At 43.8% G+C, this 144,179-nt stretch overlaps 1 protein-coding gene across 1 annotated transcript; it reads right to left on the bottom strand.

Moving 5' to 3' along the window:
* Positions 1-55,672: 55,672 nt before the first annotated feature.
* On the bottom strand, positions 55,673-119,567 carry FOXO1 (forkhead box O1). Its single transcript, XM_062567071.1, has 3 exons — positions 118,834-119,567; positions 60,273-61,629; positions 55,673-59,904 (listed from the first exon to the last, which is right to left on the bottom strand). The coding sequence occupies exons 1-2, from the start codon at positions 119,431-119,433 to the stop codon at positions 60,286-60,288; spliced, it is 1,944 nt and encodes a 647-aa protein (XP_062423055.1). The 5' UTR covers positions 119,434-119,567; the 3' UTR covers positions 55,673-59,904; positions 60,273-60,285.
* Between the last annotated feature and the right edge of the window lie 24,612 nt (positions 119,568-144,179).

Genomic DNA, 144,179 nt, shown 5'->3' with positions numbered 1-144,179 from the left:
CTTCTGATTACTCCATGGAAGGAGCATTGATGGCCAGCCTCGCATATCTCCATGTCCACAGTCCCATTTCCCTACTGTCTGAGGCCACACAACTCCTACATCTTCAGGACTTTCAACCTTTCCCAAGACCAAGTTACCATGTGTGAGCTGATCCTTGCTCAGCAATAACAGCTCCTATGCTCATTCACAGCATTGGTATACAGGAGTTTCTTCTCTATCATTATCTTAGTACTGCAAAGGTCATGAGGTCCCAAAAGAGTAGGCAGGAGCAGCTGATATCTCCTGGTCATCTCAAAACTAAGACATACGGAGAGAATCACTGAAGAATTTTGAATTGTAGCATGCGACAGGTGCTTTTGGCTCTGGTTGTCAGGAATGAGGGGGAGAGGGATGGGTCTCAGATGGATCGTGCATAAGATTTTTTTTAGGCTTTAAATATGCTTAGCCATGACTCATTCTTGTCTATGCTGACCACAGAGCATCATGTCTGTTGTTTTTAAGGTCAAAATAAGAAAAATAAGAAAGTGACTAATACATCCCTATATAGAGAAGCCTCTTAAGTCAAGCCTGAAGTAGAGTCTGCTAATTAGACAAAACCATGGCATTTTAACATTTCTTCTGCCTAATGTTTGCGTTTGGGTTAGTTACTGAATGGTGTTAACCTAGAAGTGGTCACCACAAAGGTTTGAAGTTACAGTAACACCCCATTAAGTAGAACATGGCAAATTCACTTCACACCTGGCTTGCCAGTAGTAGCATTTCATACTCAGAAGGCTGCCAGCCAAGCCAAACAGCAACACAGGGATCCATGCTATAACTGACAGTTTTACAGTCAGGAAAGCAAGCACCTTTCATCCATCTCTTAAAGAAAGCATGAGAGGATTCAGGCAAAGACTGTAAATCAGCCATGTCCATATTTGCAGGCTCTTGAATCATTCTTTTCCATGAACGCTCGTTGTACAGGTACATGCATACATGCTCCACAACGGGCAAAGGTACCTCTTGCAGGTGACAACAGCAGTGGGGAGAGAGTCTGCAAACACTGCTTGGAGCTCAGCACATGGATTCAGCTGACAGCAAAAGCTGACTCTGAGGTGATAAGAGCACGCAAATCACTGAAATTGCAGCAATAAATGAAATTAAAGTGTTGGCTTCTAGGATTCATCATCTCCTTTCTTTGCTATCAGTGAGAGAGAGCCTGTGATGTTTCGATCATGCCCTGGGAAATGCTTCTGCAACTCCAGAATACTCCTCTTGACTGAATCCAAGGTTTCCAACCCTCTCTGCCTTTCTTCCCTCCTAAGACACTGAATAGATTACACCATGGTGAACTCAGATCTCTTACTATTGTTTGACTGATAAAGTGGGGAGAAAAAAATCTTTCTGCATTCTTGTAGTTCCCCAGGCTTAGCTCCCAAAGTTGTCTGAAATAAAGCCAGCTGCTTTACATAGATTCTATTCATGTTTTTATTCATGTATGAAAATTTATTTAACCTGTAGGGTGGGGTTTACTTCTTGTCCACAGAACGGTGCCACCTTCAAACATGCAAACTTGATCCGCTTGCAGCATCCAAAATAGAAATTTTGCTCTAACAGTAATTAGATCAGAGTTTAAAAAGATCAGATCCTCATTAAGGCTTCTCCTCAAAGACTTTACAAGCTTAGAGTTTGAAGCTGATCTTCAGTGTCCTCCTATTTCTCCTAGGGAGAAATAACCCTACATACCAATACAAGCTGGGGGCTGACCTTCTGGAGAGCAGCTCTGCAGAAAAGGACCTGGGAGTTTTGACTGGACAAGTTGACCATGAGCCAGCAATGTGCCCTTGTGGCCAAGAAGGCCAATGGTCTCCTGGGGTGCATCAGGAAGAGTGTTGCCAGCAGGTGGAGGGAGGTGATCCTGCCCCTCTGCTCAGCCCTGGTGAGGCCCCATCTCGAGTCCTGTGTCCAGTTCTGGGCTCCCCAGGACAAGAGAGACATGGAGCTACTGCAGAGAGTCCAGCACAGGGCTACAAGGATGATCAGAGGGCTGGAGCACCTGCCCTACGAGGAACGACTGCAAGAGCTGGGCCTCTTCAGCCTGGGGAAGAGAAGACTGAGGGGGGATCTTACCAGTGTGTATAAGTACCTGAAGGGAGGGTGTCAAGAGGACGGGGACAAACTCTTTTCAGTGACGCTAAGTGAAAGGACAAGAGGCAACACACACAAAGTGAGCCACAGGAAGTTTCGCCTGAATGTTAGGAGGAATTTCTTCACTGTGAGGGTGACAGAGCACTGGGACAGGTTGCCCAGAGAGGTTGTGGAGTCTCCTTCTCTGGATATGTTCAAAACCCGCCTGGATGCAACCCTGTCTAACATGCTCTAGGTGACCTTGCTTGAGCAGGGGTTTTGGACTAGATGATCTCCAGAGGTCCCTTCCAACCTCAGCCATGCTGTGATTTTGTGATTCAGTGTCAACTGAAAGGGAATGCAGGGGCTGACAGAGGGAAACAACAATCATATCTTGCACTGGTTGCACTTCTTAGTGAAAAGAAATAAGGATTGAACACTGCAAATAGTTAAATCCATAAGATCCTTGAGTGAAAGTCTATTAAGTGTTCCTGCCTTTGACAAGAGTTTGAAGTACTGTAAAGCAAAAGCTAAACTGCTCAGCGCCCTGCCTCCTACCATACCTCTCCCCAAATCAGCTGTCCCTCCAAGTCAGCCACACTGAGCATGTGGAGTATCTTTGGAGGAAGCATCTATAATGAGAATCCTGAAACAGCCAGTTTTCTCCTCACCTGGTTTAATCCAGTCTTCCCAAATTTTCATCCTTTCCTTTTTCTCTCTGTTCTGTCCTTGTTTCTTCCTTTCTTCCTGTCACACTGGAGCTGCATCTTCCCCACCTCATTTCTAAATAGTCAGAACTAGCTGCAAAGTATCCTGGTGAAGTAGCAAGGTTTTATCATCCTTGTTTTATAGATAGGAAACTAAGGCACAGAAAGATTATGCACCTGTGCCAACCAGCTGCACTAACTGTGTGGCAGGACACAGACCCAACCATGGCCTTAGCTACAAAACTAATCTTTCCTGTTTCTGTCAGTCGTGCACACATACCCCCTGCACAAGCTTTACTTTTCTTTCCTTGCAGTCATTCTAATTTGTTTGCCTCCTGATCTAAATCTTCAGGTACATTTTTCCTCTACTTCTTATTTCCTTCTTGAACTTACGCTATTGTCCCCACTCCCACGTGTCTTTATTGGTACCTAGAACATCCCTTTACACTGATTCAGTAGATCTATATGTCAAAGCTTCACAAACTCTGCAAAAACTTTAAGTTCAAAAGATTTGACAGGCAGCAAGAAAACTGACAGAGGCTGACAGATTTATTGTAACCTATAGGGATGTGTTTGAGACAAAAGTAGTCCTTAGGGGATAGGATCTGACATGCAAGAAGAGCTGGAGAAAGTAATCCAATCCAAAGTAATCCCAGATCTGCTTGCTAATTGAAATCAACAATTATGCATAATCTATAAAAGCATTTTGATTCATTTCAATGGCCTTTGCAAATTTCATTCCTTCATCAGCTGCTTACAGGAGCAACAGATTGTGAAACAAATCTATCATCTCTTACCATAGTTATTACATTGATTACAACAAGTTATGCAGGATATAAAACTGAGTAGAACCACATCCATCTCTCTGATCATGCTGAACTTCAAATTTCCTTCATATAAAAAGAAGATCAATTTCTTCTTTAATCCCCCAAATGCTCCTGATCTAAATTTCAAAGTATCAAGAACTATATTTGTAACATGAATGACTGAGAAAGCTGGACCACAGATGCAATGATTACAAAAATTCATGACCCAAAGTGCAGTCTGTTAGGGGCCTGATCTAATTTGGTGCCAGGATCAGAACACTCGGCTCACGAGACACTGAGTGCGTGTGATGTTACCCCTTGTGTCTTCACAATCCTCAGCTAAGAGGGACGCATCTAATATATTTTTTTTCCAGTATTGCAACAGTACTTCCTAGCACTACACTTCATTTCCATTTCTTAAGACAGACTATCCATTCATGCCAAACCCTGACATCTTTAGCCACTAATCAGCTGAATTCCCGTCAGCCCTGGAGCTCCACAGTTTTGAGCTTTGTAGAGCTATTTAGGCCTGGCCTAATCAGAATGGTTTCATTGTACAATCAGTCCTCAAAGGTATCAAAGCATATGAAAGGGAAGAATAAAGTGTTGGCTCACACTGATTTCGATGAGTCAGTGGGAGGTCTGAATAAAGACTGAGTAAGAACCAGAGAAAGAACCTTAGCAATCAGTACAGTAGAGATGACATTGTCAATCTACAGAAACATTTTTCCAATAAAATAGAAGGAGGATCACTGCCATAAATATTTTAAGTGCCTCCATCTTAAAACAGAACAAATAATGAGAGATTATGCATACTGTCAATCTAAATACCATTTGTACAGAAAGCCAAGAATCTTAGATGTCAAAGCAAAACAAAAACCACAGGAAAGGAGTCTCTAGTTTAATGGTCTTCACAATGGTGAAGGAGGAGAATAACGAAGCTCCAGGAGCAGTCCCTCCGGGATTCATCTTCTGTCCCCCCTTTTCCGTCTCCCAACATCCCCTGAGGAATATAAGGATTATGCAGAGCTGTGGGGAGCAGGGAACCAGCAGAACCAAGGAGTGGCACACTGCATGCGTGCTGCAGCCACCTATGCAACAGTCCCATCTGCCATATTCCTTCACCCAGCAAGGGCTGCTGGCTCTAGGCAGGCCAAAGGCTGTGCAGCTCTCTCAGGAGAGTTCTCAACTAAGCAAGACTACACTTCACCAGATGTCTCCTAGGAGGGAGAGGTGAGGCCACAGGGAAAGGTCTCTGGGAAAGGGGCTGTGAGGGCAGCCCAGGAGGTCCCAGTGGTGTCCAGAGCATGGGAATGTACAGGTATTCCAGCAACAGAGTCAAGGAGCAGTTAGGAGGAGCTCTCATTGCAGGCAGCAGGTACAAGGAGCCCCTGTGAAAGTCAGGGTGTCTATGCCCAAACAGGGATTAGTCAGAGCAGGAATTCAGGGAGCGCTGCAGGGAAAGGCAAAAAGTTATGAGCAGAACCTATGCAATTATGTGAATCCACACAGTTTTCCTCCATGCAGCAGTGAACTGGCATAGAGCTCTTTGGGTTCCTCAGGGTCATCTTCCACCCTGGCACTGCAATTTCCCTTCCATCACAAGACCAAAGCATTGAGTAATGCTCTGGCAAGCAGCAGCAGGACTGTGCTGGCTGCTTCACGGCGTCATGGTGCTCTTGTGCTTGATGAGGTGTCCCATGTGTGCTAGGAAACCTCAGGCTATAGCAACAACCATGTCTCACACTAAAGATTTTAACAATTCAAAAAGAAGCCTCTTGTGTGGCATCCAGCTAGCAAAGATGGGTCTGCAGCACACTGTCCTGGACACTCTCAAGCATGTAGAGTGAGGGCAGCAGGCTCCTATTCCTCTCCATCTCCCAAAAATCTAGTAATGAGCTTTCTCTGCACCAAGAAATGAAAAGCACTGTATTTATGCAGCTTTCAAAGATCTGGGACAGAAGTCTGGTCACACAACCCTGCAAATCTTTGTTAGATTTTTTTTTTTTTTTTTTTTTTTTTTTTTTTTTTTTTTTTTTGAGAAATAGATGCCTTTTGGGCAGCCCTGTAAGCAAGTAGAACAATTTACTGCTGGGGAAACTGATGCATGGAGCTCAAGTTTGTTTGGAGGCCTACACTTCAAATTAGAGAAGACTTTAATTCACTCTAAAAGACTGCCATGAAGTGAAACTGACTGAAGATAAACGCTTTCAAATGCTCTTTCTTCTGTTTTAATGACTTTTAAAATTTATTTGGGGGTTGCAAAGCAAGTTGCTTAAAGTACAAATGCAGTAATCTAGGAAGACCATCACAGTTTATACAATTAAAATTAATTCTGGCCGTAGGATTAGTCCAATGGTTGATATATATTGCTAAAATGAATGGTTATAAACACAGTGTCCTGGAAGAAATACCTGATATATTCCAGAGCAAAACTTTAAACCCACTGACATGTACACCAGAGGTCCACACAGTGCACCATGAGACTTGAAGCTCTGCTGTCACTGGATGAAGGCAAGAATGAGCCAATGCACTGGGACCGGGAGAGGATCATACTTTAGCAAAAGAGACCTAATGATTTTCTGTACAAGGTTAATTTTACCTCATTTGCCATTTAAGTAGTCTCTGTTCTGTATTTCAATATTATATTTGGGTGCCTTTAAGTTGGTGTAGTCTTCTGATATGCAAAATAATTTAATTATTTCTATATATATCTTAAACAAGAGCCTTGTATATAGGAGACCATGGAATAAATTTGTGTCAATTATGCTCTGTCTTGAATGATGCCTCTGTAACTCAAGAGTACTTGGCCCACTATATCTGAAAGCTTTGGATATGAAGTGCAGTGCAGGTATCTCCATGTTAAATATAGTTTAACAGGCTGTCTCAAAAAGCATTATGTGACTGCATCTCTCTCCCTTAAGCCCTATAAATGAAGTTTCTAGATAGTATTAGGCTTCCCCAATTTGCTTAGGGGTAGGGGAGGGTTCCTCATATTTATGCCTAACTTCCTAGGTATGTACCTTCAGAGATGCCTCTTTCCCTGGTGATTCAGATCTTTTTCTTTTAATTAAATGTTTTAAATGAAGTATGTTTTAATTCTTTTTTTTCTTTTTTGATTGCCTAATTGTGGTTTCTTGTTGATCAGTTCATAGTTCGGGTCTGAGTTCAGTGATCAGAAAAATCAAAGAGCCTTCAAGAGGTCATCTAGTACTGCCCAAAGGCAGGACTGACTATACATCAACCATTCCTGACAGCTGCTTGTCTAACCTGTTCTTAAAAACATCCAGTGATGAAGATTTCATCACTTCCCTAGGCAACCGATGCCAAGGCATAACTAACCTTATCATTAGAAATATTTTCTTCCAAATATGTAGGATCATCTACCTTGAGATAGATCAGCTACTCAAAAATGCTTTGAGATAATGCTATGCTATCACACAAATCCACCAGGTGCATACTTAGCACTAACATTTGGTCAAGACTATATCATCCTTGAAAGATTTAGGAATGTTTCTGAGTCACTCCCAAGGCAATAACCGATAGCAACCAACTCAGATTCAATTACCTATTGGCTCCTTAGAGGCAATAAATATCCTGATGACTGTTCCCCAGTATCTTCCACAGAATGAATAGGAATGAACTGGGATCAGCACATCTATAAAATACTTAATTCTTAAAGAATAGCCGTCAAGAACAAAATATGTCTGGATCAAATACTGAAACCATCTAGCCCCTGATGAGATCCAGATGGCATTGTAAAATAGATCAGATTAGACTGGATTAGGCCAAATACATATTCCAAGCTGTTACTGCAATGAGCAAAAAAAGAAGCATCCAAGAAAGCCTACTGAGTTTGTAATTTAAACTGGCCCTCCCTGCAACATAATCGCATCACTTTAGTGATAGACAGGCTAGTGAATGAGTGCTTATTTTGTGTATTACTGTTCTAATGCTAAAAAAAGAACAGTTGTTTAATGGCACTAGAGAAAAAGCTTTTCCAGTGGTGATCTGATCAGCAGCTCTTATTTAATGTGCACATTTCACAGTGCAGGGAAATGAAGGCTGGAAGGAACCAACCACTCAATCCGTTTTGGATAATTCAATTTTACATGCTTGAGATTCCTGGCTCTAAAAAGAAAGAGAGAGATGCATCTTATTTCTTCATTAACTTTTGTAAGAAAAATATTGAAGCTGTTATCCTACTCTATTGAAACAGCTTTCCATGGAAACCAGAAAATGAGAATTAAAAAAGAAAAAGAAAGAAAAAAATGAACTCCAAGTCTCAGTCACATTTCTCCGTCTAAATTTTTATTCTATTCAGATCCTAACACTCATTCAGTCCTCAGGTGAGAGATCCCACTGAGCCACCAATTTTTTTGCTTCCATTATCCAGCAAGTCCTTTACTTGTGTAAAGGCTCAAACATGTACAGAGATGCTATGATGTACAGGAAAATCCTACAGCTCCAAGAAAGAGCCAGTTGTTACATCAAGTAAACTATGAAAGCACCAGAATATGACAGTGATTTTCAGTGTTTCCACACCATACTTCCAGGCGACTCTTGCCTGGATTCATCTCCTCTAAGTCAGGCATGTCAGCTGAAGCATTTCTCAGTTGTCAGTGGTGGGAAACAGATATTTCCAGCCTACCCAGGATTTGCACTATCCTCACAGGTCTCACTCTTCAGCCACTGTGGAGAGGGAAAGCTTGGAGCATGCAGGCACCTAACTTAGACCACTCTGTTAGTTGTCCAGAATTAGATATGAAGCAGTCAAGGCTCACTGCACACTGGGATGCAGACAGAGCGTTTTAGTGAGGCATCTTAATGTGACGTACAGTGCATGGAGGTAGTTATGGGACACAGGAACCCATGAAAGAGTGGGAAGACCCATAAACTAACTCTAAGAAAGTTTAGAGCTTGACTCCAGAGTACAAAAAGGACTTTTTGCCCTTTTGGGATTTTCAGCACTTGGACAACACAGCAATCCTGCTCAACTGAGCTGATACCTAATTAGATGTCTACTTTCTGGCTCTTGCTGGCACTTATATGTGTGTGTGCTTGGGCACATGTACATGCCTGTACGTGACTTCCCCTGCAGATTCCTCTCTAGGACCTAAGAAAAGTGAAGGTTAGACTATCTCTAAGTAATGCATCTCATGTTTTAAACTGAACCTCTTATATTTTGGCAGTAGGAACTTAGTCATCCTGCTAGTAGCATTCACACATTGGAGATATGATCATTAAGAAAGGCCCATGTTTGACTGCAGCCAGGACTCCATGCTAGACCCCTTCATTTTGCAGCATCCTCCAATCCATGAAACCCAACCCAATCTTCCTGTGCTGCAGAGGACAAGCAATCATAGAGTCAGTGGAGATCGGACTGTGGTCCATTTAATTGGATATTAGACTGCCTTTATTCTTCACTGCCCTCCTCCAGTATTTGAGGATGCAGCAGCTTTGGTGTTTACCTCACGGGGCTGCCAAGACGCCAGCTGCCCATGTGTCCTGGGGGTATCCAGCCTGGGAGAAGGCACTGCTCTGGGAGGCTGGGAGAGCCGCTCACTGGACAAATGAGCTCCCTGCAGCAGCAAAGCCTCCTGGCTATGGAACAAGCACTTAGCCAAGTTTTCCTTCTCAGGCACGGGGGCCACCATGTCCCTGCAGGTATGGGTGCTTCTCTCCTGTTATCTTCATCCTTCATCCCATTCCAACCACCTCTTTTTATCACAAAAAGGAAAGAGGCTAGATCTGAATGTAGGGTAAGCAGAGAGTTCTCAACTCTCCAGGCATGTTCTTTTGCGCAAATCATAGAGCCATAAGAAAGAAAAATTGGAAATAAGAATTATTTAACTTCAGTTTGAGTATGACTAGTGATTCAGAAAAACTCTGCCATTAGCAATGTGTACATTGTCATGACAGTCTATTTCTCAGTGATAAATGGAGCTGGAAACTACAGCTAGACAGCTAGAGATTTTATTGACTGAAAACATACCTAAAGGTAAACAAGTCTAGGACTTCTGGCTGTCCTGTCTTCCTTGTAGCTGAACAGCAAAAATTGCCCTGGCACTGATAGCTAGGAAAAGATGAAAAAGAAACATGACTGAATTAGTTTTGCTCTTTCCTTCCCACCATGAGGTCATCCAGAGCCAGTTTGTTACCCTAATAAGAGCTAGTTAATAACTCATTTTACAAAGGACAAGTATGCACACTTTCATCTTGCACACTGGTTACATGTTAATGATAAAGATAACCCTATTATCTGAATCCTTGGTGAAAACCAGCCCAGCTGCAAGTCTGACAGGGCTACATGGGTCAGGGCTCCTTGTTTCCGTAAGAATTCAGCTACATGAAAATTGTAAAAGGAACATTCAAAGGGAAGCCAGTCAAGTGAGAATTCAAAGATTAATTAACGGTGCTGATAACTGTCAGCTCCCTTATCCATCACTCCTTGCCTTGCAAGACTCCTTGCCTGCTTATCCTTCTAGACACCAAACTTGTACAGAAAAGAGCAATCCACTTCAGTATTCCCTTCTGCTCTTTACTCCTCACTGAAGTCCTGTTCTGCATGAAGCTGCTTTCCTTGTTTGATGCACGGTGTTTGTTTGAGTACAATTGAAGCAGGAATTAATATTAACCATTCATTGCCACCTCACTCTTGACTCCTGCAGAACTGCAGGGTTTTCTTTACAGCTCCAATTAAAAGCAAAGGTGGCCTAACCCTTGAAGAAAGCAACTGTCAGTAGTGAAATACAAATGATAGTTACTTTAATGCCTTGGGATCTTCCACTATTCTCTGCTGTGAGGTTTAAAAGACCAGCAGGTTCCTGACAAAAGCAAATTAAAAGAGATACCCGCTAAGATCAGCTTTTAGCTTAATTTATTTTTCAGAGATCAAATTGTTGTTCTGCTTGGCTGGAAATTGTGTGTTTCCAAAATAAACGACTAGCTACCTGGGGTGCTCCAAAGGGCGGGGGCTGGTATTAGAAAGGAGTACCATTTTTAAACAAAACTGTATATTTGTAATTGTATTTTGGCTTTTATTTACAATGAACCAAACCATAATAATTTCTTAAAACAAAATTTGACTACCAATTACTAAGCCCATAGCAAACCTGTTCCCAAAATGAATTTGCCTTAAATAATTAAAGTGAGATCAGATTAGATGAAATGCTATGAAGAGCTCAAAAAGCAACTGCAGGGGCATGAGGCTGCCTTTGGGGCAGCAGTCTGCTCTGCCAAGCAGGCTTCACTTTCAAATCCTCGCTTTCCGCTCACTGAGGCAGGGAGGGTCTGATTTGGTGTAGATGCCACAGTTTATGCAATATCGCCCAGCAGAAAGACTAAAATGCACATGTCCCACACTGACTCGGCAAAACAGGGTTACAGCCACGTGGTCGGGTGAGATCAGATCACGCACGAGCTTCGATCACTCCATTCGTGGTTTCTCTCGTCCCAGGCAAACACCAGCGCCTCTGGGTATCACATAGCACCGGGGACGCCAACGTATATGAATCATTCCCTCTTTCTACTTCCTTCTTTCCTTCCTCTGGAATCACGGTTGCTCCCCACCGGACCCACGTGGCATGCAGCCCTTCTTAGTCCTTTCTAGAGGCCCACTTCCTACACTGAGCCGTGAGCACTCAGGCTGTTACGTGTGAGCGCTAACTTTGGCATTTCTTGTGTGTTATGGACACATGCGCCTCTCTTCCTGCACTTGATCTCAAAACCCAGCTGCTGGGGACAGCTGTTTTCTTTCTTTGTTCCTTTTCGGTTGCTTGTGAAGGGACCACCCTTTGCTTCTGACTCACCACCATGCAGGCAGGCTCAGAAGGAGTTAACTTCCTCGTGGCTCTTCTTTGAGGTTTCCTGCTTTGATACTACAAACATTCTTCATGTAGCGACGCAAAGGAAAAGGGAGGGGGGGGAAGCCCTGTTGGTTGTAACACCTGGTCACGATCTGCTTGCATGAATAAAAATTATGTTCTCCTATCTCTCACGTTGGATTCAGGGAGGACTGCTTCCCTGCAATCACAATTAAATAAGCACATAGGCAGACTGCATGGAGAACGAGGATCGGTTGGAGTTAAAAGCTGCCTCAGCTACCTTGGACTTTGTGAATCTATCTATCCTGCTACATAGCAGAGAGCCCAAATGGCACAGACACCATCACATTGGTTGGGACTAGCCACTCTGCGGCAAACAGGCTATGCTTTTGTTATGTAGTACATGGCCCTGGATCTCCACCACTGTAGTTCCCCTATGATAGTGGTAGTATTTTGCATGCCTGTCTTAACTCAAAATGTCTGAAATAAAGTGAGAGTTTTGCTCTCCCTCGGGGAAGTAGTGTTTTTACAGTGTGGGTACCAAAAGTCCATGTTGCATACTTCTGGAGTGCCATGAAGGTATGAGGGCATGTTTGAGGATACAAAACCTTCTGAGACAGCAATGGCTATTGCATAGAGTGAAGGCACCCGCACCCGGTGCATTCCCAGTGTGCAGTATGTGCTGTTCCCAGGACTCTGCTGAGGCTATGTCTTGGAGAAAGCTAGTTGAAGCAGTCCAAAGGAGAGCCAGAGTATGAGTTAAGCAGCACAGTCAGTCACAGGTCCAGTGCTCAATCTTGTTTCCTGGCCCTATGGATATTTCCTATAAGGCAGAGGGTGCCAAGCACTGTGTGGAGACACACCATCTCCTGCAACATCCACACCAATGAGCTTGCAAGACTACTTATAAGTGGGAAAGCAAAGCCAGCAAGTGAGAGCTAAGACGTACAATCCACTTTCTCCAAACGAGCTGATCCATGGCAACTATTTATGAGCCTGTTTTCTGCCTATAGCAAATGCAGAAAGGACTCGGATAAACCACTGTGATAGCAGGTTAAGTTGGGTCAGGTTTCCTCACACATGCCATAGGCTAGGGGCATGCACTCAATTATCATGCCCCAGCTGATGCTCAATATATTTATTTCGCCACAATATGCTGATCATATATCTGAGCCTCAAGAAATGATTACCATTTCTGGTTTGATTAAGTGAAGGTCCCTTTTGAAGCTGCAAATGATGCCACTACAATCTATCAAGTAAATATGTATTTATGAATATTTTAAAATGCTAGTTATGCAAATACTCACTTAGGGAATTTTAAAATACACGTAATTAACTTTATCTGGATTGCTGTGATCTGTTGAGTGAATACATATCCAAGGAGAATAATCAAGCCAATAAGTCAACAATAACAACTAGTGCAGATGGATACTCAGTTGTATCATCTCCCTTCTCCCCAGGTGATGATAACACACAGTGGTTCTCGAGTAGCCAGTTATCTTATTCTTCAATCATTTCTCTATGAGGCTGTAAGAGCTCAGGCTACCTGATGAAGCATTCCCTGCCACAGCCACACTGAATCAGGGCATTAAGACTCATGAAATCATTGCTGAAAAAAAATATTATGCAGCTTCTTTTCCAAATTAAATGCTTATGTTCACATCTTTCCATCCCACCATTCACTTTAGACGATGTCTTCAAAAGTATTCAACACTTATTTTTGTAATGGCTAACTCCTAGGCACCTTGGTCTCTAGTGGAATTCTCATCCACAAGCACAGGCAGTGCCCATGTATTAACCGTCTAAAGAAAGGAGGCCTGGAAACCAGCTAAATGGGATTTATTTAAGCTAATGAGGAGAGACAGACAGAAAAAAAGTTGGTGCTTAAGGTATAAAACAGTTGTCTCCATTATCTAATAGTTTAGCTCCCGTGCTAAACTATACTAAGCTCCTGGATCTTGGCCCCCTTGCCAGCCATATTGCATATATATCAGGTCACAACTGAGATCTTCCGTGTAGAAGCCAACAGACAAAACATGGGCACAGCAGTAGCAGTGCAAACATGGCCTAAGAGGCTAAATGGGTCAGCTAAGGCTAAATGTGTGTGTGACTGCATAGCTAGTATTAAGATTGAAGAGAGATTGAATAGAGATTGAAGCTCAGATCCTCCAAGCAAGCCATTTGTAGAATTCAATACAGAATAAGAAAGCCTCACCCCATAATGCTCCACAGACAAAGGTTCAACTTCTTGCTTCAAATCAGTGAGAGGGATTTGAACCTGATGGAGATGCTTTTAACTACCAGGTTTCAATTCTTGCTGTCTGCCTGATACATAGCCTTTATAAAAGACATGCTCTGAGGACATGTTTAAGGTTTGCTAAGTTGGCAAGATACCTACAAGAAGTAACCTGTAGGTTCTGCTGGAGAACATCCACCCTGTGACTGGAGCTAGCTGAGCACCAGTGGGACAAGGACATCTCCTTTCCTATGTGCTTGCTTAGGGCTCTGGTTTTCAGAGTTGGTAGCCATGACTATGAAGACACCAACAAAATTTTGTTGAAGTATTGAAAATTTAGTGAAGGTCCTTTAGAGCCTAGAGGGCTTTAGAGCCTTATGTATAATTGCAGTATTGGTGGGAAAGACACCAGGGAGAATACTTTTCTGCTGTCTCCATGGCTTTTGTGCCATGACTGCTTATCTTGTGGTAGAATTTTAGTCCAAATAGATCCCTTCTTGGGAATAATGTCCATCAAAAAGCCCAGACTCATGTTCACAGGATTTCTTCCTCGTTCTGGAGTTAGAAACACAGGTTTCTCTTGCCACAAACCTTCAGAGGTTCAGCCTACGGAAGGCCAGCATCCCCACAGGTTCCTGGGTATCCACCACGGGCCATTCCTTGGAGTCCATGAGTCCATATGGCCAGCACACTTCAGTCATTAGATTCTAGCACAGTAACCCAAGCAAACAACCACTTAGTCAGCATTGACTCACACTCAGAGGATAACACTAAGCCCCAAATATTATATGCTGTCAGCTCTGTATAAGGACCATAGCTAAACATTGTTTTAATTTCACATATCAACCCCAAGACAAACAGCTGATTTCCAATTCCAGAATTGTCAGATTTTGCTGTAGACAACACAAAAAGTAGAAATGAATCCAGATACATTTTCAGTAACAAAACTGAGTTTAGAGTGCAGGCATTTAAGAAATAATTGCTTTGAAAACATGATAGCTGAGTATGTTCTTTCTGGAAAAGAGGAAAGTGTATCATGATCTTCCAAAAGATATTTGAACAGGCTACAGACTAAGTATCAGAGAGTAGGGGAAAAATTCATCCTCATGCAGACATCCCAAACAAGTTTGCATTACACTTAAACCCACAGTCCATAGGCAGGCAATATGAAAGATACCCAAACTGACACAAGTACCAGGTGACCCTACATCACACATGTTATAACATTAACACTCTGCAGGTGTTGCAGTCACCCCATACAGGTGCCAGGCTTTCTGTGTTCTTTAAGCTGGCCCAGGCTGGTACCTCATCTGAGATGCAGGAAATGTAAGGGCAGCTGGGTACCAACATGACGATGCAGATGGTGATGTGGATGGTTACATTCACTTAGCAATTCCTTTCTGAAACCAAGTAATGACAGCACCCCTTTCACAAAACAGCTGGTAATATCTAGGCCTAGTACCAGTCTTTTACACAAAGGTGAATTTCAGCCTTCAGGCAACATGCACTAATTTCATAGACACCTTTATTAGCCACATCTAAATTCACTGTTACCACGCACATGACTACAGGAGTAGCATATGCACCTCTAAACTATGCATGGAAATCTGGTCAGTTTGAAAGGGGCAAATGAATTTCAAAATAGTTCAGGAGAACTGGCTAGGGCTTAGGAAATGCATACTGTTTCTAATTTCAGACTTCTGTGAGAAAAGGCAAAATCAAGAGCATTATGTTCAGCAGTGAGCTGACTGACATTTTCATACGCTAAGTTTCAGTCACAAAACCACTTATCTCTAATGGAAATATTGACACGGATAAGAACAGCAACACTAAATACTTCTAGAAAGCCATTTTATTCCTGAGCTTAAGACCTACTGTTTCAAGTGGCCACAACTAGTAGTTCTTTTAAGCAAATTAAGTCCAATTATCTGATGTCTAAATCCTCTCCCTGCTCGGCTCCATTTGCAGCAATTTTTAGCACAAGAGCAATAACAGTTATGCACACTTACCTAATTATAGATAATGATCTTTATAAAGAGCTGCTAGAATATGCTAAGTATCTTTGCGTAAACATACTCGTTCATTCCTAGAGCGAGAGTATGGTAAAGCTTAGTGATCATGGCAAAATAGTACACTCGCAAATGCAATCCATTCAGTACAAAACCCCATGTTAGTCGAATGACCTACCTCCTCCCTTTCTTCCAGCGTAATGGTTGCAGGTGTAGGTTCCCAATTTAGAAAAAAGATCTCAGGCCATTCCCTCACATCAGAAGTCTCCAAGGAAAGTGTCCTCTGCTACCTCTGACTTTTGTGTTTTTCCTCCTCACTATCATGAGGCATGCCTGACCCAATTGCTTGCTCTCCTATCCTATTTTGTGCTTTCTTCCCGGTGGGACTATCGCTACCATGGGTTGCAGCTTTATCAGAACAGACCTAGAAAGAGGCAGGTGGCTAGTCTGAAGGCCCATTTTATCCCAAATGCTGCACTGGTCACATTGTTTTCGTGTTAAAGATGTAAAATTAATGATCAGATTCTTCTGCCATGGCAGATTAAAGTCACCACTAATTACAAAAGGGCCAGATTTTCTCAGTATAGTTGGCACAGACAATGCGACAGAGCCTCCACTACTCTTCCTTCACTCCTCTGATCTTTGTAGTCTGATGCTGGACACTGACTTAACATAAACATTAAAAAGCAGATGAATGCATCCCTTTGCTGTGGTGAGTGAAGCTATAGCTGTATCATACTCCGTACATTGAAATTTACCCTGCACGTTGATGCCAAGAGCTTTCCCAGCCTCTTAGCACTGGTACAGCTTCAACTCATAAAGGGTAGATATTAAAAACACCAACCACCTCTGCCACCACGCATTTTCATTAGCAAGTCTCTGGGAAAATAGCTATGCCATTAACAGCGACAGCTAGAAGGAACTGAGGTACAGACTCTGCATATGCAGGAGTAGCCATCGAGAGCCCAGGGAGTTTCTTTGGCAAATTTTGGCAGGACCCAGCCCCTAATGTGCTGTCTCAAGCATACATATTTTCTTATATCTGAGGACCAGCTCTGCAAGAGGCAGGCTGAGCAGCAAGTGCGTTTCCTCCCCACGCTGCCAGTAGACCTGATAAACCACAAACCACAGGACAGGGAGGGGCTGTGGGAGCAATCTCTTCACAACAGAGTGGTCCAGCATCTGCGTCTAATGAGAGCCTTCAGAGGCAGATTTTGTCTTAGCAGAAAAGTTTCTGCCAGAGCAGTCTGTGCTCTTGCAGTGCTGAGAGCAGTGGACTCACCCTCCTGTGTAATTATCCTTGCTGTGCATTCCTATGAAACACTGAGAGGAAGCCTAAAGTAGATCCTAGCTCCTAATTCTGTACTCCAGATCATCAAATTGCCAGCTGCTGTCTCAGGCTTGCAGGCAACGGGGGAAGACAACATCCCTTAGGTAGCAAATTTTGCCACTCTCATCATCTGGTAGAAACAGAAACTCCTGGGTGGGGCGTTGTGAGAACAACCCCGGGGAGGGGGAGGCATTTTAAAAGACATATCTCCACGAGTTGTTGAGGGTCTGTGTCTCTTGACCATACAAATAAGCTGCTTCTATCAAGAGAAATACAGGAGGGGAGTACCTTTTCATGCAATCTGGAGAAAACAGATATTTAACTATGAGAGAAAAATAGAAAATGGCCCCATTATTGTTCTGTCTGTTTAATCCTGCCAGATTAGAAGGTCTAGCCAGAGAAAGGCATGATGCTGAAACAAAACCGCTTTGAGAGGCCAATCCCGTGCTTGGGAAAAGCAGCAGAGATCAGGCTGTTACAAAAGAAGTACATGTCTGGTGAAAGATCTGCTTCAACATGTGGTACACTATCAGTGTGAATATCAGCTCAGATGCAAACTCATTTGACAAGTTACTGTGCAAAACCTTTCGTAAGTTAGAGGTAAGGCTGCAAGACTGCTAACCTCACTGGTGCAAACCTCAGCATTGCAGAAAACCCATCTCGCTATTGCTGTTCACAATCTATGACCAGACCTCACACACCATCCCCCTGCCACCACCCAGCTCAAAACAACTGTACAGTGTGTTTTTAGGAAAGTCACACTAATAGTGTGCAGAACTGATGAACATGAAGCTAGCACGCTTGGTTATGAAGACTTCCTGCCTCTTACCCAGGAAGGGCATGGTCTGCAGGTGTCATACAAGGTGAAAAATAAAGTGCAACTCCCAGTGACTTGCTCCTAGTCGCTGCTTTGATTTTCAAGGTTTATGTTAGTGAGAGAAACCGTTTAACCACTTTATATAAAAATATATATGTTTAGAGAATACATGTGATAGTAGGAAAAAGATGTACAGGATTATTTTGGGCAAGCAGGGGATAATTGAAGCTACATGCACACACGCGCACACACACACACACATACATACACAAAACCTCCTCCTTGCAGTGACAGAGGAATAGATGGACCTGTTTCCAGTATTGTTAGAAACAACGCCTGAAGATTAGTCTACCGTGTCTTGTTCAATGACCTAATAAACAGCCTTTGCCTATGACTAGCTGAAAACATTTTCCTGAAAACTCGTGTCCCCTGTGTGCATATCCTTTTAAAGACCTTTTACTTGTAAAACATACCAAAGTTTTTCTCCCCTTTGACCTGGCTGATTCAAAGCCTCTCCCTGGTGGAACCTTGCAGGCATACAGCTTCTGGCTACCATACCACTGCAGTGACCCCAGTGTCCCGTTGCCCAGAGAGCTTCGCGTGCTCCAGGCAAGTGGAAACAATTCGGATTCACTGAGACTTTCTATGTTAGCTAGCTGCTCACCATAGAGGAATCACCCAAGAAAAGGCTCACCTGTGAGGATTTAACTTTCAAGAGAAAAGACATTTTCTGCAGGTAGGAGCAACAGCACCAACTCTCTCCTATGCAGAAGTTTATTTGTTTCATTTTACAGACTAAGAAACAAAGACATGGAAAGAAAGGGTGTGATTTGTCTAACGTGGAGTCAGGCCTAGCATTCAGATCTCGATCAGCCAAGAGCTTGCACTGTCTGCTCCTGCAGCCCAAGACATTCTCTTCAAGGGAGTACAGCAGCAGAACTGATTCTAATGGCATCGAATACTCTAGTGAATGCAGAGACATACATTTCTCAGTACCTAAAATCATGAAGGTTTTCTATCAATAGGCTCTGCTAAGTGATCAGAAATGCCTGACTGATCAAATAAATTCTTGATTAAATTTAGCTTTCCAAAAAATAGTTCTTTCTCAGGACTAAGGCATATGAAGGGTGTATTCTCTTCTGGAGATACAGGCCTCTTACTGCATGGGTCCTATAGGCGTTAATGATTCTAGTGTTAATAATGATTTACCATAGACCTTATTTAGAACAATAACTCTCACAAAGGCCTTGAGTAGTTTCGGCTGATTAACCATAGAGCTAATTCTTTACTTGCAATCACTAATCTTTTTTCCCTAGTTTATACCATACTTTGCAGAAAATATGGTATGTCTAACTAGTGTTATTACTCTAAGTATTTATGAAAATGGCACTTTAATGAGAACAAGACGTTTTAGGCACAGTGGATCAGGTCCCCATTACCAAGGCTAGAATTATAGAGCACAGATCTCATTAACAGTAATGTCTGTTTTACTAAGTAATATCTAAGCTGTCAAGATGACTTGACAGCATTGTATATGGGCATGAGATGTTCTCCTCTCCTTATCTTGTCTTTTTGAAGAGAAAAGCAAAACTAGTATCCTCTTCTAAGTAGCTGAAAGAATTAGGAAGTTGTTCAATAGAGGGACACATCAGTAGAAACTATATTTCACCCAAGGACAGCAAGGTACATGACATCATTACATCATGATCAGTGGAAAGGATTAAATCATTTTATCTCTTTCTAAGCATGGTTTTCAACTGTTTTAGCCAATGGATTAAATGGAAGAGAGCAAGCAGCACCTGCAGTGATTTACAGACTGCTGATTGATATCAAATGTGATTGCTCAGAGTGAGAAGGTACTGCTGAGTGTGCTGCACTGTCCTGTTAACACTCCTAGCAACATCCTCAAGGACACATTCCCTGACCACCACTTACTCTGCCCAGACTCTTCAGACTACCAAGTGAGCAAGTCCCTTGCTACACCAAGTGGGAAAGCTTTCAAGCACTGGTCCCTTATTTTGTGCTCTAGGGACACATCTACCCTTGTACAGGTACATCCATTTGGATTATGCCATGTATGCCAGCCAACAGACGTCCTGCAAAGATGTGCAGCATAGCTTACCTACACAATCGTGACAGCCTCCTGTAGCCCAGCATCCCCTGTCTGCAGGCCCATTCAAATGCTCTTTAGCACAGACTGGATATGCTCATGGTAGCTGTATCATGAATGCTCTGCGATATATAGGTCCTTGCATCTCAAAAAGGATATAGTAGAATTGGAAAGGGTAGAGTGAAGGGCCACAAGGGTTTATATGAGGCAAAGGCATAAAGCAACTGCTGTATGAGCAATGGCTGGAGACAAGGACACTTCAGCCTGGAAAGATACAGACTGTGGGGAGGAGGTATTAACATCATATGTAATCATATATATATCCAATGGTTGGTATGGAGAAAATAGAGAACATTTCTTCATTTTCCCCTTATATGCAAAGAACTATTGGACATTATACAAAACTAGCAAATGGCAGATTCAAAACACGTGAATGGAAACACATACGCGGAGTTCAGCTGTGTAATCCTCACAACAGGCTATTGTGGAATTTGTTCAACAAATTCAGAAACTTGCAAAAACTTTGAAAGCTCAAGAAAAAGAAAAAAAAACTATTAAGGAAGTTAAAATCTCTACAGGAGTTACCTAGACAGCTAGTTGTTGAAAGCTGAGAAACTTTTCCATGAAAGTATTACTACACACTTGCCCTACTTATCCTCATCCTTAGGTGCCTGCTGTGAGCCTGCTGGAGAGAAGCTACCTTTGGCCTCAATGCTACATTCATTCTTAAGGACTTTCTTAGGAACCTCAGCTCTGCTTTGGTGCCAGACCTTTAGTGAGCTGTCTTGGCCATGCTAGCAGAGACAGCCCATGGGAGTCACACTGCCCTGCAGGAGATCGTGTACTCTCTTCTTCATCTGGAAGAGATATACACAAGACAGTTTTGGGAAGGCCATTCACAGTGTTGCAAAGAGGTTACCCATGTGTCACAGCAGGGTACAGGAGGAAGAGGGCACTGACTCAGATAAAAAGAAATGCTGAAGGACACTTACTAGAAGGCAAAATCTTAAGAACAGACCACTACTGACAAGTAGGCTCCTAAGCATTCCTGCTCTCCTCAGCTTTGTCTCAGCTTGGCTGGCAGAACAAGTATCATGCCCAGACTTGCTCCACACCATTCAGATGCATCTGAAGCACACCCAGGTTGGCACAGACCTGGGTAAGGTGAGCACAAAGAAACACTCCAGCCTGGAGCACCCTCAGTGGACAGCACTTGAGAAAAGCTTCATGGGATATGGTCACTGTTTCTCTAATTGCAGCTTAAGCACATTGATTAACTGTATCTGTTTCTCAAGTTCTCCATTTATTTCTGAGTTGTCTTGATGCTTAAAACTTTTATATTACCTGACACGTAAGACTTAGTTTTGCCAATTAGAACTGTCAAAGCTGTTTTCATCAGATGTTGCTATGAGATAGATAAGAATAAAGGACTTGAGTAGGTGATATGCTGAGCTCCATCCACTTTAATTCATTTAGAAGAGGTTGAGCTGTGATACACAATAACCTAGAAGTGATGGAAAGTGCATAAACATCAGGAAGAGTGTGTTTTATTTCCAGCAGAAGTCACTTGACTTGACTCAGGCCTCTATCAGCCTGATTTACAGAGGTGTAAATATTTACAGTCTTTGGAGATTGACAAATACAAAAGCATGAGATAAGTGTGAAGTATTAGCTGAGGGACCGTAACACTTCTAATAGACAGCATCATCATGCAGAAACATTTTTTAGCAGTGAGGAGAAGACATTACCATAACTAGAGAAGGAAAACATAATTTCTTCGCATTCAGTCACTGAAAATGTAATTGGAAATCACCCTTGACCAGATGACTTGAGAGGAAGAAATGCTGCTTCCGACACTATATAGAAATCATTGTCACTAGCACTAAATGCTCCACACAGTTGTTTTAAAACTGGGGACAGTAAAATTACAGTCCTCAACATGCACATTAGCAATAATAGGTAATGTAACTAAACAGCTTCTATCGTACTCCCACAAATTAAATTTAAGTGTTTGCAAAGGGCTGGATTTGTATTCAATCAATGAAGGGCCACAGGGTAATTACTTACTGTGCACACAGCAGAAAAAAATCCCTTCTCTACAGGCAGAATAGTTTAAGCTATAGAGCCTGTACTGTTATCTGAATGTGCACATCCCCAAACCTGTGGTTTCCTGCCCATTTATTCCAATGGAAAGTCTATCCAAATCTTAAAGCTGCAATTATGTTAGACACTCTTGCCAAAAAAACAGATGACATATGGCAAAATTTTAAGGAATTCTGTTTGTTACCTTCTTGCTCTTCTCTTACACATTAAGAAACAGGGGCTTAATGGTAGGTTGCAATTTAGCTAGGAATGACCTAGCAGGAGAAGCATAATCAGCACCCACCCGCGATGCCTACACTGCCACCATTCGCCTCGTGCAGACCTCTGTAGAGCTGGTGCCTGAGTACCAGTATTCTACGTGCACAGCTATAACAGCACAGGACTCGGCCGCAAAGGTAGCTTAGACACTTTGAAATGTCTCTGAAGATGTAGAGAAGTACCCAAAGACTAGAAGGAAGGGAACAGTGATCAAAGCACTGAGGTGTCTCTTTCCTGCCAAAATCAGTTCAGGCCTCTGAAATCATCACCAACACCCATGTGCCTAATCTGCCTTCACATGCTAAATGCTTCTGCAACTCTGACCCAAAGTGAACATCTAGGGATGACATCTTCGCAAATACTATCCTCTTCTTCATCTGCTGACTCTTTTTTAAGGGGTGTATTCTCCTTAAAAATGTTTCTTAACTTGCAGGAATATAGCAGCATCTCTGTAGTTTGCCTCACACTACATATACTGTAGCAATGAGATTGTAAAGCCTTCAGGCTCTAACCACAGCCCCCAATTAACATTGCATAGGTAAATGTACCTTAGAAGGAAATGAAATAAGTTTTAACCAGAAGTTATCAATACCACTCTGTCATTTTTTTTAAAGGAGAGATGAGTAAACACCATAATTTGCTTCTCACATTGCTTTCCATGCTTTTTCATGAAAGAAACTTAATATTTGGCTCCTAAAGTGGATCCTCTCTTTCAAAAAAGATCTGAGTGGCATTTTTCTGAGATATACATGCTGGTCCATCACCACTACCACTGAAGTCAAAGGCATGGGAAGACTGCTGTTGAAAAATCCAGCCCAAAAGGCCTTGCCCTTGAACTCCACATGCACAGGTTGTGCAAAATCAGGGCCCAAATAGCAGAACTTCAAAGTAGGAAGGAAGTAGGTAAAGAAGAGACAGCAGTGGGTTTTGACAAAAGGGGAAGTATCAGTCTGTAGAGAAGCTACTAATAGAATTACCCAGGGAACAGCCTTGGCCCAGTCTTGTTTAATGTTTCCAAAAATGACTTTTATACACAAAGCAAGTGTGCTGCTCATCTTTGCTCATGGCATAAAGTAGAAAGGTCCCATTCTTCTCAAAGAGGCTTGCAAAGCCAAGAACTGGTGAAGCAGAGTGACTGGAGCAACAGAAATGGAATGAAATTCAAAGCTACTCAAAACAAGACCATTTATTTACAGAGTAACAGTGAGAACTCATTAACTGGAGATGACTGAAGAGGAGAAGAAGCAGGGAGTATTAGTTAATTATAGGATGACTTAAGCTGCTAAGTGACGCAACTATGAGAAAAAGCAAATGTGATCCTAGGATAAGCCAGTTAAGGTATTTCTAGAGGAGATAGGTAATGGTTGTCTTGACATAAAACAGTGATGCAAAATGGAATAGTAGTAACATACAAATGGCCATATTGATTTAGACCAAGGGTCCTCTTAGCCAATTATTCTGTCTCCAACAGAGCAGGAACAGGAAGAATAAGAATAGGACAAGCACATATAAGACTTCCCTTCGATACTCCCACAGCCTTGAAACATTTTCATCTCAGGGGATTTCCTTAGCTAGTTGTGGTTTGACTGTTAAGTAACCCACAATGGATGTCTCTTCCAAATGATTCTCAGTCTACCCCTGAATCCACAGTGCTTTTCATCAAGAAGTTTCTCATGTTTACTGCTCATCTGATGAAGAAACACTGCCTTTTTTTGTTTCAAATCAAGTTCCCAAGTGTTTCATTTGGTGGCCCCTAATTCTTGCGCTGGATGAAACATGGAACAGTCAACCTACATCCACCCTTTCCATGCTACTGAGGTTTCATAGACCTCTGTTATATCTTCCCAAGTAGCCTCTCTTGCAGGCTGAGCAGGCCCCCTGTATTTGGTCACTCCATATCTGTAATTGTCCCTGTTGCACTTTGCTGAATCTTATCCAGTTTCAACATACCCTTTCTAAGCTAAGGAGAGCAGGACTGCACTGACATGCACTCAATGCATGGTCAAGCCATGGATATATACAGTGACATAAAGATATTTTGTTCACTGTTCCTTTCCTAATAGTTCATACATTTGATTTGTGTTGCCTTTTCTTTCTTCTTTCTTTTTTTTTTTCTTTTTTTTTTTTTTTTTTTTTTTTTTTTTTGGCTGTTGATGAACATGAAGCTGACATTTTTGCATGTTTTATTCTGTGATGCATGGCCAAAAAACATTAGCTTCATCATGAGAAGGTACCAAATCAGGATAAGATAAAGAGAGAAATTGAGAGTCTATGAGTTGAGGTTAAAGGAAAGCTTAGGATTCATGTCTGTACACATCAGTGAAGACATCAGGCAAGGAGCAGAGTTATATAGGTTAAAAGACAGTGTTAGGAAAAAGATGTGAACAGATGGAAATTAGGCTTGGATAAGTGCAGGGTGATGGTTAGAAGAAAGGGATTGAGAGACTATGGAATAGACTTCCAGTAGGAAGGGGGTGAAAAATCAGATTAGTTCTGAGGTAAGGCATAATCAGTTTATAGTGGGATGGTTGCCTGCAGCAGCAGGAGATTCATAACACAGGAGTCCCCCCCAAGAAATAGATTCAGTAATGTGTCAGTGCCTCATGCTAGCTCCCCCTGCGGCTCTGTTTAGGCCCTGCTGGGGCAATGTTACTTCCTTTTCTTTTAGGATGGAGAAAGTTCCTTTAAACATAGACATTCAGAGATGTACTGGAAGCATTCAGAAAGAGGTGGAGAATCCAAGGCAAGCCGGAAAGTTTGCTATTAGTTAAGCAGGGAGGCTTCCCTGTTTAAACAAGCCATTACCAGACTGAGAATTATCTTGTTAGATCTATGGGGTAGGAAATGTATGATAATCCTTCTACCTCAGAGCAAAGAGACAGTAGGAGAGGCGGGTTATATAATTGCTAACTGCTTAAAGAATTCAATACTTAATAAATCCTTAAGCCATTTAAATAATTATTTACGAATTGACTAATCCTCTCATTTATTACTCCTTGTGTAGACAAGCTGTGAGAGACCATAACTGCTAGGTGGGTCAGATAACAGAAATGTGGAATTAAGCACTGGATGGACAAACAAAGCATTTTGGTCTGGGATGAGCAGCTTTTTAGCAGGTATTTTTTCCAATCTCAGGATTTATGAAACCTGAAACATTAAGAAAAAAAAAGCCTCCACAAGTCATCAGGTCCATCAGATTCATTGTTTTTCTTATCACTTGATATGCAACCAAAACACTAGAGGATATGCTGGAGAATTAGCAAGTAAAAGGTAATACTGTATATACGAGCATAATGCAAGAGCATTTCAAAGAAGTGTAAGGTAACTTTGAGGTATTCTTTTCTCTTGGGAATTCAGAAAACTGAGAGGAGGTTTTTCCACATGCTCAAAGAGAGCCTGTCACAGGCAGGAGCAGTAAAAAGGCGAGACCTTCCTTATTAAGTCTCCGGTAGTGATGTCCATTATGATGGCGGTTTCTTACAAGAACAGTCATTCAAAAGACTGAGACCAATCTTGTAAAACTCTCTTTACATCAGCTGTCAAACAGCTGCCAGTTTCTTTAATGTCATTAACAACCTCAGAAGACTCATACTACTAACATGGGTTAAAATGCTGTTTTCTGTTACCAGTCTCCAAAGTCATCCAGCCAAAATCCAGACCTATCCCATAGATAGTCTGGATTATTATTATTACTATTAAATAATCTTAATGCATGTAACTATTATATAACACTAAATGCTGTCCTCCATATTTTCTTTATATAGGTAGGGAAAAAAATGTTTTAGAATTACCTTTTTTAATGTCAACTTTTTGTTGTAATCAAGAAAAGATAAAGAACATTCTAATAAGTTGTATGGAAAATATCCATTAAAAGATGGAATAAAAATCTTTATGTGATTACTTGGTGTGCAGGCACAGTGTTTATAAAATTTTTTTCTCAACAAAATGATAGCCATTAATCTTTTGCTAGCCAGTGAAGCACCCAAATGCTAGTTCAATATCCCCTCTCTCATTTTCCTCCAAGAATTGTTGCGAGATGGGTCACAGAGAAGGCTACAGAGTTTCACAGGTCCCACTTCACACCACCTAGACACCTCTCAGAGAAGTCCCAGCTTCCAGGCAATGAAAAGATATCAGCACAGAACAAGGCAGCCTAACTGAAGTACAGTCCTAGTAAATTAAAAACCTTGAAATCTTGTGACTGAAAAAAAAAAAAAAAAAAAAAAAAAAAAACAAACCCAAAACACCTCATGAGTTCTGCTTTATTCTCACTGGGCCTGTGTCACCTCATCATCAAGAATAACAATAAAATCAATTCATTATGCTCCATTGAAAATAGCCTCAGGAGAGAGATCAAAGAATGGAAGGAAATGAAAGCTGACTGACTTTATCACCTTTGGAGTCAGTCCCAAAGATCTCAAATTAATTTAGATTGGTGGGGCAGTGCATAAACCTGGCAAGTTCTTTACCGGTGCAGAATCTTAGTGCAAATTAGAAGCTCTGAGGTCCCCAGGGTTTTTTAGCAAGCCAAACTTTTTTGTGAGCACTAAGTACTTCTTCCTTTGGTCATTTCAAGTTTATTATGGGAGGCCAGGAGACTACTTTCACATTTTCCTCTTGAATTCTGTAGGGAGCCATCTCTTTCTCCTGAAAGTAGCAGCAGTGACATTTTTGCATGGAAATGTCTCCTTCATGGGAGGCTGCCAGTCTTTGGCTTTTTCCAGTCCCAGCATCAACCCTCTCTGGCCAACCACTCCATAACAATGTCCTGAGCCAGAAACAGCACCCACAGGAATCTGGGTCTACTTTCAGCTACTCTTTTTCTTTGCTAAATATCACAAAGCAGCCTCCCAAAGTTGCAGTTCAGAAGAGCTCGTCAATGTTGTTGCAGTCCAGAAGCTCATGGGGAAGGAACTGTATCCCCAGAGGCTGCTCTCATGGGGATCAGGGCTTGTCCCACAGCTTGTGCTCGCAGCAGAGGGGAGCACCGAGGACGGCCCTGGGTCTCCCTGCCCTCCTACCACCCTTGAGCTACCAAGGCCAGAGTAGGTTGCAGAGCTCCATCCTCCTTCTGATTATTTTTATTCCCTTTTTTAGGGAATTGACTTCAAATGTTTGAGAACAGCCCACTGGTTTCCCTCCTGCTCTTACCGTGTTTCATTTTAATGCTAGATCACTATACCCTTCTCAATCTTTGTTTTAATACCCAGGTGCTGGACTTCCAGACTCAAGATAAGCTCTGTGCAACTGCCCTGACTTATCCGAAGCCAAATTTCACAGCGTACATGGTACCACATGCCAAAGAGACAGGCAACTTCCCACTAGACACTTTCCTTACCTTGCTTTCATGCCAAGTGGCTGCCTGATGTGACGTACCCAATTAGTCAGTGGATCCCGTTAGTCCCTGTGATTCAAAGCTGTGTCATCTGCAGCTGCAGACATAGACTGTTGGCTTCCCCTCGTCTGCGTGCAACTGGCTGGACAGCGCGAAGATATTAAGCACGGCCTGATTGCTTAGCAGCCAGTGTTGTGGAGTCTGAGCCCACAGAGTTGGGGAATTTCCTATGAAATGAGACACACCTGCTGCCATAACACCCCCTATGTGAGCTATAGGATATTTTGAGCTCTCTATTTCAGACAGGAGGCAGGCTTTCAGGAGGCTGCCGTTCAGCTAGGCGTTCCGTATGGCAAAAGTGCCTCATAATCAAGCCCACACCACCGAAACCAGTGCCCTATGAAAGGACTCTCTTCATAGCTACTCTCTGAACCTCCAGAAAAAATGAATCCCTTCATTCAGCCTCAATTCTACATTCATCAAGAGATGAAACCTCATGAAAAATTAGATTTTATGGAACAGTTCCTGATCTTCCAACCTAACTTACTAACCAAGGACTCCCACAAGTCCCAAAGGGATAGTGCATAGTTTGCAGATACTACTGCATTAGCCCGTTTTGAAGACTCAGCTCTGAAAGGAAACTGAGCTGAAGAATTAAGAAAAGATGCATTTATTGCCATCAAAATGTAGCCTCCTTACAAGCAGCTTAAAAAACACCACTTCTGTTTGCTCACCTCCTCACCATACTGGCTCACTGCAAGGCAGCTAACATTTGCAAAAGGTCTCATTGCCTGCTATTCCCAAAGCACGCTGGAAATGTGTTGTGAATCAACTTAGGCATGAAATGCATAAGCTAAAAAAAGAAACCCTGTCCCTAGTCCATCTCCTAATCCACAGGCATTTAAATTTATATTCAAATAAAAGAAAAAAATACCTTTTTTTTTTTTAATCATCTGACAGCTGTTGGTGGACTTGTGAGGAGTCAGTTGTCTCAGCATAGTTCTTGACGGATAAATCCACACAATCACAACCACTTCCATAAGTAACATGCAGGGCAGCAGGAAAGAGAGACAGAAGGACTTTTCAACTGTTTTTCCTGGTCGTCAGTTCAGTTCAGTGTCAAAGTAGTCTGAATTTTAGATACTAAATAAAAGTCTAAAGAAGAGATGCTGCTTCTAGCACATGCCAGCTTAGCCTGTAAATTGATAAAAGGCATCATTTTCTTCTGCTATGAATCTGGCACCTTTCAACAACACTAAATTGATTTAAAACCTTCCAAAGGAAAAGCCTCAATGTTTAATTTCACTGACTGGCATGAGATTTTTGGCTCCAATTTTATTTTCCATAATATCCAGCTTATTATTTTTAACACTTGTTATCCTTCAAAACGCTATTGTAATTAGATCATGACACTCCACAACTATCTCAAGACTGAAGTATTCCCTCTCAATTAAGACAGTTTATGTGTAAATTTCATAAGATTTTTAACAATGTTATCTTGAAAGTACACAGTATTCAGAGCCAGTGTGGAAGGAGGAAACTCATAGAAAATAAAAAGCAACTCAAACTTCTGCCCAAAAATTTCAATGAAACTCTTTTGATCTTCCAGAAAACTTACTTGATTTTATTTACTTTCCATTCTTCTCTGCTTCCTCTGCTCAGACCAGGAGGGAAATACTGAAATACCACGAGAAAAATATTTTTTACTGTATTTCCAGATCAGAGAGGATTGAAAAATCAAAAAGACAGCACTGTGACCTAAAAGTCATCTCAGTTCATTAACCTTAGAAAAGTTCCCTGGTTAAGGATAGTTTGGGGATATATTATCTAAAATGTGGAGCTGTCCATTACAGTCTGATACAAAGCCACAAACTCACCAAGGTTTACTCACTGCTAAAGCCTAATTCGTTCGTCCTAAAATTTCTTTGATTTTAGCCTCAGCACCATCAAATATTTCTCTGTCTCCTGTTTTTTCCAGAATAGTCATGGCCTAGCATCAGACAGGTTTGCTTCCTTTTCCTGGTTCAACTGATCAGCTGAAGCAACCTCAGCAAAAGCAAGTGAAATAAGAGTTGTCTTTTAAAGACAAAAGCTTCACGTTCAACCCATGCCCCTTCCTACGTATCTGCCACCACTCTGGTGTCACTGGGACTGAGTGTCACCTCTCTCTAACTGCTAGCTGCCAGCCTTGAGGGTCCCTTTCCAGTACCAGTTCCCAGGGGTGCATCCTTACAGTGGCCAACGCTTCCCCCCAGCTTCCATATGGGCCAAAGAGCCCCAAAAGACTTGGCTTGAGAAAGCTGCATGTCCAAGCCTAGTCACCTAAACACATCTCTCTGAATATGGGAGCAAATAAAAATGGGAGGTGAATCTCAGAGCTGCTGTCAAGCACAGTTAAAGAAAGAAGTGCCAGAAAAGGAAATATATACATATACATATATACATACATATATACATATATACACATATGAAAAGATATCAGAACCACTTCCAGTAAAGTTCCCATTGCCTTTGCATGCTGCAAGCCAATGATGATGTGATGAGTAGTGTTATACAGAAATCCCAATCAATAAGACAGACAACTGAGTTCCAGGGGTGGTTCCTTTGACCACATGCATGTTATTGGGATCCAACCAAAATCCTCAGCAGGCTAACTGACCTACCTGATCCAGCTGCTCCAAATCTCCCACAGAGACAAACAGCTGGCCTGGAAAGGTATTATGTAAGATGTTTTAACTGCTTTTTGAGGTATAACTTATCTCTTACTATTCTGGGCAGGACTCAGAGTTTCTAGTCATATGCTAGGCTTTTTTTTCTCTACACCTAACCTGCTCAAATTGACATCTAAGTCACAGACTTACAAAGTAGACTCCATTTCCTGAAGTTTCAGATTTTACACCAATGTTCCCAGCTTTCCCATCTCTGTATGTCAGACACCGCACCTCACAGCAAGGCCTCCGGAAGTCAGTGTCAGAGGAACCCAGAAGGACTACAAGGACTCTTTTAACATGCCAAGGAGAGAAGCATTACTAAAAAAGCTAACTTTTTTTCACCATGGGTGCACTCAGCTTTTAAGAGAGGTAAGTAGCCCAATCCAGTCTCCTGAGACATTTAGAACTGCAAAGAATTTAAGGCATTTGGCTTTAGAGCAATCACCAAAGAAATCTGTGGATCTGGTGGTGTGTTTCATGCTGATTGGCAGACATCAAAGCAGATAAAGATAACTCTCCCTTTTGACACATGCTGCAAGGGAAAGCAGCTTTCCCAGGCCTGCCTGCAACGTCATGTCCTTCCCCTCCAAAGCAGGTTGCCTTTAACATCAGGCATCAGAGCTGCCCCACTAAATTTGCCTCCTCTCCCCTAGTTACTATATCCTCCCAGGCCAACAGGCTCACCCTGGAGAGCAGCCCTGAAGGACTTCCATGATCAGGCTGAACTGATCTAAGCTCCCTGCAGTGCAAACACGTACAGCATCCCTGCCCTCCGGACAGTGGTCTACACTGGCTCTAACGCAGCAATATGAAAAGCAACCAGGTCCGTTCCTTGTTACCAGACATGCTACCTCACGCGTATCTTCTGCATTTCTTAAAACCATGGGGAGTGTTGATTCAGCCCATACCTGATACAAAAAATCCTTTAAGCATCAAAAACAAACTAAATAAAATGCCCAAGAACATTATCCAAACACTAAGGAAAACAAATAGTTCAATTTCAGGCAACTTTGAGGCCCTTTCCTGTGAGACACAGGTTACCCAGGGCAAGCTGGCATCAGAAACGAAAGCTGCTCAGTATTTCACAGGATCAGTTTCCTGAACAATTACAGTTTTCCTTAGGCTAAAGCTGCCTCTGAAATCCCCACACATTTTACCTCAGGTGTCAAAAGGAGTATCCATTACAAGGCACTCCTGAAGGTCCCATCTTAAAACTCTTTTTTCTAGTCCAGTCTAACCTCTGGGAGCAGACACACGCTAAAGCATTAGTCCAGTCCTCCGCTGAACAGGTTTGTTTCCTTCTTTCACTAATGCACAAGTCCTAACTGTCAACATGCCGCTGGTAGGAAAGATTATGAATGAATGGTAGTACCAGAGTTACATCTGTTCTCGATAGCACTGGGGGAGTCTTCAAAATGCTGGTCCTGTGTCTCCCAGATTGAGCATCCATCAGAGTGAATCCTAATTCCCACCTTGGTTTTCCTCTTCTAGGAAACAAGTTCACACTGGGAGGGAACAGCTCAGGGCTAAACACTAGTTTCCCAGTGTGAAACTTGGAAGCACTTTTGGTTGCTTTGAGTAAGGCAGAGGGGTTAAATGTATGTCTGGTATAATTTAACTAAACCAAAAACTGTGTGAAAAAAAATAGGGTAAAAAGTCCTCGGGGATGAAATTGGCTTCTTGCTTCTAGAGTTAGAAGAGTTAAAAGGGATGGTCTTTTTCACTTAAGATGATAATACACCCAGTATGTCCCAGGGCCAAAATACTCCTTCAGTTCCCGCAAATATAAGATGGAAAGAATTTCAAGAGACATTATCAGAAAGAATTCACAGTGAGATAAACACTTACTTCTTCCATTTCTTTCCATTCAGACTTGACTTGTCACTAATAATTATGACAGAGGACGTGATAAATGTCCGTTCAACGTTTCTAAGAACAATATACTTTACCCAAACACAAGAATACACAGGAAAAAAAGCTAATCATAAACTAATTATTTCTTTCACTAATCATTACTGCTCTGAGTCATTGTTGCTATGAATTGCCTCACTCTTTTTCCTTCAGGAGAGAAGCAAAGGAATATTTCAACCTTGTTTTGTTCCTTACCTTACATCTTTTTGTTTTCATGTTCTTATGTATTTTAATTCTCCCTTTCAAATTTATGTTGATATTTCAAGCCTGTTTGAATGTTCCAACCTTTATAAATCTAGTTAATGATTAAGAGCAGCTAAAATAGCAAAATGGTGAACCTGACTGTGGTTTCATACACCTAACAGGTAGTTCCTGTGAAGTTACTTTCTTTTCAAGAAGCTGCTTGGATGGAGTTTGAACAAGAATTCAGACTCATGCCTTTCTCCTCATGCACCTACCATCTTCCCTGTGGACTGTATTTTTCATTCTGCCACAAAGATAACAGATATTCTTATTCTGAGCCTGTGCTTCACTTTCATTTGATGCCTCACTGTTGGGTAAAAATGTCCTGAACAGACCACTCTCCTACCATTCCTGCATGAAAAATGAGTATGATGGCCTCAGAGTCTTGACATTTCCTCTTTCCAGGAGGAATCAGAATTGCAACGATAGCCCTGAAGAGCAGGCAGCACAGGTTAAGAGAGAAAAGTGGTGAAGGAAAAAGCCAAAGACATGCAACTGGAAGATTACAATTGTTGATCGCAATACATTTTAAAAATTCAATTTTTTACTGAGTCAAACTTGTCTTGAGAATATGAAGGCTCCTTCGTGAACTATCAAGGTTCCCTCATCATTGGAGCTGTGTGAAACAGCAGAGCTGAAGTAATGCTTTGGGGTCTTTTAATCCCCAGGAGAGTGTCACAGACTCAGAATATATGCATTTCTTCTGAGTACTTTCCATAGAGCAACATGGTCTTAAAAACCCACTCCCATTCAGTCCAGAAATGGGATTGCAAATCATGCTGGACACCTTCAGGTTTTCATGCTGACAAGCAGGGCTTCTGCATAGCTCAGGATTTCATCTGAAGTGCCACAGCCTATCTTAAAAGACAAATTCCAAATCTTGCAAGTAACTGTGTAACTCCTGTGGCACTGAGTGTTCTCAGCTTCTGCGGGCTTGCTAAAAAGTACAGGATTCTCGACGCTTTACAGTAGGATCATGCAGTATTTTCAGTACTTTACAGTGAGATCTGAGCAACCTGCATGATTTGACCCTTGACAGAAACACAAACATGCTGTTTCTTAGGTAGGAAAGTCAAGTCTATCATTTACTTAGAACTGAAGAGGGGAAAATGTGAGAAGTTCTGGATATTGCACTATCTCTTGGGGGTAGGGAGGAACAGCAAATGAACAGGGGAAAAATTAACAAATTGCTCTTTAGAAGCTGTACAATCTGACAGTTACATAGCAATTTGGAGTTATTATCAACAACCCTATCTCCTTGGAGACTAGCTGACGCTGCAGAGAAATATTAGATGGGAAATTAAGGTTAACAAAGGGTTTCCTACTGTTGTTCCTAGTAATATAAGCACTTTACACATCAGTTCTAATTCTGTTGAACTGAGAAAAAGGAAATGGGAGAAAAAAAATAAAACAGAGACCCTCAGAATGAGCTAACAAAAACACTCATTAAAATTGGAGGTACTCCATTCTGTATAGACTGATGATCACACCAGTGAACTACTGGTGCAGGCTATTTGCCTTACCTGTCTTGTTTAGAGACAGTCTTTTGCATATAATTGCTTTAAAGTTACATGTGTTTGCCATTAATCTGTGCTCAATAACCATTTTCAGCAAGGTGCTGTTTTTATTCAAGTAGAAACATGGCATGGTAATGCCCTTGGATATCAGATAAATTATTTATCCAAAAGCTATCTCAGACCTTACACTGAGAGGCAATGGGCATGCATGTCAAGCTGTACTGCTGATGCAATGCTTGCTCAGCGCCGTTCAGCACCATGTACGCCAAGCATTTCAACTGAATATAACTTTAAATCTTTCCTGATAACAGCTGTGCTGTGTTCTGCTTTCCAGCAAGGCTCTAACACAAACCAAGTGGAAAACACAAATTCCCATATCTCTTAAATCAATAGATATCAGCAGTAATGGAAATATTTTAAGAGGTCTGGGGATTCATTTCCAATTAGAGCCAATCTTTTCAGCTGTTTTCCCAATGAATTGCAATATTGCCATCTTACACTCAGTGGTTCAGAGGTTGTATTGCCAAAGCCACATTACCACAAGTGGTTATAATTCGCCAAGTTCTCACGTGCTTGGAAAAAACGGTGGCTATTTCAAAGTAGAAGCCGCACAGCTAGTCTGCTCAGTGGAGCTTTCATCAGGAACTCAAGAAACAGCTAACGTTTCACAGGTTAGGCACATGACTGAAGAGAACGGGTTTGTGCCCTTCTCCTGATGCACACAGGGAAGAACATACCCAACCTTGGACACTGAACACTTCTATTGCACCAGGGCCAAATGGACTTCAAACCTTAAGTTTCGAATTCTGCTCGGACTCTAAAATTCATGGCTGTCCTGGGAGATCCCTTTGAGTCATACACAAACAGGTTTGCAGAAACCCAGGAGGGTAGAAACAAGATATTTGCTTCATTGGAAGGAAATAGGTTTGGTGCAACCTCTGCTTTACTGTGTGCGTAGCCATTGCTGCCATGCATTTTCCTGATCCTTTTATTGCACTAGCTTTTCACTTCACCTTGGTTTTGGCCTAAAAAAAGAATTGGAGAAGGGTGCATCTGTCTTCACCAATGCTTTTGACACTGTCTCCCATAACATCTTCCTAGGCAAGCTCAGGATTAGACGAGTGGACAGTGAGGTGGATTGAGAAGTGGCTGAAAGGCAGAGCTCAGAGGGTCGTCATCAGTGGTGTGGAGTCTAGTTGGAGGCCTGTGGCTAGTGGCGTCCCCCTCCCCCAGGGCTCAGTACTGGGTCCCATCCTGTTCAACTTCTTCATCAGTGACCTGGATGAGGGGACAGAGTGCCTCCTCAGCAAGTTTGCTGATGGTACCAAGCTGGGAGGAGTGGCTGATACACCTGAGGGCTGTGCTGCCATTCAGAGAGACCTGGACAGGCTGGAGAGTTGGGTGGAGAGGAACCTCCTGAGGTTCCACAAGGGCAAGTGCAGGGTCCTGCACCTAGGGAGAAATAACCCCAGACACCAGTACAAGCTGAGGGCTGACCTACTGGAGAGCAGCTCTGCAGAAAAGGACCTGGGAGTGCTGGTGGATGAGAAGTAAACCATGAGCCAGCAATGTGCCCTTGTGGCCAAGAAGGCCAATGGTCTCCTGGGGTGCATCAGGAAGAGTGTTGCCAGCAGGTGGAGGGAAGTGATCCTGCCCCTCCACTCAGCCCTGGTGAGGCCTCATCTCGAGTGCTGTGTCCAGTTCTGGGCTCCCCAGGACAAGAGAGACATGGAGCTACTGCAGAGAGTCCAGCATAGGGCTACAAAGATGATCAGAGGGCTGGAGCACCTGCCCTATGAGGAACGGCTGCGAGAGCTGGGCCTCTTCAGCCTGGGGAAGAGAAGACTGAGGGGGGATCTTACCAGTGTGTATAAGTACCTGAAGGGAGGGTGTCAAGGGGATGGGGACAAACTCTTTTCATTTGTCCCATGTGACAGGACAAGAGGCAATGGGCAGAAATTGAAGCACAGGAAGTTCCGCCTGAGCGTGAGGGGGAATTTCTTCCCTGTGAGAGTGACGGAGCACTGGCATAGGTTGCCCAGAGAGGTTGTGGAGTCTCCTTCTCTGGATATGTTCAAAACCCGCCTGGATGCAACCCTGTCTAACATGCTCTAGGTGACCTTGCTTGAGCAGGGGTTTTGGACTAGATGATCTCCAGAGGTCCCTTCCAACCTTACTGATTCTATGATTCTATACATTGTGGTATACACGGGTGGAGAATTACACACTACACATTTTCAGAGAAAACACTAGCACTTAGCACTCCAGAGTTAGGAAGTCTAAAACTGTCTTGAATTTTTCTTCTTTTTGGACAGTGTGATTAAACAGAATTGTGATACAGCAGAGATGATGCAGAGATTTTCTTCATTAACATATCTGACTTCCCTGCTCCCTGCCACTCACTTACCTCTTTGTTAATTCCTATGTCCACTCAAAACTGATTTTCCCCTGTTCAAACTCTGACACTGCATCTCTCTCCTCTTGTACCCTTGCAACCATCACCTCTGTTTGCTGAGGTCCTTATTTTACCCTGTCATAGCTGGATGAGACAGGTTTCTCCTCCATACTGCTGGGGTGCCAGGAAAAGACCAATGTCAGAGATTTGTATTCTTAAGAGACCTGCAAGTTTCTTCAATGAATTTCTGCAAAATGCAGATTCCAAGTGGCTTAAAGCTTGATAAAGCCTGGAAAGACTTTCATAGGGATGGAAAAGAGATATCTTCGATGGAAAAGCAAACAATTCCTATAGTCATTTGAATCTCTGCTGCAAAGCACATGGAAATGACAGCATTCCAAAGAGAAAAAAAACACTAAAATGTTAATATAATCAAAAAAATCTTGATTTCACATTGAATTCATTTTGGAGGGGGGGGGGACTTTCTGGCTGCATTTGCCTTAACACTTACCTTAAGACAGCAGGCACATAGCATTAAAACATAGACAAGCTTTGAGAATGTGAGTAGTAATTAAAAATAGTCTTGAACTGCCAAGTATCACAGGACTTCAATGATAATCAAAGCTATCAGCCCCACCTGTAATCACATCTTTTAAAGAATAGAAATGAACCAGGCATTTCAAACCTCGTTATACTCATTATTGCTTCACTTCCCCCCTTCTGTCTGCCATTCTTCCCCAGCTCCTCCCATCCCAGCTCCAACACATTGTTAAAAGACCACGGGCAGACTCAGGCTTGTGGTTGTTTCTGAGGACATGTATGCAGAAGATTTCACTGTAGCTGGCAGTTAAACGCTAAGGCACATTGTACAATTACATGACATTATTTTCAAGCAGCTATGTAGTACTCTGCTCTTTCTGAATCAGCCAAGAGTTTCTTTATCTAAATCCGTGTGAGAACACAGGAAACTGTGTTTCCCCAACTCCTGAAATATCTGCCTCAGGAAGGAAGGTATATTGTCTTTCTGATGCCTCTGTTTTGCTTGTGAGGTGGTTCTGTGTGCCTGTTTTGCAACAGCACTATAAAAGCAAACCAATTCAAATCTGCTGTGGAAATGCCATGTTTGCAAGACAATGTTTGCATCCTTTTAACTCAAGAATGACTGGATCTCGAGCGTATCTTTAACATTATCAAAACCTCCATGCTCTAGGGAGCTGCAAAGCGTGATCTGTTTGAGTTGCAGTGCAAAATGAACAAAATGAAAATGATTCCCTGAATTTCAAATCGCTACATGTTTTTGTTTCAAGAAAGGGAAATATACTTCCTGAAAGTCTTTCACTAAGTCCAGGACAGAAAAAGAAAACCAATTCTAATCTTTCTTTTAAGTATGTGAAAAATAATATCTGCAGCAAGAGGTGATTTTTATGACCTTCAAAGCCATGAAAGCAAAGCTGAAATAATAATGATTACCCAGACTTCAATCTTCCACATTCTTTACCTTCTCGAATCCTATTCCAGGCACCAGGAATTTGGTCTGACTAATAAAACATAAAGATATTGAGATTTATCACAGTTAGAAAAGTAATACTGGGCAAGCGAAAGTCTCTGACATGATAAATTTCCTAACACAAATATAAATCATCTTAATATTCCTGTGAAGTTTAACTTCTTGGATGTACTTCAAAATAGTTTCTGAAAATTCTGCTCTTCTTTCTGTTTTCTCCTCCTCCTCTACAAATACGAAGACACAGCTCAGAGAAGCACTTGCATATACACTTGTATGTAAGCATGCAGGAAAGCATGCTGGACTGTGGGTTTGTTTCCTAGCATGCTTGAAAGTGAGTTTGAACGCTCCCCTTCCAAGCATTGCTTCAGCCTCTGAGGGGACAGTAAGGGGACAGAAAATCACCCAAGGAGCAGGGCAGGCGAGGCAACTGAATCCACCAAGGAGACTTCCCCCCATGTCTGCTAGGAGCTTATATATTTTCCAACTCGGATGTGATCAGAAAAAGGTCAATGGTCAGAACCAGTCTTCATACCACGAGCGTTAGGGGCCCTGAGCCACAGGTACCATCTGCAACCCACACTGGCATTTATTCCTATAGAGAAAACACAACGCAGCTGGAAGCAACAGCTCAGCTTTGTGCTGACCAGTAATTCGGGAAATTTTATCCTTACTGTGTCTACAGCTCTCATATTTATTAGACTAGGAGATTCAGCGTGTTCTAACAAAGTTAATGGGAAAAGGTAATACTTCAAAAAGGTGACAAAGAGATTCCTCTTCTTGAGCTCATAAACAAATGGAAGAAGTTTCTTACAGAATACCTTCTCATGCATTTTAAGCTGGACAGATACTTCCCAGCAACAAAACTAAGCCTACAAATATCCCCAGTGGGCTCTGATATTCCACAGCATGCGTTATTGTCTGTCTCTCTCAGCCTCCAGCAAGGCAACTGAATATTTTTTTAAATTACACATATCCATCTTTATACATAGTTAACATGGGCGCACTGGTATAAAATGGAAAAATTCTCTAAAACATTCAAAGTGGTGCTTTCGGGCCATGTATGTTATCAGCTAAGAAATCTACCCCACAACAATTTATGATAAGAAACAAAGAACAAAACACCCTCTTAAAAGGCTGCCAAATAAGGTAGATAGGTAGATAGTCTCATTCTGGACTCCTTAATGTGTTTTTTATATTTTCCCATGGATACATTTGTACTTTATAATTCAGTTTCCCTGCTGTCCAATTATCTGCAGACAATTTAGTCTTGGGTGGATTATAATAGATTTTGCTTCAGTTCAGCCAAGACAGACTCATAGATGCTTGGTACAAGGCCAGTAGCAAAGGAGTGGCAGATTGCTGAAGTATTTTCAGGGTCACTTTTTATCCTGAGCTTCCTACAGTACATCCAAATATATTATAACCTTAGCTTTTTACGTTCCGTGCATATCCAGGCCTGAGGTAGAAATATTTACTTCCCTGCTTATTTCAAATTCCTTTGAGATATGAACAATTATTAGCTCACCCCTTGTGCAGCGTTCAGAAATATTCTACCTTCCCACTCTCAGTCCCCCTAACATCAGTCTTTCTCTCATTTTTTCATGACCATCAGCTAAAGACAATGCTCTCTACCAACCACATTATTTGATGTGCAAGAGCTGAGTTTTGATTGTTTTATTTTAACCTTTTCACTTAACAGGACTCTAACTTAGGGAAAATTCTCTATAAGTGCTTTTTAAAAGGCAAGTCTATACGCCGCAATTCAACTAGTGTGATACTGCACGTGCCGGGGAATATACTGAAAGTACAAATCGAATGTGTCGAGAGCTCGGTTATTACAGTGCATTAATGCCACAGACCTTAACTTCTCTGCAATTCTCACATGCAGCTTCCTGTAATATTATAAAGTCCCTATTGTCTTCTACAGAACAGAGTCTGGTACTTTCCTTCTTTTTAAAATATACTTGACATTTATAATACCATCAAAAGCTCTGAGGTTTTCTGACAAAAGCTCTCCAAGTCTTGCTTCCTGTTCTGATCTACAGGCAGACATAAAATTCACAACCAAGCCATATGTGCACCAGTCAACCCTCGGTTTCCAAAAGGTTTGTGTGAATTTTTTTTATTATTTTATTTTGCCTCTCCTAACATGTTTCATTAGCCTCTACTCAGTCTAAAAATAACCAGAGTGGTCTTATCCCCCTCTTAGGGTGGAGGAAAGCTTTCAAATTATTAGCTGCCGAACATTTACACACTGCTTGAATCATATTCTCCAAGCCCCTGAAACCACATAAGACCCTTTTAACTGTCTGGTTTGCTTTTTGCCATCATCTCTGCATCAGAGCTAAAACCTGCTTCCTTGGGTTGCCAGTGTGATGCTCAACACTGAAGGCCAGCAGCTCTCATCCAGGTGATGGGAGTCGTAATCCCGGTGCTCCCTGCAGCCTCTGTAGTTCTGCCGAACCGTGGGAGCGGGAGCAGCCCGCCCAATACAGGCTCTGATCCTCCCACAAAACTCAGGACCAGTTTCAGGGGGTATCTCCAGACTTTGAGTCCCCCAACTGGTGAGAGCATCCAAGCATGTAGGTGTGTAGGGTGACAAGAGCTTTGAGGTCTGCCAGCAGAGAGATGCTTGGAGCCTCCCACGGAGAGCAACCAAGTTATTCACAAACAACTATCCTGGAGAGCAATATTTCATTCCATTTACATGTTTCTCAACATTTCTTATTTTCCTATCATTCCCAAAGAAATAACTCTTGAATTATAACACTCTTTGGTGGAGTACCTCTCCCTAGAGCTAGGAATATGTTGATTCTATGAATAATGGAACGACTTTGGCAATAGCTTCCACCGGATAATATCCATTTCCTCCCACTAAACAACTCAATTTCCATCATAAAATATCCTTAGAAGGATATTTTTCATTTGGAGAGTTGTGCTGCCTCCATGATCAACCAGTCAGACAAGTCTACAGTTTTCTTCCTTTGTCTCCTAAATCTTTTTAGCCTAATAAACCCTTATAAACTAAAGGCATAACCAAAAATCCAATAGCCATAACAACATTACATCCTTCACAAAGGTTTTAACTTTAAGATATTAAATTAATGTAGTCAGTGGGCTAACACCAGCTATGTTGGCTTTCACTTTTTGGCTTCTGGCAGTTATTCTGCCTACCTTAGTGGGACTGTTTACATTGTAGATGGCCTCCTAATTACTCCTCAGAAAAACTTAGTAGTTTATCTTGGTCCACACCCATTTTTTCCAGCAAACAGCAATGCCTTTCAGTGCCTCTAAGTGACTGTTTTGTGATAATTACATTTGTTTTGCAGAAGTTTATGGGCTGCAAAGAGCTAATGATACTCAATTCATTTCTCTTCAGAGCTCATCCCTAGGTCCCAGGGCAACTAACAAGCAGCTCTTCCACACATCTGGTTCCCAGAGCGTTTTTTCCGTGGCCCATCTGAGAGCCACAAGGTATGTAGTAGCAGAACCTGACTTAGCTGGTGCTTTGGGCTGCAAGTCGCCCTGCTGCAGGGTGCTGCTGGTTGTGTCACAGAGGGAAAAGCCAGCTCTCAAAGGGGCTGAAGAAAGTGAGCTACTCCCAGAGCACACGTCAGCATCAGCATCTTCCGCAGTATCTAAGACAAGACGCCACACTGCAGCTGACAAATATGGTATTCCTGTGAGATACAGAGGACTTACTGTGGCTCCACCAACCATTCATGATCCGCAAGCTACAATTTAGGAACCTTAAACTAGACTTTAATAATACAAGGATTCCTTACACAGCGTAAATTTTTGTCAAAGCTATTTACCTTTATGGATTTGTAGGTGAACAACTTTTCTTAAAATCACTGTTCCCATTCTAAAGCCTTGTTTCCAAGCTTCCCATCAAACATTTGCAAGCTGCCAAAGGAATAAAGACCCAAACCCTATAACGTTAAAACTCTTAAGCAACATGATGCTTGTAGAGTAAGATAATCAAGAAATTCCAAAAGCTTAGACTTCTCAGTCCTTCATGCCTTAACTTCTCTGTGACTCTAATCAGAATATTACATCCAGTTCCTGGACAAGCTGAAGACAGTCACATCAAGACTTCAAACACCCTCAGCACTCTTCAGGCTAGAAGAAAACTGGAAAAAGAGGAAGAGCTTTAATACATGGGAATGTTGTACTAGTACTAGTCCAAAGAATAAGTAGGTCAGTGCCATTCTATCAGTCTGATACTGACCTTAGTAGAATAAAAACATGACTGATGAAAAGGTAGAGTTGCACAGCTAATGACAAGCAATATGGATTTATGGAAAATAAATCCCATCAAATAAAATTGATATCCTAAGATGACACAATTTTTCATAGAGATAATAGGGGCAGTGGAGTTGCTTTACCCAATATGAAGTATTTTGCTTGGCACCATATAACATTTGGATCAAGAAAGTAGAAGATTGTAAAATTAGCAAAATACATGATTAGTGTAATCAAAAATGATAGTGTCAAAATGTGACAGGCAACAACCATCAAGTATCTGTCTTAGGGGATGATCCATAGGCAGGGAATCCCCTTAGGCATCCATGACACTGACAGATCACAGGTCACGATGGACAGCAAACTTCTAGTCCTGAACTTTGACTAAAATACAAATCCAATCTTTAGATGTTTGAACAGGCCTTTATAACATCTATCCTGGGAACTGTAAGCTATTGCTTGTTCACCACACTCAGTTCTGACGTTGAGTGACATCGAGAGATTAGGGAGGAACTCCAAGAATGACAAAAGTGTTGTACAGATGTGCTTCGTGAAGATTCCTAAAGATTACTCGAAGAAGGTTAGGGGAGAAAACCACAGCACCTCCTCAGGGAACAGAAATTTGCCCAGTCTAGCAGAAAATATTAGGATAAGATTCAGTGGATGAAAGCAGAGTTTGGGCAACTGGTGTAGTACCTACATCAGAGATGGTCACTTCAGACTCTGTTTATAGTCAACAGACAAAAATAGACTCTTGTAGGATGCAGTTCACCTAACCCCTTTTCAGCTGTCTAACTTAGGACAAAATATATCATAACATAAAACTTCCTTCACTGACCAGAAAGAGAATCTGGGGAGAAGCAAGCTTGAATCTAGATACCCCTGCTGTAAAAGTTTGAAGCTGGGAGAGATGAAACCCACCTAGCCTGGCTGGAAATCAGACGCATTTTTAACCGCTATTAAGCACTGAGACAATGTACCAAAAGGTAGAGGAGATTCTCCTTCATTAAAAGCATTTAAATCAAGAGTCAGAAGGTACATTGCTGTTATGACAAGTCCCACAGCCTGCATTATGCAGGTGTCATGCTGGGCTATTGCAGTGCTTCTTTCTGGCCTTCCATCAATCTACACTTGGCTACATTTCTTGCAAGGCAATTTTAATTCTTCACATGAGCACGTCCATTTATTCACTGTCTATTGCCGTGTGACAATGTCTATGCAATACAGGCCTAAATAAACACTGTGTGTGCATGTGGGCACATGTGTAGGTGCATGTGTATGTGTGTACACATATGTGTGTGTAAAGATGTATACACACACACACACACACACACACACACACACACACACACTGCTTTTTCACATTTATGCTTGGATCCCAACCGGCAATGACCAAACTAGAGACATCTGTTCACTCCAGTACTTTTGGATCTAGACTCTTGGAGTCTTTTCTTCAGCAGTTCATTGCTTCAGAACAGTAGCAGTTTCCACCTAGAAACCTGCAGTGGTGAAGTTTTGTGACATGAAGTTTTGTGACAGGGCTTGTTGATCTTGTTTACTTGTCCCCTGTGAAGGGACTACCATTCCCTCCCTGGAGGGCCAGGAGCAACAGCAAAATCATATAAAAAAAATCAAATTGTTTTGCAAGCACTGTCAATTTAGGCTCAGCAGTTAGACACAAGGTCTTGACAGCATTTCTTTGTGATTTGTCCATGTCCCTGATAAAACTGAGATTTTTCAAGATGATATCTACAAAGACTGGCCTATCATCTGTTATAGCACCATTCACATCAGCTGCTTGTTTTTTCTGCTCCTGAGGTTCTGTTTTGGCATGAAACAGAGGCCAGATGAAAAGTAGTAGTTAGCTAGACCAGTTCACTTCTTGTGTTGCAACTTTGTGGGAGGGAATGCTTACTCTCACTATTGTAGATTAGGGAGAATAATTCTCTGATCTCTGGTTTGGGTGGAGCTGCCCTAGAATTACACACCTCTGCTTTTGGACACTCAGCCAAGGGCTATTAAGGTTCGATGTGTGACTGAAAGGCAAACAGTCAGCTTAACCAGTCCAAGCTAGCATAGGACTGGGACTCTCTCTGTCTCAGCATCCCAAAGAATTAAGATAGCAAAGAAAATGGGAAAAGCAGAGGGTGATGTGACTATTTTCAAACTACCAAGTGAAATCTGTTCTGTAGTACAGCACATAACTCAGATTTGTTGGGTCACTGTTACATCAGATAAGAACAGCTGCTGGCCAAGAATCCATTGTACTAACAAATGTTTGAGCAGCCACAAGGAGAGGATAGTGTTACTAAGAAAAATTGCTAGGAACGAGGATGTCTGGTGGCTTTCTGCATTGCCAGGTGACAGAAAATACTTCATTGCAAGCTGAGAAGTTTTCAGGCTTTTTTCCCCTGTGTTTCCTCTGAGCCCAAAAGTCCAAATCAGCTCAAACACCTGTTGCATTCACCAGCTCAGTTCCTTGGAAATGTCAGGGTTTGGCCAAAGGGCTCATTCATTTCGCCTGTGCAAGGTGCTTGTACCATGCAGACCTTCTCTATTATCTGCACAAAGATGAGAGGGAAGCTGTAGCTTAAGTAAGCAGGCCTCTGTAGGAACAACATAGACATGTGCTTTCATCTGAAGAACTCCAGACATTTAGAATCTCGTACTAAGGCTCCTAAAAAAACCTCTTGTGAAATAGGTAAGTATCCTTATGGCTTTGGGGACAATGTGTAGAGGTTTTGGAGTCATCTGTTTGTTTTTTTTTTGTTTGTTTTTTTTTTTTCCTTTCACCAACTTATTTCAGTTAAGAGTGAGCTGAACATGAACAAATACTGAAGCTGAGACCTTGAAACTGGAACACATTAGTGAATTTAGCAGCTTAAATTTTCCAACAAATGCAGTTTTATAGCATAAAGTCTCGACGGCTGAAGATCTCAGACCTAAAAACTTTGGGCTTAACCTATGCCCAAAGGTCCCTCAGCACCTGATAGACTTCACAGCTGCTGTGTTTTATTGCTAGAACCAGACAGTTCAAACTGAGGACATCAGCCACTTTAATAAAAGCACAGCAAAATATCCCAACAGTGACCTATTCCAAGTATCATGTGTTATGGGCATGCCTTATCACAAAGTCATGTTTGAACTGGTCATTAGACTGGAAACAGCAGCTTGCAACACCTGGTTGTAGAAAACTCAACCATTGCGCTAAGAAGCTGAACCCTGAAAGTGAAATCCACTGCACATCAACCACAGGTTCCAAAAAATAACAACATTGAGCAATCTAAAAATAGAGGATGGAGAAGAAACAGGGGGAGGAATAATCCTACAGACCTCTCCTCCAGACAGGCTTTTATCTTCAGAAGAATTATTAGGAATTGGGAGAAAATCTGAGCATATATATGGCTGGTCTTATTTTACAAGGACCTATCCATGTCTAAAAGTAAAGTACCTCCTAGAAATCCTTCTGCTTTGCAAAGCCTGCAATTATTTGCTTCTACTGGTATCTCTAGAGGGTTAAATTGTGGACTGCAGCCCACAGAGGGTGAGAGTGGATGGGGGCCAGTGCATGTTAAGCACTGTGATTTTTCTGAAACAAATGGAAATATGGTGGCCAGTGTTATAAATGGGGCCTGAGCTCTTCAAACCAGAGATATAATAACAAGCTATGGGGAATTTCAATTCCAGGACTGAACTTAGATCCCAAGCCACCTAGGTCTGAGGCCCTGTGTGTGCTTGGGAAGCCCAGTTGCCCCACAGAGCCAGCACAGATTGCATGGTGGCTGCCTAGGAGCATCCTACTCTGGAGAGGAGCCAAGGCCACCTCCATTCCTTCACAAATTTAAAGGGAAGTTTCTTCTAGGGGCACATCTGTCTTAGTAGTGAGGGCTTTGCCACACACATAGGCATTATGAACCAGTCAACAACATTATGGTTTCACCAAGAATCCAGCAGATACAGATCAAATCTGGAAATGCCAAATGTTCCAGGCACATGCAGTATTTCACAGGTGACTACATAAGCTGCTGCCAGTACTGAGCAACTCCACAATAACCATCAGTAGCCAAGGTTTCTTTTTATACATGTTAGAAGTACTACCTCCTTAGCACTTGTAATACCATTATAAAAGAAGATGTGCTCTACATGGCACCTCGCCACATTGATCAGAAAAGCCGCCCGTATTATCTCTAGCATCAGACTTGAAAGAGAGCATCCAGAGCCCCAGAGCAATCACTTTCAAATTACTGTTTGGAGTTCTCATAATCAAATGGATCTGGCTTTGCAGGGAAACAAGCGCCGAGGGCACAGGCTATGTGACACCTCACTTCAGGTAAGGTCTTTGGGGATTTCAGTAGAGCGGAAGCTTCCTTGTTTGGCCAGTGGTTTCTGTCACTTGTGTTCAGGAGCACAAGCTTTGGTGTGGGTCTTGAGACCTGTTCTTTAGTCTGAATAGTGATGCATGGGGTTATACCCTCCTTTAGAGGACATACTGGCTTAACATATCTCCTTTTCCCATCTGCAGCTGCTCTTCTCCAACTCTGTAATTGTTTTTCAGCTGAATCAGCTCCCTGAGTTGGTTCCCTGAGCAGCTGCCCTGCATGGTCAGCACAAGGGTCAGAACACATAGCCAGAGATGCTTATGGTCTGCAGTCACTATGCATGGAGCCACAGACAACGCTGGGTTTTGGCTGGAGCTGCCAATTTGCAGAGACCAATAATAACTCCATCCCAAAACTCAGCACTTGGCTGCACAAGTCCCAATTCCAGTTTCTCTTAAGACTGGCAGAAAACCACCACTGCATTTCATGCATATTCCTAGCAGCGTGGTGAACAAATGCTCTCCATACATAATCTGAACTATTAATTTTATAAAGTGCTGTTAATATATAAATTATACATATTTATACAATTATACATATAGCTACGAATATGTCTAATGCTTGCATTATTTTGAGTTCATTATCAGCTATGGCCTAAATGCCACCAGATGTGACATACTAGCTGAGAAGTTGCTTTGCTTGGACACGTGTCTGAGAACACACTTACCCAGCAATTTTTACTGCATTTCTGCACCACAGTAACTTTCAGATCCAGGGATATCTCACCTGGCCACTGGTTCAAATATCCAGTTACTCTCCTCAGCTCTCTCTTCTCTGCACTGACTGGCTGCTGGCTCCAATCTCCTCCCTTCAAGTCTGTCCTTTACCACCTCTTTCTCTACCAGCCCCTTATCTCTCCTCTCCAATCCTGTTCCATTTACCTTCGTTCCTCTTTGTAACTCATGTCCTTTGAGTTTTATTTCCCCTTAGCTTCCCTCTTGATAAATACATCAAATTCAAATATAAAATACTTAGATCATGACACTAGTTGCCAACATGCTACTCAATCTATTTTTTATTTTCCCATTTCCTACTCTGTTTCCCTCAACAAAGGGAAACAAAGGGAAAAAAATCTTCCACAAAGATCATAAATGCTGCAAATCAGAGACAATTTCCTGTAGTAGTTTTCTCCAACACCCAGCCCAGGAGGGTCCCATTCTTCTGTATACAATGGTGATTGATATATAGCAGCATAAAACCCTTGAAAGAGAGAAGGATCACAGGAGCATGAATTAATTAAGGGGTCCAAAAGCCCAGCACCCCTTGACATATGCCACCTCTCAAGTATTCTGCTTTTATCTGTACTCCATATTATTTAAAAGATTTCTTTCTGACTGTGTCATACTAAAAGCAAGTCAACTGTTTCTCCTTATATAACTAAAAAATGTGCCTTGTTCAAATATACAGATAAAGTGTGTTTCAGAATTGTTCATATCCCAAAAGAGCATGAAGGAATATAAATTTCTCTTTTTATATATTTAAATTAACTGATTAGAGAGACATATTTTCATCCTGTCTTGAGAAAAATGGAAAGTTAGACATTTCCTGACTTCTCATTACACCATTTCCTATCTATATATTAGAATCCATTTTCTTCAGAGCCCTGAAGAAATCATTTTCAAAGTAACTGCATCTTGGCCTTAAAGATCACACTTTTTAAATTCTAACACTGCACTCCCTTAGAAAGAGAGCTTTCCTTGGTCATATCTCCAGCAGACACAGAGCATGCCAAGTAAACACAGCTGCTGTCTTCTCATCACTTCCCGTGCCAGTGAAGTTTGGGGCAGCTCTGACAGCTGCTGAGCACTATTTCATTGTGTCTGCACCGCCAGCACGGCTGAAAACCTGAACACACAGGATTGGAGCACCTGCTTTCGATGGGTGTTTTTTCGACTGGGTAAACCGAATACTTAAAAAGAAAATCAAAAAAAGAAAATCAAAAAAATCTAAGCTATCATGTGCCCTGCCAGGAGCACTCCCTTCATGCAGCAGTCAGCAGGCATCGCCCAGGGCTCTCCCGGGGCAGATCTCTGCACGCTCGCTTGAGAGGAGTGATGGCTTATCCGAGTGGAGCAGCCTTCGGAGCCGGACACGGCCAAGGCTCTGGCAGCGGGCTCTGCAGGCGCGGGTGTGACGGGGTCCAAGCTCTCCCCTCGCGCCAAGGGTAGGAGTCACATTCCAGCAATTAGCACGGGAATGCGGAGGGAGCAGGGCTGCCAGCTGGATTTCTTCCCCCCACCTGCCAGAAACAGCTTTGTATCATCACTCAGTTAACTAATGTGCAAAACACAACTGCATTCAATTGCCTCTTAAAGAATTATGAGGCTTCACACAGACAAACTAGGAGGATGCACAGCAATAGTAGTGAGTAAGGGAGCTGCACAGTCAACCTACGTTATAGGTTCCCTTTACGTGATCAGAAGCACTTGGAAGACATCATGACTACTGCTATTACCATTTCTTAGCAGAGCAGCAGTAACTGACTGTGTGAATACTTTCAAATCATTGCACATGTACATGTACATTAAAAAAATAAATAAATAAAAAGATCTAACAACTTACCTTCAAATTAAGCATATTTGGAGAGGGTAGGCTCACATGTTTTTTTTTGAATTTGCAAGAGCCTTAAGGTATCTGCACAGCTCCTCAAGTGGCTGGCAGAGAGTTTCTTAGAGTTCTTATAACACATCATATGTTGATGGCTAATGCAGATGAAATAGTGTTCAGGACAAAATATGAAACTTTAGGGAGAGACATAGCAGCCTTCTAAGTTATACAAAAAACATGTTTTACTGCAAGTTGTCAGGTATAAGATATTTCAGAACAGGAACATTTTTCATCAGAAAATGCCTAACATCTTGTGAGCACTACTGATAAAACCTAGCAAATTAGAAGCAGTTACATAACAATAGATGCTAATAAAAAAAAGATGTTGGTTGGGATGCCCAGTCTGTGAAATTCCTCCAATGACTGGGGGTCAAAAAGCAATTACCAAATGTACCTTTGAGGAGAAGGTGAGTGAGAAAAGGTGGGGAAGAAGGGAGGGAACCGCTTTGATAACAAAGCCTAACTAGTGCTTTAGGAACTTCACAGTTCACTGTTAGTCAATTTGAAATACATTAAGAAGTCCAGGTTTCAGTCAGCTGAGGTGCTAAACATTAAATCCCTTGAAACAACCTACAAGTTGCATTTATGGGGTTTTAGATATTACCATTTTCTTTTTGTGCTGTAAGTTTAGAGAAAATAACCACTAGCACTTGAAGGGGAACATACAAAGGTGACAGATTTCTTAAAAATTCTTTTTGAATATTTTGAGAAGAGTCAGCATTGATCAGACTTCACATTTCAAAGGCTCACAGAGGAAGCAGCTTTGGACACAGATCTAAGGAAATAAAGTTAAGTTTGCAATGCATATGGCAGTCCATTAGCATTATATTTTCAACACTTGAGTGAAGTCTGATTTCCTGCATGTTGGCTGGTGAGCTACAGCACAAATTCATTCTCACCCAGTATTTATAGCTGCCAGCATTCAAGATTCAGTTGTGATCTCTACTCTGTATCTCTTCACTTAAAGACCTATAATTGGCTCTCAGCTAAAGCAGAATAACAAGGTTTATTCTCTCCTTGCATCTTTAGGTTAGCATCTCCTAATCAGTTCCTGCAAGTTACAACCCTGGTGTTGCTCTGTTAATATATAAAGGAAAGAGCTCAAACTATGGATCGAACAAGCAAATGCCCCTCTATCCTCAAGAAGAATTCCATTCTACATAATTAAAATATTTAGAAAGAGATAAAACTGCATATTTCACACACATATCTCTTCTAGCTGACCTTGGCTGCCAGCACTGAAGCTGCTACCGCAAGACACACCATTATTTCTAGGCCAGTTCTGCTAGGCTAAGTGCCCAGTACAGTGCTGACAATCTTTGAAAGGATTTCAGGTAGCTAAAGAAACTACTTTAACCCCTTATCTGCCAACAAATGTAAAAAGAAAAAGAAAAAAAAATTACTTTAATCAGGGGGATAGGTGAGAGGCTGGGATTTGTAGAACACCATTTTAATCCTCCATTCACCACAATCTCTGCAAATCTGCTTGGAATGAGCACAGATTTTGTTTCTCCTGATCCTGTCTTCCTTGTGCAGTTTTTTCTGCCCTAAGAGCCTACAGGCCTTACCTGGTATTCGCATTTGTTACATCACAGCTTATTACGGTGAGAACATGATCAGTCAACACCTCTCAGTCGATGGTAACCTGCAAGAATCCCAAGAGCAAGAGAGCACTAGTCCATCACCCCTACCAGTCAGTAGGACATTGGAAAGGGACGTATTGATGTTCTGAGACCTTCTCACAGAATGGTGTTGGGCAATCCTTTCTTGTTATACCCATTCCCAACACAATTAAGAAGGTGAAGATCTCCATGCCAGGTCAGATCAAAGGTCCACCCACTCCAATATCCTGTCCCTGAGAGTGGTCAGCAGCAGATGTGAAGGTGAAAAGAGCATAAGGGACTGGCCAAGGACTGAGTAATCTCTTCCCTGGTTTATGCTCCCAGCTTGCAGCAACTGGCCATTTAGAGACTTCCTGAGCTAGTGGTTGCATCCGCACTATTGTGTTTAATAGCAACTCTATCTTCTGGATCTATCTTTTATTAATTTGTCTAATCCTCTCTCGAATCCATTTATACTTTTGGCCTCCACAACATCCTGTGGCAATGAGTTGCAAAATTTAATTATGCATTGTGTGAAAAAGAACTTCCTTCTGTTTGTTTTAAACCTGCTGCCTGATCATTTCATTGGGTGCTCCCAGTTTATGTCATGTGAAATTCTGATTATTTCCCATTCATCTTCTCCACAGCATCTGCAATTTTACATACCTCTGTCATCTCATATGCACCCTCACTCATCTCTTTTCCTGTTTAGTCTCTGTTCTTGACTCTGTAACTCTTCAATACCCTATTTGAAAACCAAACAGCATGTGATATTTAAAATATAGGTGCATTTTGCAAGTAAACAGTAGCACAGAAGAGATTTTGATTTTCTATTTGGTTTTCTCACTTTTTATTTCTACTGTGTCTTCTTATTAACAGCTAATAGAGAGCTTTGCAAGAAATTTTCCTAATGACTCCAAGATCTTTCTTATAGTGGTAACAACTCATTCGCAGTTCATTATGCATCTGTGTGCTAGACTTACTTTGCTTCCCACCTCTCCTGTGCATTACTTGACATTTATCAACAATTAATCATCTCTGCCATTTCATCACCTGGTCACAAAACATCCTGAAGCCCTCCCACAACTCTTAGCTCAGCTTGACATTTCACTATCCCGCATAATGGTGTGCTCAGCAGTTTCTGTCATCAACTGCATCTCATGATCATTCTTCAAATACATTGAATAGCATCAGAACCTTGAGGGAAGACAGTGGTAGCTTTTCCAGCTTGGGAAAACTAAGTGCTATTCCTGTGCCAATGGCCTACCCTTTAAATCAGTGGTTCGGCACTGAGGAGACCTCTATTGCATTCCAACTCTCCCAGGAACTTCAGTGAGGAAACTGGCTGAAGGCTACTGGAAATCCAGAAAGCTTAAGTGGTCTCCCTTGTCCTCATGCTCACTGACTCATCTCTGTTTGTGAAGCATAGCTTCCTCCAAGAGTAATGTGGCCACTATTTCCCCACATCGCTCCATGTTGTTACTGAGTCTATCACAGATTCTGTCAACTTAACCCTGTGCAGAAGACAAATCTAGTTCCTCTGGTCATGCTAGGACCCTTTCAAAGATTGGCACCACCAGGTTTTACTTCATTTATTTGGCAAGCAGTCCTCTTTAAGCTCACACATCAGTTAAAAGTCCAGCATTTTCTTTTTTTTTTTTTTTTTTTTTTGGGGGGGGGGTGAATACTAGCTGGCCCCAGCCACTTCTCACTCTGCTCAGCCACTGGCAAGCATGTGGCTTGCTGTACAGATCACACCAGACTAAGATAAAAACAATCAAGTGCTCAAGGAGTCTGTAGGCAGGAGGCCCCCACTACTTATTTCACCCTAAGGATAAACAACTTCAGAAGACACAGACAGTGTTTATCTGTGGCTGCATGAGACGGTTGGTCCAAGAAAATCCTGCTCAGAAAGCCTTCCTGTCAAAGGCTAGCATAGGCTAACAGGGCACAGCTCGTGAGTTAAGGGATGCCCAAGGCAAGGAGTTGACAGCCCAAGTGGCCCCAGGTGGCTCCATCTGCAGGGCTTCCACCACCCCCGCAGGCTGATTTCACGTCAGGCCTTGCTTGACAGAAACCTCCAGCAGGAGACCACAGGCAAACAAGTATTCTCACCTCAAAGAGCTCCTGGACTCATCAGTGGAGTGAACTGACTGAGTGGGTTGGGGCTCATTTTGCAACTAATATGCTCAAGAGCTGTAGGGGCTGAAGGAGAAAGAGGAGGAGAAGTTCATTATTGCAGGTCAGCTATCACTGTTGGGACTGCAACAACTTCCTACCACTCAGATCCCAGACTTTCATTATGAGGAGGCCAACATCGGGCACTGACATGTATTAGATGGCCCATCTTATTCCATCAAGAGGGCTCAGTTTCCTGCTGCCTCATGGTGCAAAGTCTTAGGCCTTATTCTCACTTGTCCTGCTGTGTCTCACAAACTGGTGGGTGAATGGCCCCAAAGGCTGTGGAGATGGCACAAGAGAGGTGTTTAGCAAGGTGACTTACCACATACAGAAAAGTTTCTCTGAGCAGGGACAGGAAGGAAAAAAACCCAAACAGCAACCATCCTCTCGAGCTCTCTAACTTGATGGGGTGAAGGGGGAAGAAAGGGAGGAGCAGGAAGTGGTAACTTATTTGGACTCCTGAGATGAGACTCCAGCCCTCGCAGAGTTTCATTGTTCTTCACTTGTTTTTACCTGGTCAAAAAGACCCAAGTAGCAGATCAGCCTAAGATTTTTGCGTCATCTGTGCCACAATGGCAGACACCGGGTACAACTTCAAAATCCAAGAGAAAAGAAGCTCTTTTCCTCCTGGACTCAGCCTTTTTCCAGTGAGAAATCCAGCCTTCCTCATCCTTTGAAGCCAATATTTGCACTGCTTCATCAGCCAAAAAGCAGCTCAGAAGACCTGCAGAGCTTTTCATTGACCCCTCTCCCTTTCCAATGCCTATATACGCATGCCTGCGATGTTTTTCTCCATGTTGAGATGCACTCCTCCGACTTCATCAAAATTGAAGGTGATCGAATATTTCATCAGGAACTCACATATTACCATCAAACTCCACAGCTCCCTGTCAACCTGGCAAAGCTCATGTGCATCCTTTGGGCAGTTGCCTGTTCAGGTAACATTGCTCTGGGGTACTAAATAGGAAACACACTATTTGAAAAGGCCACCATCTTTAAGGATGGCAGGAGCAATTGTAGATGAACATACAAAGAAAGGATCCTCAACTGTTTATATCCGAAGTTACAAACAAGCTCTTTGCCAGATTCTTCACTCTACAACCTAATATCTGTCAGAAGCCTCCTATAGTCCTCCTGCAGAAGTACAGCACAAAGCCCTCATCGCTTTTACCCCCATTTCAGTGCTAAACCACCCACCCAAGAAGTTTACTAGGAAGAAAAAAAAAAAAAAAAAAAAAGGAAAAGAAAAAAAAAGAAAAATTTCTGAATGCCCCAGGGATCCAGCAGCAAGTAGAAAAACATAAAGTAAGATGGGGCGCTGTCCCTGCCTCATTTTAGCTATTGTTTTGGCACATGCCAGAACATTACCCCAGGCAAAACATCACCAGGTAATGAACAGGGATTTGCATGCAATTCCAGCAGTGGGCATAACTACAAGCACTGTTCAGTGCAAGCTTTTCCTTCTCAGGGTCTTCACAAAACTTGTCTGTGCCTACCGGCTGCACAATGAATGTCCACAACATCTAATACCATTTGTACTTTTAACTGGATTATCAATTGACATGACCTAATAGCTGATGTTTCTGCACAAAAGCTTGCTTATTACACTGATGTAAAAATGATCTACAGCACAAGGATGCTTTGAGGTTTCTATGCTTGATCAGCAGATTCAAATCCATCGTTGCCAGATTGGCATAAATTGCTATCCAGTCCCTTCCCAAGAGACAAACTTTGACTGTCTTTCCCAACAGCAGTAACTAGTCATGCACGAATTAGATGAATATCCTTCCCAGCAAGTTTGCAACCACACAAATACAGAATCTTCGGATTTTATCATCCTCCTATTTTAGAAGTCAAGCTTTTCAACACATCATTGAAGATATCCTCAGTTGCTTGCTTTTCCTAGTTGCACAAAACTCCCCAAAAACATACAGGGAAGAAAAATGGCAAAGCTAAAATAACGATGAAACTAAACAATGCAAGGAAAAATATTTTTAAAATATTTTTAGATATTTCTGGTTTTATAAGCAACCAGATTGTTGAATTCTTGCACTTTCTTTAGGCCCTCCTCTGTTCACTTGAAGATCAAACTGGCATTTTTTTGCCAGCAATTCATTAGAAGCCTGCTCTCTGCCATCCCTCTCCCTCCCCACCTGCAGGCAAGCAGGGATCTGGGCCTCACAAGACTACTGTGGCGTGGGTGTTGCTGGCTGTCTGTTTTGGCAGCTTCTCCTCCTTTCTTCCAGCTCTGTTTTGAAACACAATCTAAATCAAAAAAAAATAATAATAATAATAAATAAAAAAAAATACACGTTCCTGTGCTCTCTACTCACATCAGCATTCTTGCCTCTGCAGAGTAAATTATAGCTGCAAAAAAGAGCAACGCTGAGCAGGTTGGCCTAGATAGCGCAACCATTTGGCAAAGAAAAAGAAAAAAAAGTACTTAGAGAAAGTGTGTCCTTCAGGAGGGAAGGAGGGGCGGAGGAAGAGAAGAGGCAAAAAGGAGGGAAAAGAGGGCCAAGGAGACTTTGTGAACCATCTCATTTAAACAAGGGGAGTGGAGGAAAGAGAAAAATGTCTCTCCAGAGCCAGCTCCCTCCCACATTCAGTAGCATTAGGCTCTAACAAGTAATTTGGACTAAAAGACTAATTCTTTCCTGGAGTTTGATGGATGTTAGCGGTCCATTTTTTCCCTCCTTAACAATGTATTACATAACATTCTGATACACTAATTACCATCTCATGTCATAGCAATTTTATTAAGAGCTTATACTTACAAATACCCATTCTGAAGGGATTTCAGGAATTTTGCAATTTTCTCTGGACTAGGCTTCTTGAAGCCTGGGCAACAATGTTTGATGCTGCCTAAGGCGGCTTCCAGTAACAAAGTGTCTCTGCACAGCATCTCTTACCAACTCTAAGAGTCAGGCATGGATTCTTCTTGCGTTTAGTCTCAAACTCTTGTAAACAAGTTACTTTTAGCACACTATGTTGCGATAAAACACTTACAACACAGCCCTGTTCAGTTACTGTACCTGATACCGTTCCAACTCCACAAGCAATTCCAAGAGAGCGAAATTCCTTTATATCAAGACACGGAAAATTTGTTAACGATTCCGCAGTTAGTGTTTGCTCGTTAATATGGAATCGTCTTGCCAGACAAGACCCGGTACCACGAGGTATTTTTCTATACAAAATTGCTAATGCCATCAGGATTGTCCAAATGGGATCGCCATCATCAGAAAGATTACGCAGTAACGAAAGTGATTACGACAACGTCTGAGTAGGAGGATTACTGATCACAAGCAGAATCCTGGTACAAATCTCATTCCCAATATACAAGAAAGGACACAAAACCCTTTAAACATAATTTATATACATTTATGGCTTTATACAACAAACTGTAAGGGATTGTTCTCTTGTGTCTGTAAAAGTACATCAGGCACTTTTTTTTTTTCTGAAAATATCCATGTACGAACTTAAACTCTGAAATGTTACGAAGAGCAGTGAAGCGCAGAAGGGCTGTCACACAGCTCACAAACTGAACTAGCAGTATGTACATGCCAAATCTCTCATGATATTGCTCGTTTGCGGAACATCCTCAAAAAGGAGGCCAGTTTTAATGCCAGGTAATGTTCTTTTTGTTTGCAGAAACCATGCAGCATTTTACACAATGATTAACCCCCCCCCCAAAAAAAAAAAAAAAGAGAGAGCAAAAGAGAGAGAGAGAGAGAATACCTTATTTAAAATCAGTCATAAATTAAGGATTCTAAAAATTTCATAATGAAAATAGGAATTTCAAATCAGTAAAATAATAATAATAAAAAGAGTACTAACATACATCCAGTGGTTTAACAAGTGCAAATTTTATACTGTTTTATAATTGGTCCAATTTTAACTTCTCCTCTTCTTAGGGATGCTCTGTTGACTTAAGCCAATAATAAGCAACATGATTTTTGCTTTGAAGTGTAGGCAAATTGTCAGTTTATCAAAGCAGAGCTTTCCAATTAATGCATCTACTACCTAAACATATATCATATAGCTATATTATGGAAACAAAACATCTTTATATTTAAAATATCTGAACAGCTCTATAATACAATAAATTTTTAATAACAGTACAAACCAGAGAAAAGTCAAAAACAAGGCTGCATAGGTAAGATCATCTGCACAACTCACAAACCAATCATTTACAACAATTCTGACAAACTAAGTTACTCCAGAAACTTGGTATTTTTACTGAAAAAGGATTTATTACAAGAGGTCACATAATGCTTGTTTTCAAGACAGACAATACGCCCTTCATCTGACTTCACAGTATTCCAAAATTACAATTGAAAAATATTAGAATGGAACCACAGAGAAGAAAATAAATGTGACCACATAACCCAAAACATCTGATTATCTACAACTCTTTTTCATAATAATTAAAAAGGGCTTCCTACAGATCGTGGTAATTAAGGAACTGCTACATTTATGTTATTCATAGTTATAAACGGAAATGAAGAAAATATCTGAATACAGGAAATTATACGGTAGCAGTAAATAATAAACAGGCGGTATATTGTTAAATGTAGCATGTTCAGCTGCAATCCCATGGAGCTTAAGGTTAAATACTGCTTCCTTTGTGCATAGAGGTGAATTTTTTGACTGCTTTGGCATATGCATATCAGTGCCTATTTGCAAGCAAATTTTTTGCACGTGCAGCAAAAAGAAGGATCTTCAGAAACCCATTTGTGAGCCCCCTGCTTGTTCCATTGCCAGCATATGCAATCAAGTCTCGGAGACTATTAATTTTGGTGGTGAAGATGCTACTAGAGGTATCTGCCAGTAAAAGCAGGCCGCTTTGCGGAGGCTACAGCACTAAGAACATTTCATCTTGCTCAACAGAAGTTCAAAGAGAGATTTCACAGTGGGAGAGATCCTATATCACAGGACAGCTTAACATCAACTTCTGCAACTGCTGACAAGCCTAATAAGATATCTAAAAAAGTAGGTCTAGCTGTAATTAGGAGTGATTTAAGCCCAATAGGGAGCTAAATGCTAGCACATCGATAAATATACTGTAGAGATTTAGGAAAGTCGTACTAGGATCATTAAATACATGGCTTATTAGTAAACTTTGCTTTCTTGGCACATTACACTTCTTCCTCCACAATACTCCATCACTGGAGGGAAAATAAGTTTCAGTTAGAACATTCTCCAGTTGCGGGCCATTTAGACAGAACAAAAATCAGCAAAAATACTTATTTCTCTTCCTCTTCCCAACAGCCAGTCCTAGCACAAAAACTCTTCATACTATCAGTGCATAAAAAAAGCTTCAAAGATTTCTGTAACACAAACGATGGGCAGTAACCAACAAAAAGACAAATGAGGCCAGTATTCCACACACCCAGGAAAACCACATCATGCAATTACAAAAATACAGAAATCAGTTATCCAAGACCCAAATCCTGAAAATGCTCAGGTAGTTGCCAGTGTGCCGACTCAAACAAGAGCAAAAGCTTTTCACAGAAGCAAGGCCTCTGTCATAAATTCTATCCCCTATCCTAAAGTCCTTATATTTGTATAACTTTGCCACTTACTTTTTCTTTCCTACGTCAAAAAAAAGTGATGTTCTTGCCCTGAAATAGGGGGTCACAGAAATTTCTGCCGCCCATTAAGAAGTAACACTTTCACCTCCTCAAACATCCTGTGTGACAACAGACACATTGACAGACCCTAAACCTAGCACTAATTGAGACAAATGACAATTCTGCCTCTAATTTTACTGAAATTACGAATTTTCTCCAAATGGCTCTTGAGTGCACAAACATTATGAGACCTCCATGAAATAAATATAAATGTGAAGCATTGTACAAGCATCTAACAGTGAATACTTAACACTTTGTGGTAGTCAGAGTTAAAATGATAATAGAAGCAGATGACATTTCTAAAAATGCATATATAAAACTGATTAAATATTTTCTAAACATAAAATTGTCTATATTTATACATCACACAACAAAAAAGGGACAGAAATGTTTTGTATTCAAGATACTTATTAAGCTTTTCCTTTATTAGCACTCCCAAGTGCTAGGGAAATTTATAAAAACGTGTACTTAATCCAGTTAAAATACTGTACAAAATGAAGAGGTTATGAATGCTGCCAGATCTCAGATTCTGTAATTTTTAAGTTGCCTATGTAACAAAAGTAGACTTTAATTATAAGAAAAATAGTTTGGAAACTATTCCAAAAATTATCTTAAGTCCAACAATAAAGTCATTAGTCTGACAATGAAATCCAGATATATTCTTGCATAAATTTACATGAATACAGGTAACTTATCAAATGGATTTAACCTGCTGCTTGTTTTGAATAGTCAGTGAGTTTAGTAGGATCATATTTAGCAGGCTAGTCTGTTCCCATATGAAATGTGTGGCAATTTTGAGTAAAATAAAGCAGTTCGCACTGCTGCAAAGCAAGTCCACAGTTATCTCAATTCATCAGAACACAGGTAACATCAATGAAGGTTAAACTTACTTAGGCCATGAGATCATCACAGTATTCTTACAAAAGTTTATAAACTTTTCTTGGACCAAAACCGATAGTCTTAAAAAAACAATTCTTCTACAGATCAAACTGTACAAAACCGAAAGCACGACATGATGTAAGAGTCTTTGCTGTGATTATATGGTGTAGTGAATTTGGCACTTCAGAGTAAAGAAATTTCCAATGGTACAGTTCTTATCTACAGCAGCACATAACCTGCAAACCTTGGGCAAACATCCTGTACAGGAATATACTCTCTCTGCTGCCAACTCTGACGAAAGGAAGAAAAAAGAAAAAAAAAAAAGACCCCCCCAAAAAAGCTAGTGCATGTGCACAGCTTTGTCAAGAAAATTAAAAGGGAAGGTGAAGGACATCTTTGTACTGCTTTCTCAGTTCCTGCTGTCAGACAAGTCTGGAGAATTTAACTGTAGCCTAGGAAAATAAAAATAAAAATACAATTAAATCAACATCCACACCAAAAGAGGCTGCCAATTAAAATATGTTTAAACTACCTTTAAGACAACTTAGAAGGGAAACATGTATTTAATAAATGTCAGTTACCAGTAAGATTTTATTTAAGATAGCAATGGCAAAACATCAGTGCTCCATATAAAATAGCAGAAGTTGGTGCATGGCAATCCTAATGCAAACCTGATTTACAAACTAATGAAGGACTGGAAAGTGACTGACAGAAGAGGCACTTCACATGCCAGCGTGGGAAACCACCCAGATTTTAAACGTTTGACATCTCTTTTCCCTTTAAGCTGTTTTTCAGATTTATCATAAAAAGCACAGCTTACCTCCTACTACATCCTAGCCTGACACCCAACTGTGTGTGGTTGTCTTTACGCTGTGCTGAAAACTTTGGTTAGGCAATACACTGTCAAAGTTAAAATCTAACGTTTCTCCATCCATAAGGTCATTACGAATAATCGACTCCATGTCACAGTCCAACCGCTCAATTAACATGTCGTCTAAGTCACTGGGAAGCTTTTCCTGGTGGAGAGAAACGATTCCCACCCTTCCATAGCCGTTGCAACTGTTAACAGGGGCATATGGGTTCATAGCATTCATCTGCATCGGGTGACTCATAGGCACTTGTAACGAAGTCTTCACCGTCGACAAGCGATTCAGACCTGACGTGTGTGACATGGTGTTCACTGTGTGTGACAAGGCACGACCATTAACTGCAGGTGTTGGCTGGTTATGTCCTTGGTGAGGACGGGCGTTAGGGTTCATCATTTTGTTGTGGGGTGGTTGACTGCCGTATGCTGGCATCACCGAGTTAGTGACCATCAGCACACTTTGGCCCAGTGCCCTGCCACCAGGCTGGGAAACACCCGTGTCTACTGATGCCAAGATATCGTTGTGTGGAGGAGAATCAGAAGTCAGTAATTCCTTCAGAAGTCCTGCAGGACAGTTGTATTGGCTCATTGCTCCATAGCTTGATTTACTGTCTTGAAGCGTCTGCATAGCAATTTGGGGCAAAGAGTTCATGCTAGCTTGAGCATAAGTAAATTTCCTGTAGTCTGGATTTGGTGAACCTATACTTGTGGTTGAGGATGCAAACGAGTAACCTGGTGTTTGCTGCATCAGGGTAGCAGATGAAGACTGGGTTGACACAGTCATTGATGTATTAGGTGACAAGAGATTAAGGTTATCCAAAAGATTTTCCATGTTCTCAGAATTACTCATCTCTGAAAGGCTGGGTAGAGTAGAAGTCATTTTGGTGGCGGATGATGGGTATACCATGGAGTGCACATCCCCATCTCCGAGATCATCTTGCTCAGGCAAAATAGGGGAAAGTCTTCCACTAATTGTACTAGCATTAGAGCTAGTTCTAGGTCGAAATGTACTCCAGTTATCAAAGTCATCATTACTGTGAGAGCTGGGGCTCGCTGGCCACTTTGAGAACTGTGATCCAGGGCTGTCACCATTTCCCTCTTGACCAGACTGAAGGGATGCCTTTTTCTTGGCAGCTCTGCCTCTGCTTTTTGCAAATTTGCTGTTGTTATCCATGGACGCTGCTCGTCTCCTGGGAGATTTGCCACTCTTTCCGCCCTCAGGATTGAGCATCCACCAAGAACTCTTCCCTGTTCCCTCATTCTGCACTCTGATGAACTTGCTGTGCAGAGAGAGGTTGTGACGGATTGAATTCTGAAAAAAATAAAAGTAAGGTGTAAGAACACGAGTTTTATTTCTGCTGACTTTCAAAGATCAGCCTATTCTGAGGGTACATGCGTAAGAGGCACTTCAGCAAAAAATAACTTCATGACTGAATCCTTACATACAGCTCAGTTTCCAAACACTCTACTCCTAACTGTGATCCCCAGTTAACACCACACTGCTAACTGCAATCTCCAGTATCAATCTATCTGTATAAAATGAGTTACTTAACATGCTCAAGATTACATAAGTTTGAGGAAAGACTTCCACATCAAGTCTCATAAAAAACCTGCTGTAAAGGACAGGCCTTCCACACAGTCCACTTAAACCCTTGCTTACATGATTTTAACTCTTTCAAAGTGTTAAGAGAAGAGAAATTGCTTGTCTTCTGGGCATGTTGATACTGATTTGCCTGTGTAAACATAACCTCCTTTGATTTGAAAATGTAAGCATAAGCACAAAATAGTAAAATGTGCCAGTCTGGAAATATATTTATCATCAACTCACCACTTGGAATTGGCTGAAATGAGTTTGCAGAGTTGCCACATAATTTGTCTGTCATGTGGCCTGATCAGATCTGACATTTTGAAAAAGTTAAATGAAATACTGGAGGAGTTGTTCTGAAATACACATGCCTCATACAGAAGAAAATATATATCAGATAGGCAAATCTCACTGAAGATATGGTTATTAGCTTCACTCTAATGAGTTCAAACTGATTGCATTTAGACAAAGCAAAGTTCAGGAATGCTTGATTCTGTTTGATGGATCTTATAATGGGATCTCATCATGTACATCCCTAAATCCTGCCAATCTGCCTGTGAGTGTTACCACAGAACTTCAGTGAGGTTCTGATTAACTGTGCTATATGAGAATATACATACAGAAAATCACCTGAGGATTAAGTTCCAAGTTGTATATATAAGCATCACAAATTGCCTAAGAAATCATGAGGGAGAAGGAAATGCAAACAACAGACAAACTGCGTTAAAACTCAGTCTTAAAAGCATCTTTCCTCTTCAAAATTACTATATTAATATGCAAAATTGGCTCTTTAATAATGAGGGTAGAAGATGAAGGTATCTTGTCCTAAGACTGACTACCAAAGCTTTTCATTATGTCACAAGTAATGTTACATGTTTTGTTCTTGAATAATGAAAAAAAAATCCAAAACTTCAAAACCAAAAATTAAAAATCCAAGCCCAAGAGCTGCCAGGTTAACAAGAGATTATCCTTTGCAATATCAAGCTGCAGATAAACATTGGTTTTGGTCATGTAATTTCTTGCAGAACACAGGTAAAAAACACAGTATCTACAGAAAAGTTGTCCCAAATTTTGAAATAACAGCTAACAAGAGGCCAGAAGTTAGAAGACTGTGGAAAGAGCCTACTACAGATATTGGTAGGAGGGCAATAGGTAGCATAATCTACAAGGTTTGTACTAGGACTATGATTTTTGAAAAATAGTAGAAGGGAACCACAAAGCAATGCATGAAATTGGAGATATCAGCACAGGAGTAGCTCGATTCCATTTGTAATCATTCCGAGCAGCTTCTCAAGAAAAATCTAGGGGAGCAGAAATCGAAAGATAGATTCTGGAGGGCAGAAGAAATGTCCATCATGACCAGAAGTCTTGCCAATCACCTCAGAAACCAAATTGGCTGCCAGATCAACATAACCCCATACTGCCTCTTCTTCCTGTCTGCTTTCCTACCATTTTCCTCCAATCTATCTTCTCTAAGCTTTTATTCTGATCCCAGGACTCACTACATCACCGAGCAGCAAAACAACAGGATGAACCAACTCACAAAGATTTGCCTGCCCTGTGACTCAAACCAGCTAGTTTTGCTGTATTTCCCAGCTCCAAGTTCCATCTGTAACAGCAACATTTCCAGAAATGCCTCTTCCTCCGCCTTCCCTACTCTGTGTATTTGCATACATATGCTTTCTCAAACACATGAAAAACAAGCATTATTCAAAATCAAACTCCATGTGCGACACTAATAATTTGACAAAACAGACGTATTTCCCCATAATGTGAGGTTTCATTCAAAATTTCAGCTAGTTTAAAAAAAATTTTTTTTGAATGCTCTACTGTACGTATTTTTTCACCTCGTGTATTGCAATCAGTACTGATTTCCAGTGTGTGTGACAGTACACATGCCAAAGGTTTTGTCTCTAAAACTCCTAAACATTTTTCTTCAGAAGATCATCTTCCCTCGTTCCCTGTATATCCAGCTGACAGAAGAAAAGGAGCAACAAGAAGGAGTCATGCCAGGTGAAAACAGTTATCTCAGAGAGCCTGACTGAAATTAGAGACTGGAGGTTCAAATTCCCTGCAAGGGTCACACTAAGCCAGAGACACTGGAAGGCGAGTTGGCCACAGCAGGCTTGGCCATGTGCAAAGGTCAACACAAACTGTCACACTGAGGCCTAAGAAGAAACCTCCAGTAGATGAAGGCAGGAAGAACGTGGTACAGGACTGTAAAGCCTTATAGGCAGCAATGCCCTGGGAAGCCTACCTTGTTCTCCATGAGTGCAGCCTCATCCCCCAAATAGGGGCTCAAAATGCTCTTTGACATCTAAAAGCAGCAGAATGCGGCCTTATGTCAGCTCAGGCTATTTCCAGCGCAGCAAGGAGTCCAAATGTGCTCCTGACTTTTGAAGCCTTTCCAATCTCACCTTCACCCTCCAAAGAATTAGTTTTAACACATTATCCCAGTTAAATAAATATCAGCAATAATCTGAACTCCTTACTCATTTTTGAAAGGAAGCCAATCTTTCTGATGATAAATAATTAACACAGGACTGTATCTCTCCATTGCAGATAACTATGCAATCAAAATCCCGTCCTCTATCTAGCTATAGGACACTACAGAAGGCTTGGAAATTTCATTTTCATGAGGTCCATCCCTGCAGGATACCACTATCTGGGACTTCCCTTGCTTAGGGGAAGTTTACGGGTCCTTGGCCATGTGCACGGCTCAGATCGAACCTCTGCCCTCCACCACTCCTGGTATTTTAGGTACTGGCTAAGAAAGACCGAAGAGACCTTCCTTGGCAGTGAAGATGCCGCTGTCCGGTTGACCGTTCAGCCTTTGCAACAGGCTGAGCTCGCTGCTCTGACGCGCCATCGGCAAGGGACAGCGCAGCGTCAGGAGGGCAAGTCCGAAAGTCTGTCTTTGGACTTCCCCGCGGCAACGGAGAGCAGCAGTGCTTCCAAAGGGCCGGGACGCCTCGGAAAGGCAGCCCCGCGCAGCCCTTTGTTTTCACTTTCGGGACGCAGCTGAACGCAGGCCTGACACAATTCCAGATTTAGAAATGTCGCAAGAAAGTTGTTCTGCGCGACTGCTGATTAAAAAACCTCCTGCGCCAGTTCATTTTTTATTGTATTTTGTAAACATACCCTGTTGGCTCAGACACACTGTTTACTATCAAAATAAGCATCTCAAACACACAAAACATTAAATGTAGAAAATAGCGTGCTAATATGCAATTCCTTCTTCTCTGCCAAAGAAGTGTTAAATATTTAAGAAATTACTGCTATTCCTTACTCATCAAAAATATTATAATCTGGTATTATTGTACTGAGGACATCTGAGGTCGCTCTTTGAGTAACAGAGCTGTCTCCTAACTCTGCCAACAATGCAAAAAAAAAAAATTTTTCCTAACAGGAAAAGGTTTGCGGCCCAGAGCTTGTTACATAAATTCCTGTTTTTCACGCAGCCAGCAGGACATTAAAGAAGCTATGATTTACTAACTTGGAAAAAGTGTTGAAGAGGTAAATCTTGTGAAAATATGCACCGCTGTTAATTATGTTGTGTCTACAAACCTTTGCCAGACGCAAACATGACCTGATAAAAAAGCAGCGTTTCAGCAGTGGGACTTGGCAGCCAGATGAGCAGCGCGGCCGCCAGCGGCCCCAGCGCTGCCGGGGAGCACCAGCCGCCGCGCCGCTGCCGGGGCCCCCGCCGGCCGGCAGAACCCTGCAAACCACCGTTTTCAACAGGACTTTGGAGCAAACCCTCCAACGCCCGAGGCGGATGACGCGAAAAAGCGGCGGGCTGCGTTGGCGGCCAGCGGCGGTGGCCGCGCGGACTGCGCCCAGGCTGGGCTTTGCCAAAGCCTCGCTGCGACTCCAGCAGGACCGCGGCCACCTGGGTCGGGCTTCCTGGGAGCCAGTTCATACATCTGCCGTAAAGTTCAGAAAGCCGCTGCTCCTATTTGGCCTGCGAAAGAAGTGCCATGCTTCAGCGTGACAACCAGGAATGGCGAATATACTTATCCTTCCTTGCTGATTTAAGAGCCAAAATATACAAAACCAGGAATTGCTAAACACAGCATGATGAGCAAATACCGGCTAATGAAACTAATGAAGCCAACAAAATGATTCATTTGAAACGCTGCATTTGTATCATTCACCTCAGTTTCCAACTTTTCCTAAAGCCGGACCAGACTACTGCAAAAACACCCAGCTTGGAATTTTTCTTCTAAATGACAAAATTGACTCAAACTGCTTTGCATTTTAAAGCATTTAAAGAAGTAAATGTCTCAGCCATTTACTCCCTGGATGCAAGTAGCTTAGCTGATATCTAACACTGTATTTAAACCTAAGAGGTCATTCGTATTAAAACAAGCACCCTGACTGCTGAAAAAATCATATCCTTCTTAACACTAAATTAGAGATATGTGATTATTTTTCAGTAAACTGGTTTCCAGGCTATTTTATTTCAAGAGAAACACAAGAAAACACACTTGTTTTATGAAACTTGATGACATAGTAGTCCTGCAGCTAATTAAGAGAGGTTATAAAATTAAGTTGGTCACCTTTCTTCCACACTAATATTTGGAGTATGCACAGGACAGGGAAGCAGAGGAGAACTGCTGTTTAACCTCCCTGCAGAGTTCTCCAAGGAGGAGGCAGATTGTGGGTCTGCAAGACCCAAGTCTTAGGAAAGCACCTAAGACGATTGCCCATGGCTTCTGCCACTGCCACACACAGGCACCAACAACAAGGCAGTTGCGAGCCTCCTTCATTTCTCTTTCAACTACAGTGCTGCAATAGCTACCAAAAAGGGAGAGCAAGGAATGGACAAATTAATAACACAGGCAGAACACGTTGGCCTCTGGAGGTGAAGGCAGCAATAAAGAAGTGGGAGCCCATAAGGTCAGAGAAATATTTCTTCTATGGTACACAGGTCAAGGGTTTGATATTAAAATTAGTGTAATGATTGCCCACCAATTTTTCATTCAGAAGGTAACTCCGAAGTCCATGGCTTCCTACACCTAATCCAAGGGGACAGTTCATACACATTGCAAGCCAGCTAGCACTGTTATCAGCTGAAATGGCTGCAAGTACCCAGTGGCATTAATTATCTGTCTGTAGCTCTCACACTTTTCCAGACAAAATATGAGATAGATTTGGCAGCCTGAGAGAAGCTTTCAGGGAGTCAAGATTGCTTTAGCCATAATCTGTATACCTTACAGTCCTGGTAAGTAACTCAGGCTCAGGGACTGCTGGGAGAGAAGTTCAGAGACTTATCAACTAGCAACGTATCAGCACTGCAGAAATTTGTCTGCTGTGATCTCTAGGGGCTGGCACACTAGTCAGCCAGGTTAGCCTTCCACATTACTGACAGCTTGCAGGAGGATGCTGGACCAGCCAAATCACTCTGTGGAGAGAGCACCAAAGCAAAAGCTTGAGAGCAGAGATGGGAACATCCAAGGATTTCCTTATGTTGTTATGGAGAACACCACACTTGTCTCGCAAGGTGTGTCTAACAGGACTCCACAAGAGTTCCAGGTGTTCAAATCGCCCTCAGTGACAAGCACTACTCCAAAAGCAAGCCATAAAAAACTTCCTACAAACTATAGTAAGGGCTTTCAGGAAGTCCACCACCATACTTCTTCAGGAGGCTTTGAGCAGTATCAACTAGACAGCAGCAGGGGCTAAGTCTAGCAAGTGGCATCACGCAACATCTGTCCAAAGTTAAGCTAGACCATGCCTAGTGAAACAGGTAAGACTGCTCTGAATAGTAATGCTGTCTGCACTTGCTCTACTGTGGTTTCCAGCCATCCTGCCAAGTGTGCAGGAACAGGGTGAGGAGGTTAAGAAGGAAAACGAACATTGATAACCCCAGACGTGCCAGGATTTTTTCGGTACAACAGTCTGTTGTGATAAGACAATCCTGTTTGTCTGGTCTAATGGCTATGAGATATGAGAAGTTCACATGTACTTACATGCAATGGAACACAGGGTTGCCTCCAAGTTACTGTTCTATGCCCAAAAATGTTTGGTCAACAGATAGCGCACGTGTTTATAAAACAGTCTTAACTGTACTTCTCTATCAGGAGCATTCCTGACACTGCAATGTTCACCAACACAACCACACATCTGGTCGCAGTGTCAGGGGCTTCAACTGCTAATAAAATAGCCATCTTTGCCACCCAATTGCAGTGTTCTGATTACAACCCAGAAACCTTCCCTCTTGTCAGATAAGAGCATGGACAGAAATCATATCACTTAGCCTCAGGTCAGAGAGTCATAGTCAGAAGAGGCTGGCATTTTGCCACCTGCAGCTGCATGAAGGTGGAAGGGCAGGATTTCCTTCCAAACAGGTCATGCTTTTTTGGGTCCTTTGTTCTGAGGGGGGGTGCTTTTGTTTGACTTCATTTTTGTCCTGTGCTGCTACATGGTCCAGAAGCGTCAGCTAGGAGAAGTGCAGAAACACTTGAAGCCTACTAGAGGGACCTTATACTTTTTACTATGGGTGGTCTCGTACCTAGCGTTTGTCCCAGAATACTAGTCACGAAACATTATGCTTCTTCCAAACATGCAGAGACCTTCATAGATGACTTCTTTTGATGAGATTTCAGTAATACATCCCTTGTGCCCTGTTTGAGTGTACAAGAATGAGTCAGACTGTAAGTTATCTACTATATGGTCACTATACATGCCTCTCCTGGACAGAGGAAATCTCTTGTGTTCATATTTCAGTGGCACTAATCCAAGTCCTGCTCCTTCTGCAATTAAGTCTGCAGATTTATGATCTACTGCATTTGTTCTTCATAGCTGTAGAAGATCGAACACTTTGGACACCAAAAGGGTTGCTCCTTCTACCAGTTCAGAGTTGCTGCCACACGTGGCACAAGCAGCTGGAGGGGATTTCACAACCCCCCAGCTTTCTCCTCTGGAATATAATATGTAGTATCAGAAAACACATGCATGGCTCCAGCAGGCACTGCTGTTTAAGAGACTTGGCTATGCATACCTACATCTCAGAACTGGGAACTCTACTGACATGAATTCACATAATTCCCAATGGCTATCCCCAGATATGTTATTAATCTCCTTTTAATTATAGGCAGATTCCTTTGAAGCACTTTACCGTGATGGCAATTGGGACATCTCCAATGGGACGATAACACCCACATACCTTCCCTACACAGGGATACAGAAAGCATGAGTGTAAAAGCATGAACAATGTAAAGCATAAAATGGAAAGTACTCAGGGCAAGCACACACATCTGGAGGCCATTCCAGATGTCATATTCCCAACCAAAACTTCTTATGAACACCCTTATGCATACTGTACTTCCAAGAAAAGGCAGAGCCCCAAACAGGTTAAAGAGCATCTATATCAATGCTAACTATCTGTTTTATAATTACATTTATTTGTATAACCACTGTACAGACACAGTACAATATCAACATAGAATATACCAAATACATAAACATTTGTTAGCATTTCAAAGACGAGGAAAATAAGTGACACAGATTAGGAAAAACAATACAAAAAGACACATATGAAAATCGTGACGTTTTTAAGAGAGGTTTATCAAGTGGAACTCCCTCTCCAGTAGTATCATTTGAGAAGCCGAGACAGCCAACAGGCTTGTCAAAAAGCAATTCATTTTCAGGCGTGAAAGGAAGGCAGCAAAAAGAAGGCAACACAGCAATATGAAAACAGAAAAGCAAATAGCAATCAGTATAAAGCAAAAGTTGAAGTGCAGAAAATAAGGAAAGTTACAAACACCAGATGAAAAAATCCACAGCTGGTAGGGCTAACTTCGTATTTAGTGATCCAGACAAATCCTAGTATTGCCATTACAAAACTGAAGCTATAAGGCTGCTATTATAGCAGAGAGAAAAAGAGGAATGTTCAACAAATATATGGATTCGGTATTTGCAGAAAAACAGGCTGGTCTGTTTTTCACAAATATGGAACCTGTATGTATGTGTGCATATGTATACATGTATATATGTTATATATACACACACACATATATAGACACACATATATGTGTGTGTATATATGGTTCATCCTATCATGTACATCACATGATGTATGATATACATATGATGAAGAGGAAGCATTTCCCAGGTTCATCGGTGATACAGGACAACAAACAAAATCACTAAAGAGGAACACGTCAAAGGTGGCACCCCTCGATAACGGGAGCCTCCTCATCTATCACTTTAAGCATTGCCAGATCTCTGGCCTGCGCTGCAATTAAAGCAAGCATGCAAAAAGAGCAAAGCAGGATGATCTACACATGACCTGGGTGGCCTAACATCAATCCCAGGTGATATAACAGAAAAGCTGATAAAAGATTCAATTAATAAACCATTAGGGGTCAGCAATATAATTAATGCCTTTCAATACAGTTATACAAAATATAGGTCATCACATGTACAGAAAATATTTTTTGAAGAGATTATTAGTTTGCTGGAGAAAGGTAACTCTAGCATCTACAGATAGGCCGGTGTCACACTGAATGGCTTTACAACCGAGATTAGCGCTGTGCAATACCACTAATGTGCACAGATCACAGGGGTTAAAGACAATCATCAGTTATCTGGAGAGAAATAGGCAGTGGGGAAGGCTGCAGAGATTCGTTACAGACAAGTAGCTCGGTTACTCACAACTATTCTCTGCAAGCTTTAATGCAGCAACCAAAAACGCAACGATATAGGAGCACCATGCTAGTGCTGTTTGAAACAAAGCGGTTACTGAATGCAGAGTACGAACCGGTCACCGTAAGGTAAATATGAATCACAATTATAAGCAAAGTTTATTAAAACAAATAAAAAAAATTTGGACTAATAAAGTAGCAGTTCATCCGTACAGTGCCAGAATGACTAATAGTTTAAAATTTTATTCTGTGTGTATATTAAAGACAGACAAATGGGTGTTTATTTTTTTTCAGCCAGTGGGAATAATTATGATCAGTGGGACAAAAAATGTTAATCACTCATTTCCTGTTTAACAGACAGCCTGTTTCACCTCTGCCACTCTCCACGGTTACACCCAATTCATCACAAAGACTACAGTACTGTTTATAGAGAGCTTCCCCCTTGCTTCTTGCTAAATCTAAGCTGCCTTTTATTTACATTTGTTAGCTCTAACAAAGAGGTAGAAATGTGTGTACATGATAAATATATCAATGGTAAGTAGATAATCACAAAAGAAGCACTAGAAACACGTTCTCACCAATAAAAAGCAATAAGGTGAAAAATAAGCCAAAGTCTTGGTGTAAACCACTAGGGTGAAAAACATATTGAAGTCTGAAAAGAAGGCTCAGGTTTTGCATGAGCCTTTGTGGGCATTTGGAGAACTTCCAGGAGAAAAAGCAAAAAGGATAAGATTAACTTATCCCATTAACGCTTTAGGAGTAAACAGCTGGAAAGATGCAAGCCTCTGCCTGACGAGTCACATAAACTTAACACGTTAAAAGCCCTGGATAACGACCAAAGCAGTCATTTGCTACCTTCCTATGTAAAAGCACATGCAGACGTGACCCTAAACTTTTGGTGTCTACTGGCTGCTTTACCAGGGAGCCATGCATCTTTTCTTGATCTTCATAGATCAAGACATAAAGACCACTTGCTTTCAAAAGGATCAGTGATAACCTGGAGGGTTAGGATGACCATCACAAATTGATGGTTCGCACACAACGTACTACCATTAACAGTGGAAAATTCATATTAAAATCGAAGCTGGCAACGCATGACATGCTGACCACATGGACCAAGTCCATCACCCATCCCTGGTGGCTGTGACTGCTAGCCAGGGCTGCAGAGGCTCGAGGACGGGCTTCATCTGCAGCAACTCTCCTGACCCGAGCACGGTCCTTTCCCCCGTCGCGGCCGCAGCAAGGAGCGGCTGCCGGTTTCCCCGCCGGGGCCGGGGCCGAACGCGCCTGCAGCCCCGCGGAGGCCACCCGCGATGCCCACGACGCAGCAGCCCAGCAGGCAAGGGCAGCACCCAGAGCCCCGTGCGTCTGCACGAAAGCCACCGAGCCCATACGTACTCCTTTCCCGGGGTGGGGGGAGCAACTATCAAGGGGGATGCACCGGTGCAATAAACGTGGAAAATCGTTTATTGAGACTCTGTGCAGCTGAAAAATACGCAACAAATCTCCTGTTACACGGGCACCGGCCTAGCGGAGGGAGCGTTTTCTTTCCCTGCAGCAAGCGAGCGAAGGAGTCAGAGTCTCCGGACATGGGTGTCACTAAATACCAGCTTTTCAGAAACAAAGAGTCAATGAAAGAAGCAAGCTTCCTTTGCAGCAGGGTTAGCTGTGCCCCACAGGAAATCCCTGGCTGAAGGAAACGGCAATTCTTGTAAAAAGAAGGGCAAAACCTTCCCTTTACAGACCGAACAAGCTCTCTCGCTGCAGCTTTTCACAACATGTTTGATCTTTATTTTCAATACATAAAAGTGCAAGGATAGGATATCAAAATTTAAAGATACTCTCCAAAACTAAGAAGGGGAGGGGGGAGGGAATAAAGTTGAGTGGGGGTTTTTTTGTCATTAGTGGATCTTTAGAGATTCTTTACTGCATTTAGTAGTAAAGATGCTGAAGGTTTCATATATGCAAGGGGACAATGTCATTATAAAAAATAAAAACCCTCTGATTTCAGCTAATGTTGTAAATATCAGATGTTGCTGTAGCAACCAATAGAAATTGAGAGAAGACAGAGACACTTCTCTTTGGTATCTTTTGTATACGAGCACAGTCCAGTGTTTGAAGTCAACATTTTTACTGGTTTTTTTCCTTCTCAGATCTCCCTGTATGTGTGTATCATACAAAAAGAAAAGAAATTCCATTTTGTTTTAACAAAAAAATAGCAGAAAAATAGATTTAGTAAGCTTTTCATTATAATTGCTTGAACAGGATTAGATTTCACTTTTCTTTAAACTACCGCATGATCTGCAAATACATAGTTACAGAATATTGCCTTATGCAATCAACATTCATTCATTTTTCTGTGTTCTATTTTTTCATACTTGTTCTTTTTCCCAAAATTACAAGAAGCAAGTAACAATTTCCAATTACACCTTTTTGTGTCTCTTAAAAATACAGCACATATACTACATGTTATGCTTCCACAGAGCTTCTCTGAACATAGTTTACCTTGGTACATTTTTCCCTCCACCACCGTTACAGAAACGTGTCAGACCACAGGCACTCTCTTCTGGAGACCTCTTTCTAATTAAAGGTTGCTCTCATGGCCTACTAGATTTAATATAGCATAATTTATTACTACAATGCTTGCAAAAAACCTCTCATCCAGATTTCATGATAGTCTTGAGCCTGCAAGTATCCTGTGTTTACCGTACCCCTCTCACCCAGGTAACTAGCTGGAGGCATCTGTCTTTCAAATAAGGTGTGTTCTGTACTGCTTTTAGTTTATTTTTCCTCAAATAGGTCTCTGATCTTGGAGAACTGATGACAAATGGTTGTAAAGTCAATGCCAGTGTCTTGAACGCTGTTTCGCATGATGTTCTTTGGACTGAAGTTTCAAGAAAGTGGCATTCGTTGCTGCTTTTTTATGACATCTGTTCAGCATTATAAGGCTATGATCACTAAATCTTGCAAAATGTGCATCACCAACTCCAATTTATCCAAGTTTCAACAGACTATGGGAGGTAGAATATTATTTCTTAGAACAAGCTGTGCACACAGAGGAGGGATATCTAAAGGATAATTTCTTCTCTCACATTAGTTTTGGAAGCAATCCCACTCCTTCGCTGTTGTAGGTTGTGCTCCGTATTAACAGACCCTTATTAAATCAAAGGACTATTTACAATTTACATACTGGCAAGTCCACATTCCCATAGAATGTCATCTGGCAGCAGTGACTTAAACTGTTGGCTCTGTATTTACTTGCTTTCCTCCTTCCCAAACAAGAGTAAAAAAGAAAAGGGAAAAGCATGTTTTTAATGATATTAATAGAGTAAGTGCAAGAGTTTTGATGCATGAGCATTCATCAGAATACACAAGTATAAATATTTTTTTTAATGAAAATAATTACCACGAGGAAAATAAAAAGGAAAACAAGCCACAACCCTATGACTTCTAACTTTTGCATATGCACCTGCTAGTATGTGTCCCATGCAGTTCTGTACCTCCATAAGTCTGGAGTGAGATGCTGTCATGTAAAAATAACCTTTGCTAGGCATTTTTCTGCTCCTGTTCCTATTTTTCTCCTGCTAACCAGGCCTTATCTGTCTTCCCCCCCTCGCGCTATCACTGTCCATGTGATATAACCAACTAGACTGGCCTGAGCAGAGGTTGCTCAGAGCAAACCTCATTCTTCTATTGACTTGGTGAGAACCTGGCAGGAGGCGGCTCTGGCTGTACTGGGGACCCGCAGGTGCAACAAGATAGGTGCTGGGGAGGACACCACCATCACTATCACTTCAAGCACTATCAGGAGGAAAAAAATGATTATTCAGACAGTATTCAAAGAAAGACTGCGAGTGTAAAACAGTTCCATCAAACACCTATTGATGTTCTCTACAGACCACAGGCCTTTGCTATATTTTTAGAAAGGGACTACAGAATCGCCCCTGTATCTAAGTGACTCTAGGAAATCAGTAAGGGGCTTAAGCCAAGGAGGTCGGACATCCAAAGCTATGCTAAAGCATCGGAGGAGAGAAGAAAACACTGTTTTTGAAAAGCCTCCCATTTCGGCTTCTCCAACCCCACAAGCTCAAAAAGCTCTTCTCAACTTTCCAGCTAGGCTCCCTCTTCCTTGAGGTTACGGGCATTGAAGGGTGCAGAATTCACCACCCTTCCTCCCATCCCCGCTCCGGGAGAAACCCCTGCGCAATGGCTCCATTCGCAGCTCAGGAAGATGCACAAGCTCTTCCCGGAGAGCATTCGCGCTCATTAAAAAAAAAAAAAAAAAAAAAAAAGACATGGACAGGACACAAACTTACATCAGATTAAAAATAGCAGGAATGTCAGCAGTAGGAGCTGTCATTCGCAATAGCTATCAAGACACAGGAAGTTATTTATTCTGTAAATCACATAAGGGCCTCTTTAAAAACAAGGATGAAACAGAAAAAAAGCAAGCGTGTTTACTTAAGCTTGTTTTTCAATATTATTTATCTAGCTAAGTTTGTTTATAAAGTTTTATAATAATTTGTCATTAATATATCACAGGATTTATATCCATGGATTCGTTCAATTGTTGGCAAATGTTAGGAGGTACTGAGCCTTCATCACCCTCATTTTATTTTGGAGTTATTTTCAGTTTTGAAGATATTACAGGAATGTTTCCACATTTTTGTTTGGTTTTTAAAAGAAATTAAAGTCTTCCCCCTGGAAAGTCAGGTGTTTTCAAGTATTTTGTTTGTTGATCATTCATACTGTCATAAATTACTCGCAGTATTTGGCAGGGCATACTTTTTTCTGTTAAAATGTTTGTTTTTACTTTTTCAGTTATTGTTTAGACCCTGATCATAACATGCTTCAGGTTGTTTTGAACAGCAAAGAGGAAATAAGCAATATTTTAACTTATATCACCCTGTAACAACATTAAGTGCCTACACAGCAATATGCTGCCTATTCAGTATTTTCAGCTTTCTTCCTGTCCATTGCTGGCTTACGACAGCAAGAAGGTAATTCACAGTTTTACACAGCTTTGCAATACGTAAACACGGCTGCAATTTGGCTTGCAAACACGGGCAGAACCAAACACAAATAAAAAGGAGTAAGGAACAGGACGGATAAGGAGCAGACTATAAAGCATTCACTGAAGACTGATTTTAAAATCACAGACAACCCAACGTAGCTCTTCCAGAGCCAGTGTATGCACATGGGTATTGCACATAACACACGTCAGACTGAAGAGAGTAAGAAAGAAGAAACATTATAGTTTCATTAGATGCTTTTCTTTGGCCATCTTTGGGAAAAAATAATACATCTTCAGAATTGAAGAGCCTGAAATTGCACATAACAGATTGATGCTTCAAGTCCTTCAAACATACAGGTGTAAATAACCAACTCCTTCGGCTCTCAGTAGGCAGAGAGGGTGGCCCCATCTAAAAACACTTCCTTTGGATGACTCTAATACAAGTTTTAAAAGATCTCATTCTCTAGGAAAATGCAGACTTCTGACTCTCCAAAATGAAGGCGCTTGGCAAGATAACTCCCCCTCCCCATCAAAATCCGCAGTCCACCCAATCGAATCACAGTTCGCTACAGCGATCCAAAAATATCCTTCATTTGGAACTGGAACACATTTACCAGCTTCTGTGCAGCATATTTTTGGCAGACCAGCAACAACACAAAAATCCCTTCCCCCTAGCTCCTATATTTGAATGATTCGCTAAATAAAAGTGCAAGAAAACTTGCAAGAAAGAGCAGACCTACAAACCTGAAAACCAAAAAGCTACTGGACCTTTTCCATCTGTACACTTACAAAGCTGACACATCAGCCTCTGAAATACAGCTCCTGGAGACCAAGCTGAGCCAAATCATTGCCGGCTGTGCAATAATAGTTGGGGCAAAGATCGTTTTCCTAGAGCTATGATCGTGTCCATCAATCCATAAATTTTCTTTCTTCCTCCACAAGCTGTAGATATGCCAGGCTCGACATCAGGCATCACCATCCACTTTTCTTTTACATTAAAGCATGCCAACTTGAGAGAGCTGCATCAAAGGAGTCTCTCCAATAGACCAACGTTGTATTGGAGCCTCTGTCTGACAAAGCTGGTATCTGAAGCTTCAAAAAAGCAGTGGTATAAGCTGAGGGTAAACAAAGTAATTGCAGTTTACCTGCTTCAACATTTGAGCAATAATGAATATATTCACTTCATAGTGCTTGGCCTTAAATAGTAATTGGTGAGCTTACCTACACTACTCCCACTCCCTCCTTTCCTCTCCCACCCCTACATACTGCTCCTCTACCAAAATAAAAATACTAAAATCAGAAAATTGGCAACAAAATAATTATCTGCTCATAGGGAAAAGTCTTGATCTCAACATTTACATGCTAGAGGTTGTTTCGTCTAAGCTCAAGTTTATACCTCTTCAAAAAGCTACAATTAAAAAACTGCTCTGATTTAACTAAGTGCTCTTCATTTATTTCCAAAGGAGAGGGAAGCAAAAGAAAGAAGAACATTTCTTCTAGGTATGGTGCTGTAAAAAAGTGCTTTCCAAACTCAGCTTTGGCACAGTGAGCCAAGGATCTGAACCTAGTATCTCAAAGATATTGAGGCAGCCATTCCTATTTATCAAAGATTTTTCTCCCTAACACACTTCTTTTAATAAAATTCTCATGGCAGCAACTGACTTCCGCTTAAAAAAATATGTATTGCATGGGTGAGGTTCAAATAGTGGAAACTGGAAAAACGGATGTGGGCTCAATTCTTCTTTTTTCCTCCTCAGTTAATTAAACAAGGACTCCTGATGTACTCCTCCACAGCTGCCTACTTCCTTTAAAGAGAGGCCTCTCTTTCTGGGACATCTGATAAGGAAGCTCCGAGTTATCTTGCTCCTTGTTTGTTTAACACCACCAACGAGCTATCCCCCGCACCCTTCCCCCATGCACATATGTGTGTTCAACACATTTATTTTCCAAGGAGAGCATTAGCTGAGTAATTTCGACAGCAAAAACTACAAATCTCCTTGCTCTATTTTTTTTATGAAGTGATATTTTAAACAGGATTTTTTTTCCAATTTTCACCTATTTCAGTCAACCTTTCGTTAGATATTCAAACATGAAACTATTCAGCAATAGACACGATCAAACAAAGCATTAAGATATACAATCAGCCCCACAGAGAACTACAGAAAAGTCTGTAATTCACACAAACTCTAGCTGTAGCAATTTCTACACATTCTGGCTGGCTAATTAAAATTGCAGGAACATGTTTAAATTGGGTTTAAGGCCTGTTTACTTTCAGAAAGAAACTGTGAGAGAGCAGCAATGACAATGTGCTTGCTTCCTGGCACACCGCAATCTTCTAATGCCTATCAGCTTTCATGAGTCCTCTTCAGTGTTACCCAAGACTGTCACAGAGGTTACCCACCTTGCAAGCAAACACTAGATCCATCACCTCTCAAGTAGCCTTAACTATACAGAATTTTATTTTTAATCAAGTCTATTTTTAATTTTTCCAAAGATCTTGGTCACCCTTTTGAAAATGAATCCTTTCTACTGTAGCTATTTTCAACTTGAAGCCCACGTGCACTTGAGGCCCCTGAACCCTGAAAATCAAGTCTTCATAATGCAGCTAGGAAGGTAAATTTAGCCATAAGTCCTTTCCTACAATTACACCAGTGTTCCTTCCTTAAATGTGTGTGTACCACCAGTAGAAAAAAGGCAACTTTCAGTTGTTGACTGTAGAACCAGGCCAGAGAGAGAACCACCTTGAATTAAACTCACCTTCCAGACTTTGTCAAAATGCTGATTTACAGGATAAGCCTGAAGGAGGTTAACACAGCTTCTTGAAAATATTAAAGGGCAATAAAATATAGAACATTCAAGAAACCCACACTACAGAAAATAAATCACTATGCAGCCTGTGCAACATGGAAAGCTCTCCTGTAGCAGAGCTCTGGGACCTGGTAAACTCAAGCAAGTATTTTCGGATGTAGCCATGCAGTTGTGAGGCAGAAACACAACCCGGTGAGACCGTAACCAGAAGTGTCGGAAACAGGTAAAGGCAGTGGTCTAACTGCAACCAACTTATTTAAATTTAGAGCAGAGGAACTCCTGGAAGAGAGTCGTGTCGTCCATCAGAGAAGAAGGCATTGCCATCCTTCCACACTCTTGCGAGCTTTGGTCTCGGTTTTCCAATATTGCTCCTAGTAGTGGAGTTTGCATAGCAGAGGAGGAGTTGTCCTCATTTTAGTGGCCAGAAGGAGAGGGAACGATTCAGTAGCAGAGAACTGCACAGTTTAGAAAGGGACATCGAAAGATCAGTCAACAACACAGACACGGCCTTTGAAAATCCCACGGGCATGGAAAGATGTGGACTTGTCAGCTCGGGCACGCAAAGATGTGGACTTGTCAGCTCTAGGTCCTGCCTCCCTCCTCTCATTTCTGCCATGAGAGGCACTCCAAGCTCAATGCTCTTCAAGGGACTGTTCCTGACCATTCAGAGACCTGACAGGCCCTCACAGGCAAGGCATGAGATCAAAAAAAAAAAAAAAAAATCAGGTCCTAGGTTAGGAAGTTCTGCCAAGTTTTGATGATTTCCCCCCACCCCACGTGCTCTATTGTTCACATGGAAACCTTGCACAGGACAGTCATTGAGAAACTTTGCCTTCCAACACTCCGGCAAGCTCCCTCATCCCAGGTGTATCAATTAATGTAGCCACAAGGATTTCACAAAGGTACCAACACCATCACCACATGTTAAAGAGACTTTCCATATTCCACCACTTCAAATGCCCTCTGATGGGCCATTAGCAGCAGCTACAGAGGAGGGATTCAGTGAGCGCCGATGCAGTCTACGTCAAGGCGCCAGCCCGAGCTGCGTTTCAACACACACAGCCCAAACGTCCCCGCTGCAGAGGATGCAGGTACCGGAAGGGAGCAAAGCAGGAAGCTGGGGAATGTAACCACTCCGATACTCCCAGGTTATCCTGCGTCTGCTCTCGTACACAGGGCTCCACCAGGGCGTCCATGACCCCCGGTCACGTGTTTTTGTCTTAGGAGAACTGGTCCAAAATAAGCCAGGAATAATAGATGAAATTAAACAGAAGTGAATAGACATCAGAGGCAAAATCCACAATAACAGCATTAACAGAGAGGATTTAAATAAATACAGCTCATATTATCCAGAAGTTTCATCACACCCGCTCTACGAGCCATAGCCCATAGTAGTATTTTGCACTCTTTAAAATGACATCACCAAAGGGTTTAATTGCACAAGGCCACACCAAGCCAGCCAGGGCAGGAAGCGAGGATTATCTACGAACATGCTTTGCTTCTCCAAAGAAACCTCCGAAGAGCATCCCTATGTTTTCAGCTGAACATAACCTTGATTTCCGAACACCGCTCACTGAGAAACGGGGCCGCTATCACAGCGGTTCGCTCCTGCACACGGTGCCCTTCCACACCTCAACTGCTCCCCTTAAATCTGCCCATTCACATCCCGTAAGGACAAAACTCTTATTTTACCCAAGCCAACAGAATCTTTGCCACTTATTCCCTCTTAATAGCATTAAAATGCTATTAACATTGCCTTCCAATTACAATTAACGTTACTAGTTTTACTGCATAAGCTTGTAAAGAGATCTGTGTTATTTTGGTGGTTTTATTTCTCCTTTGCCTATGTCTCAACACATTTGGGGCTTTCTTTTTTTTTGGACATCAGCTTCTCATCCACCTCCACAAAAAGAAAAATTACAAAAAGAAAAGGCAATAAAGGCAGTATACGGAGCACTACGCGCGTGAAGATTGAGGACCACGAAGACGCGCGCGGGTCTCGCGCGCAGGGGGCAGGCGCCCTCGCGGGCGGTTTTGCTGCCGACTCTCGGGAAAGCCCGACGACAAGCGGCAAAAGCCAACCGCCCTTCCGAGACGCAGCTCTCGCCCGGGCAGCGTCGGGACACGCGGCCCAACCGGCGCGTGGCAAAGCCGGGGCGCGGGGAAGGTGCCCGGCGCCTTCCTCCGACCGCGGACGGGAAGCACCATCGCGGAGCCTCCAGCGCGGAGGAGGAAGCGAACGGCGGGCTCGGCAGGCGCTGCCCCTCGGCCGGCGCCACGCACACGCGTTGCCTCCCGCTTCGAGAAAACAGGGAGGTGCGGGGACGCCTGCCCTCGTATAAAAGTACGTGCCGCGTACGTGTGAAATTAGTAAAGCGGCCACTTCAAGAGTGCGGTCATCAACATGGCTTTAATTAGTCCCCATCTGCTTCCTGTTTTACACTACAGAACTGACTTTCACCTGTTGCAGCAAAACACCCCTTCTCCCTGAACGCCTTCACACGTGCACCGAGTTAACAGCACCCAAACACTGTGCCCTTAAGCGGCGAGCATCAGGACCCCCTGCTCTGAGTGCATCTGCACTGGTTATTTGCTCTTTACCATAGCTGGACCTCGGCAAAACCCACTGGACCAGCCCCACGCCGCGAGGCTTCACCGTTGACGCCAAGGCAAAGGCGCCGCGCCGCGCGCCGGCTGCCCGGAGAACTCGCCGGTCGCCCACGGGAGGATTTCTGAGTGCTCAGTGGCAAGGGCGACGGCGAGGAAGGGACGCGCTCGCGCCATTGTTCGAGGAGAAGAAACAACACGCAGAAGAAAAATATTAGTTAGGGAGGAAATAGCTTCACCTTTGGATTTCCTGAACGTTTTGTTTCCTCCCACGCTTTTCCCCTTCACACGTCGATTATTTATTTATTTTTAACGGCGAAGGCAAGTGAAAGTTAAGAACGCTAGCGAAGCTACGTGCTGTCAGACCTGCCCGACCCTCCCGCACGGACTCACCGGAGCTCGAGCGTTTGCCAGGAATGTGGTAGCCAGAGAGCAAAACAAGAGCAAGCGAAGCACAAGGAGGAAGCGCTAGGGGCAATGGCTGAGCGAAAAGCCCAGCTCAGCTGCCCCGTGGGACCAGCTTAGAAAAACAGAAGGAGCGGTGGGTGCACTAAAGGCACAATATATATGTAACGACTATATATGAAGTTTGACTGCACGAAGCTTTCTCAAACTTAAAGCCACTCATTAAGGAAAAGAGGTGTTTTTAATATAACTTTAGCATAAATTCCTCTAATACCTTTTATATCAAAACAAACTTGGCATTAATCCTGCTTATGCTCCAGTTTGGAGCAGAAGAGTCTCTTCTCGCTTTGCAGTTAAGAACTTCATCCACAACTGTTCTCCTTGGTGCATGAAGCTGACTGAGTTCTTAGATCAGAGTTTAATTAGAGTTTTCTCCAACAACATCTTGCAGGTCCCTCCGGAGGTACTGGAGATGCCTGTCCATAGATTTAGTAAGATTCACATTGAGAATGTTATTTTGGAAGCCTGAGAGGTCTTCTCCATTCATTTGAAATCTCCATAAGAAAAAGTATTTTTAGCATACTGCCGCTTGCTATCAAAACAGCACCAAGTATTATCTCTCTTTCTCTACATATACATATGTATGTATATGAATAAAGTGTGTGTACATATTGAAATTGAGAAATTTGTCCAGTATCATGACAAAGAACTGGAACTGCAAACCAAACGGCAAGATTTTGCCTTGTTTTGAAGCGCAGATTTTCAAAACTTTTCACAAACTATTTTGCTATACCATCACCCAGCAAAGGTGGGATTTTGTCCACACACTAAGGGAGCTAAGAGCTAAGGAATGAGCTCTGCCACAAGAGGAAAGAACAAGTAAATAAATGAAGAAAAACAGGTTCCCAGGCACTAAGCTATGAGCAAGTGAAATCAGTGAGAAAGGATGGAGCAAAATGAAGACTAAATGTGACAATTTCAATTGTTTGCTTCAAAAAGAAAAGGTCGCTCACATCTTTCTAACCCAAATTGTATAATCAGATAAGAAAAAAAAATAGGGCACTGGCTTTGTTTTTTTTTTTTCTTCCAGTGTTTTTTTTTTTCTTTTTAGATTTTATGTATTGACAAAACTAAAGAATTATTTTTTTTTTACTAGAAAATTTATAACCCTATGTTTTCACATCGAAGATTACACCACCACTTAGATATTTTTCCATGATATATCAGGCAACATATTACAAAACTTCATGCAGGACTGAAACAACAGATTGTCTCCAGAGCAAATGACAAAATATTTGCAGCAGAAATTCTGGCAACGTCGCGCACAGATGGGTTTCTGAAAAACGGGGTTCCAAGAATAAGTCGCCCGTGGATCCAAAATGAGAGTTCGATTCAAACACGACGTGGCTGCTCACTTTACGGGGCATTGCGGGGCCTCCCCGGGGCCCGTCCTGGGCGCAACCCTCCAAAGGCTTCATCGCAGAGAGATGGGACACGCTCAGGAAACGCAACCCAAGCCGCGTTGACCCAGGAAACGGCAGGCGACGGCGCGGCCGGCTCTCGCCGGGCTCCTTCCCCCGGCGTACAGGGTAGTCCCCAAAGCTGGTGCCACCAGCTGCGGCAGCGATGGGCGGGCGCTGCTCCAGGGCCGTCGCACCTGGGCCACCCCACAACGCTCGCCCAGCCCCAAGAGCAGAAACATGTCACGCACTGAGGGCGGCCACTGGAGCGCAACGGGCCGAGGCAGAAGCAGATGTCGTGAGGCACCTCTCACTGGCAGGCGGGGAGAGCTTTTAAGCTGCAGACCATCTTCCCCGCCCTCCTGTTTCAAAGGACTGAATCCAAAGTAAAGTCCTTTGGATTGCACTCTCCCCCCCCCCCCTTTTTTTTTTTTTTTTAAGGATTCCCCGGCCCGGGGCAGCATTGCTTCCACGGGTTGGACTGGATGGTCTCCAGAGGTCCCTTCTGACCTCAACCGTTCTGCGACTCTGTTTCGTTTGCTTCTGAGCCAGGCAACCAGGCTTACTGTATTTTTGGTTTTCACTGTCAATAGCTGCCGAACCTATAGGGAATTTCAAGTCGTTTAGAAAAAGGGGTAAGAAAATGGGGGCTTGTTTAAAGAGACATATTGAGCCACTATATGCCAAATCCCCGGTATCTGGAGTCTCTCCCTTAACACGCCTTTCACCACAAGCTTGTCTTCCTTGGCCATGGCCATCTTCATATATAAATACTATTCATAACAAGTATGCAAAGCGAGTAATGTTTGGTAGGAGACAAGCATGCATTAACATCGTTGTAGCCCGAGACAAAAATGCTAGTATCAAATTTTTGAAACTTGGCACTCAAGCGAGACCAAACCTTTCAGTTAAGACTATTCAATAACTGGCTTGCCATGTTTTGCATATACAACTTAAAACTGCCATGTGAAGTTGGGGAAGGAGAAGCGAAACAAGAATGGGATAATGAGATTTCATGATAACAAAGAGCATTACAGTCTGATGCACATAAGCAAACAGTGCCCTTCCCTCTCTCCCCCTCCAGGTTTCCTGCCACATATGAACTTAGAGAAACTATTTTGCTTTATTCTTTATTTATTTTAGCATGGGAGAGGACATAAAATCAGAGCTTGAACTAAAAGCTTGGTCATACTCAATAGAGCCCAAAGGAATGCGGTAAGATGAACAGAAAACAAACCCGACACCTTACAACATCAGCAGGTACAGTACACACCTATATTTTTGTTAAAAACCCAAACACAGAAGTTTATTCTTTGTTTGATACAGTGTAAGCTCTCAAGTTATTATCCTGAGTTTTCAGGGAAAATAAGCACTGCTGCTGCTACCACAGCAGCAGCGACAGCTGTCTAGATTTTACTGTTCTCAACATTTAATTTGTTCAAATGACAACTGGAACAAAACTTAGCTCCTGGCCTGAGAGAAAGTCATCAACAACACATCAAACCCATGACTTAAAATCCAACTACTCTTCAGCATTTTACTGCTCTCCATCATATTCATCTTTCTCTGACCAAATCTATTCGTTCATCTAGGATACTCAAGTGCAAATTTTTGTTGTCTTCAACACACTGAAGACTTCTTTAAACTTCACTGCAATCCCCTCTTAAAAAACACACACATCCCACCACAAATTAAAAGGCTTGAAACATTGCTCATCTGATATAACTTTGCTTTGAGCAGGTCAAATCACTGGACAGGATCTGGAGAGGTCTGCATTGCTGCCAAGAGGTATACCTAAATTCATAGGCAAAGCACTCTGCCACAAATATTTACTGTGTCATTATTTAAATAAACATTTATTGGATCTATTAAACAACCGGCTTACTCAGGACTGAAAACACTACATGCCATTTCAAAGTTCAGTCAAACAAAAGCAGTCAAAACTTTTATCATAGTTAAAGATTTTCTTCAAAGAAGATCTTTCTTTTCTCCCCATTAAAAAAATAGGCAGGCTAAAAGAGAAGAAATATTCAATAAATATACAAGCCAACTGAAAACTGGAAACAGATATTTCAAGTCACTCTTACAATCTAGTAAGTACAGGTTTGAGTTCCCAAGTGCAAGGAATATTCAAGCACTTCCTTTTACGCTCGCCCCTTTTGTAATCCACGGAAAGGGTAGCGGAGTACTGCCAGCTGCAGAGTAGTAGTTCAGCCAAAGTATAGGAGCATTTCCATTTCAGATTGCTACATACCCACGCAACTGAAATCCAAAAACCACGCTACAAAACCATGCTCAGCTTTGCACAGGGTTCGAATAAGGAATAAGGGAACTACAAGAGCATGAGAAAACCTTATGCACCTGAAGGCCAATAATAAACAACCCACCTGAACCCCATCTGATAAATTTTCTCTTTAGAAGAGAAGCCATGGGAAGGGCTATCTAATGGCAAACCCAAATAGAGTAACAAGTCTGCAGTCCTGCTGGAAGCCACATAAGTCTAAACACTGCTTCAGGAGCTATGGGCTCCAAGAGATGCGGGAAGAAGGATCTCCGTTACGTAGAAGGCAACCCAGGGAAGTAAGACCTTATTGCATGCTGCTTCCTTCCTTTCCACCTGCAGCCAAAGTTCACTAAAGCTGGATGCACTTAAAAACTATGAAACCGAAGATCATTTCCTTCAGTACTAGGAATGGCAGAACACAGGCTCCTGAAACATGTGCATATGTGGAAACATCACCTGTCAGAGGAGCAGCTTTATACTCAGTGTGGAAAATCCTGTTTCTAGAGGAGTGCAACATGTGATATGTTACATGCTGAATTTCTAATGAGAGAATCACGTCTAAAACCTTTCTTAATTTTGCTTTTGTGCATTACAAGAACAAAAATCACAGCTAAACATATTTCTTGGAAACTTCAACCTTAAATACTAAGAACCTTTAATACCTTCAATACAACCTTTAATACTAAGAACATTAAAACTAGCATTTCTGAGCCATCATTGTAACAGTACTCTTAATGAGAAAGTACCACTACTTGCCTGTTCCGTCAGAAGATAATTCATAATGGAGAACAATTAGTATGAAAGAAATCAAATAACTCAAAGCTAAAATTTAAATGTTAAAGAAAAAGCTGTGCCCATCTGGTTACTAATATATTCTGAAGTTTCATTTCCTGCTCATAAAACTCTTAAGCAGAGGAACAATGAGAGGTCCTTCTACTTCCACGTAGAAAAAATTATTGTTTTTAAGACTCATTCATCAACTTTAGCATCACTTTTATTATATCTGAGTCCTTTACAAGAACACTTTTCTGCTTTAGGCCACAGATTGACAAATAATCCATTATAAGAAGGAAGAAAAAAGCATGCATTTTATATATTATTGCCACAGCTCAAAGTGGGGAAAAAAGTCTTCTACCAAGTTTATTACAGCTATCACTCACAGCCACCCAGTTATACTATCTGATAGCCACTTTTCTTTATGAACATAACCACAGACAGGATAGGGTTACACCAGTGGTCCCCAACTTCAGCTGGTCATGGCAGCACGGAAACCCCAGCAATTATTACTTTTCCTCTCCCCCCAACCCAGACCACAGGCAGCCTCTTGGTGCCACGAGCAAAGGCTGATGTGGGCAGAGCACTGCCCAAAAGACAGAGACTGCGCACGCTGGAATACAGAAACAAAAAATTATTCCAAAATCCCCGTGACAAATAACCTTGTGCTATTTTATTTTCTATGGGTTTCATCTGAGTGATGTTCTTCAAGAATCCTGCCAGAACTGATTGAGAGCAGCTTTGCAGAGATCAAACCACCCCAGCAACTGTTCCTCTTCCAACCCAAAGCAAGGCCCAGTTGTAGCTTTTTCAAGAATTCAGACCTCTTCACCTGAGGGAGGCTGCCACACAAGATTACTCACAATTTTTCTGTTGCTCAATTTTACATGTTTTCACTGTAAGCTTTAAACCTGACTGTACCCTTTGAACTGCAAGGTCTTCTCCACAAGGAAGCTATTTATCCAAGTCCACTCACATAAAAATTTTGGTCTCCAGGTCACAGATCCACCATTATTTTCTTGCATTATTGATTGTCTTCTTAACATAGGGATTACACCCCATTCCACTAGGTCTTCTGCAGAGGCGGGGGAAAGCGTGGCCTCTCAGACAAGGCTTTACAATCCGAGATAAAAGGATATAGCTATGGACAACCAGGGATGTGGGAGCAGCACCCTGAGAAATCAAGGAGGGGACACTCATCTGCAAGGACGAGTAGGAGCACACCAACAACCCAGTCTACTGTCAGGGTCTTTAAAACACTATGAAAATTTTAAAGAGGCTTTTGAATGAAAACATTTGAGGCAGCTTTGCAGAAGGTTTCTTCCAGGAGCAAGTGTCCATCCAGCAGGAGAAATTGCCAGCACTCATTCTGTACAAATGTATCAAATAGGCAACAGAGACAGGTACAACAGCCTAACTAAAGGCAGGCTTGAACATCACAAGGTGAGCAAATATGATAGGAAAAATAACAAAAGGATGGTTAAACAAAGCCCCAAAAGTGAAGACAAGCCACCCAGATCTAATATTACAGATGAAAAGGAAGGAAGGACAGTTAGGCAGGACATGGTACAGCACAGCAAGGGATGCAATTGTTGCAATAGCACTCTGAACGGCCATGGGCAGGGCAAGTCTCATTTGCTTGAGATTAGAGACAGTGCAAATGCACAACAGCTTCTCTTCAAAGCTGCACATCATCCACTTTCATGACACCATTCCATTAGGTTCCTGTGGGCCTGTCCTCCTTTTTCACTATGAGACCGACATCTCCCCCTTCTAAGAAAAAAAAAAAAAAAAGGAAAGAAAGATAAAAAAGGCGATTGACCTTTCCCACCCTTGGTGGGTGACCATTGGCATAGCTTGCACAGAGAGGCTGGAGATTCTCCCACTTCGGAGATACTCAACACCTGACCAGACATGGTCCTGGGCAACCTGTTTTGAGCAGAAGGCTGGACTAGACTATCTCCAGAGATCCCTTCCAGCCTCAGCCTTTCTGTGATCACTCCCTCAATCCATCTCCACTTATGGTCTTTGCAGACACCCTAGAGGCTCTGGCAGTGCCACAGATGGGTTGACTGAGTACCCTACCCTGTCTTCAACAGCACTCTGATCCACGATGCTTCTGTGCTCTTTTGGCATCATGGCCCATGGCAATTCCAAAGAAATCAGATTACTAGTATTTTATAAATAGCAAAAAAAAAAAAAAACACAACAAAAAAAAAAACACAACAAAAAAAAAAAACTTTCAAATACTTAAGTGAAAAATAAGAAGAGGCCAAACCATCTTGGATACCTGTGCATTACTGTTTGGCCTTTGAATGTCACTTGGGCTTTTACAGACTCTACCCCCTGGAACAGAGCTAGCCCAGCACAGCTTCTGCTTACACTGCTCTAGAGCAGTTTTCAGAGAGGCAATGGATCTTCCTGGCAGAAAACAGCAGCCACACTATACTCTTGTATGGCCTACTGGCCAGTGACTTCTCCATAGAGCACCAGACAGACTGAGGAGCAGATGTGCTGAAGAGAGAGATGTTATTTTCCACTCTATTTAGGAGACCAGTGTTCAGATGCAGTCACTGTAAGCTGTGTTTCAGCAACTATAAAGTCTGCATCATCTCAAAAGACCTGGACAGCTATGAAACATGCATCTGCCCCATTCAGAGACACCAGCGAGCCTCTCCTTGCTCCCTTCACGCCCCAGGGATGTCCATCAGCTGCAAAACTGCTCCAAGAGTGATCAGAGGTGTGTTACCCATCGTGGTGTATGGCACTTTCCCCTTCAACCCAAAAGGAAGGTGTTAAGAGGACATTGCCTGCTGGGTGACATTATTCCTGTTACCTTCTAGTTGCAGGATAACTGAACAGTCACAGGCTCTTGTTCTAACAAAAGACTGCAGAGAAAGTAATATTCCTCAGAAAAGTAACAAAGTAAACAACTGACACTTCAGATAAGAGTGTAAAAGATAGCAAGTAACAAGAATATGTTAATATTCCTGATGTTTATTCTTATAGACTTATAATTTTTTTGTGGTAAATGAACTCCTCTCCCCCAAAGAAATTACATGGGCAGAAAAAGCAGAAGTATAGCACAGGGACATCCATTGATAAAAACAGAACAGCAACTCAGAATACAGCTCTTAACGAAAGAAGTTCAAATAGACATCAGCTTTCACAATGGACTAATTTCTTAATTTATTTTTAAAGTAAAACCATAAGAGAAAAATTTAAGTGAATTGAAGTGAATTCACTTTCAGCATTTAAGCGAATCAGAATATCATTTTGATTAACCACGGTTAAGCCTCCATGGTATACTAGAGATTTCTAAAAAGAAAATTCCAAACATGTTCACAAAATCAGACTATTCTGATTTTCTGCCAGATAGGCTAACTTCCAAGAACAAAAGTGTGGGGAAAATGCTAGCATTGTGACAGAACAACATCCCTACCTCTCACTCCTAAAAGGAGACAAACTGAGGATAAAATGAGAGTTGACAATTACTGGATAATGGTGGATCTTAAAGCATATCTGCTCCAAGATCCAATGCGAAACGAGTGATATAAGCTGTAGAAGGTGGATGAAAAATGCTAAAAAAGCATCATAATTTTCCTAAACATTTATCAATGGCAAATACTAAAAATAATGAATGCTATGGCTGAAGGCATTTTTTCTTAAAGAAAAATCCTATTAAACTTTAAACCATTCTTTCACTACCAAAGTTGGGAGAGGGGAGGAGGGAAAGGTTATGATAAATTCACTCTTCTCATTTCTTTTTCATGGGCAATACAGAGACATCTTTAATATGCAAACTGTATAGGTTACACCAATCTATGCCCAACATTTTAACTATAATCAAATTAATGTCGTCTCAAGCATATCCAGTCCATAAATTTTTAAGCTGCTATAAAGCAAGACTTACTTAATGTGATTTTTTTTGTTTGTAAGGAACCAGGCAGTACTAGATCGTGTAAACATGGCCACCTGGTCCTCTCAGAGAGGTCTTCACATATTGTGTACAAGCCAGTGTGAACATTTGTTACAGTAAAATGCCTGGCATATGGTTGAACTGACAATTTAATAATATCTCGATAAGAACGTTGCCAGATTTTTGGCGGGAGATAAGCATGTTTTATCATTAAATATTTGTACTGTAGCAGCACCCAAAGACCTTGATCAGAAAGGAGCCTCATTGTGTCAGGCACAGAGACCCAAAAAGTTGACAGCCCAAGACAATCAGGCCACATACAGAGACAGAGGAGAATATACTGACTGCAGAGACATAGCACCTTATGCCATGTGCTACACTGGCAACAAGTTTTCCTCTGTAAACACATCTGCATCTCCTCACTTAGACTTCTCTTACAAGTCATAACTGATCTTGAGATAGAATTTGTAAGATCTATTCTATATAAACATGCCACAGTACTGTCCAAAACACAATAGTGACCCTAATGGAGGAGATAATCCAAGTGGGTCTTTTGGAAATATCAGCTTCGCTCACAGCATCATCCACTGAAGCTTTGTTTCCTGCAAAGATTCCTTAAAATTGCTGCACGTGAACATTGCTCTGGAATCAGAGTATTCTGACCATAAAATTTAGAGCTTACTCTTATTTATTGGAACATAATCCAGTGAAAATCCCTCTTTCCCCCATCCAGTTCCATGAATATGACGTTTGCTTCCATAATATCTTCTATCCTTAACGACCAAGTGAGATGTGAATAGAAGAAATGCATTAAGCGTGAAATTGGGTCTTGGGATACCTTAGTTCCATTCACACTGCTAGAGCAAAGTTGCTTATGCATACGTTACTGATGATAGATACAGCAGTGCACAACCCATGAGAACTAGCAGAAACCCCAAAAGGACAGAAAACAACTCCCTGTATAGTACAGCTGCCTAAACGTTACCCTTTAAACAGCATTTCCCACTCAGACTTCCTATAAAAAAACAGTTCTTTATTAAACAACGTGCCAGCAGACTGAAACCAACTATGACACATGGTAAGGAGAAAAGATGAGAGCAACAGAAGTTTCTATTCAAAAAGAAACTGTGCATGGAAATTTAGCAGCAAGACTACAAAAATGACAGACCCTGTCTCCAGTAGAAAAGTCTCAAGTCTGAGTCAGGTTAATCTTTAGAAAAATCACACAACATACTTGATCCAGCTTGTACACCTGCAACATCTGCAAGAGAATAACTGCTGCAGAAACAGGATTTTAGCACATAGATATTACTAAAGTCTGCATGCAAGTAAAACATCTTCATTTGCAGCAGGATCATTATTTGTGTATCAGCTATTCTGCAAGGACTTGTTTGTGGGCTTTTTTTAAAAATATATGTGCTAAATATATACACACATATTGCACGCATATTAGCAACAGAACACTAATATTTTCCCAAAACATATATTTTTAGATGTTTAGATGAGACAGCCTGCAGACTTACATTGCACAGCACCTGGAAACTCCTCCTTCCTCCCTCTCTGCCCCCAAAGGTACAACGAAGGGACAGGCTCACATAACTAACTTTAACCCAAGGTTCATACTAACACACAAACTCTAGAATATTTTTGCTCGGCACATGTTTTCAACTGCTTTTTGCATATCACAATTGCTCTGGCTTCACATTTAACCAAAGGTTTAAATTTAATAACCAGTAGTATTTTAGTTTTGTCTTCACAGTTCCCATTCGGGGCTGACGAGCGATCCCTGGCCTTGCTGCTCTTTGCAGACACGCTTGCACATGCAAGCCAGCTTTATTAAGCTTTCTTGATCCTGGGACTTGAGCTAACCTACACAAAAGATCACTTCTAAGAAAGCTACAGTGGTTTTAGTGAAAGATTCTCTAGAACACCAGGAACACTAGCACTTTTTGGCTTAAGATACCCAAACGAATTCATTTTTTATTCAATATTTTCTTTGTTTCTTCCTCTTAACAGGAAACACGACTGAAAACTTCATCAGCGCAGCAAGCACCTTCCCAATGAAGACTCTCAGCTCATCACGTTTAACAAATATTATTTCATGCTCACCGCTGAAAGTGTTAATACATAGTATTTCCTCATTTAGGAGCCCAGCGTGACCCCGTTAATATTATTTGCTAGTCGTTTCATCTAACATAACAAATTAAGAAAACAAAAATATAATATTTACAAAGATACATGTGCAAATTAAAAATTGAAAGTGCTCCAGGTATCCATTTTTTTTTTGAAGTTATAATTATGTGCTTCCCAGCAAATAAATGTGTACCCCTTGCTAGAATGTGACGGTGTTTCACTAGACAGACGCGTGTCTTGATCTTGTACTCGAAATGCTGTAGGCCACCTCCAAAGGAGATGCTGGAGTAAAAGGCCCTTAGGCTTAATTCAGTAAATGCCTTCCTTACATTATTAAATTAGCTTTAAAAATGGCATTTGGATGGGGTCAGGTACCAGACGCGTGTGGGGTCTGCGTGCAGACAGCGATGAACACACTCAGATGAACTGGTTTTTAATTCTGCCACTCAGCACCACAGTCCAAATTTCTCCCGTTTGGTCCAGCTCCCCGCCACGGGGTCCCACTGGCAAGGGCAGATCTTGAGGTGAAATATCATTTGACCATCAAAATGCCTCCCCTGCTTCCTCCTCACTCCAGGAAGCGACACTGAGCCTCAGACCCTGCCCGGGGCTTCTCGAGGTCTACAGAGTTAGAGGGGAGAAGGACGGGGGCAGAAAGGAGGAGGAAATGTATTTTGCTCTTCACAGCTTTAAAGGAATCAAAGGACTTCTCGTTGAATCAGGAGAAATTTCAGCGCCAGCTTTGGCAAAGGACTGACTTCTCCTGCTCCCAATACCACTTCCAACAGTAGCAAAAGGTCTGTACTCTAAAGAAAAGCCTCTGCCTAACCAAAACACAACCTCTTGGCTTCTGCAGCACTTTGTGACTTGCTGCTGTCTCTGACACCACCAGACACTGGTTACAGTAGAAATAATGCAACAAAAAACGAACTTAAAAAGCATCTTTGAGAAAAATATACACTTATTTTAGATGAGTCAGAGTATTGTGCAGTCTAAATTAAAGCAAAGCTTGTAAAGGGATTTCATATTCCATTAAACCAAGTTATTTTCACTCCTTTCTGGTGACCGTGCTCTCCCCTTACCTTCTGCGGGAGGAGAAACAACAACATCACATGCTGTGCTGCAGGTCTGGGACGGCGTAGCGGCGCATAAACACTCCGTCATGTGTCTATCCTGTTTTCCATGTTTTCAACTTCATGCTATTTATTTATACTTCTTTGAAATTCCAATATAAACACATGTTAAAAACAAACCTCTCCAGAAGCTGCCCTTTCTGACAATAGCAGAGCTTCAGACCTGCTTACCCCTGCCTGCTAGAATAAAAGTGCGCCTTGCATTTGTGTTTCTCCACCTCGTCGCGGTCAAAATTCTCGCTCGTTCAGACCGTCCGCAAGGCAGAAACGCTGGCCTTTAGCCGAGCCTCCTTGCAAACCTTTGGTTACTTTGGCCTCGGACGTCTTCCAGACCTTCTAGCGCCCTACAGCAGCCCGTGACTGCAAGGGTGGTTTGACTTCAGCCTCGCCACATAAACACCTCTTTGAGAAGCTCCAGCCTGGCGCCACTTTGAAGCTGATGCACGTGATAGAGGCCGAAGTCTCGAAGCAGCAAAGCCCAGGGAGCTCAAGCACCCGCGGGAGCAGAAGGTGCAGCCATCTGCCCACGCGTTTCTAGAGAAAAAAAGCACACTCAGACTCCCTGATCCGATCAGCATCCTGGCAGCAGACTCTGACCCAGACAAACTACGTGCGACTGATGTGTAGGACCAGCTCGAGGTTTCTCAGCAGTGTAGGCAACGTTGAGCCTTGCGGCAAGAACAAGCTGCCAAGCGGGAAGCTGAGAGCAGCCCCGAAGAAGGTGTTTTCCACCCCTTGCAGCACCACATCCACCAGCCCTCTGCCCCGTGCACATCCCCACGCCAGCGTTGCCATCCCCCTCGCCTCCAAACCAGACACGGCCAACCGCACCGAGTGCCTCGCTCCTTCGCACCACAGTTATTCCTCCTCCTCCTTCTCCTGCTTACCCAACTGCAAGAACCGGTCTCAGCCAGGCATCTTTTGGGCCACTGCCACCAGAAAATAGTTCCTGACAGGGCAACGCCGGCACCCCGCTGGCTTCACCCGCGCCACTGTGGGCACGTCCCAGGGGCTTGCAGGCGAGGGCTGAGGTTTGGGGATGCCTGGAGGTGCATCCACCCCAGGTCTGCAGGGACTGCAGTCAGAAAGTGTATTTCCTAAAAATGACAGTGCAAATGCCAAGAGCTGCAAAGCACGAAGCTCCTTCCGGGAGCAGGTTTTTTCCAGCATGTGTATTTTTATAAAGGAGGGAGGGGAACGGGAACGCTGGAGGCAGAGGGTTTCCAATTCCACAAATTCCCCAGCCCAAGAAAACCACTGGGCGCCGTCATTACCGAAAGGCTTGCTCCCGTGTCACGGAAAGAAAGACCACTCGACACCATGTCTGGCTGCTCTCTACAACGCCACAGCTGAAGACTTCTCGCTGCCTTCTCGGACTTTCCCGAGGACGTCAACTCGGGGGGACAAGGCTCCTTCGGGAACATGCAGGACGGGTGCAGGGAGCAAACGATCGCTCGGAGAACGGAGGCGGCTGGAGGCACTGGGGCTGCTAAGGTCACACCACAGCTCCCGACAGCGTAAGGTCTGGGTTTTTCCCTGCAGCGTGAGCTCAATGCTCTCACTGTGAAGTTTTTTTAGCCAAAAAATATTCTTCCTGGAAAGACCTCTCCTATTAAATATTTGTGATTGCTGCCACAAACAGGCTGTAACAAAACCTGGCTCACAAAATCTGTCACTCGCTTTAAACAGGGCACATCCAAAAGAAGTCAAGTTATAAATACTCATCCTTAGGGTGGACACTCAAATTTGCACCCCTCCTTCCCCAAGTCTCCTAAAAAATACCACACTAAGAAAAAAAAAAGTTATATTCAGCTATAGTTTGTCAAAAAAAAAAAAACAATCTTATAAAGAAAAGGGCTCAAGAGGGAGGTCCACATACCTGGTTCAAACAAATCTAGCTTTAAAAGCTGATGGGGAGATAGCATTTATAGCATTTCACTCGCTCTTAGCCTTAAATCACTCTTTTTACAATAAGAAGCGTGAAGCTAATCATATCATATAACTTTAGTAGAAAGGCATTTGGCATGTGTAAAGCACAGTTAATCATCAGTTCATTCCTGCTCAGTGATTTTAAAGCTGCTCATTATCAAGCACCACGCCATAAGGGAAAATGTCACCCCAACGTCCGGGCTAGCAAAGAAAAATTTCAGCACCTCAAATTTAGTCTCTGCAACTCTTAAGTTGTCGTTATTTTTATATCTGTGCTTCTTCCTTCTCCTCAAATATACTCAGCTGCATCTTCACCGTTTCATACTATGTAATTACTTGCATCTGTCTTTTGAAGTTTAAAAAAACTATCCAGCAGAAAACTGTGTTAATTAAATTTCTAGAAATTTCTACCACTGTTAAAGTTAAAGACCTTTATTTATTATAGTCTTTAACCCACATTTGTAGGCAAATACTTCATAAATCACCTCTTTTCCTTTCCACCCTAGCTGGGCATTTGAATCGCCTAGGAAAGGACTTGCAGTAACAAAACATGCAGCACGCTGCTACAGCCAGACTCAGTAACAACAAAAAAGAAAATACAAAGTATTTTGACAACAAACACTACCATCTTGTTTTAAAAAAAATAAATAAAAATAAGCCACACACATTTCTCTGGAAGTTACACACCTACTTTTATATTCCTTGTTGATACACACACAAGAGTAATTTCTCACTCTAAATACCTGGTTACATCAGACGGCTCTTCCTTCTTACACATTTGGATGATCCCAAAGGAAGCGTTTACCCATTACAGCTCTGTTCCTAAACCTGGTGCCTTTGTTTCACGCAAGAGCTCCAGCCGCCTTCCCATGCTAATCCCACACTGGGAGAAGCGCGTGGGTTCTGCACTGAGTGTGGGCAACCTCGATTCCAGCTTTCCTTCAACACGAGTCCGGGCCAAAAAAATAACAATAATAATAATTTATTAAAGTAACTAACACATTACCAACATGCTTCATATGATAAAAATTTGTTTGTAACATATATCCTCCCTTCAAGCCCACGCTGTCTTTCAGCTTGTTTATTTTGTGTGATCTCTTCCCATACTGAGCTTTTTCAGCTTAGACATGCCACTGCGGGCTTTAGTGGGCACTGGAACCTAGCACGGCTCCTTCACCTCAGATCATCTCTGCAGACCCGTGGCACTGATACCTGATAATCCTGAAGAAAACCAAATACAGTTTGGATTCTTGGATCAGAGAACTCCACCGATGGCATACTTTAGTTTCTTTTACATGCAAATATGCAGAGACCGATAACTTTATGTGCCTCTTCTATCGTAAAGTACATTGAGAAGTCTGGTGTTAGTATTTACGTATCAACGAAATTGCACATTCATTATCAGATTCTTCCTTAGAAAGACCATGTATTCAGCTGTAATACATTCTTATGGTCAGAAAGCACCAATTTTTCTTGCTATTGCACTTCATCACACTACAGTTTAAATACAGCTAATAAAAATTCCTGAACTACTTTGACAGAGTGTTCGTACCTCCATTTTTTCTACTGCCGAGGAGCCTGAAGCTATCAGATTCTCTCTGCTAGATTTTATTTCTCATGCTTTCTTCAACACTGATTTTGACAACATATTAAGTGTCATGTACTCCCAAAAGGTGATTTCAGAACAAACCCCCACAAGGCCCTTGTCAAGGGAACCTTATGGGCAGATGTTTTGATGGCTTGCTCATATTATTCTGCACAGTTAAATTGGCAAGCTGCAATCGGTTAAGAAATCAATTCTTTTGACTCCAATCCTGACAAGATACAGATGCGGCAACACTGGTGTACTCTCTGAGCACTTAGTCAGTGAGAGAAAAACAAGTAGTAAAATGTGTGTAATTGAGGATTTGACAGTTAACTGCACAGTGTTGTTTAGCAGTATTCATCAAGAAGTTGTGTGGTCTCCCGGTCAGAAAGAGAAAGGATGAAGCAATTAAAAGAGGGCTTAAGAGTGGATCATACAAAGCCTAACCTCTTCAAGACAAATGGCAAAAAAAGGTAGCTGCCATATTCATAGGACATCTCACTGAATCTTGATTTAGTATTCATACGCAAACATATTATACCTGGCAAACGAAAGATTGTCCAGTCATAAGAAAACAATTTAAGCTCTTGTGCACGAGTTCTACCACAAAATTAAGGGGCTCTGGTCTTCAGGCACATCAGTCAGCTCTTCTACCTGCAGTTTCTTTCTCATAAGTAATTTTTGCTTGTTTTAAGTGTATAAAGACAGGTAAGAATCATGGTCCATTTGTCGCCCACCGGCAAAAATCAAGTTGACACAAGAGCCTTTCAGTATGCAGCTCAGGGTATACAGTAGCCCAGACACCAAATTAACCCAGCCGAGCTGGGCAAACAAATCCACTGGCTCGTCGGCCAGCTCCTCTCTGAGGAGAACTGGAGCTCGAGTCACCTTGTTGTTACAGGCAAGAGCAGTGAAACACTGGCAGAGCCCCCGCGCCTGCCTGCAGTCAGGACTGGCCCCCTCACCAAGCCATGGGGCTTTTCCTCCTGGCATGGTGGGATGAAGTTGCACTCAAGACCCCAAAAGAGCACAAGCTGCACACTTGACTTTGAAGCACTCTCAAAGTAGATACAGCTTTCTGGCTTAACTCCCTACTTCTCTGGTCCACTGTGTCCATGTCCACCTGGAGCTGTGGGTTTTAGTAGACTAGAGACATCCAATCGCAGGTTTCCACTTCTGATGCTTACCAAAGAGCAAGAGACGACGTATTGTGCTTAAATAGCTATATGGGAAGAGTTTTCTTGGCTCATCCTTAAGTGAGGGTCCCTATATCTCTTTCCCATTCATCTTTCAACACCTAGTTGTCAAAAGGCCATTAACTCCCTACATACCCTGATTTATCAGCAGATGCAATAATATTCTCAGGCTGTTACTGAAAAAATACATCACAGAATGATCTCTCCTAAATTTCATGGTAAAAGGAGCATTTTAGGAGTCAGCTCACTCAGGCAAACATTCAAATTCTGTTTATTTTTATTCTCAGACCATAAATTTTGAAGTTATTTATACAATTGCCCAACACAATGGGGCAGATGCTTCACGAACGCAAAGGATTAAGTGCCGTACTTATCATCCAAAAACACAACCAGAGTGTTTCACAGGCTGTACACAAGCACAAGCACAGAGTCACTCACCCAACATCAAAGTAGTTACCTCCAAGGTGTGAAGTGGCAGCTGCTCTGCGTTAACACTGTGGATTTGTTTATAAAAAGGGAAACGAAGCCTAACGTCTCCAGCTTAAGCTACAGAGGAATTCTAGGCAGGCAGAAAGTAATTTTCAGCTGGCGTCTGGCCAGGATACAGGAGTTAGCACTGCTATTCTTGCAGACCGTGTCAGGGGACCGCGTAATGACCGCTAGCGCTGTCTACAGAGTCATCAGCGCCGCTTCCTGCAGAACCTGGGTTCTCCTTGGACATCTCCCATTTCCATATTGACCAAGTCCAGCCCCAATTAGTTTGGGGACACAGCTCAGGAAGGACGGGCTAGAAGTGTAGCTATTAGTGTCACTTTCAAGAGCAATAAAATTTACATGGATTAAAGGGATGAAATCTTTATATAGAGTAAAAAGGATAATTATAATGAAGGCATCTATCTAGCTGGCACCACCTACAGCAAGACCTGCAAGCAGTAATTGTACAATAACAACGTGGTGTTTAGTGTGAGGTTTAGGACATTCTGCCAGAAAACCTAAAGCATCCAGGTTGTAAAACACTGTAATGAGTAGGTAATCCCCAGCCTGGCGTCCAAGTTACTGCCCTAACCTGTTCCTTATGATTATAAAATGTCTCAGTGTCAGCAGGTTCACTTTGAGTCAGAGCTGAAATAATAAATGGCTTATTTTCCATCCCGATGGAGGAAATACATCACGGCTCATTGTGGCTCACTTACTGAGGCTGTTTTTTTTTTTCTTAAACAGGAAAATGTAAAAATAACCAAGTCATTCTGCCTTATTGCACTTATTTTTGATGAACAAAGCCCGTCTTACAATCAAATTAGAAAAGAAAAAAAAAAAAAAGCATGTTTTCAATACGGTCTGCAAAAACAATACCTTAGGAAAAATACAGAAGAAAAAAATACTGCACAAGCAGCCAAAGATTATGAAATTTGTGACAAATACCCTCTTTGCCAAAGCGATTCCACTACTTTGTTATTGTAAACAAGCGGTTGCCTGAGCCAAGGTAAAGATCTAACCCCACCTGCACTTTTGCTCCCAAAAAAGCTGTCTCTAATCAGATTCCAGCGCAACGCGGTCAAAGCTGCTCAGCCGCGCGTTTGCCCAGGCAGGGCGGCGGGCTGCGCGCTCCGGAGGAGAGCTGCCATCTCCGGCTTCGTGCGCTGCTAGCAAGCAAACGGCGTCCTGGGCAGGTCTGCCTATCAGCAAACTGTATACAAAACTCTTAAGTAGCGTCACTCTTAAAAAGGAAAGACAAATACCTAACATATAAGAAAACACAAATACACCAGAAGTTGTACAAAAAGTAGAGGTAAGAAAACCTGGGGTGAGTATCTTGAGAACAGCCCTGATGTATATATTCCTCCTGGAAAAAATCTCAAAGAATTGCAAGCTCTGTGACTCTGCATATTTGAAACATACAGGAGGCAGCATTTAGACATACAAAGAATGAAAATTTCTTTGAATGAAAATAACATATAGGGAAATAAAAAATTTCTCCAATACTTGATTGTAGGGGGAAAAAACAGTTTACTGCATTATATATAGAATAGAAAATTGCAAACTATAGCTTCAGACTAGAGTACAAAAAGCAAACGTTCATTCCCAGAATATGACTGGCAATAAAGTGGTAATCAATAACAACCAAATTAAGACCAAATGTCTAATATGGTACCAAAAATGCAGATAAAAGCACAAAGTTACTTTTAAAAATAAGTAGTGTCTCCTGAACACACGGTTTCTTAAACATACTATTTAAATGCACAAATAAACAATTTCTTCTATACTATTTCTGCAGTTTCTTCTATGTGCATCAGTAACTCAAATTTATCATGACCTTTAAAACCACAAGATCCTCTGGGTAACAGTGGTCAGGACTCAGAGCTACCATTGCAACAGGCCTGGCTTTTTTCTTCGCATGCAACTTTGCACTGTGCCAGATGCGCTGCAATGTTACCTTCTACCCGCCACTGCTTTCTAGCTCAAAACCCCCTAATAATTCGGTTTCTGTTCTGGTGTCCCCCACATTAGCCCTAATTCTTGACAGCCCTTAAAGCAGAGACTTAAAAAGATTAACGGTCTCGCATGGGACTTGGACGCTGGGACCAGAATAAGTTCACGTTGCCAGAAACCTGTCCTTGTGGCTCCCCTCCCATTTAGACTATTTTTTTAAGGCACTTAGATGTTCCTGATAAATTCAGCATCGCCTTCGCTTGCAACTGTTCCTCCCAGCTGTCCTTAATTCAAAATATACATCAAAATAAGTATAATATTAAAAAGTGACGAGTTGATACATAAAAGCTACACAAGCCCAACAAGCCATGTCACGTCTCCGACAGACTTGCACCCATGTCCCAGACAACTTCCCACCAGCATAACCTCAACCCCACCATCTGGACCTCCTTGGCACTGAAGCTACTTTCCTTCCTTTATCTTCTGCAGCCCCTCTGAAATGGGCAGCACCCTCCATCCCCATCCCATGTCCATCGACAGGTCCTGGGGGCAACACCCCGCATCTCTCACTGCACCATGTAGCACCACGACCACGACCAGCCCGGCCCAGCCCACCGGCCACTTGCGACACATCAGAGAAGACCAAGGAGATCCCAGGCAAAGCCACTTAATTCATAAGCAGTTTTTATTTTATTTTTTTTTAGTATTTTACTCCCGTGAGCCATAATACTGAATATTACAGTGATGAGCACAGAAGCTGGACTCATTACTGCCTTATGACTCATTAAAGAGTTTTTCTTTTTTTTTTTTTTTTTTTTTAACTGAATAAAGTTTCCATAATTTTTGGGTCACATTTCACATCAGAGCTACACTTCAAAAAGCGTTACAAATCAACACAATTTCAATGACAACACTACCGGGAAGCACAAACACCCAGCATTTGGAACAGCAAGAAATTAGAATTTACAAATATCGCAGAGATACATATCAATTAGCTTACATTTATAATTTTCTAATCCCTTTCACACTTCAGATTTCAACCCTAAACAACACAGAAAGAGTGCTTCATTTTAAATTTCTGGTGTTTATTTATTTATTTCCATTTTGGCTAGGGATATGAGCAGACCTGTTTCATGACACTACACAGCACTGCTTCTGAAAGCAAAAGTCCGCTCTTTTCTAACATACAGCAATAAGAGCAAAAAACTATTCTTTCTGCACCAAAGATCAGAGAAAATAGTATGTATGTTTAAAGACAAGACTTTCACAAAGATGAGTATCTTGTATTGGACAACTAGTAAAGTTAGGAAAAGCAGACAGCTTTGAATCATACAAGCTCTTCCTTTGACTCTTCTTGTTATTTTAATTAATCTACCCTGGAAAAGCTATTTTCTTAAATAAAATTCACAGCAAATTAGCTTCCATTTTAATTTCAGCTTGGCTATAACATTCATTTAATGCTACTTTTTTTCCCCATCTGCATTTACAGTATTTTTGAAGAGTTCACGCTTCCAAGTAAAGATTGTTTTTTTGAACAAATAGGATATCCTGTAGCAGCTTTTCTCCATAACAAGATCTTCCATTACCTAACAGACTGTATACCTTTCAGATAATCCTTTTATGGCACATCTTGCCTTCTCTTTAGAAAGAGAAACTTTCCTTACTAAGCCTCAACAAAGGAAAGCAGGATTTTACTAAGCACAGACTGCAAAAACACACAGCATTGCATGCCAATCGCTATCTGACTTCATGACGCAAAGTCTTCTCATTTCCTCTCCTACCTTCCTTTATGAACGCCACCACCAAAACACTTCTCTGTGCTTCGATTTTTCAGGAATCCCAAATGGGAGGAAATTCCCCCGCCCCGCGCTCAGGTTTCCAGCCCGTTACAGCCTTTGCCCCCAGCCTGAAACCATCCAGGCTTTGCAGACTTTCTAGGAAGCATGCTTGTGGTTCGGATACTTCCCTTGTCTGTCCTGGGAGCAGGCATGGGAACAGGAGCTTCTCACCCAGTCTCTTAATGTCCTACCTGAGGCCACTGTAGCACTGGTAAGTAGATGCACAGAGTTGGGTTTCCAAATCTGAGCAGAAGACCTTGCACGCGCTGGAAACAGCACGGTCCGAGGTACCATCAGGACTACAGACTTGAATTCGACGGGGTTATTTTGTCAATACTTGAAGCGGTTCGTTGGTCTCTTTCCTAACTGGCAGGTGCGTCAATCTGAGCCTGCAAGGTCTTCTGGTGATGGTCACAAGGGCTGTCTCCTTCCTAGAGACTTACTTGCCTTGCTGGATGACGTGTCTCCTTGTGACCAGTCGGAGCAGGAACTTGTCTTCCTCCCCGGCCTACCGAAGCATCAGCCTCCTAACACCAGCCTCCGGAGCTAAAAGCAGACAGGGCAACCCTCTTCTTAACACCTAGCTGACTTCTCTCCCTTCTGCTGCCTGAGGGCTTTCCTCGCACCACTGAGAGGGACTTAGAGCCACAAAAGCCAACGTACGGAAAGGCACCGCTAGGCTTTCGAACTAAAGGCTTTTCCAACCGAAGGCAACCTCACACAGAGCTCAGAAGAAGACTCTGGCCAACACGTCAGCCAGCTGGGGAAGGAACAAGCAAGAAACCTCTATTTCATGCTGGGACCCTTCTGCTCTGCAAAGGAATTTTTCGGTACCTCATCAAGCTCTCGCGCGACCAGATCCCATCAGCAGTTACACAAATGATCGTAGGTTACAAGTACAAGATGAAAGGCTAAATCTGAAATGGTGAACGGCATCTGCTTTCCTTACTGAAGCTACCTGCGTTCTTAGTGACGCTACCTAGGCGAGTGTTAATGTAAGAATTACATGGAAGGGGAAAAAAGATTATAGGAGGAGAGAGGGAATATTCAAGTCAGTACAGACATGTTTTCCTACTCTACCTCATATAATAAGATTCAATATATTTTAGCAAATTGGCAACACAAGCAAAAAATCTGATCTGAAGTTTCTAACAGCAAAAGAACACACTGCTTTGTGAATTTTTTCCTTACATTTGGAAGTATTTTTCACATTTCAATATAATTCAGGGCACGTTAAAGATATTTTTGAGGAAAAGGCATGTTTCCTACAGCAGAGCTGTAGGAAAATGTGCCACTTAATGGCAACAAATTCAAAGCGTTGGTTGGAAATCACGATTTCTCCTCTGCATGATTCATTTGTCTCTGGGACAGACCCAAGCAAGGGATTCTCCTGGTGAAAGACAAGACTAATCAAATTATTTTGAGTCATTCAGGTACTTGCTTTAAAGCCGTCCAGCCCCAGTGGCAGAATCTTTTATAATAGCAGATCTTCCAGGAAAAAGAAAATACATTCAAAGGCTAAACACTACCTAAATCAGAGCCAAGAGGCAATACTCCTACAGCCAGGAAGATGTAAAACGTTATCACTGTCTCATTCTCATTCCTAATCTTTCACACTGCCTTGGAAAGTAGTATGTAGAGTGCATATATATATATATTTCATACATATACATGGCAAAGAGAGAGAACACAACGCTCATCCACGTGTGCAATGCAGCACTGCTACTCTGCATCCTAGTCGCTGATGCAGAAAAGCCAGATTTTTGCAAGATGCAGAAAGATCCCGTCGAAGCCCAGGGACTGAGACTACGTGGCAAACCCCTGCAGGCGTTAGACAACCCAGTCACCTCTGAACCCACAGTATGTCTGTGTGCCAGCCTCTTTCTCAGTAGACAGCCCACACACAAGTATCGAAATAGGGAAATTTAGTCCAAAATAGGGAAATCCTACCGTCCTGTTTCTTTAAAATCCTCCAACAAGAAAGGGAGACAGGGCTCAAGTCAACACCGTGAAAGATCACCCAGATACTCATGCCGCTGGCTGGCCAGTGTCCGCATGTTGGCCAGCTAGTGGTGAAAGACACAGCAAATATCTGCTCTCATCTCAAGAGCAGATGGGGAACGTGGGAAAAATGTAAAGTACTGAGCAATGGTGCCGGTAGCTAAGGTAGTTGGTTACTCTTGTCCCCGTCTCCCAACTTCTCCAAGCTCCATCAGCTTCAGCATCCCTTTCCCTTGGGACGTGCCCTCCTCCTCACCTGAGATCCCTTTTCTTTCTCCAGAGCCACCAAGTGTGGTCTCGCTCAGATCACCTTGGAAAAGAAAATTAGAATGAAAATATTTGTTCTCAGCTATAAACAGTTTTGAAGTTCATGGCTTCTCTTTCAGGCGTGAGAAGCCTGAAGAGCGCTGTGACTACGGCACCGCTGCCGCTGCGTCACGCGCCGGCCGACCCAGTGCGCAGGGCAGTCCCGTGCCCCTGCGCCGACATCTCGTAACACAAAGCCCTTATTTATCAATAAACGCCTTGAGGGGCAGGGCAAAGCCCAAGCTAATCCAATCTGCCAGGACTGCCAGCTTGCGGTTCACATCAGCACCAGCGGCGGTGAGGAAGAGGCGAAGGGAAATGAGGAAGCAGCCGGGAGAGCCCAGAGGGTAAAGAGTGCAAGGAAGCAGCTGCTGCTGCGATTCGGAGAGTCAGGAGATGAAGCAGGAGGAGAAGGCACCATCCGATTGATTAGAAGAAGAAGAACCTCTGATACGAGGCTTCGAGGAACGAGTTAAGGAAAATGCACAGAAAAAAGTCGTGTTTCGCTCAATGCATAACTAACTATTGGAACCCATGGCTGCAGGATAACCTCAGGAAAATAACTTGCAGTGATTAAAAAGGGATTAAGGGGGGTTTTATAAACAATAGTATCTGTTGTTAAACACGCTAAAATAAAATTACAAGAGTTAATAACCCATTTGCTCCAGGGCATAAACTAATCCTCTTCTAAGGGTAGCAGAGTTCTCCCTGCATGTCAGCTCAGTGTCTGCTGCAATACTTCTCTCCACAGGCAAGCAACCTCAGCTTTTTACTCCTGGCATTTCAAATTTGTCTTGCTCGACTGCAAGAGAGAACAAGCTATTGCTTGGGCCTTCAACTGACCTTACATAATTAATTCTGGAGTTTACAGATATACAATTCCCTTGGTGGAGGGGAAGGAGTAAAATGCATGGAAAGGGAGGAAAAGGGTTTAATTGCTGCCTGTTCAATATTCTGCCTAAATTTCTGAAGCTGAAGTGGTATAAACTTCAAGATCATGATTCTGCCCCACCTAATAGCCGCACGCAACCTCCAAGCTGCAAACCCAGTTACCTTACAGCGGCTTGGCTAGTCTCCAAAACCGTCGTTTCTGGACAAAACACAAGATGGGACACAACTCATTTCATGCTACACTGGGGTTATGCGTTTTCGGTTTCAAGCGCCAGCTCGCTCTTTCCCAGAGCTGCAGGTGGCAAGATGGACGTATCCTGAGGATGCTCTCCGCAGGCACAGCCCAGGCAGCCTGGGAGCGCTGCACCACAGGCTGCCACAATACCATCTCCAGTTTCATTTGAGCCTACCCTTTCTCTCTCTCTCTCTCTCTCTCTCCTTTTTTTTTTTTTTTTTTTTTTTAGCATGTGGCGGAAGTGTTGCAAATTGCATCTAGTTTTCAGTTGGGCAATCCTAAGGGTCAACATTTGCACAGTATTTTCAGAAAGTAACGTTGCAATGCTCCGCTTTGATTCACTACGAGGACGGATCCGGCACAGCTGTGAGTCTCAGTGGAACATGGAGTCCATTAAGTTTCGCACTGACCAAAGAGAGGAATTGCAGTGCTGGAGTCGTGCATTAATGTGACAACCAAAGCACGGAATATAAAATACCTCCAAGAAAAAAAAGGCTCTGCCACTCTAATTCATTATACAGCGAATCCAAACATACTGTATCAGATGACTTTATGTATATATCCATCCCATCTCCCCCACTACTGCTGAAACATCAAACCATGCATGGCAGATGGCATGATTCACCTTAAAATTACTTCAGCAGCATTCTCCCTATTCGCCTCTAAGGAGTAAACTAGGATGAAGATATTCTGAACATTAACTCACACTGGAGGGTTGTCATGAGGAGTCATCAGGTCAGTCTATTCACTTATTTTGCAAAATTTTTTCTTTCAATCAGCAACAAGCATTACGTACGGAGACATCATCATCATCATCAATTTGCTCCTTCTATCAGGAATTAATACAAATGGAGGCAAGATGGGAAACAGCTGAGGAGGGGAGGGAAAAAGGTTTATTGTCCCACGGATAAGTAAAACAGTACCAATGAAAATCAGGCCAAGAGCCACAGCACATGACATTAACAAAGATACTAGCCATTTCTGGAGAGATGTGACAGATTCAGTTTCTAGAGACCGCACATTTTATCTGCGAAAACAATTTCCCATAGACCAGGAGCTGAAAATAAATCTGCACAGTTGCAGACATGCAATGGAGCTTTTGTCATACCGTCATATTGTTCTGCCTACAATAAACAGGCCATCTGTAACCAAAAATATGTATGTAAGTTGCCTCATCACTGTTTCACTGCAGGATATACACCTTTAACAGAAACCTCCTATCCTATAACTCCATAAAAAAGCATAAATACACCCATAGAGGCTTAGGGTTGGAAGAGACCTCAAGAAGTCTGTCTAGTCCAAACCTCTGCCCCGAGGCATTAGCAATGACGTCAAAGACATTTGCAAGAAGCTGTTAACAGCATCCAGCGACGGAGTCGCCGCCAACCCCCCAGCGCAGCCTGTGCCAGTGCTTGCCCGCAGCAGCCCCGCTCGCTTCCAGCTTCACAGAGGACACGTGGAGCAGGCAGAAGCCGCTGAGGAATTCGCCCACCCCAGAAACCACAGCGGCATCGCCACGCCGTCCGTCCCCACCTTCACACAAAAGGGAGGAGCCAAAAGCGCTCCGCGACTTCTTCCAGAGGAATAATAAAACGTGGGAAGTAACAAATTAAGTTCCCAGCTGCAAGGAAGGCTCAACGCTCATCCAAGGACCTGCTGGACGAGCGCGTGATGCCTCCAATTGAAACCCTATCAGTCAGAAAAATAAAATAAAAAACCCCACATGAACGACATTTAGCTTATGCTGACAGTACAAAAATTTACTACAGCACAGCACCCTCTTCCAAGGCTGACTACTGCAACGCTAATTGCCTGGACTCTGGGCCTCAAGCTAAAAAGCTCCTTTCAAAATAAACATAAGAACCAATTTAGTTTTTGCTCCATCGACAAAAACCCTCAGTCAACTGAAGCAGAATATCTTGCGTTCTTTAATACTCAAGTTCGCTAACCAGGGCTCGAAGCCAACAACACAGCTACCCTCATCACTGCGAAGAATGTGGGGAAACTGTGCTTCATCTCATCTCTGCAAACAAGCTTTTCTCCGCGCATGTATATATATTACCACGCCAGCTTTGTTGCATAACCAGATTGTGCAATAATTGCAAATTCATTTACATCTTCATTTTTGTTTCAGTGCTTCAGATTGGGGAAGGAGGGATCACCGTCGAATAACGGTACGATTTTTGCAGGTTCCCTCTTCTCTGCCATGGGTCTGCAAGAGAAGGATGCTCTGGAGAGTGGGGTGGATATGACAGGAGTGTGTCGTAGCCTCTAAAAACCACTGCCACTCACCTAAAGCATGCATTTGGAGCAAAGTTTAGTTAAAGACCTCAAAGCAAAGGACGACTTCACAGCGTCAGGGAAGGACAAGTTTGGGCTTGGACTGTAAGCAGACGAGAATATGGTTTCTCCTTTTCCTCCTTATTACGATATAATTGCCATAAAAGTGTAAAGAAGAAACAGGCAAAGGTGCAGTATCAGGTTTTCGCAGACTAAATGAACTGGATTATTCAAGGGGGGCTCAAGTTTCCTAATAAGCAGGGAAAATCAGCATTAACACAGCACCTATTTATTTTCCCCAAATCAGTCGCAACAAGCTGCATTTTAAAACTGTGCTTTAAACTCCCACCATCACCTTTATTTCAATCACCATACTATGGATTTACCGCATCTTGCGGGCAAGGGCACAACACACCAACTGCGTGAGAGCAAGACCCTCAACCCACACCAAAAGTCCAGTTCCTCTTGCCACAAAGGCAAACCCTCAGACATAAAAACTTGACAACTTCTCTTTACTTGGAGGTTGTGCACATTCATTAAGGAAGAAGGGAAATGAGGCCAAAAAAAAAATTAATCATCAAGCTTGGGCAGAAAGAGAAAGCTCTTGGTTTAGCCTTCTCCGGCATTCCCACAGTTTTTCCAAGCCTCGTGTCTCTTGCTTGCAAAGAGGGGAAGTGCCTTCCCGCTCTGCTTTTTTGCCAGCGAAAGCGGACTTCCGACAAGGACAGCAGGGCTAAGGTATCACAGCAACTTAGAAAAAAATGTTGCTCTGCCTCAGCCGTGCAGGCACATTCTGGGTTTTCACTGCTAAAAGCAAACTGTGTGCTCTCTCCTTCGCTACACATTTCCAGATATTTATCCAGATGTATCTATCTGGATGGTAACGTGCGATGGATGGATGGAGTAACACGCAAGGTTTACGTCACATGCCGTCATTTGAGGAGGTCACACGCGAGCAGGCATTCTCACGCTGAATTTCAAGCAGCTGCTGACTGAAAGCGCAGATCCGCCCGCGGAGCACAGCCCGGCTCAGAAACGCAGCGCTGAGGCAGGAGAAGCGCAGCAGCGGCGCAGACAAACGGTAACCGCAAATATCTCAACCGGAGCTGGCTTGGGCAACTTTACCTTCATCAGCATCAATTTAACGCACCGCCACAAGGCTCATTTAAGAAAAAGATGACAGACACCTGAAAGAATCTGATCAATAAATACTTATCTTGGGGCAGCACTTCCACAGTGAATCTTTCGCTGGAGCACAACCATTGCTTTCCTCCCCTTAAACATCAGGGAAGGTGGAAACGCCTTACTGAAAAATAAATGCAGCAGCGCAGCACCCTCCTGAGAAGCCATGGGGTATACCTTAAGCAGTTTTAAATGGGTCTAACCTATACGATGGGCTGCTATAAATTGATCCCTGTAATTGATAGTAGGAAGTTCGACTCCTTTCTCACGTGAAAACACGTGAAAAACAGAAATATCAACAAACTAGCTTAATAAATAAAAGCGGGTGTTTTCGTGGGACCACCTTAATGCGTTCAGCTCCGGCTCGGAAAAGCCGCCGGATCAGAGCTCCAGCCGCTCCGGGAAATCTCTGCGCGGCACTCGGCCAGGCACGGGCAGAGGCCAGGCTCGAGGCCCCCCCCCTCCCGGCAGAGGGAAAAGCCTGCAGCTCGCACCCCCCCACCTTTTCACTCCATCCAAACTTGGCATCTGACAGCAACTCGTGGGAGAATTAGGGTCAAGCGCAGCTCGGGGCGGTCCTCAAAGCGAGGCACCCACGGCCCCCGAACGGCAGAGGTCTAGCAGGGCAGTCCGCTGGGGAAGGGGGAAAAAAAGGACTTTCTTCCGCAAAGTACTTCTCAAGCTGCAACAAGACAGCAGAAGGGGTAAGTGATGGGCAAAGGGATCAGACGTTCCCCTTCACCTACGAATCACAAAGGCAAACTGGAAAATTAAAACACCTGCTCAATGAAGACCTAGACGCTAGGTGTCCAAAGCCAGTCGAGCACCCAACGGCAGAGAGCAATCGGGGCGCAGCAAAGCGCTTGAGCTTGCACATTTGGGACCAAGGGCAGGGGGAAAGAAGAGAGGGACTAAGCAGAGGGATACAACCTGTACCTGCCGCGGGCAAAGTATGTGATTCCGGAGGCGAGAAAACAGCAGAAATAATCCTTTTTCCCCCTCACTGCACTGTCAGGATGCCTCCAGAGCTAGGTTTTCAGTGAGAAGGGGTTGTGGGGGTTGCCAACAGTTTAATTTGAAGGTTCACATCTCAACAGGGTATTTTTGGAAACCAAAATCAACATGCAACAAAAAATGGGAGCAAAATCCACATAAGCCTTTCATATCCTGCCAGCAGAGAATTGCGGAGGCCTGCTATGAAACACCTTTGAATAACAGCATCTTCATTTTTTTTTTCAATATCTAATTAAGAGTTTCTATATATTGCAAAGCACTGCTATAAGATATAATTTAGTTGGCAAACACTAAAGATCTTTCAGTCTGCAAGTCTGCTTTTGGCAATCAAAATTTAAATCTGGATATATATACATATATTAGAAACGTACCACACAGGCTCTTTTTTATACTAGCAATTATATTTAAATTAGCAAATTAGCTTGAACAGTTTTATGCAAATGCAACCTATAAGGAAATCCGCCCCCCAGTAAATTTTTGGATTGTGAGTGTCCTTACTCCTGTTGGCTGCTTCTAATGCATTTAAACTCATTTCTCTGGGAAAACAGACAAAGCGAAACAAGTTTGGTCTGAATCTAAGGATGCTACAGGTGCCAGGACATAGCATCAACTTGAACCTGAAAACCTCCACGCATCAAGAACCATTTGCAATTGCACTAATTCACATTACGGGAACAGAAAGACAGCTTCATGTAACACAACAGGCAACAAATCCATTCCTTTAATTTCAGTCACCAAATTTTAATTAATTTCCAGCCAGGCAAACGTGAAGCATTTCTGCTGATCTTGCAGGATGGAAGCTCATTTGCACAACAAATGCGGTCTAACAAGTCACCACATTTATAGCAAGTTGCTTCAGTCTTATCTAACTGCATAGTTTGAAAAGTTAGTGATCGGTAAGTGAAACTCCACCCACGTCATCCCTTCTGGAGGCAAGCGTCAGAAAACTTAAGTAGTTGCTAACTTTTCATTGCAGCGTGAGATTGCCAATAGCATTTGGACAATTAAGGAAAAGACCATATTCTGAACTATCCGTATAGGCCTCATTTGGAGAGAGGAGAAAAAAAAAAGCTTCTAATTTGCATTTGGGTTTTCTCCTGCGAAATGAATGCCTGGAATATATTCCAGGCCCCAAAAAAGCAAAAACGACAAAACTCTCCATTGCCTGCTAAGTGCCAAAAGGCAAATTAAACACACTGGATGCTAATCGTACACGTTTCAATGGGTCGGCGTACAAAGAAACCGCTCCGGTTCTGCGTCTGCCCAGAAGCAGGTGCAGCCGCGGTGTTAAAGGTGAGGCCGCAGGTGAGAACGGGGACGCACCGCACGGGCGAGCGGAGAGCCAGGCAACCGCGCGGAGGAGCCGCTGCAGCCTGCTCCCGCCGGGGCCGGGCACCCCCCCCCCCTCCTCCTCCTCCTCCTCCTCCTCCTCCTCCTCCTCCGCACCAGCCGCGGAGCGGGAGAGCGGCGCCCGGGCAGCCGGAGCTGCGGACCAGCCTTCGGAGGCAGCAGCTGCACCCCGCCATCTGGCTCCTTCGCGAACCTTGCCGCTTGGCCCAAAGTTATCGTTTCCATGGAGAGCAGAAAGGCTGCTCACACGTATGAATATTTCACATGTGAACACGGTGCAACAAAAAAAAAGAAAAAACCCAATCGCTTTTAATTTCCTGATTGCCATGCATGATTAAAATCTCAGCCGAGTGCTAACTGGGTAATTATGGGGGCAGGTGGGGTAAGCCTCTAACTTCTTTTTAGGAGGAGAGACCAACATGCAAGAAGGAACGAGCACAGTCCGCTTGATCCGTTCGCCTCCTGACACAGGGGCTCCAGCCTGAAACGGCCTCAGAGCAGCAGATACTCCCCCAAAAATAAATAAATAAATAAATAAATAGATAGATAAATAAATAAATAAAAAGTTGCTAATTAAATAAGAGCTCTTATGTATTACAGAGCACAGCTAGGAGATACAATTCATAGGCAAATACTACGTCTTAAGGACAGCTCTGTTTGCAAGCACTTTCTTGGCTATCAATGCAAATTTTAATCTAAATACGGGCTGTTTTACAGAATACGTACCGCACGCACACAGCACGTTCTCTCACGTAGGGATGTGCCAAGCTGCAAAACTTAAACCTCTGAGAACCACGCCGTAAAAAAACAGCCCTGGCAGAAAAAGCAGCCGCACACGCTGCCCCCAGCACGAGCCCCCCCGGCCGCAGCTGAGACATCAGCGAAGCGCGCGGGGGAAGTCGGGCTGCGCAAAGCGCCTGCGGTCCTCACCCGCCGCTCCGAAACACCCGCCGCTCCGAAGCGGCAGAGCCTCGGCGGGTTCTCAGCTCAGCTAAGAGGTCTGCACGCCGCACGGGAAAGCACAGGAACAGCACAGCTTTGTCCGACGAACGCGCATGAATAACATTCACCGAGTTTGTTTAGAAATAATAATTAAACGCGGACAGCGCTTGTCTCCTGAGATAAATATAATTCAGCCTGAAGCCTCCTGGGGAGCAGTGGGGATGCCGGGCTTTGAAAGATGCCTCTTCCCAGGGCACCTTTCCCATTTCTCAAGTGCAGCTTATCGTGGTGAAGAGCAGCGCGGCCCCAGTGTTTAAAACTCACTTTGGCACAGAAAAAAAATCACAAATTCACTGAAAGATTAGTTTGTACTATCATATGCTGATCTGAAAGTTAGCTTCAGCCAGCATCAGCATCAGCATCATATGAGATAGCAACAAAGTGCATGCATCCACTTCTTACATACTTCTTAAAGAGGAAAAAAAATAAGCTATTTACCTGGTATCTTTGCTGTATCTTATTTCACTATTCATTACTCAAGTTACACAATCATTTTCGTTAGAAATCCTTGTTTTCATACACTAACTTTTTCCCCAAGACGGAAGAGGCTGAAGCTTGAATCTCCACAGGCCAGAGCCACAGCCCTACCTGTTTCACGAATCTGTGGCTGCAAAACCTACCAGCATTTTCCTTCCAAAAGTCAAGCATGCATTTTATAAAATATTCACCGGTTGTATAAACAGAGTAGCACATATGTGGGTAGTATGTTCCTCTGAAACTGAAGGAAGCCTGAAAAAAAATGCTCAAGAGTATATCAATCTTGAGCCAAAAAAAAGCAAAAGAAAAAAAAAAAAGAAACAACACAAAATATTGTCTATTTTGTGATCTATGATCTACATGTCTATTACGATCATCGTATCAGGAAAACACAGTTAAACTTCTTTATCCCCTTGAGCCATGCTGTTTCCTCCTTTCATCGTAGGCATCAAAAGCCCCAATTCCCCAAAGCACCAACTCGGCTGACTGCCTGCAAAGTACAAGCGATACAAAAATATAGGTATTAAGAAAAAAGCCAAGTGCACTATAAGGGATACAGCAGAAAAGACAGCAGTTACCTCATTTTTGTATTGAAATTGTTCAAAGAGAAAACCAGGAGCTTTAGGAAAACTGAGTTCATTATGTTGGTACACAGAGCCACTCAGATGCTTTGTTTTTAATCCTGCCTGTGATGATACAAGCAACTGGATGGACATCGCAGCAATTACAGCAAACAGAAAACAGGTGAAGAAGACACAGAGTATTTGAAACTTTTAACTCAAGACCGGAAGTTCAAAACCACTGAGGGATACGAGGACGCTGCAAGTGTCGGGGAGAGGGAAAGTCCTGCACACACGGGGCGGCAAGAGGCCCCATGGTCGGGTGTCCCCCATCGGCAGGGGTGGCCAAATCCCACCTGCCACCTCGAGCAGATGCTACCCACAGCCCCAAAGATGGGGCACCTACCTACACGTTTGAGGCCAGAGCTGACCTTTCCTTCAAGCAAGCGCTAAGGTCATCAAAAGTGCAACCACAGACGGAGAAACCGATTTAAATCTAAAAGGAACAAACAATTAAGAGCTATCATTTAGATACAGCTTCACCACCTTCAAAAGTTATTTAGGCTCAGGCAAGGAGAACACCTTGCACCTGCAAAAACTTAGCTGAATTTGTATACGTGAAGTTTCTAACTTACTAAGCAGAATTCAAGCTGGCAACTCACCAGCAAACACCGAAAGTTCCTATTAAGAGCTACTCAGCGGCACTGCACACAATATCCAGCTCACTAAAGAGTGAAAGTCAGAACTGGGTGGTCAGCAGATGGAACTGGTATGACTGTTTCCCTGAATTTGCGTTAATTCAGAGCAGATGTTGCAGCAGGTCAGTGCAGAGGGAACACAACTACCACTTCAAGGTATTCAAGCTATTACTACCCTCTCAGGCAAGAAGATACAACAGAGACAGGACTTAAGTTGGCAGAATTCATAAACAGAAAAATATTTCATTTATTTATATATATATATATATAATATATACATATATAAAAATAGAAGAGGACTATATAGAGAGATACACAAATGAATGTATGTGCAGCACAATGTGTGATGCTAGCCATTCACAAATCCCCTAGGAAAGTATCTACTCGATTACAAAGGGAAGCAGTTAAATACCTACAAGTCCTTAAGCAGCACTGAGGGAACACACAGCAATTCTTCAAGGTAATCTTCAATTATAGCCATGTTTCCATGCAGAAAAAGAACTGTGTGATAAAAACCTCACAGAGAGCGACTCGATCCCCTGTAAATACTTGAGATCCGTACAAATTTCTGTGATTTAAATCATTCACAGATCTAGAATCAAACACTTTTGACAACTTCTACGAAGAGTATTCTCGGTTTCCTGGAGGCTGGCAAACACTTCATAAAACACACGACTTCTGAATCAAATACACCACACTGCAGAATTTATTTTGTATGGACCGATCCATCACCGAATAAGTCATGGCCACAGAATACTCTTATAGTAAGGCCACCCAAAGCATCAGTCCTACCCCTGCTTTGTCCTCAGGCTTCCAGGCTTACACTCACTCTTCCTTCTGCAACCAGACATCATCCAGTCTCATTCCGCAACAGCAACAAATGAGTTCACATGATTCAGCTTTCTTGGGACTAGAAGTCATGGAGGTGTAAATAAGCATACAGACGTAACATCTGCCACTGTCATAAAATAAATACCATCACCAACTTGAGACTAATGCCACCAAAACATCACACTTTCTGTCCAGGAACAACTTCTATCCGAACAATTACTGATTTTAGCCAATATAATGCTATAGCTTTGGGTCTGAACACATTTTTGAAAGCAGGAGAACAGGAGCATTCATGGAAGTTTAACTCATAGAAGGAACTTCCTTTAGGATAAATCTCACAAGTGGCTTCACATTAAGCAAAGGCATCATGAGACACGCACGCCACATAGGTGTTGCATTCTTCACACACGACGATTCACCAAAAGCCATCAGGACCGAGCAAAGTTACCTACAGCTGCGGTGAACTTCTCTGGGGGCTATGAGCCATCCTAAGCCCAACATCTTCCACGAGGGCGGGAAAGAGCAAGCGCTGCTTTCACTAGACGACTCCGATAAAAGTGTCATTCTTCCATGCGACTTTCACAACAGTTTCCTGGTTATCTCTGAAACAGATCTTGTTCTTGCTTCAGTTTTCTCCGAGCAGCTCCGGTTGCTATCAGCACGTGTTGGCGTTGAGCGGCGCTGGCAGGGCACGCCACGCCACGGGCTTTGCTCAGCGGAGCCAGAGCGCCGGCGCTCGCACGGACTTTGCCCCGCTATAGCTCAGGGCTTGATTTTTTTTTTTTCTTCTTAAAGTAGAGTTTGTCCTAAAATAAACTACTTTGTAGGTAAAACTGAGAACAGTTAGGAAGCTAATACTGATGATTTTAAGTTACTCCCTGTCTTCTACCTTTACTTTTTATTCGGAAGGGAGCAATAAGAGGTTGGACGCTATTGGAAGCTCCCAATAGATAAGGTTGACACTGAGCATTTCTATTCAGCGGAAAATAAAAAATCAGTTCAACATCAGACACTAAATCGGGGCAGTAAATATCCACAAGCATTAGAGCAGTCAGTTCTGGATGACAAACTTGGGATTGCCACCACCAAGCATAGAGAGCAAATTATTTCTCACTTCTTAGCAATTTCACAGGTTTTGTGCACAATTTCAAAGAGGCCTAGTTTACACTTACAGATATGTACGCTCCAACATGATGATCTTGAGGTTTATTTTGGGGGAGGGAGGACTCTCCAGTCATGCAACACCCCCGTGCAAGGTACTCCAGGCCATAAATTGGTCCAGGGCAAACCCGACACACGCTGTGTCAGCAGAAAAGGCTGCCGCGAATCTACGCTCCTCGTTTCAAGCGACACTCCTCCTCTCCCAGCACCCACAACTGACTCGAGCTTAAATTTTACCTCTAATCACTGCCCCAAGAGGAGTTTGCCAGCTGTATCAGGAAACAGATCCCAAATCAAAGAAATCCCTACTCAGGCTGAGCCACGGATTCAGCACAGAAAGCAAAGCGCGGGTTGAAGGCCTTCCCGTCTCAGCCGGGTCAGCAGTAACATTGACCCCCAGTGGCCGTCAGCAGGCTCCGGATAACAGAGCCTGAAAAAAGGTGGTTTAAGAAACCTTTCCCGTCCGGCTGAGCAATCGGAAGCGGCAAAAAGTGCAGGCGTGTACCGTTGTGAGCGTCGGCTGAGGGCCGTACCCGGGTGCTGGAAGGGGTGACGGCCCAAGACGTTCTTCACGGCCAGCTTCCTAACGTTTAATTACGTTAAAACAGGACGCGCACATGACATGCTAAAAGTCGCAGGATACCCACTGCACCAGGAGAGAGGGACGAGAGGAAATGCTCCACATCCAACAAATTAACCGGAGTGGCTTTCCTGCTCCTAGGATAGGCTTGCAGGCATCAGAAGCGCTCAGTTTGCCAGCAGAAGATGTGCAAGACTTACTCTGCATTGAAGCAACATAGGAAGAAGTAATAAAATAAGAGGCACCTAAAAAGTTACACTGCTAACAGAGTTTCTTATTTGTTTCCCTGGATTTGGGAGTTCTCTGCTTTGATTTTATTTTTGCCTTTATTTACTTATTCTCTTCTACCCATTCTAAAAAAGCACTTGATATATCTTGACTTTCTTCCAGGAGACTGAAATATCACTGGAAAACCAGCATTTCAAGTGACAAGCTACCTTATTCAAAAGTTGTCAGATATCAGTCATTTCACTTTTGTTAAACTTTCTCAAGAAAGACATCTTCAGACAATTATCCTTTCAATTTCTTAGTCAAACACATTGATGGAAATTAATAAACTATTTTTAAAAGCCTTCAGCTAAAAGTTAGTTTAGGATAACACTGCTTTTCCTTAAAGGGATGCTGCATACACGTGAAAAGATTGAAATAAAATTACACAAATCTGAGATAATAAACATTCTTAGCTAGGCAATTAAAAGTACACATAAAAAAAAAATGCACTGCTTCAGTTTGCTGTCCCAAATGCATTCTTTTCAAAACGCAAGTTATTACAGATGCTAGTAAGTGAAGCGTAACACAGCTCAAAAACAGACGGCTCTGCACCACCGCAGAATTTGACTTTTCCTAATCGGAACAAAATTACAAGCACCCCGGTGCAACTCGCCAATGCCATGTTAAGTGTGTGCACTTAACACATTTATGACCGTAATTTGATCGGCTGCAGGGAGCATGAGGTTCTGCCGCTGCGCAGCCAGCTCCAGCAACCGTGCAACACAACAGAGCCACGAAACCCTTCGCTCTAGCTCCGTCCTAAGAGCGGGTACAGGTGGGCAAGACCTTCTCCACCGAGGCCCCAGGGGAAGACGTGCTGGTAGCAAAGTTAACTGTCCGCCGCCTGCCGAGACAGGAGGCGCCGGGCGGCGCAGGACCGTCCCGCTTCGCGCCACCAGCCACCGCGACGGCGAGCGCGGGCTGGACGGTGATGCCGACCGAAGACGGACGGTGATGCCGGGAGCTGCCTGGGCCTCGGGGACGGGCAAAGCCCGGCTCCGGTGTGCGCAGGGTAGAGCAGGAAACCCGGGTGCAGGCGGGTTATGACTGGGCCGCTTCGCCGCGGGACGGAGGGACGGCGGCGCAGGAGGGAAGCCAGTGCCATGTGCGGACAGGAAACTCCCGTAAACCGAGCTTGACAAACCCACCAGGACAAATACGGCAGCTTACTTATTAAACGCGTGGTATTTCTGCAACCCTTGTCCTGCCTCTGCTCTTTCCCCATCCCGGGTGGCTCCTGCCCTTTCCTTCCCTTCCCCCCGCGGCCAGACGGCAAATCCCGCGGCCGCGGGATACGGCCGCGGCAGCGAGCCCCCCCCTCCCCTCCGCCCCGTCGGGGCGCGCAGCCCCCGCGCCCCGCGGCTGCCGCCCGGCTCAGCCCCAGGCGCTGCGCGGCGCCGCGCACCGCGGCCGGGCCGGGCCCGGCGCCGTGACACGGGTTGAACTTTTGCTTTCGGCGGGGGAGGCGGCGAGCCCCGGCGCGCTGCCCCGCTGGGCGCCGCCGCCGCCGGCGGGGGCAGGCGAGAGGCGCCTCCTGCCCTCGCCGAGCCCCGCCGGGGGAGGGCACAAACGCTTTATTTTTTTTATTTATTTTATTTTTAAAGGAGGCAAAAAAAAAAACTCCGAGGCGCGCAGCCGGAGCGCCGCAAACTCCGCGCAGGCAGCAAGGAGCCGGCGCGGGGCCGGGAGGGGAGGGAGGGCGGCGCAGGGCAGAGTTCCCAGCCTTTTGCAACGCCGCCGCTCCGCGCCCCGTCTGGCCGGGCCGGCGCAGGGCCGCCCGCGGCGGCGTGCGCAGCGCCGAGCACCGCGCCGCGCCGCGCCTCGCGGCACCCTCCTTCCTGCCCCCCTGCCGAGCCGAGCCGAGCCGGGTCGGACCGGGCCGAGCCGGGCCGGGGGGGCGCAAGGAGGGCGCCCCGGCGCCGCTCACCTTCCAGCCGGCCGAGCTGTTGCTGTCGCCCTTATCCTTGAAGTAGGGGACGCTCTTGACCATCCACTCGTAGATCTGCGAGAGGGTGAGCCGCTTCTCGGGGGAGCTCTCGATGGCCTTGGTGATGAGGTCCGCGTAGGACAGGTTGCCCCAGGCGTTGCGGCGCGACGAGCTGCTCTTGCGGGGCTGCCCGGCCACGGGGCCCGGCGACAGCCCGGCCACGGGCGGCGGCACCGGCGGCACCGGCGGCCCCGGCGGCGGCGGCCCCGGCGGCGGGTGCAGGCGGCAGCCGGCCTCGGCCGCCGGGAAGTCCCCGCAGCGGCAGTCGGCCCCGGCGGCGGGGGGCAGCGGAGCGAAGTCCTCGCTCTCCTCCAGCAGGCTGAGGTTGCTGATGAAGTCGGCGCCGAGCGCCGCCGCGGCGGCCCCGGCCGCGGCCCCGGCCGCCCCCTCGGGCTGCCCGCCGCACGACGGCGCCGGGCTGGACGTGGCCGAGCTGGGCGCGTTGAACTCCGGCCGCGGCAGCGGCCAGGTGCAGGAGCGGGGCCGCGGCAGCGGCTCGAAGTCGGGGTCGATGTCCACCAGCTGCGGCGCCTCGGCCATGGCGGGAGCGGGTCCGGGACCGGGAGCGGGACGAGGACCGGGAGCGGGAGCGGGTCCGGGACCCCGCGGGCGGCGGCGGGCGGCGGCGGGGGCGCCTCAGCGCCGCCGCCCCATGCAGAGGCTCCGGCGGCGGCGCGGCCGGCAACTGCCCTGCGGGCTCCGGCCCCGCCGCCCTGCCCTGCCCGGCTCCCTGCCCTCCGCGGCGGCTGCAGCGACCCGGCCGCCCGGCGCGCACCGACTGCAGCGACCGCCCCGCGCCGGCCCGCCTCCAGCCTTCCTCCTCCTCCTCCTCGGCGGGCGGGGAGGGCCGGCCCGCGCCAATGGCAGCGCCGGGCCGCCCGCCCGCCTCCCGCCGCGGGGCCGCTGCGGCGGCGGGTGCCGGTGCCCCGTGCTGCCTCCGCGCGGTTTTTCCTTCTTTTGGGTTTTTCTTTTTTCCCCCCCCCCTCCCCTCTTCTTCTCCCTGCCGGGTGGCGGGTGCGCGGCCGCGGGAAGGGGAGCAGCGGCGGGCGCCGCCCGCCCGGCCCCGCTCCGCTCCGCGCTGCGCACCGCCTCGCTCCGCGCACCGCCCCGCTCCGCGCCCGCCGAGGCGACGGCGCTGCGCCGCGCGCCGCGGGCTCCTGCGTGGCCTCCAGGTAACTACGTTTGGAAGCAACTCTCACACCCACTTGGCATCCTTCGCCCCGGCAAACCCCAAGGCCGCGCGATTTCCGGAGGGTTTTGTTGCCCCCTTCCAAAGGGGCCGCGGTTTCGGGACGAGCCGCCTCTGCCTGCCGAGGCCCCAGGCGTGCAGAGGTGGGTGTTGAAGGCAACGCACAAGCTACGTCCTGCTTAAAGTCAAAAGGAAGACATTTGCTTGCTCTACAGGAGTGATCGCAAGGATGAGGCGCGATTGCTTTTCAACACTGAGTTTAAACTGGCGAACCCTACTTTTAAAAAGTTCTGTTTTCTTTTAAATAGCGGGAGCGCTTTTAACAACCTGCCGAAATGTGGGTTGCACGTCACAAAATTCAGTCAGCTGTGGCACTCGGTGTTGCATGTCAAAGGACCTGCTAGAGCAGGGTAGCCGCCACCATGAGCCCGCGAACATGTTACTCTTCCCTTGTCTCTGAATCCAGATGGATAACAGTAAGGTTATTTAAATGTAGTTCATCGTTCCCATAAAAATATTTTCTGACGATGAGTAACAGTAATGAAGAGGGTAGAGCATGAGGCTGAGTTTAGGCCCACAGTTGAGTGACAGATCGTACATCTACGTACACATGCTGCTTATTATGAAAACACTTCCTAAGACACATGATGACACCTAACCCTATAGTTAGTGCGCATACACATAAGTGCATAGTAGCTGATCACATTTTAAAGCCATGTTTTGTCTCTGCATTATCCAAATCCTATAAAGGATTCAACCCAGAAGAAACAACTGGTTTCAGTTAAAAAAAAAAAAAAAAAAAAGGAAACTAGTTCCCAGTTCCACCTAATAACTTGCACGTCGCGTTTCATCTTGGAACAGATTTATCCAGCAGCATTACACAACTGCACTATGCTAGTTGCCCTGCAAGGAGGAAGAGCACCCTGCCTTGGAGAAGCAGAGGTTGTGTCATGGAAAGAGAGGTGATGTGCGTGGGATGCAGCCAGCGACGTACGACGGCAAATGGGCGCATTTAAAAGGGGGCCAAAACATAAGGAGTGCGCGAGAAGCCTGAAACATTTTTCTTTTCCTTCCCTGCGATTGGTGTCTGAAAATAAATCTAAGAGCTGGACCGGCACCCATCCTGCTAAAGGAAATGGATTTATTACTCAGGCTTGCTTTTAAGGATTTTTTAAATCCTGTGCTCATTGCTTTTTTTTAATGTTTTTTTGGTCAAAAATGTAGGTGTTATTCCCTGACCTCTACTGGTGTACATAGATATTAGAAATATAACTTCTAGTTGTCAGATGCAAGCCATGAAAACCTGGAAGAAAAAGGTTTCTACGAGATTTTCCTAAGTCCCGGTGTGTTCAGCCTGGTTCATTTTGCAGGACAAGTGTATTTCTTTTAGCCCTGTGTTACGTTGCCGTTGCTTGCCTCCCCTTCTTGGAGAGGCTTTGTCACGACTGCGCCACTGCCATCCTTCCTTGTGGTTCAAATCTTACCACTAAATATAGTTAGCAAACGCTTTGTAGCAAGGGGTTAGGGACGTCCAGGTAGGCAGCAAGGAAACACAAAATCAGGAGGTTCAAAATGCCAAGTTTTCCTAGCAAGTCAGGCCATATGGCTCGCGATACGACATACAGAGCTAACAGCACCGCTTACGTTGCTGGGGGTTTGGGCGATTGCACGCCGCAGCCTCCGGCCCCGGCCCGGCCCAGGCTGCGGGAGGACGAAGGCCGCTGTGGCGATGCTCTGCGCTTTCCTCAGCTGAGTAACCCCGGGTGCTCTGCCTCCTGTGAAACCGCCTGGGCGGACGATCCCGCCTGCGAGGCCCCTCCGCTTTCCGGACGGGAACGCTTCTGCGTGCCGCGGCGTTTGGGGGAGCATTGGGGGGGGGGTTGAACCTTGCACATCAACCGCGTTCAGAGTCAGGGCAGCAACGTCGCGTGCGCTGTAAATACCCTGAGGGTCACCCGAGCTGCGTATCACACCCCACTGCTCTCCCAGTACATCCCAGTGCCGCTGGCTGCGCTGCCGGGAGCAAAGCCTCCCGTTCGGGCGCTGCCGAAGGTGAGCCTTCCTCCTCCGCCTCCTCCTCCTCCTCAAGCGGCTCCGTGCAGCGATGGCTCGGTAGGAGAGGTTTTTTATCGCATCTGCAAAATGACAGCGTTAAGTTTATCTCATCTCCCACGACGCCGAAATGCTGATGGATGCACCACAATTCATTTTCTACTCCCACGGTCCTCCTCCCACACTCCACCTTTTCATTTCTGTGCTCCTACTGCTGCTCCCGTTTTCCCCTCCTCTACAGTGCCATTTCTCCTATCATCCCTAGCATCGCCTTGTATTTTTTTTTCCAAATTAAAGACCCAAAGATTGCCTTTTATCATCACTGGAATAAAGCATAGCCTTTATTCATATTCTGCATTTGAGGCAGCCAAAATAAAGGGTCTCTACTGTCTTTTCACTCTGGTATGTATAATTCACTTCGCAAGGTTTTGATCAAATTCAGCAGGAGATTACACGAAGTTGAAAGCACTCATATTCTATGTGCAGCTCTTTTTTTCTCTTTTCTTTCCTGCATGTATATGTACAGTGAGAGCGTGGAGATGTATTTTAAAGCAGTGCAGAAACGCCAGGTTGTGCCTGGCACCACCAGAGCTGCTGGGCCAGCAGAGAGCTCATTTTCTGCCGGCGGCCAAGGGAGTTCGACCCCTCCGTCTCCCTCGCCAGGGGATGACTTTGGTCCACGGTGGAGCAAACCGGCAGCTGTCCCAAAATGGGACAGCGGGAGCCAGCCGCAGCCCCCTACCACCACCACCCCTGTCCTTCCCCGTCCTCCGGCCCCAGTTTCACGGGAGCCGACCACAGCTGCCGGGAGGAGCGGGCCGGAGGGGTGGAGGAGAGACGATGCTCGCGGAGCTGGGCGATGGAGCCGCCGCACCACTGGCGGGCTCCCAAAATCCAGATGCAGACCTGGCTTCAAGAAATACCACGAGGAATAGTTATTATTAAAAAGAAAGAAAGAAAGAAAGAAAAACTAAAAAAAAAAGAATTTTAATTGAAAATCGCTAGCAAAAACATCTACTAAATATTTGCGGGCAATTCCCTTTGATGGCGGTCATGCTTCGTTTGCTTTCCGCATCAGCAAAAATGTAACCGATTAAGATTGTAGGGGAAGGCTAGGGCCAGGGTGGAGGTCCACGGAGCTGCGTTAGTTGAAGGGTGCGCCGCCCTCGCTGGCCATGACGCCCGACCGGGAGGCGAGAGTCTCTCGGGTTTCGGGTGTAGCTGTGTCACCGGGCACAGCAGCGCGCCGCCAAGGCCAGCGCGCCCGGGAGGGGACGCGGTGCAAGGCGCCCGCGCGCACGCACGCGGTGTCGGGTGTCTGCTTTGTCCTAAACGTGACCCAGCGCAGTATTCTCCCGCATCCTACGCTCCTGTTCAGGTGCATTTCTCTTGCGTTGTTTTCCTTTACACATCACCTGAGGGAAGGGGGGAAAGCAAAAAAAAAAAAAAAAAAAAAAAAAAAGATTTGCCTCACACGATGGCTTTTGTATATTAAATAATTTTATTGTGCTTGAGCAACAAACTAAAAACAGGACGTTTGACAGTTACGGCATCATTCAGCAGTCTCTGTCGAGCCTGTATGAAGGAAAATTCATGGCACAGTACAATGCAGTGCTTGACAACTACTTCCTCCGTTCTTCCCCCCCTACACCTTTACTTCTCTGGAAAACCGATAGCTACCTGTCATCACGGAGAAAGAGAACGTATATCCAGAGTCCGCACAGCGGCTCGGACGTAGTAAAGGCTCACTTTTAAAAACAGATATATTTTCCATTGCTGATTCCACACTTGAAAAGCATATGTCATTAATTAACATATTTATATATGTAAAAAGCGCATCTGTATGTGTGTATCTGGTATGTGCTACACGTGTGCGTACGCATTATACTAGCTTTATAGAGACGGAAAGGCTGCTAGAAAATAATAGCAAGGCAATATTTTGACATGCATGTATATATTCCTACTCTGCTGGTGATTAATGCTTTATGGAAGGCGATGTTTGGACAGGATGTTCAATAGGGAGGTATGTGGTATATAAATACTGACTGCGCTCGAAATGTAGAGTTTCTAAGGAGCCAAGGCAGAAGGGCTGCAGCCCCGGGCAGCTGGACTCTCTCCCATGTTGTGAAACACAGTAACTATGTGCACTTTTTTACCTCTCCGTAAAACAGGTATAAAAATATGTCCGACTGCTGTGACACTATAAATTAAAAGTTGAAGTGCTTAGTGAGCTTGCATTGAAAATGCAAAACCTTCTTGCTAATAGCAAGCTCTGCACCGCAAGGAGGATGCACCGATGAAACCGAAACCAGCAAGGTCTCAGCGGCAGGTTCTTCCTAATGTCAAAGGAGCATCACGTACTGGCATGAGAACAGATAAGAGCCGCAACCGATAGTTTCAATTTTGCCTTTACGCCTGCTGAGCCCTGAGCAGTGAACCCTCGCTAGGATCAGATGCACCTTTGCCACGTGACAGCAAGAGCAGGAGGTGCACTAGTTGCTTTTCTTCTTATCAGAGAAGGAGATGGGGATCACCAGTAGGATTTAGGAGGGGCCCAAGGCCAAGAAAAGCATGGGGTGTGAAGGAGTAGATGGCAGGGCCCTTCAGCCCCATCCACCCACACGTTATAGAAACGTTGCTGCATCTGCAGAGAAATCAGCAGTGGCTCCTTGAAAGCTACCCACTTTCACTCGTTGCTCCAGTTGTGGCTACTAACCTTGATGGCTGCAGAAGCAGCTTGCAAAAAAGAATATTATATATATATAAAGTGGAGGCTCAGACAGTGAGACCAGGAGTTGCCAGTGTCTCTCCTTTGGTCCAGGGAACTTCGTTCATCAAGGCAGAGATTCATGGGAACACCTCACCCTCTTGATGGGCCAGAGCTTCTGGAGAGCAGGAAATGCAATGATGGGCAAGGAGGGAAAAAAAGTGAGAAGAGAGGGAGGGAATAAATAAATAAATAAATAAATAAATAAATAAATAAATAAATAAATGTGAGAGTGGGGGGAGAAAAGGAAACCATCAAAAGAGTTCACAACAAGGGAAAAATGGCAAAAAAGGAAATGGAAAGAAACTAGAAAGGAGAATAATGCGCAGGAAACAAGGAGAGAGCAGTAACTGCAGAGTATGAAGAAAGAGAACAGAGGATATCAATACATCAAAGCACCCCGAAGAGGAGCTTTGGTAAAACAGCCCATGAGAACATCAAAAAGGCACTGAATAACTGCACCCCAGTGTAGTTTGCACCGTAGAGACGTTCGAGTGGTCGAGCCTGCGCAGCCAATCTGCTCCTCCACCTCACTTTGTGCCATGCGTCGGTTTGCTTAACCACGTGGCCTCTGCTGCTCTGGGATTTCCTTTCTGTTTAATCCTGGCCTACAGTTCGCATTGCCCTGTTGCACCCACAGGTCCAGAATAAGCACTCTTGGGCTGTGTTTCCTTGCGGTGTTTACAGCTAAGGCATGCGGTGCTGGAAAAAACACAAAATCTGGAGGCAGCCTGCAAAGAAGCCCTTGTCCGGTGCTGCTCTATCCCAAGCAGCTGGGCACGACGTGTGTTGAACCCTGTTCCTGAGGTGGCCGATGAGCCCAGAGATGTCAGGGACCGGCAACACTTGACAAGGGTATCAATAGCAGCAGCCAGCCGCTCTCTGCCTGGCCCACCTGAATGAACGCGGAGGCTTCGTCATCATTTCTTGCTAGTGCTTTGCCCAGGAGCACTTTGGAGTGACTGATAGTTCATTCCTAAGTTAGAAGGCTACTGAAAGTTCAGATAAAAACTTGGAGAAGGACTCAGGAGACAGAATAGGATAGACAAAGAAGATAAATGAATTTAAAGGAACTCTGCGGCTGAAGTAGGCTTGTTAGAAACTGAGTCTTGTATGGTTCTGTTGCAAAACTCCATTTTTATGTTGCAGGAAATGCAGTGCAGAAAAGCACAAGTGTTTATTGTTTTTTTCGTATTTGCCAAATACATTTTCCCTTCAGCTGATATCTCAATACAATTTTTTTAAATAAAATCTTCTCTTAAAGCTTTTTTCTTTCTTTTACGTATCCATCTAAGCTCACTCTTTTTAAAATCTCCATGGCATTGCTGAAGCACAAGCACTTTGAACACAAGCAACAAACACTCATATCACAAGACTCAAAAAGCATCATCAGCTCTGTGCAAGAAACCCACTGCAAAATAGCGCAGCAACCTTCTAGCATGAAAAATAAGAAATTCAATTCTAGATACCAGGAGTGCTCTGTTAGTGCTGTAACATGGCCAGGCAGAGCTGCCTTCTCCACAGTGCCTGAATAAGCATCTATGCCCTTCCAGCCGCTCATGATGTCAGGACTATTCAGAAAAATAACAGCAGTCCACATCTCTTTGAATTTGTCCTAGCCTAAGTTCTGAAACAGGTTCTTTTTCAGTTACTTTTTCATGTGAATGTAGGGCCTTTTCTTTTAACATTACAACTAAATCAGAAGTGCAAGTATAGGTGCTTGTCTGACCCCATCATTTCATGCCTCAGCCTACCAAAGAGTACATAAGCTAGGAAGGGATTTACCATCTCCAAAGCTGAGGAGAGAGAAGCTCCAAGGACATCAGCCCAACTCTAGGAGAGGACATTTGAAAAAATACCAAAGTTTGTCACCCTGGAGACTGAGCAATGAACTGTAACTGCCCTCTACACTTCTTTTTTTAAGATGTTGGCATCTATCTTCCTAGCCATCTATCTAGCCTCTCCAGAGCACCAGTTTTAACCAGTACTGAGTACCTGTCAGCTCGAGGAAAGAGAGGAAGAGCAAAGATGACAGTGCTCAGACATCTCTGTAAGGAGTGGGAAGGTGGTTCAAGAACGTGCCTTCCTGCTAAAATAAAAGGAGAGGACAACAAGAGAAGACAAGGACAAAAAAGCCTACAAAAGATGTTGGCATGTTTCTAAAAAGCTATCAAAATCTGCTATCAAGAGAGGAGTTTGTAAAACACCCCGTGACTAAACTGAGTTTCTTAGCAGCTGGCTAGTTAACAAGGGTTGGAGTTTCCAGACAGTGGTGGCCACATATTTCCAATACACTGAAAGAGCTTTCATTTTTCTTCACTTCTCTGACAGATCTCCAGGAATATGTCTTTGTCCTACTGCAGTTTTGCAGTATTTGCAGTATAGTCTTTCCCTTCGATTCTCATTTCTGTAGGCCTGAGGCAGCGCTCTGTGGACTGAATCAGCCCAGAGGAAAGCTCCTTCAGAGCAGTTTCCCAAATCACCTTCATCCACTCTTTGGTTTTCTGCTTGATCTAGCTCTAGGTGAGAAAGAAGAGTCAGTAGTTGCTGGTTCTATGAAAACAGTAACTGCTGAGCTAATCTGGTTAAAGAACAGGTTTGGAAAACATCAACTGTGGAGCATCAGTACACCAATTACACAACTCTTAGTTCCAAACACCATTTTTACAGCTTGGGTAGCTACTATTCCATGATCAAAGCCGGGATTTTTTTATGGTGGTAAGATAAACCATTGATTTGAATTACTTCCTTGAAGTCTTGCAAATGGGTCTACAAACACACGTACATCCGTGGATTCATTTGTTGATATCTTAAATTCATGTGCCAAAATCAGATAAAATCAGCAGATCTCTTCCTCAGTAGGTTTACTGTCTAGCTGACCTATCTACAGTAAGTGCAGCAGAGCCTGTGAGCCACCACCAAGACTTGCAACTGAGCAAGGAAGTGGGTAAATGCCCTTGAGGGAAACAAAGGTCAAGAAAATGGCTACAGCAAGTGCAAGGGTAAATGCCAAGCAGCAAAGTGATAAGCATCCAGAAGGGATTTTTCTCAAATGTGACAACATGCTGTGTAGCACAGACTCTAATGTCCCCATAGATTTGGGGAAAAAGCCGTCTATGACAAATATTTCAAGAGTACTTTGCAGAAATGGAGGCTGTGAGATCTTGGCTCTGCTGGTGCAGATTCAACTACAAAAAGTGGCGAGTGAACATTTTCCTCTACAGATTGCACCACAGAGTAACAGTTTTCTGATTCGCAGAGGCTCTGTGCATCATTAATGTCACACTTCATGTCCTGGGCAACCCTGCTGCAAAAAAAGCTATTTGAAAAATTCTTTTGAAAAACCTTGGTGTTATATCTTGTTTGAAGTGATTGAGAAGAAACGCACTAAGTGAATTTTTTTTGAAAATTGTGTAAATGACCCAGGAAAGCTCTTGAATGCTCATGCTGAGCATAGCTTGGCTGCAGATGAGGAGAGCAGGCTGGCAGCTGCTGCGCTCAGCACGGTAGCAGCACCACACTACTCTTTCATGGATGTTTCACAAGGACTTGGTGAGGGAAATGGGCAATTCACAATAGGAATTTCTGCTAATACAGCAAGTTTGGTCAGAAACCAAAAGCGCAACCCAGGCTACTAGAAACAATTCAGAAATAGGATTTTGCTTTTGAGAAGGTAGCTGGGTTTTTTTAGTGATAGCACTGCATGTACTGCAAGAGCATGGGAGAAAAAGCTTTATTTTTCAATATAGCGCGCATGGCTTGCACAGAACCTCTCCTCAACTTCATTGGGGAAAAACTGAGTTAATTAACTTGTTGTAGCAATAAAATGGGCCTTTGCTGCCTTCTAACAATACCTCCAGGCAAAGGGGAAAGTACCTGCAATCTTCCCAGTCATAAGGTGGAAGAGCAGCTTTCAAGTTGTTCCTGTGCTGGCCAAGGCTTCTGGGGTGGCCGGTGCTTCAGAGCCCCAGCACCGCTTGGTTCAGCAGGTACAAGTGTGGGTAAGACTCACCTGCCGTGACTCAGGCTGCTAAGCCTTAACTTTCGGGTCCGTGCACATCAGCTTAAGTTCTGTAGCTGAGGAAGAAAAACAAGCAGAGAACAGTTCACTTCATCCAAATCCTGGCCTGAAAGCCTGGAAAGCCAAGTCATGCCCCACAGTGCCTCTGTCTCTGTCTCAACTTGAAGACAACATAGAGGAACCACTTCAGCCTTGAACACCGGTTACCGTTAAACCTCTAATTGCTGGGTGCAAAGCCTACCCTTCATGCAGGCTGCTAGAAATACGTGCAGCTACTTCTACAGCCAGTGCCAGTGCTCCGAGGGTAATCCCAGCCCTCCAGGCTTGCGTGCAGTTGGACACTGGAACATGTTGAGGAGCAGGTGAGTTGGTAACTTTTGTCTCTGTTTCAGACTTTACAGTTACACAGCTGAAAGCACATTGACCAAGCAAGTCCTCCCTCCAACAGCAGAAAATAAATGCAATTTCCCTTCACTGCTGTCAATCTAAAAAATCTGTGGATTTTTTTTCAGGACATGACAAATGCTTGATCCAATCAAAGTCAAATAGATATTTTGAGAAACTTCCTGTGTTTGAAGACAATGCACTAGCTAGCTTCATCACTCCAGTTTTGGAAGGATGCATTTTACATGTTGCTAAACTTTGAGGTGATTTACAGGTACCCAATGGCAGTGAGTACTGAGAGAGCATTTTCTGTATACAAAGGTGATTTAAGTGATTCCAGACAACAAATCAAAGACAACAGCTATAATATATAACATTACTACTTAATCAGGAAGATCTTCATCTCGAAGTACAAACCATCATCTTTCCTGTTAAATAAATTAATAGTTAAATCTTAAATTATAATGTTTGATAGTACAGTGCAATAATAGTACTGATGGTGCTAATAAAAGACACTATTATTTAAAAGTACTTGTGTACTTTGTTTTGGTAAAAGCCATATAAATTAGTAATCTGTGAATATTGTTCAACCTCTGCTACTGAATTTACTTCAAATTGCCATGTCAGTAATGTAGACTTATTAGCAACTTAAAAATAAAAGTGTCTACCTGGAAAACAACCAGTGTCACTGGAAAAGGAGAGAAGATTGACAAGATCTTTAAAGCCTGATCTCCAAATTACTGATGGCCTTTAGGAGGCCAGAATATTCTTGTTTGGAAGAACTGCAGATACGGTCAGTTGGTGCTATCATCTCAACAGCGTAAGACATATTTCTCCCTCTCAGATTGCTCCCTTCACCTGTTAACCTGTTGTTATAATAGAGATCCACCTTAGTTACAATCTCTGCCACCAGGCTCACCTTATCTATCAGCAGAGAACTCGTATTTTGTATCAGCAGTGGAGGTAGGGCAAAGAGCGGCGGCGTGGGAGGAAGGCCGGCCGGGGAGAAGCTCACACAGCGGTGACCAGAGATTCCAGTGAAGCCCAAACATCCCAGGAATGCACCCATGGCTGCAAGAGGATTTCTTGTCTTTTTGTGAAGACAGGAAGAACTGCTTTAAAGCAATATGCTTCACAGAAAGTGGAGACAAACCGAGGAGGAGACGCCTGAGGAAGCAAAGAGCGGGAATATACAGGAACGGTGTGAAAGGCTGTAGGGAAAGAAACACACCCATTAGCAGTGCCTGACTCTCCAAAAGAGCTATTTTATTTAAAAGCAGCAAAACCTTTTTGCAAGACTCTTCAGACAAGGACTTCTAGTACCCCCTAAGAAAGGGAGTATGTACGTTCTACACAACTAAGGAGTGAAAGATTACAGAGGAGTGGAAGCAAATTTTGTGGAAGACACCTTTGTTCAATGACTGGAACATGATCTTGAGTATAAGCAGGACACTTAATCCTCAAAAGTGAAACCCTGATTCACAAAGCAGTGCTGCACCATACACCGCAGGAAACGTTTCGGAAAGAAAACCCAGTTTTGCTGAACTTAGTACCTCGTGGTCGGCTCAGAGTTAGGGATCGTTCCAGCTGCAAGTATACGTCAACCAGACAGAAAGGCAGGACAGTTTCAAACATACAAACCATAAAACTGTCTCCAGAAACGGAGGAGCCGTGCAAGGCTCAGACACTAGATCTCTCCAAGTGAAATTATTCCATGGGACAAGGGCTTGTGACGATAAGAGCAAACACATACGTCTAAAACAGCTGTCCAGGTCACCCAGGATTAAGGCCAGCGTCACATGCCCTCTGACGAGCACCCCTCTAAATAACAGCAGAGGGTGAAGAACAGGGAGTTCTTACAAACTCTAGGAAAAATGGAGCAGAAAGTATTTTGGGATGCTACACAAGCTGAAACTCTGGCACTCACAGATCCATGCACATGTTTGTAGGGATGAACCATAGCCTCAGAAAAGCATTACTTACTTGTAAAGGTGCTTCTGGTTCCTTTTAGGTGCTTATTAAATCAGAGCAGACCAACAGGAGGAACAGGCCTTCAATTTTTACAAACAGAGAAAGACGATGACCCTCCAAGACCCACTCAGCCCCTTTTAGGATATTAAAAGGCTTTGGCTTGAAACAGCCCCAGCAAGCATCGGGTTTTAGTCGAGCCCTAGTATCCTGATACAGTGAGAAATATAGGTTCTTCTTCTCCTCTCAACTACTGTCTTCCTCCTCAAACATTTGCTTATCTGCTGTTCTAAAAAAGACACAATTATCAGTCCAGCTCATCATCTCCGTAACCACCACTGGCACCATTACAACAAGAGCTTTCTGTGACTTTTGACCGGAGCTAAAGAGGTGATCTCTGAGCACCTGCGGCCAGCAGCTGCGCAGAGGAGCCAGGCCAACCTCCCGGCAGCACTGACCGCCCCCGGCAGACAAAGCCTCCCCAGGCACGAAGCAGAAGCTGTTCTTCATTAAACTGCACCTACTTCATTCCTGTCAAGAAGCAGCAGTTGCGTCAAGAAGCACTACTTTGCAGCAGCCCCCTTCAGACGTGTTGCACTGAATCTGTATCCCTTCACCTGGCTTGGAAGGGAAGTCTGTTCCATTTGGGTATACTGGAGAATCCCAAAGCTCTTCCCAGCAGTGGCCTTTTTCAGGCTGGAGGGGCTACCACAGCAGAGTATCAGGCAGAAAAGCTGCCCCAAAGATCATGCCACAGTGCAGATTTCCCTGCCTCCAGCATCCTCATCATTGCCTTTCCCGTGTGGAAGGTCACTACACAACGCTATCTAGCTGCAGGTGCATTTGTGGGCTGAGATAATCTCCCCTTTAAACTAGAAAGGAGTACGCGAAGCAGGTGCGTCTGGGGAAGGATCCCAGCATACAATGAACTTGTGCTCATCACTGAATTACATCGTGGCTCTTGCAAGTTCGTGCATCAACGTCTCCGCTAATGCCTTTCGCCTTCCAGCTGGAGTGACATAGAGACAGTAACATCTTCCAGAAAATCTGTAGGGGTGGCTTGAGAGCTATGGTTCATCAGCCACCACACTTCACGGTAGAGTAGGATCATCATCTGGTTCTGTCTTGGAAGGGCTCAGATCCATGATCGTCCCACCAACTGTCTGCCTTTCCAGAAGATTGAAGTGGATTTTTTTTTAATCCCCTTTCCAAGTGGATTAAAGATCATGTTTTATGGTGCCTTCCTCAGACACTAACAGCCACAAACATACCAGAGGCATTGCTCCTCTCTGCAGCCCCCTGAGAGCAGTCTCTGTCCTGCCCGGGGAAGCATCTTTGGGTTTTCAGTCCATATTTTCTCCCAGCAAAGAGCTTAACTTCCCGACCAAATGGCCTCTGGAAATGATACCTTCCATTGCTATGGTTTTATGCACCTTATAATCAACTTGAAGTAAACATTTAGCTGGAGGAATAAGTAAATCATCATGGACTAGAAAGAATAATCCTTTGCGAGCATTTTTGCAGAAGGTTATTGAAACATGTCACCACCCATCACCACCCAGACTTATTAAGCCTCAGAGGATCCAAAAAAAGATAAATATACACTGCATCACTTTATTCATATCTGGGGTGGGAAAGAAAAACTCTTTGGCAATGTAGAGCAATAATAATACCAGCAGTTAGGCACAGGAAGTTAAGAAGTATACCACAGACAATTCAAATGTTAAGAGATAACTTCGCTAGCCTGAGAGGCTTTTTCTTTCTTTTTTAACCTGAGTAGGGGGTGTGATTAGTATACAGGGGTTCATATCTTCTTAGGCTGATACAAGCTATCATGTCTTTCAGTCTCAACAATATTCTGTTCTTTCTCCAGGGACAAATGTTCCCTATTCACTTGTGGAAATTTCACCTGGGAAGGAAAAGCCATTTATCAGGACATTGGCTCCAGGTAATAGCTGCAAATGCAACAAGCAAGCAGGGGGAGAAGAGGCAGAAGTCTGACTAGAACTGAGAACTGCAGGGAAATTTTAATGCAATTTCTAATTCACTAACGCAGTTTGGGGAGAGATTTAAGACTTTTGAGCATTCAGATTCGTTTTGATTAGTAATGATTTGTTGCAGTGGCTTGCAAGGTACTTCTGTATCATCCAGTTTAAGCACAAATCTGCCTTGACAGTTTCTGGATAATTCAGATAGCCTATATGATTTGTTCCTGCGGGAGCAAAATGCTGGATAAGGTAACTAATTTCCACAGTAAGATTTTTTAATAAATCAGAACAATTGTTTTCACTCAGGTCCTCGCCCTGAAGCGATAACAGTTTCTTGCCCAGGTGCTCAAAAACTCCGACCCCATTCTTTAAAATGCCAACTGTGTCAATAAAATTGCTACTTAAGCTTTAAAGGGATGAGTGTCGACCAGCTTGTCATAACACAAGACTCAAAACACCTTCAGCGAGCAGAGCAGACGGTTAAAAGGAAAGTTAGCTGACTCATTTCAGAAGTAGCTGGTGTTAGTCGAAGCAGCTTGGAAGCTAACAGATAAAAATGTTATCACAGCCGACAGTGCTACAGTCCTAACAACGCCATGGACTTCTGCACAATTTAAGGCCAATTCACTGCCCTACGTGTGCGTGCAGGTTGTATTTGTTAATAATATTCCAGTATTGAACTGGAGCTCAAGCAGTAGCTGTAGTATGCTACAGACGAAGACTCTTGCATTTCCATACCTTTCACAGGAGAATAATTTTATTTGAATAAAGAAATAGTGACTTCAAAGCGCAACTCTTTCCCAGTAACTAGGCCAAACGCTGCCTTCCGTCACGCCAGTACAAACCGAGTTCGCAGTAACTCCGTTGACTTCATCGGCGTGATTAACCATTGGAACAACTTACCCGGCGTTGCTGCAGATTCTCCACCGCTGGAAACCACTAAGCCCCTGCTGGAAGCTTCTTTGTGCATTTGCTTTTCTGGAAAAAAAATAAATAATAACAATAAAAAAACAAAAAAGGTGCCCTAGCTGAAACAAATAAACCACACGCTCTCAGATTAGAGGGTGACACGGACTCACTTGGACTTCCACAACCTGCGAACGAGGGTCTCGGCCGCCGGGCGAGTCGGGAGATGGCCGGGGCGCCCTGCACCATGCAGCTGCGCCCAGCTAGGGGCTGGGAGACGCCGCTCGTAGACGAGCCCCGTCGGGGACCTCCGAACCGAGCTGAACTAGCCTTCAAGTCGTCAGCTCCGCTCCTGCCGAAAGCCGAAGCGCGCTGTGAGACGGCGCCGGGGCGGCTCGAGGCCTTTCCGCGGCGGGTCCTCGCGGGAGGCGGGCTGCGAGGAGCGGCCGCCGGCGCGAAGCGAACCCGCAGCTCCTCCGAGCGGCCCGACCGCGAGCCCCGGAGCGGGGGGAGGCGCGCGCAGAGCCGCCCCGCGCAGCGTCCGAGCCGGGGGCCGAGGGAGGCCGCTGCTGGGAGGCCCCCGAGCCCCTCTGGTCCTCCCTCCTCCGTCCAGGGAGGTGAAGGACGACCAAAGGCGACTTGTTTGAACTTCGTGTCTCTCCGAGTATCGCGTTTTGCGCCCCATTCCGCCTCCCTAGCTTGTTTGCTTAATTCAGAAGCAGCTTCTCACCCTTCGGCGGCTCCTCGTGCACAACAGGGACGTCAGCTGGGGTTTTCAGCCAAAAAAAAAAAAAAAAAAAAACGGACAACGCTCCCCTCTGCGAGGGAAAAAGACACGTCCGCCAGAAGGTAACGGCTGAGTCCCGGTTACGGGCAGCCCGGCCAGCAGAAGCGGTCGCCTCGGCGGCCCCGGCGCGAGGGCCGTTATTTCCTCGGCGGCGCTCGCCCCCCGGCCGGGCCGGAGCGAGGTCCGAACTCCCTCTGCTGGCTCCGGCGCCCGCCCGCCCGCCCGCCTCCGTCCCGCGTAGCCCCGCCGCGCACCGCAGCCTTGCTGGGGCTTTTCTCTCCAAGCAGCTTTTAGGAGGACGCCCCTTTCTTTCTTTTTTTTCTTTTCCCCAAAGAGAGATTTGGCAAGTCTTAATCCAGCCTCACGCCTGCCTTCCTGCTGCTCCTGCCGCTCCTGCCTTCCTCATCTTCTCAGCGGGGCAGAGGCAAGCGCAGCCGCACTCAGCTCCTGATGCGAGCTTCCAGGTGGGCAGGAAGTCTCCACATCTGCCAAAATGAGGACGGCAAGATGATCGGGGAAGGGAGAGGAGGAGGTGGAAACAGGAATTTCTCGTAAAAACAAAAAAAAATCTTAATGCAGTTTTCTTTCCTGAGCAGTGGCTTGAGTGGCCTTCTTCATCAGGGAAGAACTGGGAAAAGTAAAAATAATAATCATTAAATGATATAAATAGCATTCAGCAACACCCCTTGCAATGACCACAGGTGGGACAGATTTTTCTCTGGGTTGCCTTCCTGTACTGTTCCTCTATGACTGAATACACATTAAAAGCAATACGCATTGCTGATCTCTTGAACTGATTGCAGGTTTCGGTGGACCCTAGCGTGGTTTTTGCTGGGGACCTCCATTCCCCGAGCTTCTCCTTTCCCAGATCCTCTTTTCTCCTCCTTGTTCTGGTTACGAGGCAGTGGAAAGCAAATGCCGGTTCTCTTTCCCATCGTGGCCAGGAGAGGAGAGGAGCAGGTTCTCCCTTCCCCATTCTCACACTGCGGTGGGGAGTGAGAAGCTTTGATTAACAGATCTTTACGCTTTTCCCAGGACCGAGCAAGAGGAAAAAACAATGGTCTTGACCCAGCCACCTCCAGCCTGCGACCTGTGGTACTGCCGCAGGGTCTGCAGATCCTGGGCCAGATGCCGAATGGGGCAGGACACCACCTACCGCCCAGCCACTCGCTCCCGCTTCAGCCTTGAGATGCTGGGTTTCAGCAGCAGGAGGTTATAGCATATCTGGGACTGTCCCAAATCCTTTCCCCAAAACATACCCGCATGTGCACCCTCTCCAACCAAAACGGAAACCAGGGCTGAGCCAGCTGCATTGTAAGGGCAAAAAACAGTGCTAAGAAGCATCTTCAGTGGTCACCTGGCCCATCTCCATGTTGACATTCGTTTATATCTCATAGGCATGCACGGTCCCAAGGACCTGTCCCTTCAGCATCAAAATCTTCTGCCATCATAACTGTTCCCCCACAGCCACCTGGGGCAAGTGACACACCAAGAGGACAAGCACTAGGAACAGACACATTAAAGGAGGAGAGAAACAACAGGTCAAGGTATCCCAGGGGCAGAGTTCAGCCATGCCCAAGCCTGCTCCTAGTACAAAAAAAGCCTCTTTGGCAACTAGGTGAGACCTGGAGATGGCTTGGGGAGGGCTGCAGAATCTTTTCTGCTCCCTGACATTGTTAAAATATCTCAGCACTGGTGATAGGATGGGTGGAAGCTTCCTGCTTACCACATTTACATCTAAATAAATGCCCAATTTGCAACAAGTTATTGCCAGCAACCTCTATGCGGTGTGGGGCCCCAGCCCAGGATGGGGAAGAGGAGGGGATGGTGGGCAACACTTGCCATGGTTTCAGGACATGAGAGGCTGTTAACCATGGGCTGGGCTTCGACCCATCAAAACCTGTGTTGTTTGCTGCCTGGTGCCAAACTGAAACGCGCTGCGGCACCAGCTAAGCCAGCCTTCCAGCAAATACTTTGAAGTCAAGCTAGGAATGGAAACCTTTTCTTGCACCGCCGCTCTGCTCGCTAAGTGAACCGCAGCTTTCTCTGCCGTCAGCCTGGCTGGATTTAGGTCATGGACTTTTCAGCAGAGCCCTTGCAGCAGAGCGAGACTCAGGGCTTGGTGCTGCTGCTGGACTTTGACTCGTGCTCTCCCCTCCCCAGCTTGCCATCGGTTTTCCGCACAGAAAATTAGCTACCACGCTGCCCAGCCTGGGCAGAGGCTTCCAGATACCCATCATTTACAGCTCCTCGCTTCACGACGGCAGAACATCAGTTTGGGTATTTTAGCTACAGTTTTAGCTAGGACTATTATCATCACCCTGCAGGAAAACTGCCTCAAGTGACGGTTACGCTAAAACCAAACCCACGTATTATATTGTACACACATGCCCAGAGAAGAGCTATAGTCTGGGAAGTGCTCATGCCCTCCTCGACGTCTTTCGTCGTCAGGCGCTGAGCTGCGAGCTGTCCCGGGCGAGCCAGCCCCGGCAGACACCGCAGGGACCCGCTACGCACCAAGTCCATGCTATTATTATTCCGCTTTTTACAGCGGCAGCAAGATTTGTGCTGCATTAGGTGTGAAAGGAGTCTCCTGTAGCAGGAATTCAACAGTCCGAGCCCCAAACCCCCAAGCCCTGGTATCGGCCTTTCCTCACACAGGCTTGGTGCTGGGACCGATAACATTAACGACAAAGTTCCTGCAGAAATCAGGGCACAGAATCAGGGCAAAGAAATGACCTTCGAGGCTTATCTCAGGGAGAGCAATCTGCAGTGCTGAGGTATGGACAACTGAGGAAAGCAAATCAGATACCTGAAGACAACACTAAGCTTGGAGCTGTTTTTACCGCGATGGGTCTTTAAAAATTATTAAGTAATACACTGAATTAATTTGTCTGACAGCTGCAAAACTATTTTCTTAAAAATTTTCACACTCTCAAATGCCCTGCAGATTTAGGTCTTTTCTGTATGTAAGGGCAAGACACAAACTCATCAGCTTCCAAAGTAACCTTCAAAGTGGAAGAAGCTTGCAAATCACTTAAAACATCTGCAAAAGTCACTTACTAAGAAGCAGAAAACGTTTCTGAAATGGGAGACAGAGAATTGGAAAACTGAATGAAAGTGAGACCTCCACCTTTTAGAGAGCACCAGGAAACCCCTGTCACCTATGCTGCGTCTTGGTGGGGTTCACAGCAGCTCTGGCTGAATTCTGGGCAGCCGACTGCATCAGCCCATGCTGCTGGTATTTCCCATATCCCACTAGCCACAAAAACACATGCTGTAACCGCAGAAGAGCCCATCCGGCCGTGGCCCAGTGGGGTTTAATTCAGGCAGCCAACCTTTAATGCACCTGGCAGCCACTTCTACTTTGGGAGCAATTGAAAACTCTGAATTACTTTACACCCTTAGAAGCCAGGTACCACCACGATCCAAGTCCGGACAGGCACTGCTCAACATCACTGCCCGTCGGATTTGTTTTAGCACTGCCACACTCAAGCCTGTACACCTTGTGATTGTCCTAAATAACCTTTTAAAAAAATTGCAATACCGATATGCTTTCAGGAGGAAGGGAAAAAAAAAATAATTGCAACTTCCAATAATTTCCCTAGAGCAGTGTTTCTCAGGGGTTTCAACTCAAAGATCACATGGCCTTTTTGAGCAAAACAGATTGCTGTCGATGTGATCAGGGGATGTGAAGCTCTTTACAAGTAAAAATGGGCTAAACTTGAAATGTTTGTTTGTTCCTTGTATTTTCCCCCTTTCTGTCATACAGTTCATAGGGAATGCGCATGACTGGACTTATAAAAACAACTTTGCATTTACTGATGGTATACTATGTGCACTATTTATATTATATATACATACATACATTATATATATATGTGTGTGTTTATACATATATATACATATATATATAAAATGGCATAACTCTGGCCTAAGATACCCAGAGGTTTTTTGCCCAGCTATTGGTATGTGCCTACAGTTCCATTTCTTTTTCCTTAGAAAGGACTAAGCAAACATCCGCTCCCTGGCAGACTCAGTCAGGGTGAGTTCACAGGGAAGCTTTCTCATATCAAAACCGGTGACTTGCTTGAGGAATCCCATTGATTTCTGCGGGTAATCACTAACCTGAGGAACAAGCTCACCGTTTTGCCCTTAAATCACAAGACATCCACTTTGTTTGCGCCTTCTCTCTCTATACAATGCGGCTACAGCTAGCGGGATATCCGGTGGCATTATATTTAAAAGTCAGCTTTAAAGAGAAGATAAGGTTATCTTTGAAAATCGCCCTGCTTCGTAGCACATCCGCAGGCTTGGAGCCTCCCAACAGACATTGTCCCATGCAGGATCCTCTTGGACAAATTGTGGTTAACCAAGCTAAATCCCAGGAGGAAGACAGAGCACCTTTTTACTATTGCTTTTCCATCATGGCTGCAAGGGAGCCCTGGGAGAAGGGCTGAGCGCAGCACCAGCGCTCGCCTCCCTTCCCCTGCCTCCCCATGGGCCAACACCTCACTTCCAGCTACAGGAAAAATAGGTAAAAACCACCAAGGGCTGCAAGGGAGACCTTCACTGTGCATTAAGGGTGGCTACCACACTGCCACGAAGGGGCTGCAAGGGACACAGCTTAATGCGTCTTCACAGTCATTTAAAAGTTGCCCTGACACTTAAGGACTGTCACACAAAAGAACTTCTCAAAGAGCTAAAAAACGAACAAGAACTTTGTGTTTGGCTGCGTCTCCATTTCCTTAAAGTGTCCTAGTCTAACACACACACACACACACCACGAGACCGCTTTTTGTGGCTGAGAAACAAAGTAAGCTTTGGATACCGCATGCTGTCAATTAAACTACTCCGGTAAGTGACTTGGTCCAGTTGCACTGGGATCCCTCCTTCCACCCGCGCCGGCTCTTCTACTTTCTGCTCAGGCTTTCTGCTTTCTTTTCAAATAAAAATTAGAGCATTTTATGGCAAGAATTACGCATATAAAATTCACCCCCATTTGGCATTAGCCAAAGGCGGTCAGGGCGCTGCGGACATTAGCAAAGCGTTGCTCCGTTTTGCACGGGGCTCTGCTCCGCAGTCGGCTCCGTCGCAGGCCGCCAGCGCTCACGGCGCGCTCCTCCGCGGGCGACGCATTCCAGGGCACAGTCGGGCCCATTGTGCAGCTATAAAACAGCTCTTGCTTCAATCCACGCAACGATCTGGCATCTAATCCAACAAATCGACACTGACATCTTGTGGAGATCATGAGACCAGAACGTCTGTAGCCACTCAGGGCGGTGGGATTTACACCCTGGCTGAGAGGGGCCGGCGCCTGTCACATCAGCATGTTCGGTGCGGAGCTCCCGGACCTCACAGCCACTGGGATGCTGGGACCACCCGCTTGGGCGCATGCTGGCACTGCACTGGAGTCTCAGAGAGGAATCTCGCCGGGTCCCCTTGCTCACAGGGCAGCTGCTCTTACAAGCCGTCATGCTGGGCAAGGCAGCGGCAGCGGGTGCCGGTAGCTCGACTTCCGAACGACCTCAGCCTGCGCTACAGGTGGAAGTGGTGAATGGTGGAGCACCATGCCCTTCAGTCTCAAAGAGCAGCACTTTCTGCCCACAAATACTAAGAAAGAAGAGTCTTGCTAAATAATCCTTTTGATACCAACTAAAATGAGACTATTTACTTCTAAATCATTACTGGAAACAAAGACACACCTCCCCACACCCCTTCATAGTCATGACACATCAAGCCTCTCATCAGAACAGAGCATCCCATGAGGAGCTATTTTCATGCTGGAATTTTACTAACTGTAGAAGCAGCAGAAGAAAATGGACCTGAGTAGCACTCCAGGACTCCTTTAATGTCCCTATTTATCTAAAAATACACTGCTTAAGCAAAAAGAGTTTGCAGTTTGAGCATGCAGAACATATTCAAGATTTTCTTCTCTTCACTCATTTTAGTGGGTCAGAAGGGTTAAATTAAGTCAAAGCCTTTTTTTTCTTCCAGTGCTCATGGAACAGTTCATCTTTGTAGTCAAGGAGCACAAAATCCCCATTAGGCAGATCCCACTCCAACAGCACTGCATAGTTGGTTGGGGTTAACACCAACAGCTAAACCCTAAGCATAGGTAAGACTTGCAACCATGTCATACATCATTCCTCTTGTGTCCTCCAGGGAGCAAATATTTTTGGCTTACCTCATAGCAGAGGGGGGAAAAAAGTGCTCAGTCAAATCTGATTTCTAACATATCATTCACATCAAATAGGTTTGAAAAGGCACAAGGTGCCATCAGATGTCAAGAGACAAAATTTGGGTTGGCATACAACCAAAGCAGCTGGCATTTATATCCTGCCATCATCATCTTGTGTTAACGCTGTAAAGCACTGAGCCAGTTACAGGATTTTCATCCTATTTGCTCCTATCCTTCCCTTTCAACAAGGAATCATCACTGAGGTGTCTGGTTTTTTCCAGCCCAATTTCTGGCACATCAGGTGAGGCAGAAAAGATCCAAAGCCTGATTCAAATGTCACATGAGCAGCCAGGCGCCCTCGCAAGCGTGAGTGACTTACAGACCCAGAAGCACTTGGAGCAGGCAAGCAGCACACAGAGAGCCCTGGAAGTCTGCACGATGAAGACAGTACAGCACTGCTGCAACCCCGGCAGTCTGAGCCTAGAAACAAAGCAAGGCTTGTATGGAGAAGGAATGTCTGATATTCTTGGGAAAAAATTCAGAAGCAAACAAACCAAAATCCCCAGAGAACCCACTTAGTACACAACCCCAAAACCAAAGCAACAAAATTCTGCTAAATACAGTTTAAAAAGCAGCTAAATGTAAGTTGTGAACAAGTGCTTTGAATTTAACTTAATTACAGTAATCAGTTTTCTTTGGGAGGAACAGTGCTATCATCACATAATCCAAAATCCAGAATCGTTCAGCACATCATTTTCCAGCCAAAGGCAATTTTGCCAGATCCAGGGTGCACTGTCAGTTTGGTACTGGCCTGGGAACGCAAGGGACAGGGGTGAAGGAGTTGTTTTGCCTTCAGCGCGCACCCTTTTGTCAATCCACCTTGCCGGTGGGCTCCTTCATTCCCTCCTTCCTTCCCTGACACTACCAGCACAAAATCACGTAGAGATCAAGAGCTACCAGTGTCATCAACAGGGATGACAAAGCAAATCTAAAGATTGTGTTAGTCCTCTATGCATAACTTAACAATGGCTGAGCCATCTCCACTCAATAACACGTTCTCCTTCTACTGCATATCCCTTGCAGTCACCTCAAGGGAAAACCATCTCTGAAAACTCCCAGACCAACACAGTTGCCTGTAGTTAACTGCTCCAGGCCAGCCTGCTCCATCTTCCCTTTCTTCTTGAGGCTGCAGCAACCTCCTCCCAAAAGCCAGGCAACTTTCGGATGCAGAATTACCATGTGATGCCAGTGCTGCAGGTGTCACAGTGGTACGGCATTAGCAGTGCATTAACGAGACCTAAGCTTCAGACATAAAAAAGGAAGTCTAAGGCTGCAGTACATAATCAATGATATTTTAACTTGGACAGATCCTAACATAGAATCCATTAAATTACATATAATACCACCTAACCAGTTAAAAGAAAGAGGGCAAAAGAAAAAGCAGCTGTCATAAGAAACCCACAAACGACTGTGGTGAGGGAATCAATAGTTACAACACTGGCTCTATTCTGAATACAATGGCAGACGACAGCCCGCTCTTCACCCTTTTGGCTACAAGGGGTAATTTTTATGCTTCTAAGTGACTAAACTGTAAGCATCAATGTTTTAAATTCCTGCATGCCTACTCCTTCAAGACGTGTGCATCCCTTCCCCCCCCCACAAGAAAAAAAAAACATAAAAGCCATGCGACTTGAGCCGTTAATGTGCTTTGAAAGTCCCCATAGGCATATGTTCGTATATGCAGCTAGGTCTGATTATTCAAATCCAGTTGCCTAGTATTAACTCTCAAATCTATATTTAAGCACTTAAGTAGGAATTACCACAGCTTTTCGAAAATTCTAAGCACCACGAGCTCTTGTTAAGAGCTTGTCAAAGTACTGACCTTCTAATGAGTCAGTTCAAACGCTAATATTCACCTCACTCTCGGGAGCTGTTAAATTCAACACTTTCATACACAGCTAAAGCATCTAAACCTCTTGGAATACGAGCAGAACTTGTGTCCTGTCTTTCAGATCAAAACACAGGTTAGATGCAAAGAAAATACAGAGGAGCTATTTCTAAAAGCCCATGGTCAACTCAAAATCATTGTGCCTTGGTTTAGGAAAAAAGACTTGAGGGTCTCTCTGGAATGTTCCCAGGATCAGTTTGGTTGAAATTTGGGAAGAACAATAGTTATGAAGTAAAATATATCTGTGCATTGAACTGAAAATTAAAACCATCTTTGTACTAAATTGAAATACTGTGATTCTTGCTTTCTACATTTCCAAAGGCAGAAAGTCTCTGAAAATTTCTGCTAAACTTGAACCTTGCTGTTCTTACCACTAAATGTTAAAAATCTGCTTTTCTCTTCTGCATCCCAAGGCTTATCATTTGCTAAAGCAAAATCCTGTCCTAGAGACTAGTGCAACAATACTCTAACTCAGAGAAAAAGGCCAACTTTTTATTTTTATTTTGCTTTGCTGTAATTATTATATGGGCAAATTAAATTTTAATCAGAAAGACACTGTCTTACCTTCATTCCATGACTTCCTGCATCATTGATTAAGAAGAAACATGAGAAAAGGTCATATTTAGAGGGCTAATAGCTGCTCAAGTGGTTGGAGTAAATCAAGAATACAGTATATCAGGCCAAGATAGCTCTGGGAAGCTATGAAGACTGATGAAGTCCAGGATAATTCTGAAAGGAAGTTTAAGAAAATACAACTGAAGGAAAACATACTGTAGTTGCTCAATAGGTATGGAAGGCCATATGCATTTTATCAAAACAAGGATAATCTGAAATTACTTCAACATCAGAGCACTAGGTACAAAACAGCAGCAGCACAATGCACCAGCAATGAGTAGACTGCAACTCTCTTTCCAGCAATGTGAACTTCTTTCTAGCCCTGCAGATGCAGGAGGTAAGGCCTCAGCTCCAATCACTGCAGTAAGCATGAAACCGCTTTTTCTAAGCGGACAGAACTGAGGGACCACTTGAGACAAATAGGACCATTTTAAAATAACAAACACTAGAAACTCATCAGAAGTTGGTCAAAAGCCTCAC

Source organism: Rhea pennata, chromosome 1 (genome assembly GCF_028389875.1).
Source record: "Rhea pennata isolate bPtePen1 chromosome 1, bPtePen1.pri, whole genome shotgun sequence".
NCBI lineage: Eukaryota > Metazoa > Chordata > Aves > Rheiformes > Rheidae > Rhea > Rhea pennata.
This window is presented reverse-complemented; position numbering and strand designations above follow the sequence as displayed.

Excerpts from the sequence above, each read along its gene's own strand:
- FOXO1 (XM_062567071.1), bottom strand. The coding sequence starts at position 119,433 with ATGGCCGAGGCGCCGCAGCTGGTGGACATCGACCCCGACTTCGAGCCG. Across the intron at positions 61,630-118,833 it reads ACAGCTCGGCCGGCTGGAAG|AATTCAATCCGTCACAACCT; the intron begins GTGAGCGGCGCC and ends TATTTTTTTCAG.